We start from the raw sequence: 144,179 nt of genomic DNA on the forward strand, positions 1-144,179 counted from the left end.
GCTTCTAGGCAGGGACCCTTCACCCACTTGCTACGTTAGGGCCAAGCTTCCTTCTCCCTGGAGTGGTGCTACTGTTCAGCATAGCATGGTGTGCACTGTTCTAGAGTGCATGGTATTGTCAACTGCATCGGTTGTGAACGTCACTCTGTGTCCGTGCTAAGCGTTGTGCTTGTGTGCACGGACGTGACATAATAAGCAGCCAGACAAGATAAAGGATCTCATGGTATCTCTTGATAAGGCCATGTCCCTAGCCATACGGATTGGTGGGCGGTTGAGAGAGTGGGCAAGTGAGCTGCCCTTTGCTGCATCCACAGAACCCGTGGAGTGGTATGAACACATGCAATTAGGTTCTTTATCTGGTGGAGTGGTGAAAAGGGTGAAGCAGGTGGCAGGGGCCACTGTTTTTTCTGCGGCCGTAAAGGACACTTCTTACAAGTTTGTCCTTTCTGAGGGTCTCACTCAGAGAAACTTGCTGGCTGTAAAGCTAAGAGGAAGTTCCCGTTGGATCCGCAAGTCGCCTGGGTATTATCCTCCAGGTTGGTCCTTCCTGCAGAGATCCTTATTGGTGGGCATACTTGCCGGGGAACAATCTTTTTGGACAGTGGAGCGGGAGTCAATTTAATTCATTATGACGTAGCCAAATGGCTGAAACTTGATATTAGACCTTTGGATTGCCCGATACCTGTGCCATCCATTGATTCCGCCCCACTGTCCGAGAAGTGCTTAAAATTTTTTGTTTCAGACGTTTGTCTTAAGATTGCATTATTCCATACAGAGAAAATAATGTTGTTTTTCATGGAATCACTTCCTACACAGGTAGTGTTGGGTTTGCCATGGCTGAAGTTGTACAACCCAGTGGTAGACTGGGAAAAAGGAAACGTAGTTCAGTGGAATCCTTCTTATAGACAGAACTGCATGTCAATGTCTCTCCAGTACAAACCGAGGAATTACCTGAGTACATCAAGGATTTTGCAGACGTTTTTTCTAAGAAGAGAGCGGATAAGTTACCACCTCACGGGCAGGGGGATTACACTATTGACCTCATTCCAGGTTGCACGCTACCCAAGACTCGCATGTATATTGTGTCAGGTCCAGAGAGGCAGGCTCTCAAGGAGTATATCACGGACAGTTTGAGAAAAAGACACATATGGCTATTCAATTCGCCAGTAGCTGCCAGTTTCTTTTTTGTTAAAAAGAAAGATGGGGGTTTGTGACCATGTCTGGATTTTAGGGAGCTCAACAAGATCACTAAGCGCAATCCTTATCCGTTTCTGCTCCTTCCTGATTTGTTTAGCCAGTTAATGGATGCCTGCTGCTTTTCTAAGCTGGACTTGCAGGGGGCATATAACTTAATACGGGTCAGAGTGGGGGATAAGTGGAAGACAGCTTTCAATACTCCCGAAGGTCATTTTGAAAATCTTGTGATGCCTTTCAGTTTGACCAATGCCCGCACAATTTTTCAGGCTTTCATACATGAGGTTCTCCAGAAGTTCATTGGACATGACATTCTTATTTTTTCCCCTGATTATGATTGTCATATTTTGCACGTTTGACAGGTGTTACAGGCTCTCCGTGAAAACGATCTATTTGCCAAGAGAGAAAAATGTACTTTCGCTGTACAAAAGATATCTTTTCTAGGGCATATTATAACTCCAGAGGGATTTAAGATGGACCCGGGGAAGGTCCGAACAGTTTTGGACTGGGTTCAGCCTAAGAATTTGAAGGCTAGTCAAAGATTCTTGGGGTTCTTGAATTACTATCGTAAGTTTATACGCAGGTTTTCAGAGAGCGTCAAACCTTTGACCGATATGACAAAAAAGGGTATTTTACTTCTGATTGGTCTTCTAAAGCAATTCTCACTTTTGAGATGTTGAAGAAGTGTTTTGCATCTGCCCTCATTCTTGTACAGCCAGACTCGTTCAAACCTTTTGTTGTTGAGGTGGACGCTTCAGAGGTAGGGGTGGGGCTTTTGTGTCTCAAAGAGCTGGCGAATCAAAGGATCTTCGTCCGTGTGCATTTTTTTCATGGAAGCTCACCTCTACTAAACAGAACTATGATATTGGGGACAGAGAGTTGTTGGCCATTAAGTGGGCTTTTGAAGAATGGCGACATTTTCTGGAAGGAGCACAACATAAGGTGACAGTTATTACCGATCACAAGAATTTAATTTATTTTGAATCAGCGAAAAGACTTAACCCCAGACAGGCTCGATGGTCATTGTTTTTCGCTCGGTTTGATTTGGTGGGCACATACCAACCTGGCAGTCGTAATATCATGGGAGATGCTCTCTCTAGGAGTTTTGTTCCAGTGGTCTCTGATAAACCCCCTCCACCCATTCTGTCAGAGGGGGTGGTGGTGTCCATGGTGTCCCTGGATCTTAAGGAGCAGATCCATAAAAGACAATCTTTTTATTCCACTACATTTGAGGTTTTGGGTTCTTTGGGAAATGCACAGCTCTGTTCTGGCAGGTCATCCTGGCATCAATAATACTTGTAAGTTAATAAGTCAAGCTTTTTGGTGGCCGTCTTTAAGACGTGATGTTTTTTGTTTTGTGTCTGTATGCGAGGTCTGTGCTAGAGCCAAATCGCCTTGGCATCTCCCTGCCAGGAAGTTGTTGCCTCTACTAGTACTGGAGAGACCCTGGAATGATCTGTCCATGGGTTTTATCACGGATTTAACTTCCTCCGAGGGAAACACAGTTATCTGGGTTGTGGTGGATCAATTCAGCAAGATGTGTCATTTTGTGGCTCTGCCCGACCTGCCTAATGCTAAGGAATTGGCTAAGCTGTTCATAGCTCATGTTATTAGGTTATACAGGGTAGCATCTAACATTGTCTCTGATCAAGGGTTGCAGTTTGTATCTGGGTTCTGGCGTTTTGTGTGTTGCCAGTTAGGCATACAACTGTCTTTTTCGTCCGCTTACCATCCTGAGACAAATGGCCAGACGGAGAGGTGTAACCAGAGTCTCGAGCAGTAACTGCGATGTTTTGTTTTGGAAAATCAGGATCGCTGGTCTGGGTACTTACCTCTGGCAGAATTTGCTCCGAACAACAGATCTTTAGAGTCTACAGGCACATATCCCTTTTTTTGCAATTAGGGGTTTCATCCTTGTTTTGGTTCTTTTACTAAATTCACATCAGACGTACCACAAGAGAGTGAATTTTCGTCCAGCCTCGAAGTAGTTTGGGAGGAATTGCAGCAAAATATCAAGAGATCGGTCAGAAGCTATAAGAGGGTGGCGGATAACGATCAGAGGGTGATAGGTTTCAGGTGGCTGACTTGGTCTGGTTGTCCACAAGGAACATCAAGCTTAAACAATCATCGTTTAAGCTGGGTCCATAGTTTATTGGTCCTTTTAAGATCACTAAGAGAATTAACCCGGTGTCCCTCAGATTGGAGTTTCCCAGATCTCTAAAAATCATGATGTGTTCCACAAGTCGTTACTGAAGAAGGTGGTGAATCCTGGACTTGGGTTGTCACCTCCTCTGCCAGTGTTGGTTGACGGGAATCTGCAGTTTGAGGTCAGCCGCATCATTGACTCTTGAGTCAGGAACTCGCTGCAGTATCTTGTGTATTGGCGGGGGTATGGTCCTGAGGAGAGAACGTGGGTTCCAGGGGCTGGGGTCAATGCAGACCATTTAGTCAGGTATTTTCATAAGTGGAATACTGGTAAACCAGAACCTAAGGGTCCAGAGGCCCCACCTCAGAAGGCTTGTCGCGGCTTGTCGGCATGGTAGTCTTGACGCAGGCCAAGACTTGTCACCTTGTTATGCAGGACAAGGTTTAATGCACCATATGCAGAGACCACTGGGTGCTGTCTCTCTTTGTTGCATGGATGCATGTTGGATTAGTTATGCCTGGGAGAAGGTTGGAGGTGGGGCTCTCTAATTGCTCTGCCAGTCCTCAGGTGTAGAGTAGCTTTATATTCTCACCCCTCCCTTTGCTCAATGCTGCTTATTCAGCTACATAGAGGAGTAGTGGAGATTGGAGTTCCTCTGTGCTGGGTGTACTGCTACGTCCAGATAAGTTGCTGCAGTTTACTTTTCAGTCGTATTTCTGTTTTCATTTCTGTTTTGTTTTGCTGTTCGGGTCATCTCTCCAGGGGCCTCTATAGGGACAATCAGGGCCCAGGAAGAAGACCATAGGGCCGCCTCTATCGAGGCGATTATTCTGCTTCTAGGCAGGGACCCTTCACCCCCTTGCTAAGTTAGGGCCAGGCTTCCTTCTCCCTGGAGTGGTGCTACTGTTCAGCATAGCATGTTGCGCACTGTTCTACAGTGCATGGTATTGTCAACTGCACTGATTGTGAACGTCACCCTGCGTCCGTGCTGAGCGTGGTGCTTGTGTGCACGGATGTGACGATTTTTCAAGGATTTTCCCCATAATAAAAAACTATGATTATTGTTTGTACTGCCTGTAATACTATTTTGGTGCATCATAATCAGCACTTGCAATCCAGATATTTCCCTACAATTTACCAAACCATAATTCTGGTGACCACAAACAGCAGCTTGTAAGTAAATACTAATATTTTAGGGTGAGTCCATAAATAACAATACCATACACAAAGAAACCTTTGTTTGAAGATAGCACAATAAAACTTAACTTTTATTTCACAAGTAAAAAAAGATTTTTTTACCCCAAAATAGGAAACTACATTGCCCCCAGAAACCAAGCTGCCTATACAGAGCACCCATCCTGATAAGGACGCCCTCGGTCAATATAACTTTCCTTAGGAGACTCTACACCAGGGAAGGAAAAAAAATATCAAAAACGACGTAATGCGCACAGAGATCTGTAGCAATGTCTGACGCAGAGAGAAACAAGAAATACAAAATAAGAAGCTGCAAATATCCTTCGTGCTAAAGAACCGACACCGATACCAACTTCCGATGCATTTTCCCTGTAGATATTTACAGATTCATCAGGGAATATAATAACAAGCAACTAAGGAGGGATAACATTAAGCAGGTAGGGAGGATATATCAATCTATTATCCAAATTGGAATGAAATTTCATTCAGTAACATTCACCAATGATCACATGCCCATAGATGTAAACACCGGGAACAATATGCCATATAGATGCAAAATATCATAAGAAACCAATCAGATATAATTAGCAGCGAACCTAAGAGGTTCTTGTTTGATAAAGAATAGAAATACATATGAGTAGATGCTACAGTCCAGTACAAGACGGTAATTAACAGTATGTGTAGATAAAACATACACGTGTGGAAGATCAGATAAATGCGATCTGTAATCCAGATTACTTTAGAATCAAGGACTGAATCGGCGATGTCTACAGTCTTAAAATATACATAAATAATCTGGGATTAAAGAGTTCAAAGCTCACTTTGTTCCCACCACAATCGCTTAATTTCAGAGGATTTATTGATAGTGCAGACAGCACGTGTCTGTGAAGTAAAGCTCTACAGCTCTATGATAGGGCCATGACCTGTAGATTGGATTCTGCATGGCATGCTTTGCGTTGAATGACTATACAAATTGTAAATCAGATGCAACCTCTGGAGCATAACTGTAAATTATGGCTTTAGGATAGGCCTTCAGTAGTAGATTGATAGGGCTCTGTAACTGAGATCAGCTGTTTGCTGGGATGGAGCGCTTTTGCACTGAAGTGATTTCTGCAAGAAACAGACAGCTCCATTCCGACTGCAGTGGCAAGGTTTGATATTACAGGCAAAATTCCCATTCACTTTAATGGGAACTTTGCCTATAGTACTAAGCCTTCGCACTGCAGTGAAAACGGAACTGTCTATGTGCTGTAGAAATTGGCTCTGTAGACAGGCACACCAGCTCAGTGAACAGCTGATCAGCAGGGGTCCTGGACAGCAGACCCATACTGATCTACTATTGATCCTAAGGATAGGCCATTAATAGTTTACAACCCTTTTAAGGCCGCATGCAGACGGCAGGGTTGGATCCTCACAGTGGTGCCCCTGCAGTGACCCCCAGCTTACCTGTCCGTCGTCTTCTTTCTGCTCTGCGGACATGCTGGCTGGCCCACAGCCGCACATTCGCAGTGCAAAGCCGTCGATGACGTGGATAGTGCGAGCCTCTGTGAGGCTCACACTAAAATAGGACATGTTGCGATTTCCAACCCACGAGCGGAATATCGCAGTTGATTTCCGTTCATGGGCATGGAAATGCATTTTTCAATGTATGTCCTATGGGCTGTATTTCCTGCGGGATACGGAGCTCCGGATCCTGCAGTGCAAATACGCCCGTGTGCATTGGGCCTTAGCCAATAAACACACTTGCAGAAGACTAGTGGGGTGGCCCCGCCTGTCTTCTGCATCCAGCTATTCCCCGCTCACAGTGCCCGACTGTTATACAGCCGAGCGCTCCGGGCGGCGTATGGAGAACAGAGCTGGACCGCTCTGTTCTTCGTACCCAGCCTGTCATCAGGGAGCGGGATACAGCTGAAACAATAGTATCAGCTGTATCCCGCTGTGAATTCCTGATAACTGATCCCTGATCTTTCCGCATGCTGAAACGATGAGCGTCAGTGTAGTTAGACACAATGATTATCGCTCAAAAGACATTTTTGAGCAAAAAGTCATTGTGTCTAAAAGGACCTTTAAACCTCTGGCACACTAGCGTGCTTGGGTCTGTGTTAATTCGCAGACAGCACAAGGACCCATTATAGCCTATTGCACACTGTCATTTTTTGAAAACACCTCATCGCAGGTCCTATTGTTGTCCGTGTTATCATGGACGAGAATTAGGACATGCAAATGCATGTCAATGTGCAGGCTGTCTATATGTAGGACAGCACATGGTCAGGTATCCTATGCAAGTTGCAACCCCAGCCTCTTGGGTGTAACTCGGACACGTGGAAGTTGTGTTGGAGGGCTTAAAAAATGCCAGCTGGACAAGCAGGGCTCCTATTAGAACGTTCCTATAGTCCTTTTTATGTCTGATTTGCACACTGCAATTTTTGATATGTTCCTTTTAGAAAAGGCATGGGAAGGATAGAAAGAAGAGCAGCACAAGGTTCCCCCTGTATGTTTACTTCCATTTGCATCTATACCAGCTTTGGCTACAATAAAAAAGACTGCAAAAAACTGCAGAAAATTACGATTTCCAAACTTGATCTTAGGCCTTATTCACACGAACGTTTTATCGCAGCTATTTTGCCACGATAAAGCATCATCTGACAATCGCGATCATCTGAAGCATTGGATTCCAATGCATTCTTTCACATAGATGATTTTCCGGCCGGAAACAGTGGCACATAGTCTTGCCTTATCTTTTGGTGGCGATCAGCCGGTAGCTCCCATAGGCTTCTATGGGAGCTTCTATTGCCGCGACCAGCCAGCAATAGAAACTCTCTCCCTCTGGCCGACGGAATTCTGGGCTGCGGCATATATATATGCCACCTGGGCCATGTAAATGGGTGAGAAAACGCAAGATTTCATGCCATTTTTGGCCGCGATGCAGGTGGCCGAAGGTTGCAACTCCCGTGTGACAGAGGCCTTACACAGACGGCCAACGAGGAGGAAGGTGAGTGTAAAGATATTTGGTTAAAGGATGTAATCCCGCTAAAATTTATACTTGATTGTGAATTCCAATAATATAGTGTCCAATGATGAATTAAAGTCAAATAGGCGCTGGTGATAATAATGGTAGATGCTAATTTTCATTGCATGTAAGCAGCTGGTTTTCCCCTATCACGACTCCTGGCTGGCCCTGCTGCTCTCATGCAATGCTGTACTGGAGAAAAGCAGATGTGAATGAAATGATCTTCCATGTATTTTACGGACTGCGCTTAGAGTAAATATGACTTAATTTGTGCTTGTTATGCGGTGTATTGATTTGCTTTAGGAAATACTTTTTGGGATGCCACTAAAGTTTGTTCAGCCCAGCCTGGGTCCCATATTCTATCCCCTGTGCTGGGCTTGACATCAGCCGATTCCAGCCTTATCAGCTTGAAAGCAAGCCCAGTATTGAGCTGTACTTTAACTGCTGTGCATCAATGGCATCCCATGTGGGTCCACTGTACTCTGCAATCAAGTCACTATTGCAAGCTGCTGTTGTGGCGCCATCACTCACCTGCTCTGAGGTGTACAGTCCCCTCTCTTAAAGGGCCAGCGTACATTCCCTAATCCTTCCCCAGCCAATGACCTGCACTCTTCTGCTATATCAGGCATGCTCTCACCATGGAGGATGTCTAAACAATTGGTCTCATACTGCGTCAAAGCCCTTGCTTGCGTGTTCCTAGTTATAACCCATGTTACTCCTGAGGTTCCTGACTTCTGTATCCTCTGACCTCAGCTCTGTTTTTGGACTCTGCTTTGCTTGCTGCCTACCATGAGCTATAAGCCTCGTTTATGCATCTGTGCTGCCAGCCCGGACTCAAATCTGCCTCACCACTATGTGCCTATTCAGGCAGGTACCGCACCTCGGCTCAGTACAGCTTCAGCTGCCACTCAGCCGGGCCTATCTATGTGCGTAATGGCCTGGGGACCCCGCTGCAAAGCCGGTATCCCGCTTGGAGGGGTTAAGCGTGAAAATCGGGGTTTTCCAGATGCTGCCACCTCAGTTAGCCCACAACCAAATGTGTGGCAAAGCAGATCTACATCAACCAGTTTGACAGCTGCATCTAGATCAATAGCAGAGTAGCAGCAGAACAATGCGACATCTTTCTGAGCGCCACTACTGATTCATACCTGTACTTTCTGCCAGTGCTATATGTGCTGAGTAAGGAACGCTATATTGGCAGTAATTAAACTATACCTTCTTGCAATTTCTTTCCCTTCTGGATGCTGGACCTTCGTCATCATACTTATTCTGCTGAGTTGCAGTCAGCTTTTTGGAGGGCTAGAATGCTGAGTCCAGCAGGCAATTAGATGGCTGTGACATTATTCATATCTTTTACAAAATATCCAGATTGTTTTGCTCACAAATGATTATGTATTTACTTAGCTACAAAATTGATAAAGTTGAAAAACGTCACAGGCCTATCAAGTCTCACCTATAATCCTACTGTGTTGATCCAGAAGAAGGCAGAAGCCTCTATGAAGCAGATGCTAATTTCCCCATATTAATGGAAATAGGCATTCCTAACTCTAAACATGGCAATTAGAATAGATCTCTGGATCTTCAGTCTTCAGTGGTCTAGTGTCCATAACTTGTAATATTATATTTTTTAAGCATCACATCTTGTAGCACAGCGTTCCATAGTCTCTTTCCTCTTACTGTGAAGAATCCCCGTCTATGATGATCGTGATGATAAAACCTTCTTTCAACTAGACATGGAGAATGCCCTCTTGCTATACTTACAAGCCTAGGTGTAAGAAAAATATGTATAAAAAGATTGTTAGAAAGATCTCTGTACTGCACATTGATATATTTGTATATTGTCGTTAGATTTCCCCTTAGGGGGGCTCCCACGATGGAGAGGGCGGTAGCACTTGGTTAAAGGGGTTATCCCACGGCAGCAAGTGGGTCTATACACTTCTGTATGGCCATATTAATGCACTTTGTAATGTACATTGTGCATTAATTATGAGCCATACAGAAGTTATCAAAAGTTATTCACTTACCTGCTCCGTTGCTGGCGTCCTCGTCTCCATGGTTGCCGTCTAATTTTTGCCGTCTAATGGCCAAATTAGACGCGCTTGCGCAGTCCGGGTCTTCTGCTTTTCTCAATGGGGCTCCGTGTAGCTCCGTGTAGCTCCGCCCTGTCACGTGCCGATTCCAGCCAATCAGGAGACTGGAATCGGCAATGGACCGCACAGAAGCCCTGCGGTCCACCAAGGGAGAAGATGCCGGCGGCCATCTTCAGCAGGTAAGTAAGAAGTCACCGGAGCGCGGGGATTCAGGTAAGCGCTGTCCGGTGTTCTTTTTTAACCCCTGCATCGGGGTTGTCTCGCGCCAAACGGGGGGGGGGGGGGGGGTTGAAAAAAAACAAAAAACCGTTTCGGCGCGGGACAACCCCTTTAAGGGATGTGGGTCTTCCTTTGGGAGCTGCTCGAGGACACTGAGGCTCACTCATTTGCTGCACAGCCGGGGAGGTCCTCTGCTTTACACCAGACCCCGTACGCATGGGCCTGGGCATACTGGTGGTCACAGGCCTGAAGAAGAGGTGCCATGAGCTTCTGGCCATAGGGATTGGTTACATAGGCCATAGTCCTCTGGGCTGTTTTCGAAGTCCACTTTTATTTATCAGAAATCAATAACTCAGAAGCAGTTAAGCCCGTTCAGCGAGAATACGCCAGTTCTGAGGAATTGATCCTGTGAAACAGAAATGAATTTAGGTAGGTCTTCTGTCTTAATACGTATGTCAGCTTGTTGGTTAAATGAACAAGAGTCTCTAAATAACTTCTCTTACAAAGCGAGGGTCAACTTCCTTCAGTGTTTCAATAACAGGAAGCTCTTTTGCCTAACTTATCCGCACAGTGGAGGTGTGAATCAGTCCATTAAGTAGAATCCATTGTGTAACAGGTTTGCTTTGCCACACTCGTCAGGTCTCGAGTGCAACTGACCGTAGGCACTGGCTTCTCTTTCAGTTGCCATACTACCACATTTATCCCCATCCTTGCAGTCACAGAGCACTCTTTCTCCTCGAGCCAGGTACGTGAAAGATACTGAATTGGCTGGAGCCAGACTATAAGCCCGAGCTTCCAGGGCCTATCAGAGGCATTAAGACAGATTCTTCATAAAACAATGTGGCGCCAGGAACTTCCCTAATGGCGCACTCCAATAAAACACAATGCTACTAAACGGCAGCCCATCACCTCAAATAGCATAAACCAGCAAAAAGGATGCACAAAACTTTGCATTGCATAAATATGCACATATGCCATATCCCCTTCTTCGTAAGTACCTTTTTACCAAACTCAATAACCAAAAGTTTGATAAGCTACCTTGGTTTTGAAATTGAGTCTCCCAATACCAGCACCCCCGGCAGGCCTTTCCTATGCTCCCATTCCTCCTCTAACTGGAGCAACATTCGCCAGGTTCCTAGAGCAATTGTCTTGCTGCAGCAGTGCTAGCCCTGAGCTGACAATCCCCGCATTCACCAACCTGAAAAACTATCGGGTTGTTCCAGATCAGGACTAATATCCTTGTCACTCATCCCTCTACCCAACTCCGTAACAGCCCTTTTACATGGAATTACTATCGTTAAAAAGAATTGCTGGATTACTTGGATTTGAATGATCATTCCGTGTAAACATGGCCAACAATTGAATGCCGAACAATAATTCATTTGCTTATCGTTTATTTTATGCAAACATAAAAATCATTGCTGGTTCGTTGGCTAATCATTGGGCTCCCATTCACTGGTCCGGTGAAATGAACGATCATGGTAAAAATAAATCAATCTTTGTGTTTAAACTGGCTGCCCAAGCGAACAAGCAAACTGTGATGTTGTTTGCTAGATGTGATTGTTCTCAGTAAGAGAAACCAAGTAATCTTGTAGATTTGATATCTTTTAATAGCTAACAAAAATACATGATGTTCTAGCAAGCTTTTGAACCTACTTAGGTTTCTTCCTCATGCCTGAACCCTAAGTAGGTTCGAAAGCTCGCTGTAACATCAAGTATTTTTGTTAGCTATTAAAAGATATCATATCTACAAGATTACTTGGTTTCTCTTACTGAGAACAGCCACATGTTGCTCTACCGCCTAACACGGTACCAAACCTTATTTTTATTGTTTACTAGTTCGCTCGGGCAAACAATTTCCTTCTCCGTGTAAAAGTATTGTAATTTGTAGCTATTACCAATCTAGTTCCCTCATCACTCTGAAACCCCATGCCCGCAGTGTTGACAATTGCTTCTTTTAGATTCATGCTTACAGATGGGCAATAACCACACGCCTTCTTCAAATTACGCAATGGATTTTCTATGGGGCTCATGTCAGGCGACTGTGATGGCCACTGCAAAATCTTCCAGGCCTTCTTCTGAAACCAACCCTTGGAGGACTTTGAGGTATGATTGCGATCACTGGCCTACTGGCAGGTCCATCAACGCCCAAGCTTCAGCTTCCTTGCAGCAGACATGATGTTTTCTCTTAGGTTTTCCTTATTGTTGCCTCCACATGCTATAAGTTTCCAATGCCAGAGGAAACAAGATAACCCCATAGAATCATTGAGCCACCGCCATGCTTCACTGTAGGCAGGGTGTTCTTTTCAGCATATGCTTTATTCTTTCTCCTCCTGACATATCACTGATCCATGGGCCCGAAAAGTTCCAAGAATCCCAAAACTTTGGTGGCTTATTCAGTGTTGAGCCTGCACCTTTTTGTGCAAATGGAAACTACAGTTCCTGCTGCCACCAAATCTTGTAGTTAAATTCAATGGTAACAGTGCCTGGAGTACCAAACTGGGCCACTGCAATATGGACAGCGCTATCTACTTCCTGCACTGTCCACACTGACAGCCGTACTGGGAATTAGCCGATCAGTGGGGATCTCAAGTGGCAGACCTCAACTATTGATGGCCTATCCTGATGTCTACACTGTACTGCATTCATCGATAACACTCTTAACTTCCTACGCAAATGCCCACTGAGTCTTCTTTAGCTTTTTTTGTTGATTTTAACAATATAGAGAAAAGCCAAGGGAACCATAGATTAGAAAATAAATTGACGCTACTTGTTAAGAAACTTTTTATTGTATATACAAGATGTGTCCCCATTATCATGCTACAATATACTGCTACATGCAGACATTGCTCATTCGTTGCTATTACTTGTGCTGTAAACCCTATGCATTGCTAATGCCCGCCTGTGGTTTGGAACATCTCCATGGGACATGATGCAAAAGTGGTGCCATCAGCCGCAAGGCAGGAAATACTTTGTTGTGAAGCATGAAATAAAAGAACATAATGTACTTTCGTTGTGTCTCTATATATAGATCAGATATTGAAGACTCCAATCTAGAACTAGCGGAAAATATAAGTGTAGCATCATAACATAGAGACCCATGTTACAACAATACTAAATACATGGCAAAAAAGGCTTAATAGACAACCACAGAACAACCTGACCAAAAAGGGGAAAGCGCTGCTGCAAGTCCGTCATGCAACACGAACCATAACAAAATGTGCACATGCAATATACAGTAAATAGAGCCCTTGACTTCAATGGGTTCGTTCACGTGCGTGCATTTTTCTTGCACATTCCAGTTGCGCAAAAAAACACAAAACAGCGTGCTCTATTTTCCTGCACATTCGTGCATTAACCCTTTCCAATCCACTGTCTGACGTCTAAAGACACTCTATTTGAAGGCTGTACAGCTCCAATGTTGGAAGACGTCCGGCAGGGTATTCTTACTGTATATTACTGGCCGCTCTGTTGTCGGGGGGCCTCTCCAGCATGTCCCATACCGCAGTACTGGCTCTGGCCAGCAGATGGCGCCATTGTATAATGGCAGAAAGAGAAAGCCCCCTAGGAAACCCTGAATCCAAAATTGGATTGCAAAGGGGTTAAAAGTCTCCATAGAAGTCAATGAAGATGGAGAAATGCGCGTGCAATAAGTTAGGAGATGTGTAATTGCGCAGGAAAAAAGAACACATCTTGAACTCAATAGCGTGCATATTTGTGAGCGCACAAGTGCGCATGACTTGCGTGCGGGAAAAGTACAGTAAATGCGCGCAAAAAAAACGATGTTCGTCCTGCTTAGGATAAGCCAACTATTCTGACCAGTGAGGGTCCAAGTGCCGTCACATCCACCAATCAGCTGAATATATACAGTGAAGGACCACTTTATTAGAGACATCTACCCTTTTACTATTGCAGCTTCCTTGCATGGATATTAGGCACATGAACCCCCCACATGCAGCATAAAATCAAGTGAGCACGTTTTTCATGCTAAAGAATGAATAGTTGCACATTCAGATACTTTAGTTGGAGCAAGAGTGTGTATTTGGCTGAAATTTCCTTGACTGCACACTGCATGTTCGCCAGAATGATTCTTGACATCCCTCTCTGACCCCTATCGTCGATGAGTTATTTACTTGTACAGGATTCCCTTTCGCAGTCACACCATTCTTGGTATACTCTTCACACCTTTGCATGAGAAAACCCCACAAGGCTTGTTGTGAAATACTGGCCCCGGCTAGTCTAGCACCAATGACCCAGCCTCATTCAAGGTTGCTTAGATCACTCGCTTAATTTTACCATTCTAGTGTGGATTCATGCTAAAACTGATCCGCAAAAAATGTGCTTACTTAATTTTATGCTGCACTCCAGGGGTCACATGTCTAATTTTCATACAAGGAAGCTCTTATCGTGAAAGGGACATTTAGGGTATACTATATTTTCAAAGTTGATGAGTAAGGATTTGGTACACTTGAAAAAGGCCGTGCAGCCGAAACGCGTTGTGTATTATATATTATTTTATTAAAATCGTGGAACCTGTTCATCATTGTTGATCGGTGCCATTTCTGATACGCCTATTTGGATTAGGAGGCGCCTACCCTAAAGGCGCCTCCTGGAAGTAAGTGACATAACTTCAGTATTTTCAGTACATTCCATTTTCATTTATTCTACGGTGCGAGCGCTGAGGTTTTTTTCTCTTTCATTTCATTTATATTTTCAAAGTTGCTCTAGATTACATGTCACACACAAGGCCAAATATGGCTCAACACCTTATTTTATGTGACCCGTCGGCTGAGCTGCAACCTAACTGGTATTCCACTTACCTAATTTGCATCTCCGGTCCGGCAGTGCAGAGTCTGTAACAGCTGACCACTTATCTTTGGTGTTTGCGTGCGCCATCCTGTACGCAGCACAGTGGGGCAAGTATTACTACTGAGGCCACTATGAGGGTGACTATTACTACTGAGGCCACTATGAGGGTCACTATTGTTACTGGGGCCACTACTACCACTGGGGCCACTAATGCGGTCACTATTACTACTGGGGTCACTATGATGGTCAATATTGTTACTGGGGCCACTATAGGGGTCACTATTATTACTGCGGCCAATATAAGGGTCACTATTGTTACTGGGGCCACTATGAGAGTCACTACTACTACTGGGGCCACTATGGGGGTCACTACTACTACTGCAGCCACTATGAGGGGCACTATTGTTACTGGGGCCACTATAAGGGTCACTATTTTTACCGGGCCACCATGGGGGTCACTATACAAAATCATTTATGTTTTGGAAATCTAGTATTACAAAGTGGCGTGTCTACTAGTTGTCCACAAAGCAACCACATCCCACAAAGAGAAATGAAAGCATAAAGAATAGTACAGAACATCTGTAAGGTCTGCACCGAAAATAAGCCAGTTACATCGGAGTACATGTGTTAATGTTGTAAAATATTAACACTGAGAGGTAAAGCATGGGTGTCGGCTACTAAAGCATGCAAATGCATCAATCACCCATGAGATTAAAACCGGTTACATGCATAGTTGAACTACCTGGATTTCTGCATTGATTACTAACAGAATGTAGTGTAACTGCTATCTAAAAGTCAGGAGCCAAATCCACTCCATGCACATGCAGATGCTGGCTGACACCCGCCCACAACACCCACCATTGGAGATAATTCTAATTACAGCTATTAATCATTTAAATGCCATTGTCAGTCCATCTGCAACATTTAAATGTACTGAGTGCCAACCCCCTCCCCCTGCAATGAGATTTCGGGGAGCTGTCCGGGTGTCATAGCAATCTGAGACCTTCTGAAGGCCCCACAGCTGCCATGCATGTTTGCCTAGTAAGACGTGCTGCAGGCATATCTTAATAAGGTGCCTTTCAAAATACGGTATACTGCAATACTATTCTATTGCAGTGTACTGTATTAGTGATCAAATGATCACAAATTTAAGTCCCCCCCAAAAATTAAAATAGGTATAAAATAAAATATTTTATTTTTTTATTACAAAAAATAAAATATAAAAAGTAAAAAAAAAACACTTTCCTAGTCGTTACCTCAAAAAAAAAGTTGGTTTCATCGAAAAAGTTGGTTTCATCGTATGCATAAAAGTCGGGTTTATTAAAATATCATTTCTTCCCCTGTACCCTTTTGTTTGTAGTCATGCATGTTATTCTCTAGGTGTGAACAGCGATGTGCTCAGTGTGTCTGTGCAGGTGGCCGGACAGGAGGTGAACAGTCCTGTTCCATGTGTATTAGTGAGAACAGCGTCATGTTCTGTGTGTCTGTGCAAGTGGGTGGACTTGAGGTGAACAGTCCTGTTCCGTGTGGAATGCATTCACTTGTGTGTTGGTCTGAACCGTGTCCTGTTCTGCTTGGATCGTTTTCCATCTAGGACGAGCCAGTCCTTAGGTTCCAGAGTGGGGCCGTCCCTATTGGGACGATCGTACCACTTGCAGGCAGGCCTCATGGGTTAGTTGTCTTGTTAGAGTTGGAACCAACGAGACGAGGACCCTTGTCGCAGGCTTGTGGGATTAAGTATATTGGCCAAAATACAAACCAATACCTCGTACGTACTGTGGCAATTCCATCTGCAGATATGTTAGGTGGGTGTTTGTCAGTCTTTGTGTCAGGTCTGCTCGCGAATCCCGTTCGCAGTTCACTAGTTCACGTATGAAGGAGATGAGACACCCTTTCCCCAAAATGGTGCAATCGTGAGTTGTTGTTTTTTTTTCTATTTTACCCCACTTAGCAATTTTTAATTTTTACACTACGTTACATAATAGATTACATTGTACCACTGAAAAACGCAATTTTGTCATGCAAAAAAAAAGAAAGAACTCATGTGGCTATATCACCAGAAAAATAACAATGTTCTGGGTAGGAAAATGTGGAAATGAAAAAACAAAAAGGTCTGCAGTGGGAAGGGGTTAACATGTAGTTTATTATGTATACACTCCCAATGCTACACTGCCATCTAGTGGCTAAACTGCATTTTCAGCTGTTAGAACATCCCGTAGAGGCTTATTCACAATGAAGGTCCTTAGGCTGGGAGCTCAATGTGAGGATTTGGGTGTAGAGGGCAGCCTGGTGCCTCGTGGCCCCTGTGGTGAGAGAGGAGGTTCTAGGTACATAGTGTAGTTGGTGCTACTGGGAGATTGGGTGCATATGGGTAAAATGCCGGGCAGCTGAGCGGGTGCATGTTTACATGCATCACTTCCATAGTAAACAGACCAACAGGCTGTTACCTACAACTCCCGGCATGCATAGAGCTTGTTTACTGGCCAGCACTGTAGCTCGCCCCCAGCTCACTGGTCCTACAACTTACTAGCACCAACCTCCCTGCTGAAGCAGACAGACAGGAGCTTCCAGCACTCTGAGCTGCACATAAGCAATACAGCGCAGCGCTTCCTCCCCTGTCCTCCCATCATGCACTGCTCACTGGATGTTGGAGGAGGATGAAGTAGAAAATGGCGACAAGATGTCAGAGGAAGTGGAGATAATTTTCAGACGGACAGTCACATAACATAGATAGAACATGAAGTAAGTAGCTAGACCAGCTACAGTGAACCTATTACAAAATGACTTAAGGCTCTTTTACACGCAACGATTATCACTTAAAATTCGATCAAAAGGACAAAAATGAGCGATAATCGTCACATATGAACACAGGCAGCTGTGCACCATTCGTTCAATTGGCATTAATGAAGGTTTTTAGGCTGGCCTAAAATCCATCATTTGGCCACTGAAAATTCTTTCAGTTTGAATGCAGTTGCTTCAGTGTCTCTAGTTGCTAAGCAATGGCTTTGTTTTGCATACTAAGCCCGAGAAGAACAATGGAATGTGCCGGCCAGATGTTTGCTCAGCTGGGTGAAGTGTTTATGCCATAATAATCGCATAAACACATACCCAGCTGAGCAAACAACTAGTGGAGGAAAATGCAGGAGATTAAAGTCATTAACTGCAAGTGTTACTTAATGCAATAATATATCCGCAGTTCGTTCTGCTGTTTAAGCGATTATCTTTGCGTGTAAAAGGGTCTTTATTGTCACGATGTACATAAGATGTTAAAATATCAGTCTGTGCCTGGAATATACCTTTAATATCTTCCGGGCACCTTTATCAGGGTTATGGAAAATTCTAGCTGCATGGGACTCGTGGCTGTAGGCAATAGCTTTATTTTTTCTCCGCATTCAGAGAAAAGGAGATACAAAGGACATTGATGGTGCTGATCTGGTGATGGCGGCTATGTAGAGGGGTGTGGCCTGTTAAAGGGACATGTGGATTTCTGGTCTCCCTGAAGGCTATTTCCAAAATGTTAAAGTTTGGTATTTGTGCACTTCACTTTTGCAAAAAAGTTGGCATGTTTTATAAACGTACTTCTACAATCCTTGATACAAATACATAACTAGCTAAAGAGCAGTCGTGACGACAGTGCCCGTGTGCAGCGGTATGAAGAGCACTTAACGGCACGGGAGTGTATGAGTTATAGTATGAGGTCTGAATATAGGAACTCATCTTGTATATGTGACTGTACTGCCATCTAGTAATGGGAAGTGGAACTGGAGCACCAGTGCCAACGCGTCCCGATAGAGGACTCTAAACTACTCCTCAAGTCCCCATGGTTCACCCCAGAGTATTATTACCATGTTTCCCCGAAAATAAGACAGTGTCTTATATTAATTTTTGTTCAAAAAGGTTTAACTTTTTGCATGTATAGCTGCTTGGACACTATTTAAATTGACTTTTTTTAATTAACTGTTAGCAGGGCTTAATTTTGGAGTAGGGCTTATATTTCAAGCATCCTCAAAAAGCCTGAAAAATCATTTTGCATCCTCAAAAATTCTGGAAAATCATGCTATGTCTTATTTTCAGCGTATGTCTTATTTTCAGGGAAACAGGGTATTAGTCAATGCGCGGAGTATAGAACACATTCATTTCAATGGGTTCATTCCCATGCATGTTTTTTTCCTGCGCATTTCGGTCACGCAAAAAAAATTTTTTTTTTTAAATCGCAACATGTTCTATTTTCCTGCGCATTTATGCACCCAAAGTCCCTATAAAAGTCAATGGGGTGCACAAATATGCACAATAAGCGAGTAGATGCACTGCATAAGGGCTTCTTCAGACTGGTCCATGCGCACGGAGGGTATTGACGCATGAACCAGTGTTTTTTTTTTTTAACTATTCAAACTCCGCAATATTTAGCGTGGGGTTGAAGGAAAATAGCGAGAAATTATGTCTCGCCCTATCTTTTCTTGCACATAGTATTAATGGCCTGCAAAGCAGGACAAAATCACGGCCCTCTATATAAGCCCTAGTTGTGCAGGAGAAAGAACACATCTGGAACTCATTAGACTAATTAGCCATTTTTTTGCCACACGCAAATGAACCTGTTCTGTGGCCGCAAAAAGTACAGTAAAATACGCTGATGCGCACGAAAAAAAGGATCGTTCATTCTAGAAATACGCAGCACACAGGCACGCGCAAATACACAGAGCTTCTGTGAAAGTGGCCTTAAGGAGCGTTGGTGAGCGTGATATCGGGCTGATATCGCGCTCACCACTCGTCCATATGAAATTAGCCCTAGGCCGAATTCACACAGACATAGTCGCGCACGTACTTGTGCACCAGAAAATATGTGTGCAATACACAGGAAGTAGAACCCACTGATTTCAATGGGTTGGTTCACAGGCACGTATTTGGCGTGTGCAAGTCGATCGCGCGCAAAAGAGCATGCTCTATTTTACTGTGCATTAGCGTAGGGAAGAACACGTCTTGAACTCATTAATTTAATTGGCCATTCCAACGTCTAAGATCATCATTCCTTATTTTTTTGCGCACAAAAAGTGCAGTAAAATACGCTGATGTGCGTGCGAATGCACTTACACTCGTGTGAATCTGGCCTAAGGCTTTATTAACATGGGCGTTTTATCGCGCCAATTTTGCCGCAATAAAATGCCGGCTGAAAATCGCGACCATCTGATACATTGGATTCCAATTTATTTGTTCAGATGGGCGCTTTTTTTTTTAGGGGGAGGGCGTAAAATCGGCCGACTGGAAAAAAATAGTGCACGCGATGCAACGTACGGGCAAATGTATAAACGCATACAGTCATGTAAAAGAGGCCTTAGGCCAGCTTCACACAGGCGCTTGCGGATTTGCGCACACGCATGAGCGCTAGAATTTTGCGGAATGAACTGTAACTATTTACTGCGTGCATCAACGTATTTTACAGTACTTATCGCAGCCGCAAAGCACGTTCATTCGCGCGTGGCAAATAAAGACAGACTGATTCAAATGGCTAATGAGTTCCAGATGTGTTTTTTCCCTGGAGGAAATTTCAGCAAAAGTCGTAGATATGTTGTAAATATGAATGCCCATGATGGGCATACCTTGTAAAGGCACTCCTTTCCGTAAAGCCTTTAACCCCTTAGCAAATGCCCATACATCTTTTGATGGCCGCCATTAAGGAGCTTTATTCTGCAGCGCCGTCTTTAAACAGCGCTGCATTAGAAGCCTGATTCGTGGGTCTCCCGTGCTCGGAGGAGGGGGGGCCGGGCGACAGACGGGCACTTGCTCTAATAGCAGGAACAGAAGAGACCTTTAATTCCTGTTATTTTACCCATTACATGCCACAGTCAGTGTAACCACAACATGTGAAAGGCAGATAGAGGTAGGAGGCTCCCTCTGTCACCCATTGGATCTCCAAATGTGATTGCGGGGTCCAGATGGGTTGCTATGGCACCCGGAGGCTTGGTTATAGCCAGTCTGGCTGACCTGATAGCCTTTCAAATGCACTGCTATACTGAAGTATAGTAGCTAGAGATGAGCGAGCGTACTTGCTAAGGCAAACTACTCGAGCGAGTAGTGCCTTATGTGAGTACCTGCCCGCTCGTCTCTAAAGATTCAGGTGCTGGCGGGGGAGAGCGGGGAGGAACGGGGAAGAGGGGTGGGGAGATCTCTCTCTCACTCTCTCTCCCCGGCTCCCCCCTGCTCACTCCCGCAACTCACCGCTCCCCGCCGGAACCCGAATCTTTAGAGACGAGCGGGCAGGTACTCGCATAAGGCACTACTCACTTGAGTAGTTTGCCTTAGCGAGTACGCTCGCTCATCTCTAATCGTAGCGTATTAGGAGAGTGAATGAAATACAAGTTAAAAACAAATAAAAATAAATACTTCAAAAATCAATAATAAAAAATTTTAAAAAAAAAATTTAAAAATCACATTTGTGGTATTGCTGCGTTTCGTAATGACCCAGAGGAAAAAAAATTGTAGATTACTTAACCCACACACTGCATGCCATGAACATAAAATACAAAAAACCTGGTAAAAATCTCACCTTACACAAAATAGAATAGAAAATGAAAAAAACGTTGCATGGATCAACAAAAGTCCAACTCATCCCGCAAGAAAAACCCCTCACATAACACCACTGACAAAAAATAAAAATACCGGGGGTCTTAGAATGCAGCAATAAAGAAAAACTACATTTAAAATAATAAATATGAAAAAAATTGCAAAATAATAATAATAATAATAATAATAATAATCTTTATTTGTATGGCGCCAACTTATTCCGCAGCGCTTTCAGGCATGGATAAATGCAAAGCAATACAACAATTGCAACAATTACAATGTGAGGTACATTGGGTTAGACACAAATGGGTTGAGGGTGGTACAGGAGGTGCAGGGGGTGGGGAACACAGGCAATAGGAACTAAATTTAAACTCCTCTACCTCACTCACAAAGCTCTGCATGGCGCTGCACCACCATACATCGCCTCCCTATTGTCAGTACACCACCCAGCCCGCTCACTCCGATCGGCTAACACCCTCAGACTAAACACCCCTGTAATACGAACCTCTCATGCTCGCCTACAGGACTTCACCAGAGCAGCACCCATCCTCTGGAACGCTCTACCCCAAGGCATCCGGACAATTCCAGATGCACGAAATTTCAGACGTGCCTTAAAAACGCACCTCTTCAGGGAAGCATACCAAATCTCCTGACCTAGCCCCTCGCCCCTCCCTATGGTGCTCCACCCTGTATGCCTTCTAATAAATGATCTGTACATGAAATTTCCAAAAAAAACTATATAAGGCCAAATACCCACGGATGGATTAGTGCTGCGGAATTCACGGTCAGACACCCGCCACGAATTCCGCAGCAATGTCCGTCTATAGACGTGCAATGTTAAACAATTTTCCTCTACCCACGAGCAAAAATCAATTGCGATTTTTCCGCTCGCAGGGGAGAATCGCAGCATGTTCTCTTCTGTGTGGAAAATCGAACAGAAGGCTTCCATTGCAGTCAGTGTAAGCCGTCCGTCCTAGGATATTCCGTGCAGTGGGCACTGCGGAAGTACCACCAGAATCTGCGTCACAGCCTGGCGCCGGCGCCTCATTCTGCTGCGAGATTTCGCGGTCGGAATCATACCCGGCTGTGGGCATGAGGCCTAAAGTGGGACTTAACATAATCGTACCGGCCTGCGGAATTAATGAAACATATTATTTACACTGCACGGCGAACGCCGTCACAAAGAAAGACAAATAACGTTCCAGAATCGCAGATTTTGGTAATCTTGCCTCTAGAAAAAAATGGAATAAAAAGCGATCAAAATGTTATATGTTCCCAAAAATTGGATAAATGAAGACTAGAGTTCATCCGGCAAGAAACAAGCCCCCATAGAGCTCCGTCGATGGAAAAATAAAGATACCGTGACTCTTGGAATGGGGCGACACGAAAGCAAATCTTTTTTTAAAAATTGGGGTTTTTTTGTGTACAAAAAATAGCAAAACATAAAAAACGTCCCAAACTTGGTATCGCCAGCATCGTGCCGAACCGGAGAACAATGCTACCCTGTTTCCCTAAAAATAAGACCTACCCCAAAAATAAGCCTTAGCATGATTTTTTTTAAATAGTGTCCAGGCAGTTGTACATGAAAAAAATGAAATATTTGGGAGCAAAAATCTATATAAGACCCTGCCTTATTTTAGAGGAAACACGGTAGCACATTATTTATTTGCACACTGAACGCAGTAAAAAAAAAAAAATTCCCCCAATCCTCCCCGCAAGAAATGTAAGTTTTATATAACATTACCCAAAAATGATGCCATTAAAAAATCTGGAATGCGACGATGAAAAAAACACTGAAAAATGTATCGGTCGTTAAGGTGCAAACAGGCTTGGACACTAAGGGGTTAATTTGGTCACAAGACTTTATACAGCGTTTAACTTGAACTGGAAAAAATGAAAGCCGCAATGTGATTGGCTGGCGGTAACAGGTGACTACTGCGGGTCCGTCCTCTTCCGCGTCACGTGACTCCGTTGCCTAGGAGATTGGAAACAGTCCAGAACAGAATAACAATAGCAAGGCCGCTGAGTAACGTGCGGGGCGGGATGTGAGCGGAGGAGAGCGGGACCCCGGCCCAGGTATGACCGGCAGGAGGAGGACGGTGCGCACCGCTAGCACGCCGGCCATTATATAACAGCGCGGCCGTTATGCCCGTCACGTGACCACCCCAGCCACGTACACACTGACTCTTGGTACACGGGATGAACAACGCCCCCTACTGACAGTGCCGGCCGGCTGTTTCACCTGTAGTCCTAATTATGATGTTTTGTTGAAATGTGATGACATTAACCCCCTAGCAGCCGTCTTCATGGGTTCGATCCCTGCATCGGACTGTATATACATGTAGTAGAGAAGGCCTCGTATACACCTGTGGTCTCTGCAGCCAATCACTGGCCTCCGCAGTGTAAGGTGCGAGACTTATGAGGCTTGTGATTGGTTGTTGTGCTCACCTGTGTATACGGCTGGTCACCATGTAAACAGCCCGCAGTGGCCGATCAAACCCCAGCATAGCTTATAGATTTTTTTTTTTTTAAGTTTTGTAACATTGCAAGCAGTTTAACCCCTTAGTGACACAGGGATTATATGCCATAGCAGACCAGGCAATGGTGTGCGGTTGCCGTGGCAATCTATCGGCCCTCTGCGATGTAGTTGCAGAGGGTGCACCCTGCTTCTGTAAACCCTTTACATACCGTGATCAACATTGATCGTGGCATGTGAGAGGGTTAACAGTGGGGATCAGCATTCTCACCTATCCCCGCCAGTGCAGCAGGAGGCCGGCTGTCAGTCACAGCCGTCTGCAACGGGGGATGTTGCGGGCTCAGCTTCTGAGCTTGTGCCATACACAGGACGTAAGTTTCTGACCAAAAAAGTGCAATTCTGGTATTGTGCTTTTTTTTTTTTGTGGCAATGTTCACATTTCCAGATAAATAATTGCTTTTTCTGACATCACTCACGTTGATTGGGGCTGTTAACCCTTTACATACTGCTGTCAGTGACCTTTAAATCAGTGTTCCCGGACAGTCCTCTTGCAAAGAGATTGCAAGGTGCCATTCAGTTGCCATGGCAGCTCAGGGCCTTGTGAAGGCCCACGTATTGCTGTGAATGAATGCCAATCACAATGTTCCTGTGCCTCAGAATATAGTATAAGGTAATACATTCAGAAGGCCCTGGGCTGCCATGACAACCCAATGACACCTTGCTGCCATGACAACCCCATCTTTTGAGGTTCAAGCCTTGATTTCATCCAGGACACATCTGATACGTTTAAAATCCCAGTCCAGCGCCTCCTTGCTTTGACTCAAATGTCTCTTTTAAGTCTGTCTTTTTCTGTATGTAGGTGCGGACTCATCATGGAGAATTATGAGAAAATATTGAAAATCGGTAGAGGTGCCACAGCTGAGGTCTTCCTGATGAGGAGTACGGAGACCAAGAAGCTGCATGCCGTGAAGAAGATTAAGATTGACGCATCCAAACGAATGACCACCAAGGAGCACGTCCTCCAAGAAGCAACCATCCTCCGTCAACTTGTACACCCGAACATCGTCGTGTGCCACGAATACTTCTGTGACCCAGAGGAGGAACATGTGTATATTGTCCAGGACTATTGTGATGGAGGGACGTTGGATGATCACATCAAGCAGAGGGACGGAGTCTTCTACTCGGAAGACGTCATCATGGACTGGTTCATTCAGTTGACCATGGCTGTCCAGTACATCCATTCCATGAAAATCCTACACCGAGATATCAAGACCTCAAATGTCTTCCTGACCAAAAAGGGCATGATTCGACTTGGGGATTTTGGCATATCCAAGGTAATGAGCAGCACTTTGGATATGGCAAGCACATGCGTGGGAACGCCGTATTACCTCAGTCCAGAGTTGTGCCAGGACATTCCATACAGCTCGAAATCTGACGTTTGGTCCCTTGGGTGTTTGCTGTATGAAATGTGTGCCCTGAAGCCGGCATTTGATGCCACTAATATAATAAGCCTATTTTACAAGATTGTCAAAGGGGACTATCCTCCACTTTCGGACTGCTACTCAACTGATTTACACCTGTTGGTTAAGACTGTTCTAGATAAGTGTCCAGAATCAAGACCAAGTGCCAACGGCATCCTGAGCATAGGCTTCGTTCAGGAACATTTAAAACAGTTCATCCAAAAGCATGAATTTCACCTGTACAGGCAGAGCTTGGAGAAGAAGGATAAGCGGGAGGTCTGTCCAACGGACAAGCGGAGCAAATCATCACTGGCATGTCATGGGAAAAACAAAGCGGAAGGACGGTGTAAATCTGCTCCACCAACCTCCTATAAGCCAGATGTTGGCTCTTGTGAGTTATGGGATCGAGATGAATTGTCGAGTAATGAGGACAGATCTGATTACTCCGAGGACTTTGACAAAGACAGTATTTCGTCTGTAGAAGAGGATCTTGAGGGGGAATCTTGCCTTTTTCACCCGAATGATGACATTCCAGAGGAAATCGGTGAGCTCTCGAATGACGTAATTGTATGTTTTCTGGCCATTTGGCAATTCAAACCTTCAATATTTACTGTTTTATGTCTAAATGGAAGACTTTATTGGCAATGGATCAGAAAATGTATGTGATGGTCTTGTGAGCATTGATGATGCTTGTGATTTTTTTTTTTCTATAACTCTAGTGATTAAGCATATAAGGCGCTTGGTCCTGAGCTTTAGACTTGCACTATTGTAAATTTACACTGCAGGTTTAGGGCCGCGGGCTCATGACCAGTTTCTTTGGTCGAAATGTCGCCATTTTTTTTTTTTTTATTGCATGGAGGAATAAAAACTTGATATTTTTTTTATACATCTGATGCTGCCATGGAGAGTGCGTGCGTGCGCTATTGCTGGATGAGGTTTGGATGTAGGTCCTGATCCGACCGTGGCTGTTGCATTTTCTTTTCTCCTCGCCCTGAAGGGTTTTAACACTAAGAGGCTTTTTACTCTTTTTTTTGCTGCTGATCAAGCTGTGACCTTCTAATTCACAAGATCAGGTTGGACTCCGCATGCGGGATCCCGCAGTGGAGTTTGACCCGGTGACCCCCGTGTACCTGTCTGCCATCTTTTTTTTTCTGTGCTGCACAAGTGCTGGCCAGCGCACCAGTTCACATGCGCAGTACAGATATTGCCTCGTGGTCGCTATGATGATTGTGGAATGGCCGTGGGACGGACGGCTTCCATTGACTTCAATGGAAGCCGTCCATGTAAACGCCGCACAGAATCGCAGCCTGCTGCGATTTCTTTTCCATGAGTGGAAAATTGCAATCTATTTCCGCTCATGTAAATGAAATTGCGTTTTTACGTAGCATGCTATGGGTGGTATTTGCTGCAGAATTTGAGGGTGGACACCCGCTCCGGATTCTGCAATGCAAATCCGCCCGTCTGCAGGCAACCTAAAGCTCCTGCTATCCAGCAGGAGCAGGTTGGGTGTTCGGGTGTCTACTGTAACGACTGGGAGCAGCATATAAGGCCCCCTGTCCACGAGCGTTGCGGTATCCCGCGGCGGATCTCTGCTGCGGGAGCCGCCGCCCGGGAGCAGGAGCTGGCAGACAGATGTCCACTGTTAGCCTATCTGACAGATAGGCTGACCGGGGAGAATTGTGGCAGTTCGCAGCATGCTGCGAATTGCCGTCCGTGAGCGGAGAATCGCAATGATTCTCTGCTCGTGGACACGGGGCCGGCGCTTTCCATACTAACGCTATGGAAAGCTTCAGACGGCGTGATTAGCTGGTGAAATCGCGTCCGTGGACAGGGGACTTAAGTGGGTGGCAGTAGGCTTACCCACCGGCACCCTATTTATTCCTAATGACCCAAAAAGTACAATATTTAGTTTTTTTTATCTCATATGGTGAACAATGTAAAAAAATAATAAATACAAAAAAAAAGTCAGAATTGCTATTTTTAATCCTTTCGTTTTACAAAAAAAATTGCAATCAAAAAGTTGCACGTAATCAAAAAGAGTATAAATGAAATGTACAACTTCTCTCGCCAAAAAACAAGACCCGACACAACTTCGCAGGTGGAAAATTAAAAAAGTAATGGGTCTTGGAATGCGGTGATGCAAATTCAATTTTTATTTCTGTAAAGTGTTTTTATTGTATAAAAGTAGTTAAAAATGTGAATTACTATATAAATTTGGTATTGCTGTAATCCCATTGACCCGCAGAATGAAGGGGAAGGTGCTTCATGCTGCACAATGAACGCTATAAAAAGGGATTCAACTAGAATTGCTGTTTTTTTTGCTACTCCTGCCTCCCAAAAATGGGAATAAAAGATGATCAAAAAGTCATCGATAGCTGAAATTAAGTCCCTTTCGGTGAAAAAATAAAAATCTTCAGGGTCTTATAATGCAGTAAGAGACAAACAATTTTATTTTGTTTTTAGTGTGCAAAAGTAGTAACACTGTAACTATAAAAAACATATAAACTTGGTATTGCTATTGTCATGCTGAGCCACAGAATAACATCATGGTTCTTTTTTTTACCACACTTTGAACACCATTAGAACAAAACTGAAAAAAACAATTTCTCTTTTTTTTAAAATATCTCACTTATCCCCCCTTCCCTCCCCTAAAAAAGAAATAAAATCATAAAATACACGTTAAACATACACTAAAGTGGTGGTATTAAAACAATCTAACCTGGCAGGGTCAGCGGTTTCTGCACTCCTGACTGTTAGAGCAGGAGCCTGGCTGTCAGTAAATAGAAGAACCCTAGCTCTTCCCATGTCAGCCATAGACTAGGACACTGTGTTTTAACAGCAGCCTAGCCTACGGCTCCTTTGAGACAACCGTAAAAACACACATGGCTGGTCACTGAGGGGTTAATTGGTTAAGAAAAATATATTTTGGGGCTATTGACTTAAAAAAAAAATCTAGTATGCTTTTTGTTGTGATGGGGATTAATGTGTTGTACTTCCTAATTCGAGGTAATAAGGGACTAATGGATGCATGGCATTTCTCAGTGTAGGCTCGGCCTTTTGGAACGTCAGTAATATACATGTTCCTTGTACACTAAGGTTCCAACGATGAAGAGGTGCCAGATTACCCTGATGATTTCGAGGAGGTGGACGGAAACACTCTAGAGATGGTTGTCAGTCACGCCAGGTCAGCTGTGGATGTGTCTGCCGATAATGAAACCTTCCGAGATGTAGATACCCACTCACTGACTCAAACCCTCAAGACAGTCCGGCAGCAGTACATAGGTAAGACAGAATATTACCCCTGGTCATCGTAGTGAAGGAAACTGACTTTGGAAGATCATTTGATCTAAAACCTTATTCGGCTTTATAGTGAAATCTATAATATTCCCATTCATTGTGGCATTCACTAAGGTCTTTCCAATGGCAGATGAAAAGGAGCAAAGAATTATAGACTTCAATGGGCAACAAGTGGGCTACTATTACAGGACTGTTTAAACCTGACCTGTATAGTCCTGTGACCTGTAGTTCGTAGCTGTTGGCCGACTCCACTATAAACATGCATGCAGAAGGAGATAAGTGGCTACCAGACATTACAGGTACCACCTACTTCACGGGAAACCAAAGGAGCGGGCATGTAAAAATCCAATATGTCCAATTCTCTTTTTACACTCACTACAGATATCAATGGGAAGTCCTCCTGTCTGCATACACGTTAGATTGTCTATTATGTCTTCCCATAGGCAATGTCCTTCCAAGCCTTCTCTGTAGTTGTATATCCGTAGCATCCAAACTGTCAAACATGGTAGCTTCTCAGTAGCATTGGAGATGTTAGGGGAGGTCCACAGGTTGCAAAAAAAACTTTGCTACAAATTTCACAACAGATTTTGTTGAAAATCCGCATATTTACTGTGAATTTTGTAGCAGATTTCACCCTCCTACATTGAAAGGAGTGAAATCTGTGGTGAAAATCCACAGTAGTAATGAACATGCTGCGGGTTAAAAATGTGCAGTTTCTGTGCGGACAAATTCTGAATTATGTGGGTGAGATTTGTCCAGCTCTCAGCCACGGGCCCGCTACTGTAATGTGTTGGGAAATTAATTGCCCAAATCCACATGCAAAATATACAGCATTTCCACTACCCAATGAGTACATCCATAAGACACGGATTCGCTGTGTACAAGGGAGCGCTGGGGATTTACTATAATGAGGTCCGCCCACTTGTCACCCAGCTTTTGGACGGAAGAAAAAGTACTGCATGCAGCGCTTTTTTCTTCCGGTATTTTCAGCCGCATCCGTAATGGAAACTCCAACCTGAAGTTCCGACGCAGATGTGAAACCAAACTAATTTCTGCAGTAAATCCACAAGAAATCAGTAGGAAAGTCGCTCAGATGTTGGTTTAGAATTTACTAAGGATTTATAGACTCTTTGGATTTTCTGTCAAATTTCCTTCAAAGCTGAAAAAGAAATAATTAATTTAAAGAGTATCTGCACTTTTTTATGTACAAAATAGGTGATTCTAAGCCTTTTTGGTATTTTTTTTTAGCCTATTCTGTATTTTTTATTTTTTTTTTTAAATCCCCCTTCTGCTCTGCAACTTAGGTGTACATGGGGCTGAGAAATCTGTCTTCACGTAGCTGCGTAATAGTAGAGGGCGCTGCATCTAGATGTGTCCGGTTCTTTTCTCTATAGAGCAGCTGCAGACACAACTGTTCTGTTGTGTATAACAGTGTATGGAGGGCCTCTATTAGACATACTCTATTTTCAATAATGCTGTGTTCCACTTTACAACATGCTTTGCTCGCCGCCGGGCCGGTGCGCTGGCAGGGCCTTTCAGACCATCAGGTTGTGATATATAGTAGCATACGCCCGATGCACTGAGCCTTGTCTGTGCACCTCACCTCGCCTGGCAGCAAGCGGGGGCCCTCTGAAGAAAAGAAGCTGTTCAGAGCTTAGAACAGCGTCCCTTCACAACGCACTCGCTCGCCGCTGGGCCCGATGTGCTGGCAGGGCCTCTCCGTCCATCGGGTTGTGATATATAGTAGCATACACCCGATGCACTGAGCCTTTTCTTTGCATCTGGTTTGGCAGCGAGCGGGGGCCCTTTGAAGGTAAGAAGCCATTCGGAGCTTAGAACAGCTTCCCTTCACAGTGCCTGGGAGTGATGGTGGCATAGGAGCGGGAGAGGAAAAAACACAGCAGGGGGTAGTGGCAGCACCGTGTTATTACTAATAAAGTATACCTAATAGAGGCTGTTCTACACAATAACAGCTGTCTGCAGCTGTTCTATAGAGAACTGGTTCAGACACATCTGGATGCAGCGCCCTCTACTGTTAAGCAGCTAGGTGTAGAAGGATTTCTGAAGCAGAAGAGGTTGTGGGGTATTTTTTGTTTTTAGAAAAACCTACAGAATAGGCTGATAAAACCTATTGCAAAATTGCCTATAAATCACCTATTCTGTACATTAAAAAAAAAAAGTGCAGTTACTCTTTAAAATCTGCATTTACAGACTGTGCTGTGGGTAATGCTCAGCGAAATTTGCAACCATACATTGCTTGTGGACTTTATTGTGATTTTTAAATCCCCCATTAAATTCGAGGAGGAAAATCCATAAGTAATATGCAACCCAAGTGGACACGCTGCAGATTTCAACCCCCCCCCACAGGTCAGTTTCCTGCCGACTATTTCCACATCTTATGGATGAGATTTGTAAAATCCCATCCACTTACCCGCTACTGGATTACGCTGTATTCTGATGTCGCCCATGCACGTCCGCAGCAATTTCATCACATGTGGACCTATCCATAAGACAACCCGGCAGGAGACGAGCCGTATCAATCTCCAATGACTAAATCTACATTTACATGGAGGACCCTTCATATAAAAGAGCCTGTTGAATAATACTATCACCGTGGCAATAGAATCCTTTAAACAAGAGGACTAGTCACCGAAAGGACCATTAATTGTAAAATTTTACTTTTATTAATGCCTTTTTTTTTTTAAGGAATTAATAAAAGTTAAATTTTACAATTAATGGTCCTTTCGGCGACTAGCCTGTTGAATAATGATTCAGTAGTGTTAAAGGGAACCTGCGAGTAATATAAACTAAAGGTATGGAGCTCACAGGATAGGTTCCAAAGAGTCTGGGGATGTACTTTATACACTTACCTGACTCCCTGTTCTCCCGCTGTTACCCATGGAAGATGCCGCAGACTCATCTCTGCAAGCTGTGTGCGTACACTCCCATAGAGAACAATGTATGTGTGTGTGTGTGTGTGTGTGTGTGTGTGTGCACACAGCCTTCAGAGGTCAATCTGCTGTACTGTCCATGCGCCAACTTCATAGGTGACACCGCAGAGACAGGGGGTCAGGTGAGTGTATAAAGTACACCCCCAGACTCCTCGGGACCTGTCCTGTAATCAGCAGAACTCATGGTGCTCATAGGTGGAGACAGTTTTTCCCTTTAAAGGTCTCTTGTTTAATATCTTCTTATACTTAAACACAAGAAACCATTTTAATGTGACAAATATGACAATAATCAGGCATTTGGGTGGAGCTACACTTTTCTTTTACATTACTGCACAACTTGTGTTCTGTCTCTCCTAGGGAATGTTGGCCAGACTCTGTTCAATGAAATCTCCAGCCACTTTCTGAAGGGCCTAACCCCAGAAGATCTGCAGCCACAGTTTGAGCATAGAATTGGCCCAGAAAGACTTGAAACGTGTTACATCCTCTTCAACATGGATCCGGACTCTTCTAAGGAGGCTTCTGCATGATAACCAGGTGGACCGTTTCCACTGTGAAGATATCAGAAAGCTCCATTCTAAGGAGCGGTCACAACGGACCTTTTCTACTAAATACAAGACTTCTTCAAGAATGAGGTCATAAGGAACAATGTTAACCCTTTCCAATCCAATTTCCCTGCCACTCGCACACTCACTCCTCAGCTCTGATTTATTTTGGGGTGGGAAAGTGCTTTGTGGATTCTTTTGGAATTACTCAACAGAAACACATAAAAATAAACCATCATGGTAATTTTATTAGCAATTTTTTGAAAATTAAACATAAGTTAATATGTATATTACATGTATAGATATGTATATTATACTATGGAGGTCCGACATCGGCCCTCTCTCCTACATACTGTAATGTACATATGCAGAAGTGAACTCCGATGAAGGACCTCTCTTCTGCATAGTCTGTCGGACCTCGCCTGACGTAGGAGCTATGCAGGGAAAGCTCAATGTTGGACGAGGTCGACACTGGATTGGAAAGGGTTAACTAAATATACTGCTATTTCATCCGCTGATGTGTGCTGCACAACTGCCTTCACTTTCATAAAGTGTCATTTACAATCTGTATATACGGCCAATAGCAGAAGAGGCTTTTCTTTTTATATGGATTTTATTCTGTAGCATGGTGATTAGAGATGAGCGAGCACACTCAGTAAGGTCAGGTTACTCGAGCGAGCATCGCTCTTCTTGAGTAACTGCCTTCTCGTCCGAGCAGGCTCGGGAGGGGGGGCGGCAGGGAAGAGTGAGAGAGATCTCTCTCTCTCTCACCCCCGCCGCCCTCTTGAGCACGCACGGACGAGAAGGCAGTTACTCAAGAAGAGCGATGCTCGCTCGAGTAACCTGACCTTACTGAGTGTGCTCGCTCATCTCTAATAGTGATGTAGGATTATTGCAGTTTATATATCATGCATGTGATCTAAGTTAAATAGAAGGCTGAAGATATTTTATGTTTTTAAATTATACTAAAAATATTGAGGATTTGGGTTTTTCTTAAATGTAACAAATATAAAACAGCTGATTGTTACTCTCCAGTTTCGTATTTCTACTCTTTGCCATGTGCCAAGTTTTCATCTGTTCGGTTCCACTTGTACAATGGTAAGCATGAATCCTACTAAATAATGCTTACCATTGAGTTTAGTAGTGTCTGCTTTAGGTTCTGTTGACATTATACTATTGGAATAAGAGCATTCGCTAATGCACGCCACTGATGGATATACAACGGCATATATCAGCCATTCGCCACAATGTTACAAACGGTATAGGTTTCTTTGTGATGGCTCACCGCACAGGTAAACCTAGTCTGTTGCACTTTACTTTGCAGTGTCAAAAGTAATGCGTATGACCGCAACTGAAGCCTAAAGGACATTTTCGACTATGACTACATTCATGTATGTAGCAGGAGCTTTGCTGGCTCATACGCCTAACGTATTTGCATAGTGATGTTAAGCAGCCTTACTCCTCCCTCCAATGTAAAGTGAAGATCCACACTTGTGTTATGCAGCTTCGTTTTATGGTTTTTTGGCTGCGAGCAGAAACATATTATTAGACTTGCTAATTTTAGTTATTTAGGGCCCTTTTACACGGAATCATTATTGTTCAGATTATCGTTCAGTGTAAATGCTGGCAGTGACTGAACAACAGATGCTAATTGTTTTTTAGCTTTTCGTTTGTCCTTCAGTTTATATAGTCATAATAATCAAGTGCCGATCAACCTGTGTAAACAGGCAGTGGTTCGTCTTTGCTTCCGGCCACCCTCCTCCATTCACACCGAACAGGCAGTCATTCAATCTCCTGCCCACTCCACCTCCATTCACTGAAGAGTAATAATCGCTGGGACAACTGTTAAGCACTCAAGCACCTAAGAATTGGTCTTGCCCTATCTTTTGCCGAGATACGCAGGAAGCTCCCATAGACTTCCATGGAAGTAGAAAAAAAAAAAAGGGATGAGTAGGAAGTTACTTTGCGTCCAACGCTGGAAAAAGAAGACAGCTGGAAAAAGGCCTAAGATTAAGGCAGCTTCCACACAGGTGACAAAATCACAGGATTTTCCCGCGATGCGACTGTGCTACAAGTCACATGTATGTAGAGCCTATGCTTTCCTATGGGTTCTTTCACACAAGCGATGTTTTGCATCTTGCGACAATGAGAGAATACAAAATTGCGGCATGCTCTAAACAGCCGCGGTTTTATTTCTTTTTGTAGCCCATGTTTCCCTATGGAGCCTTCCTTCGTGTTGCATTGCATGAAATCTCGGTTTTCGTGCGGTGCGATGCAACTTTTACAGTAAGAAATCCTACTATAAAAGCCCTAAAATAAGCCCTATATGCATAAAAAAAAAATGCATCACCCAAGAGGCGCTGTCTGCTCTGCCGTACTTCTCCCGAAGTTCCCCGGCACTTGTTTGAAGTTCTCCGGCATAGTTTCCTGGTCAGGAGTTTGAAAATCCCCGCCTCCAGGATGCGCTGCCTCTGATTGGCTGAGCCGTGGCGCTCGAGAACCAATCATAGCCATTCATTGAGGACAGATGTTGGTTCACAGTCACGGTTCTGTGGGTGTTGTCATTCGTAAAGGTTTTGATAAGGCTTTTTTGATGCATTTTTTTTTTAAATCAAAAATCATGTGTGTATCCACAAAAGGAGTTAATGTATGCAGGACAGATAAGTTTTTATTTTTTGAATCCACTCCTCATTTAGGTTTCAAAAACTGTTTCAAAAAACCTGAACATGGGACAGCACCCCCAATGAGGAGTCTTTATCTGTGTGTGAGATTTACTGTATTTTTCGCTCTATATGACTCACTTTTCTTCCCCCCCCCCCCCCCTCAAAGTGGGGGGAAAAAGTTAGTGCTTCTTATAGAGCGAACATGCCGTTTGTTCACGCATTTAACGTGCAAACAATCAGGCAAAGAAACTCGCGATCAATTCAGAAAGCAGATCATCTCTCTCCTTTGCACTGCCACCCACATGTACTGCTGATTGGTGGTGAGCACCGGCGGGAACTGCTGCTGCTCCCCCTCCTCCACCAATCGGATTCTTCCCTTCCTCCTGCTGTACACAAGCACCGCTCTTCCACAGAGCTCTGGTGTTTCAGACCTCTGCTGCGCCTTCTGCTCCATCGTCCGGTACTATCTCCTGCACTGTCCCTGGGTGAGTTTAAAATATTTTTTCCCAATTTTCCTCCTCTAAAACGATGCGTCCTATAAAGCGAAAAATACGGTATATTATGGTTGATGAGAAGGACAATACCCTATTGATGTCACCCAGTTGTCAGTTTATTCATACATTTCCAGGTGGAAAAACAGAAGAATGGCATAATTTGCATGAATCCTGCCATCCAATAGGTGGCGCTGCAGAGGTATTGTTCCATCTTCCTTATTTCCATATATTTCCCCACGTGAATGGCCTTATAAGTCTCCTCACTCACCTTCTCTTAAGGAGAGATGTTACCCCTCCCGACTCCCATCATAGGCCTCTCACTAGCCAAGCCAGAAACCTACTGCACACTGATGAGCGGCAACCCCCACCCCCGTAACAGCTGTCTGTGTATGCATTCTGGCTTGGGTTTCAATTCCCAATCATTGTTACAAAGGCTTGTATAAAGGGTTGGACGCTGATTTGCAGGAATTCTGCCATCAAAGAGGTGGCACAGCAGAGGTATTGTTCCAGCTTCCTTATTTGCACTGAATTCTACGAAATGGTGCTCCAGAATTATCTACTTCAAAGGGAACCTGTCACCAACTATAAGCACCATGAACTAGGTTACGGTGCTTATAGTTTAGGTGACATGGAGCCTGGGGTGCCTCTTTTCATACTTATCCGGTCCCCTGTTCATCTGGTGTTCCCTAGCAAAGTCACTGTGCATACACTAGCTTGACTCTCTTCAGAGGGCTGCACGCCCGCACTTCCATTCATCTCTATGGGAGTGCACCTTCACAGCTTTCTAAAAGAAAAGTCAAGCTGGCATGCAATGACATTGCCACTGCAGGAACGAGGGACTGGGTGAGTTTGAAAAGAGTTGGGATGGGGGCGGAGCTAATTCTCATAACTTAGCCCCACCCCATCCGACATCCTCTCATTGCAAATAGTGCATAGGGGTGGAGAGGAGGTGGAGAGGGGGCGGGAGCTCAGTGCACTGCTCCCGACTCTTCCAGCCTCCTTCCCCTGCAGCGAGAGATACCGTATATCGGCCAGCTTAATAAGCCCTTATACTGATTGGTTTAGTAGTTTTGCAAATCTTACTTTTAAAACTTTGCAGGGTCGGACTAGAGAGGAGTCCAAGGAAGCTCATGTATATTCCTATATACACACTCCTCCCACCTCCAGATGCTGATTGGCAGGCTCCTCTGTATGCACAGCAGGTGTAGATTTGTGCTGTAATTTAAACAGACTTCTTGCACTAGGTATAGTAAATCTGTCAGGTACCACAAGTAGTGTAAGGCTTAAAAAATTGCAAACTTTAGCATGTGCAAAGTCTTTTTAAGTATGGTATAAAGCCTTTGAAAAATGTGCACATGACTGTGTGTCAAGAAGCAGGAGAACTAGGTTAGTGATTGGCTCCTTGCTACGCTGAACTTTATAACACTATGCAAATACTTGGATGAGAATGGAGTAATTAACCAGAGCTAACATGGGCTTGTAAGAAACAAGTCACACCAGACGAATCTATGACAGAATCACTGACTGGGTTGATCTGTAGATATAGTATATTTTGACTTTAGTAAAGCATTTGACAAAGTATCGCATACTATACTTATTGAAAAAATGACCAAATATGGAATCGACAAGGCAACTGTTAGGTGGATTCACAACTGGCTGAGTGATCGTACTCAAAAAGTGGTCATAAATGGCTGCACATCCAATTGGAATAATGTGTCAAGTAGAGTACCACAAGGCTGTGTCCTAGGCCTAGTTTGTTCAACATTTCTATAAATGATCAAGAGGAGGGGAAAACGGATCAAACTTGCTGACGACACAAAGCTGGAAGGGATAGCTTACACTAAAGAAGAGAGAGGAGTCGAAAAACGGCGACTAATAGAATGATATTTAACAAGGAGAAATGCAAAGTCCTACATCTGGGCAAAAAAAAAGGAAGAAAGCACATACAGAATGGGAGGAATTGAGCTAAGCAGCAGAACATGTGAAAAAGACTTGAGTATATATCACAGACTGAACATGAGTCAACAATGTGATGCAGTAGTAAAAAAGGGAAACACAATTCTGGGATATATTAAGAGAAGCATAGAGTCTAGATCACGTGAAGAAATTATCCCCCTCTACTAGCGACGTACTGTAACTTGAAGCTTCTGGGCCCCAATGCAAAACCTGTAACAGGGCTCCCAACTCTAATGCTTTAATTATATTACTGGGCTCCCTATATGGAGAAGAGAGGTGTTATGGGCCCCCTAAGGCTCCTGGGCCCGGGTGTAACTGCATCCTCTGCAACCCCTAAAGTTACATCCCTGCCCTCTACTTTTCCTTAGTCAGGCCTCATCTGGAATACTGTGTCGAGTTCGGGGCACCCCAATTTAAAAAAATGTCCTATGAGCAACGGTTAAAGGATCTGGGAATGTTTAGCTTGCAAGAAAGAAGGCTGAGAGGAGACAATAGCTGTCTACAAATATCTGAAGGGCTGTCACAGTGCAGAGGGATCAGCCCTATTCTCATTTGTACAAGGAAAGACTAGAAGCAATGGGATGAAACTGAAAGGGTGGAGACACAGATTAGATATTAGAAAAAACTTTGACAGGGAGGGTGATCAATGAGTGGAACAGGTTACCATGGGAGGTGGTTAGTTCCCCTTCAATGGAAGTGTTCAAACAAAGGCTGGACAGACATCTGTCTGGGATTATTTAGTGGATCCTACATTGAGCAGGGGGTTGGACTGATGACCCTGGAGGTCCCTTCCAACTATACCATTCTATAATTCAGTTGATTGGTCTGATTATATGGAAGGTGTGTTACTGGACAGAGCCACAAATCTCTTAAAGGGGTTATAACCTGATTGAATTGTGCTATTATTTTCAGATAGTTTGGAGTCCAACTGTTGGGAACCCTGAGAATGATCCTGAGAATGATCCTGACCACACATGAGCACCACTGATTCATTCATTTCATTGGGACTGCTGGATACAGAAAAGCTTGAACTTGGCTACCTCCGGAGGTCTCCTTGAAATGTCCAAACATTGCTGCGCTCATTTCAGGACATGCTGGAGCCCCCTTCTTAGCATCGGTAGGTCTCAGAGGTCAGACCTCTACCGATCTGAACGTTATCCCTTATTCTGTAGATAGAGAACAACTTTCAATCATGGCACAACCCCTTAGGTCCCAATAGTTTTCTAGATGTAGGTAAACTGTATCAGCGTGAAGTGCAGGATGCTTAGCTCAACAGGATTAGGGCTCCTTCACCTCTGCGGTTTTCCTTCTCTTTGTTCTGTTTTTGGAACAGGCAAAGGAATTGAAATGGAATTAAATGTTTGTGTTGTTTTCCCTACTGACTTCAATGGGTTTAAAAAAAAAAAGAGAATGGAAGCAAAATGAAAGCATTCTATTACATATCTGTAATTTAACAGAATAAATTGCATATATGACACAAGTAAAGAAAAAAAATGAACGCACACAACACGTATGGATGCACCATGGACATACACATGGATTAAAAGTCTGTTTTTCATGGAGCAAAATCAGACACACTCGTCTGAATAACTGTTGAGAAGAATCCTCATCCACACGTCCCATTATACCTGGGAGAACAAAAATAGTTAAAGGTTATAATAAAGTATAAGTCATTGAGGTACGCAAGGAAAACGTACTTGAAGTAGCCTCCTTCTGCTACGATAGGGAAGATTGTCCAAGAAGTCATCCACCGTTGCCTGCAGGAGATTCGGGTAACGATCCGGGTTACGGAATGAACACTGGTCCAACGACAGCTCCATGCATGTATTGTAGCAGAAGGAGGCCACATCAAGTATACTTACCTTACCTCAGTCATAGCAGTGGTCTCAGGGACTTAGAGAGACGCAGAGAGTGCATTTCTGCTTATCACATGCTGCTCTTCAACTTTGCTACTCTTCTATCTCTTACATGTGTCACAACACAACATTAAAATCCATGTCCCGGGGCTCTGAGGGACCCGTGTGCCTTACCATCGTGTAGTGCATCTTCCTATTCAAAGATGCAATTTTTCTTTCAATACTGGATACCAGTACTTAGATTTAGCGCTAGACCCGTCTTTTTGACTACACCATGTAGATAAAATAATGACAAATAGCATTTAGGTTCTGATTTGATGTTACCTCATGACATACAAATCCTAATATATAGTGGACCCAGACAGGGCTACACAGTGCACCCTTAGTGCTTGTCCTAATATATCGGGACCCAGACATGGCTACACAGTGCACCCTTAGTACTTGTCCTAATATATAGGAGACCCAGACATGACTACACAGTGCACCCTTAGTACTTGTCCTAATATATAGGGGATCCAGACATGGCTACACAGTGCACCCTTAGTACTTGTCCTAATATATAGGGCACCCAGACATGGCTACACAGTGCACCCTTAGTACTTGTCCTAATATATAGGGGACCCAGACATGGCTACACAGTGCACCCTTAGTACTTGTCCTAATATATAGGAGACCAGACATGGCTACACAGTGCACCCTTAGTACTTGTCCTAATATATAGGAGACCCAGACATGACTACACAGGGCACCCTTAGTACTTGTCCTAATATATAGGAGACCCAGACCTGGTTAAACAGTACACCCTTAGTACTTGTCCTAATATACAGGAACCCAGACATGACTACACAGTGCACCTTTAGTACTTGTCCTAATATACAGGAACCCACACATGACTACACAGGGCACCTTTAGTACTTGTCCTAATATATAGGGACCAGACATGGCTACACAGTGCACCCTTAGTACTTGTCCTAATATATAGGGGATCCAAATAAGGGAGATGGAATAAATCCTCCACAGTGCCACCTATTGAAAGGCAGCATTCCTTCGAGTCAAAGTGGGACTTTTTATACAAGTCTTCTTACAATGACTGGGAATCAAAAGCAAAGCCAGACTCCATGTACATACAGCTGTTTCCGGGTTATTGCCCATCATCAGTGTACAGTAGGAGTCTGGCTTTTGCTAGTGAGAGGCCTGGGACAGGGGTCAGAAACGCTGTTTTCTCCTTAGGGAGAGCAACTATATACTATAAACTAAGTGAGGAGACTCAAATGGCCACGCACGCTCCTCTGGGTAATATGCAAATAAGGGAGATGGAATAGGATCCAGACATGACTACACAGTGCATCCTTAGTACTTGTCCTAATATATAGGGGATCCAGACATGACTACACAGTGCACCCTTAGTACTTGTCCTAATATATAGGGACCCAGACATGGTAAAACAGTACACCCTTAGTACTTGTCCTAATATATGGGAGACCCAGACATGGGTACACAGTGCACTCTTAGTACTTGTCCTAATATATAGGAGACCCAGACATGGATACACAGTGCACCCTTAGTACTTGTCCTAATATATAGGGGACCCAGACATGGATACACAGTGCACCCTTAGTACTTGTCCTAATATATAGGAGACCCAGACATGGCTACACAATGCACCCTTAGTACTTGTCTTAATATATAGGAGACCCAGACATGGCTACACAGTGCACCCTTAGTACTTGACCTAGTATATAGGGACCTAGACATGACTACACAGTGCACCATTAGTACTTATCCTAATATATAAGGGACCCAGACATGGCTACACAGTGCACCCTTAGTACTTATCCTAATATATAAGGGACCCAGACAGGGCTACACAATGCACACTTAGTACTTGACCTAGTATATAGGGACCCAGACATGACTACACAGTGCACCATTAGTACTTATCCTAATATATAATGGACCCAGACATGGCTACACAGGGCACCCTTAGTACTTGCCCTAATATATAGGGGACCCAGACATGGCTACACAGTGCACCTTTAGTACTTGTCCTAATATGTAGGGGACCCAGACATGACTACACAGTGCACCATTAGTACTTGTCCTAATATATAGGAGTCCCAGACATGACTACACAGGGCACCCTTAGTACTTGTCCTAATATATAGGAGACCCAGACCTGGTTAAACAGTACACCTTTAGTACTTGTCCTAATATACAGGAACCCAGACATGACTACACAGGGCACCTTTAGTACTTGTCCTAATATATAGGGACTAGACATGGCTACACAGTGCACCCTTAGTACTTGTCCTAATATATAGGGGACCCAGACATGACTACACAGTGCACCCTTAGTACTTGTCCTAATATATAGGAGTCCCGGACATGACTACACAGTGCACCCTTAGTACTTGCCCTAATATATAGGGGACCCAGACATGGCTACACAGTGCACCTTTAGTACTTGTCCTAATATGTAGGGGACCCAGACATGACTACACAGTGCACCATTAGTACTTGTCCTAATATATAGGAGTCCCGGACATGACTACACAGTGCACCCTTAGTACTTGTCCTAATATATAGGAGTCCCGGACATGACTACACAGTGCACCCTTAGTACTTGTCCTAATATATAAGGGACCCAGACATGGCTACACAGTGCACCCTTAGTACTTGTCCTAATACACAGGGGACCCAGACATGACTACACAGTGCACTCTTAGTATTTGTCCTAATATATAGGAGACCCAGACAGGGCTACACAGTGCACCCTTAGTACTTGCCCTAATATATAGGAGACCCAGACAGGGCTACACAGTGCACCCTTAGTACTTGCCCTAATATATAGGGGACCCAGACATGGCTACACAGTGCACCTTTAGTACTTGTCCTAATATGTAGGGGACCCAGACATGACTACACAGTGCACCATTAGTACTTGTCCTAATATATAGGAGTCCCGGACATGACTACACAGTGCACCCTTAGTACTTGTCCTAATATATAGGAGTCCCGGACATGACTACACAGTGCACCCTTAGTACTTGTCCTAATATATAAGGGACCCAGACATGGCTACACAGTGCACCCTTAGTACTTGTCCTAATACACAGGGGACCCAGACATGGGTACACAGTGCACCCTTAGTACTTGTCCTAATATATAGGAGACCCAGACAGGGCTACACAGTGCACCCTTAGTACTTGCCCTAATATATAGGGGACCCAGACATGGCTACACAGTGCACCTTTAGTACTTGTCCTAATATGTAGGGGACCCAGACATGACTACACAGTGCACCATTAGTACTTGTCCTAATATATAGGAGTCCCGGACATGACTACACAGTGCACCCTTAGTACTTGTCCTAATATATAGGAGTCCCGGACATGACTACACAGTGCACCCTTAGTACTTGTCCTAATATATAAGGGACCCAGACATGGCTACACAGTGCACCCTTAGTACTTGTCCTAATACACAGGGGACCCAGACATGACTACACAGTGCACTCTTAGTATTTGTCCTAATATATAGGGACCCAGAGATGGCTACACAGTGCACCCTTAGGGCGCCCACCCACTGGCGTTTTTTTTCACTGCGAAATTCGCAGGTTTTTTTTTTCTGCAGGGGGTGTATGGGACTTGTTATGTAAAAATCGCGATTTAGGGCGCCCACCCACTGGCGATTTTTTTTCCCTGCGAAATTCGCAGCATTTTTTTCTCTGCAGGGGTCTATGGGACTTGTAATGTTAAAATCGCGATCGCGCAAAATCGCGATTTCGCGGTAAATTACGATTTTGCGCGATCGCGATTTTAACATTACAAGTCCCATAGACCCCTGCAGAGAAAAAAATGCTGCGAATTTCGCAGGGAAAAAAATCGCCAGTGGGTGGGCGCCCTTACCGCGATATCGCGATTTTGCGCTATCGCGATTTTAGCTTTGCATGTCCCATAGCCCAAAGACCCCTGCAGAAAAAAAAAACCGCTGCGAATTTCGCAGTAAAAAAACGCTAGTGGGTGGGCACCCTTAGGATTCATGTCCACAGGTGTTTTTTCATTGCGTATTACGTGTGCAATGCACGGGTGTGTGATACGTGGTGAATGGAGTCAATGAAAGCAAATGGACGTTCATTGATCCATGCACATGAGCATGTAGTTATGTGCGAGAAATAGATCGCATCATGTTTTTTTTCTCTGCGTACTTTGCAGCATGAGCCCTATACTTTCATATGGGCAGCATATGCAACGCTGTCCATACACAATTCATTGCCATGGGCGGCGATTCTTACGCAACTTGGCTCTGTTTCAGGGTCACACTGCGCACGACCACGTGAAATACGCGGACATGCGCAGTACACTCGCTGACCATACGTGGTCTTTCCCAGCTCTCTGTCGGCAGCACAAACATCCCTCCCTTGCTCTAACTTAGAAGACATTCAGGCGAAAGCTGATACAAATTGAGCAACATGTTGTATTTGTTTCATATAAATGTAACACAGAAGAATGTAGAATGAAAGCTCTTTGGCTGCTGTCACATCTGCACTCGGGGTTCCGTTTTCCTGCTCAGTTCAACGACCAAGAAGGGGGAATCCCATGACCGAATGGTTCCGTTTTATGACGAAGCCAAACTACGCCGAATTAACCTTATTAACTATAGTCAATAGGGTTTGTCCAGTTTGCGCTCAGCTGCACTGTATTCTCCCGGAAGAGAAAACGCTGTATGCAATGCTATCTCTTCCGGTATTTTGTGCGAGATCTGCGACGGAACCTTCGAACGAAGGCACCAGCGCCAATGTGAACCCGGCCCTATGTACCCTGTTTCCCAGGAAATAAGACATAGCATGATTTTTCAGAATTTTTGAGGATGCAAAATGATTTTCAGGCTTTTTGAGGACGTGTGAAATATAAGCCCTACTCCAAAATTAAGCCCTGCTAACAGTTAATTAAAAAAAGTCAATTTAAATAGTATCCGGGCAGCTATACATGTAAAAAAGTTAAAACTTTTTGAACAAAAATTAATATAAGACCGTGTCTTATTTTTGGGGAAACACGGTATACTTCATTGTTTTCAATCTATTCATGACAAGTAATCACAATTTGTTCTCAGGGTCACTCACAGGGGCGCATTTTTCACCCACTTAATGCGCGATCCTAAAAGCCTATTGCTTACGAATGGGCACTCACCCCTGCGCTCTTCCTAATGCATGTATTAAGCGCATAAAAAACCGCAGCATGTCTAATTTTAGTGCGTATTGTGCGTGTAATAGGCACCAATATAGGCTACGAAGATTTAACATATGCAGCAAATATGCATGTAAATGTGTTTGCAGTGTACTGAATATTTTACGCTCATTACACGTAGGACACATTCGCCCACGTGAGCTCTTAGTCACTTAGTGAACCGTGAAGAGTTAACCTGGACTAATCTGTCACCGCGGCTCCTCCTCGCCTGCAGCATGCTGGATGTTGTAGTTTAATTGCCGCTGAATGAAAAGCGGTGGATTGAATGGTAACTACAAGGACCTGCACACCCCGGGGCTCCATTCTGTCGCTCCCGTCAGAGGCTGCTATCACAAAGGGGGCCATCTGCCGCAGGTAGGAAAAGACTGATGTGATGCAGATACGACACATCTTATTCACAGCCGGAGTCAAGCGATGCTCAATAATATAGGTGTCATTCTGCGCGCGTTACGCCAGATCCGTTCTAGAACTATATGAAATCCTGCAGATACGACGCAGAAGTAGTCATTATTTATTTAGTGGATTTATGTTTTTCCTGCCGCACCAACACGTTCTGCCGCGCTGTACGCAGGTCGTTATCACACATCAATTTCTAACGGGGTCACAATCTGATACCTAAGACACATATGTGCGATCATTTTATAGGAAGCCAAGTAAGGCCATTTTCACATCTGCGTTGGTTCCGTCGCAGATCCGCAAATACCGGAAGAAATAGCGCTGCATGCAGAACTTTTTCTTCCATCCAAAACTGAGCAGAAACCGTACGGACCCCATTATAGACAAGGGGGTCCGTTCAGTGCTGTTCAGTTCCCTCTAGAGGTAGAACCGTTTGACCGTGGGGATTCCTCTTTCCTGCGCCCCGAACACAGCAGAAAAGCGTAACCCCGAGCGCAGATGTTAATTCATCGTAAACCCATCAATATGTTTTTGGAGTGCGGGTGGACAATGCGGCTGGTTTCGCACCCAGCAGCAGATTTATGGAACTGTCTAAGGCTACATTCCCACGAGTGTGAATATCGCGCGCAAAGAGACGTGCGCGAATATGAATTCCGTTCTTTTGCATGGAGTCATACACATGAGCGATGTTTTCCTGCACAGCGATGCTGCAAGGTAAAAACACCTTGCAACCGTGGATAAACGCACTTGATCACAGCGACATCGGGCTGTGATTCTTGGTTTGATATCACGCTCGCCTAAGGCTGGACTCACACGAGTGTAAGTGTATTTGCGCACATTTTCACGCAATGGGCCTTGTGTATTTGCACGTGCATCAGCGTGTTTTACTGCACTTTCTGCGTGCGCAATTACATGCGCAAAAAAACATGAACTGATGTCCTCAGCTATTAAAATGCCTAATAGTTTCAATAGGTTTCATGCTTCCATTGTGGTATGTAAATCAGTATCACACCGTCTGAAGGATGGTTCTACTTGCATCCGGGCTCTCTTACCCCTCTATACTTGTAGGCAGATCCCCTCAGGGCTTACTTGTAAGGGGCGTATTGTCACTGCTTATATTTCACGTGCATAATACATAGTACACAACAAAAACGCATGTAACGTATATTTGTTGTGTACGTTAAATACTGATTCATATACCATGTAGGAAGCGCAATAAGTGGGATATTTCAGAAATTGATGCACAGAGAATGAAAAAAAAAGGAGTGACTTGTATCTGTAGCTGGCACATCAGATATTGGTCTTAGCTTCATGTGCTAAATGTGGCTGACAGACTTCCTGTAAGAATCCCCCCAGATTCCCATACAGTATCTCGCACAGTTTGTATTTGCAGGTCCAGGAACTACAAAGTTGATGTATGTGCAGCCCACATATATATAGCGGTACATAGTTATCTTTATCTACTCTTTAGTTGGTATTAGGGTGCTTTCACATCTGTGTTCGAACCTCCGGTCGGAGGTTCCGCAGTAGATCCAGCTACAAATACCGAAAGGAAACAGTGCTGCATGCAGCGCTTATTCTTACGTTCCAAAATTGGGCAGCTGGGCGGACCCTATTATAGTCAATGGGGTCCAGACCTAAGTGTTTGTCCTCAGGAGTTTCTCTTTCCTGCTCCCCAAACGGAACAGGGAAGCGGAATCCCCAATGCAAGTGTGAAAGCACCCTTATTACTGGCATTCCCTGTTACCTTGGTTGGTGTTGATTCTAGGTTTGTGTCTCGTACATGTATTACATAACTGTGGTTAGCTTGGCAGGCAATGAAGTAGAAATTAGGCAAACATAAAAAGTCCCTAAAATAACAGTAATGAAAATATAAAAGAGGGAAAAAAAATCCCTACATTTCCTTCTGTATTTTGGCTCGCTGTGACGGAATGGCATTATCACACATTAGATGGGTGTTACATGCTTAAGAGCAATTAATAAAGCTTACCCAAGATAGAAGCTCCCAGTTCAGTCCGCCCGCGTCTTCTGGCGCTCCTTACTGCCAGAACCAGCTTTGCATCAATGTGCATTGCACTTGGCTACTCATAGCACCTATAGAGATAAATCTGGGCTCATGCCATGTACAGTACAGTATCACGGTGATACGTGGAGAGAGTCCACCTCCCCAGTAGTAAAGCATACGGCCGAGTCGGATCCGGCTGCGAGAATTCTCGCAGCGGGACCTAACCCGACCGCCTGCAGAGAGCAGCACGGCACTCACCTGCTCCCGTAGCTTTGGCTCTTTCATGTGCCGGCTGCTGGGCAGCCGGCGCATGCACAGACCGGAGCTAGCGGCCGGGGAGTGACATTTCTTTGCGGGGCTCGAAATAGAGCATGCCGCGGTTTGTTTCCTGCGTGTGATTACGCGCAGACAAACCGCGGCCATCTGCATAGGATTGCGTATTGTAATGCAATCCTATGCAGGCGTGTACGGACGGAAATTCTGCGGGGGAATCGGAATCCTACCGCGGAATTTCCGCTCGTGTACTGGAGGCCTAAGACTGTTACGTTTTTCTCAGATGTCACTATCCAGGTCAGGGCTATCAAATCAGTCATTGAATATTAACCCCTTAGGCCACTGTCGCACGGGCCATTTTTCTCTGCCCTAAACGCTGTAAAATGCCTCCATTGATTTAAATGCGGTTTCTCAGACGAGCGTTCGGTGCGGCTTTTTTTACGCCACAAATTTACAACGCTGTCTGCTCTATTTTACTGCGTTACCGTGATTTTTAACGCACCTCATCACTAATTGCAAACGCATTGAAAACGCTGGCAATAAAAGTTGCAGTTTTTATTGGTACTATTTTGGGGTACATATGGCTTTTGGATCGCTTTTTATCACATTTTTTTGGGAGGCGAACAAAAGAAAATGAGCGATTCTGCCATTACTTTTTAAAATAACTTTTATAGCACTTACCAATAATGCATGAGAGAAATATTAAAACCTTTTTTAGGTGGTAATGCCTATTATGTGCTGCTTTTCGTATTTTATCACTTCTAATAGAGTTTTTGTGGAGAAAAACGTGCATTTATTTAAAACTAGCTTACCCGTCGCGCATTGCTGCGATCTCCGAAGAAAGGAAATTCAAGGAAACTCGTTCTGATAACATTGAATTTACATTGTGTCATTTTTATTGAAACTTATTCATTTTCATATGGAAAACATTTCGAAGTGTCGTTCTAATTCTATTTAGTTATTCGAGTGCTTGTGGATCCACGATATTTTTTGTTTTTGCGTCTAGTGCATACACGAATAAATCCGAAAGTTTTCCGAGGCGTAAACTGGCCACATACAGTTGTCCAGGTGAGAAGCACGGATTCTCCAAATCAAGCCCACACACTTGCAGCGATTGTCCTTGTGCTCTGTTGATGGTTATTGCAAAAGCGAGTCGCCCCGGAAACTGTAAACGTTTGAATTCAAATGGCATATCTGTTGGGATCATTGGAATCCGTGACAACAGGGCATCTTCCCCCTAGAATTTCAGCTTCGATTACATTGTTCATCATCTTTTTCACCGAAAGTCTTGTACCGTTGCAGTCGTGGTGGATTGATGTTTCGGAGAAGAATGATAGGCACGCCCATGTTCAATGCTAAAATGTGGCATACCTGGAAAATCGAGTGAATTCAAGAATTCCGTTGTCGCTTCGCCTGATATTCCGTTTTGAATGCTGAAATTGATGGCATTGACATAGTTGTCGGTAGCTGGTAATATAGCATGTGCGCTGAGCCATTGATGATTGGTGTAATTCATGTATTATAGTAATGCACTGAGCCACCGATGATTGTGGTAATTCATGTAATATAGCAGTGCACTGAGCCACTGATGATTGTGGTAATTCATGTAATATAGCACATGCCCTGAGCCACTGATGATTGGTGTAATTCATTTAATATAACAGTGCACTGAGCCACTGATTGGTGTAATTCATGTAATATAGCATGTGCACTGAGCCACTGATGATTGTGGTAATTCATGTAATATAGCACATGCACTGAGCCACTGATGATTGTGGTAATTCATGTAATATAGCACATGCACTGAGCCACTGATGATTGGTGTAATTCATGTAATATAGCAGTGCACTGAGCCACCGATGATTGTGGTAATTCATGTAATATAGCACATGCCCTGAGCCACTGATGATTGGTGTAATTCATGTAATATAGCAGTGCACTGAGCCACTGATGATTGGTGTAATTCATGTAATATAGCACATGCACTGAGCCACTGATGATTGTGGTAATTCATGTAATATAGCAGTGCACTGAGCCACTGATGATTGTTGTAATTCATGTAATATAGCAGTGCACTGAGCCACTGATGATTGTTGTAATTCATGTAATATAGCAGTGCACTGAGCCACTGATGATTGGTGTAATTCATGTAATATAGCAGTGCACTGAGCCACTGATGATTGTGGTAATTCATGTAATATAGCAGTGCACTGAGCCACTGATGATTGTGGTAATTCATGTAATATAGCAGTGCACTGAGCCACTGATGATTGGTGTAATTCATGTAATATAGCAGTGCACTGAGCCACTGATGATTGGTGTAATTCATGTAATATAGCAGTGCGCTGAGCCACTGATGATTTGTGTAATTCATGTAATATAGCACATGCCCTGAGCCACTGATGATTGTGGTAATTCATGTAATATAGCAGTGCACTGAGCCACTGATGATTGGTGTAATTCATGTAATATAGCAGTACCCTGAGCCACTGATGATTTGTGTAATTCATGTAATATAGCACATGCCCTGAGCCACTGATGATTGGTGTAATTCATTTAATATAACAGTGCACTGAGCCACTGATTGTTGTAATTCATGTAATATAGCACATGCCCTGAGCCACTGATGATTGTGGTAATTCATGTAATATAGCACATGCACTGAGCCACTGATGATTGTGGTAATTCATGTAATATAGCACATGCACTGAGCCACTGATGATTGGTGTAATTCATGTAATATAGCAGTGCACTGAGCCACCGATGATTGTGGTAATTCATGTAATATAGCAGTGCACTGAGCCACTGATGATTGGTGTAATTCATGTAATATAGCAGTGCACTGAGCCACTGATGATTGTGGTAATTCATGTAATATAGCAGTGCACTGAGCCACTGATGATTGTGGTAATTCATGTAATATAGCACCTGCCCTGAGCCACTGATGATTGGTGAAATTCATGTAATATAGCAGTGCACTGAGCTCCTGATGATTGTGGTAATTCATGTAATATAGCAGTGCCCTGAGCCACTGATGATTTGTGTAATTCATGTAATATAGCAGTGCACTGAGCCACTGATGATTGGTGTAATTCATGTAATATAGCAGTGCCCTGAGCCACTGATGATTGTGGTAATTCATGTAATATAGCAGTGCACTGAGCCACTGATGATTGGTGTAATTCATGTAATATAGCAGTGCCCTGAGCCACTGATGATTTGTGTAATTCATGTAATATAGCAGTGCACTGAGCTCCTGATGATTGTGGTAATTCATGTAATATAGCACCTGCACTGAGCCACTGATGATTTGTGTAATTCATGTAATATAGCATGTGCGCTGAGCCACCGATGATTGTGGTAATTCATGTAATATAGCAGTGCCCTGAGCTTCTGATGATTGTGGTAATTCATGTAATATAGCAGTGCACTGAGCCACTGATGATTGTGGTAATTCATGTAATATAGCAGTGCCCTGAGCCACTGATGATTGGTGTAATTCATGTAATATAGCAGTGCGCTGAGCCACTGATGATTGGTGTAATTCATGTAATATAGCAGTGCCCTGAGCCACTGATGATTGGTGTAATTTCGTGTGATATTTGGGAAAACCTTTTGAATCAATTCGTCTTTGGTCGATGTCATCTTATCAAAGTTTGTTGGCAATGTGATACATTGTGCAGATCTGTCGATTGCCATCTTCCCATTCTCAGTATCCAGCAACTGTTTTGCGAAACGTTCGGCGGATGCATCATTTTGTAGTTGAACACGCATCCCATTGCTCGTCTGTTTCTGAAGCTCGTAATGCCTTTTTCTTTCGTGCTTGAGATGGAAATCGATTGGTCAATCTACGTCTGGGGGGCAGAACTGTCAACGATGCTCACACGCACGCCACCTATCGTAGGATAGACATACTATGCCAGTAATCTTCCCAGGAGTGTACTCAGCAACTTCCCAAAGTTTCATGGCGATCGGATGAATGGTGTAGTAGCGCATAAAGGACAGACAGAATGACATTCATTTATATATATATAGATAACAACCAATCACAGCGCAGCTTTCATGTTACCTCAGCGGTATAATATATAACAACCAATCACAGCGCAGCTTTCATGTTACCTCAGCAGTATAATATATAACAACCAATCACAGCGCAGCTTTCATGTTACCTCAGCAGTATAATATATAACAACCAATCACAGCACAGCAGCTTTCATGTTACCTCAGCTGTATAATATATAACAACCAATCACAGCACAGCAGCTTTCATGTTACCTCAGCTGTATACCTCAGCATGGCAATCGGATGAATGGTGCAGTAATGCATAAAGGACAAACAGACAAACACACATTCATTTTTATATATACAGATTAAACTCTATTCATCTATTTTGACACTAATAATAATAATCTTTATTTATATAGCGCCAACATATTCCGCAGCGCTTACAAGACGGGAACTAAAAAGAAGACCACGGTTACATAAAGTAATCAGTTGATGGAAACAGTAGGGGTGAGGGTCCTGCTCCAACGAGCTTACATACTATGGATAGTACAGAAGATATTCACGGTATGGCAAGTGTGGGATGCTATACACACAGACAATGGTCAGGCCGTATAGTGGCTAAATCAGTATAACTGCAGCTGCTGATTACGGCTAGCAGGGATTGCAATCAGTAGGACAGGGAGCATGTTATCAGGCGGAGTACAGAGGGGTTTGGTTTAGGGGATATGGTATGCCTCCCTGAAGAGGTGTGTTTTTAGAGCACGCCTGAAGTTTAGTGCGTCAGTGATTGCCTGGATATTTTTTGGTAGTGCGTTCCAGAGGACAGGTGCTGCTCTGGAGAAGTCTTGGAGGCGGGGGCACTTAGTCTGATTTTCTTAGCAGAATGGAGGGCGCAAGCTGGGTGGTGAATTGAGATAAAGGAAGCACACTATTTTTTAGTCCTTCCAGAGGACCTGAAGATGTGATCGTTCAATCTCTAGGATAGTACACTGTATTACTTATGTAGTGCATTCTACAATGCCTATGGCAACAGCCTATTAGACTCTATCGGAGGCAGGATCTAATAGGCTGCGTTACATGGCAGACCCAGGGGCCTTTTCAGGCTTTTGGCTGCCATGGGAACCGATTAGTAGATTTCAATTGCACTGTGAGGTCCTGTTGCGTGGTCCTGTTGCGTGACAGAGCCCTCTCTCACTGTCATCTGCTTACATTCTGCAGTTGCTATTGATTGTGGCATGTAAGGGGCTAAACTACCAGGATCTGAAGTTTCTACACTACTGGCTGTTAGAGCAGTAGCCTGGCTGTCAGTATTTGGCTAAGCCACCGCCCTAAAAAGACATATGTGCAGGTTTTAAGACCATTAGTGAGGTCAGCAAAAAAGCATTTTGGCTGTCACTAAGAGGTTGTATCAGCTTCATGTTTTTGGAAAAGGCACATATCTATTCATATATTGAATATGCGCATTAAAGGTGTTTTCACCCATCTCCTAGCATGCTCATGGTTGGGAACCCTTTCACTCTTTGAATGGCAGAAGAAGCAGCCCAGCACTTCAGACCACGACTACCTGCTCCCTTACTGAAAACTACATTTCCCAGGTGCACCCCTCTACACTGTGCATCCTCTGCACTTTTGTGCATCACCCAGCACAAGCACAACAGGGACGCTCTTACAATCAGACCTAACATGCACAACCCCTTTAAGACGTTGGAGGCAGGGGCAAGCGTTTCCAGGATTCTGGGATGTAATTCTGTAATGAGGTTGGGCTCCCCTTTGCTGTGTATTTAATTTTAGTCAATAAAAGCGGCGTAAACCACAAACATGGTTTGCCGTGAAATGTATACATGTTGTTTTTATTCAGGTGGTGTGGCAGGTTGGAGTCACTCGCCTCTTGGATCGCCAACCTCTCCAGTGGGAATGGGCACCACACATGTAGAAACACTCCAGAAACTTGGATTTCTTTAAATATGGTGCCTGCCAGCATTTATTTCACAGCACAGCAAACTTGTACGACACACAAGGGCGCCCAGGGTTCACAACCCACAGGGTCTCCGTCACTTACCCCACCTGGGGCGTCTAGAGGGCGTCCTACTCTGTCAGACTGGCCCTCACAGACCTCAAGCTCCCAGTCCTGATGGCTGCTCCTACAGCCTCTAACTCTGGCTAGCAGCCAACTTCCCCCTGAGTGTGGTAGAAACTGAACCTTTTATCCCACCTCCTGCCACACCCACAAGTGTTGTCTCTCTTTGTAGGTATCAGAATGCCTGTCTATCGCCCTCTGCAGGCTATTCTGTACACTGCACTACTACAGTGGTTAGAAGTAATGAAGTCCCTTAGGCCAGGCTAACATGAGCGTATTGTCGCAGCGTATTACCTGTGTAGGTTTCGCGTACGCAATACACTATACCAATTTCCCATGCGCTCCAGTGCTGCCACTCACACGAATTATGCAAAACACGTGAAAAACAAATAGTAGCATGTTTTATCTTAGCGTCTTATGCACGCATACACACCAGGATAGTGCATGGTGATTGGCGGCACGCTACAAGTACGCATATCATTGCACACTGTGAATTACGCCCCTTTACAGCCAAGCCTTGGATTTAGCAAATGCAGTTCTTAAAGATACAGGAGGGACAATAAGGTGTGATGCACACTATAAATGGAGGCATACAGCAGCCTACTTACCGCAGTATTGTTTGAGGTGCATAGCCTTGTGCAATGCCGTATTCTTTCTTAGAAGGAACGTTTCTTTAAGAAAAAGTTTTGCAAGAAATCTGGATTTAATACCATTTTTTATATGTGATCATAATAGGGCTTCATACCTCACCAGTACATACCCGTATCCTCCCAGTAATCATTACTTACTTAAGCTATTAAAACTTTTCATACAGGTATACATAAGATAAGAGCTGGCCAAACCTGCTGATGACAATCTTATATGTACTTACACAGGTTACTTCTGACTCTCCCTTGATAACATATGTTGGATTTCTCCACCCAATTATTTATTCCCATGGGAGAAGACTCATGTTTGGCTGCATTACTGGGGGTGGACAAAAATATGGAAACACTGTACAAAATGAATGCCTTAAGTTACATGGGATTATAAATCATATTTCAATAAGACACTGGTTTTAAGTGGAGGTAATATGACACAGATGCTGCCAAGCAGATGTTCACAACTGTCCGAGCAACAAAGTTCCGTTGGTCATGGGTTTGAGCCATTCAGCTGCTGTTACTAGCTGGCTTCCAAAGCCACCCAGAGTAGGGCAAGAGGTGAAGTAAACACAAATTTGGTGGGAAAGCTCTCAGCCAAGCAGGGGTCAAAAGGGCAGCTCAGTGCTAATGATTAAAATCCCATGCATTTCATACAGTGTTTCCATATTTTTGTCCACCCCCTGTATATTCATCTTTAGCAATGGCCGAGCAGGCATGTTTATAGCTCTCTCTACGTATGGCTATGCAGAACATATGTTGTAATAGTCTGAAAGCTGATATGGAAGATTATGTACTTCATTCTGTGAAAGTGGTTAAAACTAATATATTTTGTTAAATATTGGTTAACCTCATTTTTCAACCATCCATGTCTTTGTTAGGTCAAACAACTTTGATACAGACCTGATATTCCATGGACATTTCAAGTCATCCTGCGCTATGGAGGAGCACACTTCACAGTCTGATTGTGGAAAGAAGAATTTGCTTGATACAACTTTTCAAAGTCATGAATGGGGAAACTCTGTTTTAGATGAATTAGAAAGACACAGCCAGGATGGGATGGATACTACTAAGATGTCCTCACCAGGAGAAAGCTATGGGACGTCTCTACGAAGCAGCACAAATATAGACATTGATAAATACTTAGTTGATGATGTTCTTTCCGCAAAGTATAAATGCAATGCTAATAACCCAGGCCGTAGAATGAAGTGCATAACTTGGTCAGGACATAGACAATATGTGTGCCTGGACTGTGGGAAATGTTTCACTCATAGTTCAACTCTTGCAACACACCAGAGAACTCACACAGGAGAGAAACCATACGCATGTACAGACTGTGGGAAAAGCTTCACTCGAAGTTCTACTTTAGCTACTCACCAAAGGATCCATACTGGGGAGAGGCCATACGCATGCATAGAGTGTGGGAAGAACTTTATCCAGAGCTCACATCTTGTATTACACAAAAGGATCCATACCGGACACAAGCCCTACTCCTGCCCAGAATGTGGGAAATGTTTCAGTGACAGGTCACACTTTGTCATCCATCAGAGAATTCACACTGGAGAAAAGCCGTACACATGTACGAAGTGTGGAAAGAGCTTCAGTAGTAACTCAAACCTTGTAGCTCACCATAAACTTCATACCGAAAACACAATCTATATCTGTAACCAATGTGGAAAAAGCCTCAGTAACCGTCTGACATTTGCCAGTCATCAAAAAACTCACCTAGTAGATAAGCCTTTTGTGTGTATTGAATGTGGGAAAGGATTCACCCGCAAGCTGCAGCTTGTGCTACACAAACGAATCCACACAGGAGAGAGACCGTTTGCATGTAATGAGTGCGGTAAGAAGTACACGCGCAAATCCTACCTTATCATACATCAAAAAATTCACACAAGGGAAATCCTATTTGTTTGCAGTGACTGTGGAGAGACCTTCTCTGATCATGGTCATCTCAAGAACCACCAGAACTTGCATGCGGAGGACAAGCTTAAGTCCGAGCTTACTGCCGACTCATTGGAAACACATCAATGTTAAATGCAGCATACAATGAACTCAAAAACGTTTATACTTGAAATCTTTAACTTAATTTATCGGAAAGTTTTATGACGTCTAATAATTTGGGGAAAATTATAGAGTTTTATTCTCGATGGAGATTATCATTATTTATAGCGAGAACAAAGTCTAGTATACCGTGTTTCCTCAAAAATAAGACAGTGTCTTATATTAATTTTTGTTCAAAAAGGTTTAACTTTTTTTACATGTATAGCTGCCTGGACACTATTTAAATTGACTTTTTAAAATTAACTGTTAGCAGGGCTTAATTTTGGAGTAGGGCTTATATTTCAAGCATCCTCAAAAAGCCTGAAAAAGCATTTTTCATCCTCAAAAATTCAGGAAAATCATGCTATGTCTTATTTTCAGAGAAACAGGGTACTAACTTCAGTGCTTTTCACGTGCAGTGAGAGTTTATTGAACTTGGATATTTTGGAATATATTCTAGGTCCCATCTACACAATTTAGCCATCGGCAGGAGGCTGTGCGGAGGCACATATAGTGCCTGCAACTCCATACTACACTCTGGGTGATCGGCAACTACAAAAACCCCATCAGTGTCACCATATGAAACTGGTGGCATACCGAGGTACGGTAAGACTCCGATGAAATCTGTGTAGGCAGCGTGTGTGGTGCGGTTGTCTTCTTTCTCTGCAACTCTCACACACTGCGTCGCCACAACGCCGCAATTTTGATCTGTGTTTTCTAACGCAGTTAGACAATGCTTTTTAATGCACCCCATCATTCTGATGGGTGATGAGGTGTGTTAAAAACGTGAAAACGCACCAAATTGGAGCAGACGGAGCTAGAAAATTGCAGCATTTGAGCGGAGGTCTGGGGGGTTCCATTGAAATTAATGGGAGCGTTGTACCTCGATTGCCATGGTGTTCAAAACGCTTCGGTAATTGAGGTTAAAAGTGCCTGTATGAGAGTTACATATCAGCAGCAACCAGATTGTCTGACCACTTACAGTAGTTAGTCAGAGCAACGCAAAACAGGGTAAGTCATGCTACTACAAAATGGACGGCCATTTTGAATTCAAAGGGGTTATGTATTATGCAAGCAGCGGCCACTGCTTTGACCCCTGTGTAGCAGCCAGCACCTGGAATTGCAAGCACAACTCTCATTAAAATCAATGGGAGCTGTGTCTACAATTACAACTGTCAGCCACTATACAGGGGTCGGAGCAGTGCTTCCGCTCCGAACCTGGTGTATCCCAGCAGGCGCTGACTGGATAACCCCCTTAATATTAGCCAGCAGACCTGACAGAGTTACAGGGGTGCAGGTTGGGAAATAGTGATCATAATATAATAAGTTTCCACTTGTCTTTCAATAGGCAGCTACAAAAATACTAAAATTTAGGAAGGCAAAGTTCAAAAGGCCCAGAGATGCCCTTAACGTTATCGTCTAGGACTAAACCAATGTGGCCCAATAAAGATGCATAATGGACAATAAACAACCAAAAGTAAGCATTTAAACTACTAAAACAAAAAGGGAGTGAAGAAGCACTAAAAAACAGCAAAGATGGTAACTAGAGATGAGCGAGCACGCTCGGTAAGGTCAGTTACTCGAGCGAGTATCGCTCTTCTTGAGTAACTGCCTTCTCGCCCGACCGTGCTCGGGAGGGGGGGGGGGGAGCGGGGGGCGGTGGGAGAGAGCGTAGGGGAGAGCGAGAGAGATCTCTCTCTCCGCCCCGCTGCCCCCCGAGCACGCTCGGACAGGAAGGCAGTTACTCGAGAAGAGCGATGCTCGCTCAATTAACTGACCTTACCGAGTGTGCTCGCTCATCTCTAATGGTAACAAAGAGCCTTTTGCCAAGCAGAGTAAAACTAACTCTAAACTGTTCTTCAACTATATAAATAGCAAAAAGATTAAAATGGAAAACATTGGCCCTTTTAACAGTAATGAAGGAAAAGTTGTAGAGGGTGATGAGGTGAAAGCACATCTGTTAAATAATTTTTTTCGTCATTGTATTCACTCAGGAAAATGAAATGTCAAGTGAAATGCAGAGTGATAAAGTAAACTCTCCATTAAATGTCACCAGTCTAACCCAGGAAGAAGTGCAGAGCCGCCTTAAAGAGATCAAATTGCCGGGTCCTGATGGCATACACCCCTGGGTTCTAAGGGAATTAAGTCATGTTACAGATAGAGATGAGCGAGTATACTCGCTAAGGCACATTACTCGAGCGAGTAGTGCCTTAGCCGAGTATCCTCCCGCTCGTCTCTAAAGATTTGGGGGCCGGCGGGGGGCGGGGAGGAACGGAGGGGAGATCTCTCTCACCCTCTCTCCCCCCTGCTCACCGCCGCAACTCACCTGTCACCCGCGCCGACAGCCGAATCTTTACAGATGAGCGGAAGGATACTCGGCTAAGGCACTACTCACTCGAGTAGTTAGCCTTAGCGAGTATACTCGCTCATCTCTAGTTACAGACCCTTGTTTGTTATATTTAAGGGTCTATAGTGACAGGGTCTGTTCCACTCGATTGGTGCATAGCAAATGTGGTGCCGATATTCAAAAAAAGGTTTAAAAAGCAAACATGGAAACTACAGGCCGGTAAGTCTAATTTTTCTAGTGGGTAAAATGTTTGAAGGGTTTCTAAGAGATGCTCTCCTGGAGGACCTCGAGGAAAATAGCTGTATAACTCTGTGTCGGCATGGATTTGTGAGAGATCGCTCCTGTCAAACCAACCTGATCAGCTTCTACAAGGAGGTAAGTTCTAGACTGGACCGGGGTGAGTCATGTGATCTTGTGTATCTGGACTTTTCCAAAGCGTTTGATACTGTGCCGAATAAAAGGTTGGTATATAAAATGAGAATGCTTGGTCTTTGACTTGAATGGGCACGTTATGTCCATAAATCGCATCACAATACTTGCATGCAACGAGTTTTTTCATGCAGTCCATGTCTGTGTAAAAAAGCTCAGTAGTGTGTTACAGCATAGATTAATACGGTCCGTGTGCTGTCTGTATCTGTAATGGAATACACATGGACAAAAAAAGGCCCTCAGGCCTCCTTCACACGGGTGTATTTGCACATGCAATACACAATAAATAGAACACATTGATTCCAATGGGTTCGTTCACATGTACGTCTTTCATCAACATTTCAGTTGCGCAAAAAAACACGAAGCATGTTCTATTTTCCTGTGCATTTGCGCACCATATGCCCCCGTAGAAGTCAATGGGGATATGCTGACGCATGCATAATACGGTAGGAGATGCATGATACGCTGTGTAATTCCGCTTGAAAACGATCACATCTGGAACTCATTAGACCAATTAGCCATTTTAATCTGTGCACCTTTGTTCGCCATATGAAAATGTTGTATGTGCACAAAAGTATAGCAAAATACGCCAATGTACGCGCAAAAACGCATTATTTTTTTTCTACCAATAAGCTGCGCTCAGACGCACACAAATACATATCTGCTCGTGTGAACGCGGCCTAGGGGTATAATCATATATGGCAGATTTTGTTGCAGAGCTATCTACAACTAGACTGGCGCTGTTTTGACAGTGAGGCTGCTTTCATACGGGCAGCAAAATCGCGTAATTTTCTCGTGATGCGACAGTGCTGCAAAACGCATGTATGTGAAGCCCATGCTTTCCTATTGGTTCCTTCACATTAGCGATGTTTTGTCTGATGCGATGTTGCGAAAAAAAAAATCGTGGCATGGTATATACAGACGCGATTTGCAATGTTTTGTGGTCCGTGTTTCCCTACGGAGCCTCCTTGTTTATCGTATCGCATCGCACGAACTAGCGATCTTCATGAGATGTGATGCAATTCCCTTCCCAGAAAGAAAAAGGAATACTTACCTAGCAGGCTCGGTCCGGGTCCTCCGCTGCTCTCCGGAGCTTCGCCAGAAATCCTGCAGTCCTCGTTCGCCCACAGAAGATCACTTCCTGGTTGGAGGATTCATAAATCCCGCCTGCAGGAAGCGATGGCTCTGATTGGCTGAGTAGCGCTGGATGAACCAATCAATGCAGAACGCGATGAACCAATGTGAGGGCTATGATTGGTTCATCCAGCTCTGCATTGATTGGCTGAGCAGAGTTTGAAGAACCAATCATGCTGAGGAGGCAGGATTTATGATTTGGCCAATCAATGCTGCGGCTCAGCCAATTCATAAATCCCGCCTCCACGTGATTTATTCTTCAAACTCTGCTCCTTCACATAATTTGCTCTTCGCCAGAAAAACGAATCACTGACGCTACAAAATCGCAGGAACACAACTGTGATTTTGTCGCAATTTTGTAGCATTGATATTGCTGTCACCCGTGTGAAAGAGGCCTACGGCTAACTTCACCCGCGCAGGCCCCCATATCGCGCTGCCCAGCATGTGAGTTCCCTGCGGATGAGGGGTGTTTTTAAGATGTAACAGCCTCGCGTTACTTCGGGGAAAAAGCAATTTGCCGCCGCGGCTGACAGGATCGCTGAGTTCTGCCATTGTTTTTAATGGTAGACCTCACATCGCACCGTGTGCGCCTAGTACATAGCGTGATGCTGCCGCCAGCCCGCTGAGAGCAACGGGTGCTGCGATGCGAGAGCACATACATGCCGTGATGTTTCCCACATGGCGGTGCCATACAGGAAACCATCGCTCATGTGTACAAATGGGGTTCATATCTGTGCGTCTCGCATATATCTCGCTGTGTGAAGGCAGCCTAAGGCCCCCTTCACCTTTGAATTGTTTTTTCGCGTGCACAACGGCGTATTTTACTGCAGGTTTTGCGCCCGCGAGGCATTTTAATTTGCACACGGCAAAGATGCACCAATTGAATTAGCCGACTAGTCTTAATGAGTTCCAGACGTGTTCTTTTCCAGGAGACTGATGCAGCATATCACGCATCTCTTTGCATATTGCGCACGTATTTGCACATCCCCATTGACGTCTATGGGGACCTTTGTCGCACAACTAGGCAGAAAAATAGAGCATGCTTCATTTTTTGCGTGACCAAAAATACGGAAATGCGAAAAAGGCCATTGGAATCAATGGGTTCTATTCTCTGCGTATCGCATGCATAAATTTTGCGCACGCAAATACGCCTGCGTGACGCCAGCCTAAGCATAGATGAACGGGACAACCACAGAAATTCCTGCCGCACGTGAATTATATCCTAAAACTTTACGCAAAACGCAATAAAATAGAACTGGAACTTGGACGTCACACCTCAGACTGCGACGGACGCTTCGTGTTACAACGAATGGAGCTCACGGACAAGTTCTAGCCTTCCACATCTCTGAGCAGGTAAGTACTTTGTACTGTAAGTTGTGAGGATACATTCATATACTACAGAAATCACTACAGTTATGGCAGGTTGGAAAGTAAGAAGCTTCCAGCAGCAGCAGGACCCGCCCATAAGTTGTCATCTCATATCCCTTCCTGGAACTCAGCGGCCCCTTTAAGGCTCACACCTAACCAGCTGACACTGCTGCTCATACTGAGTCACCCTTTCCCAGAAAGTCACAAGCTGGAAGCCATTTTGGCGGAGCCCAAGACCATAGGACAAGCAGCAGCTGTGAGGACACATATACACAGCGTACAGTTCGGCCTCTTGTGATAGTAATGCCGTCCGTCATGTGTCGCGGGGTGGGGTGACGTCACGTGGGCGGAGCCGTGCTGCAATGTGTTTGGTGCGGGCAGGTCACGTGTTGTAGTTTCCGAGTGCGGTAAACCCAGGATGTATGTCCTCTATAGTGTATGGCTGTGCTGTGGCGATAGGTAGCCGGGGCAGGCAGCGCTTGTGTACTGCACTCCACCATAATGCCGGTGTATTGGTGACGACTCCGGACTGTGTGTAATCCTTGTCTTTACCTTCTGTAGGTGCTGCTGGTCCCCAGCTGTGCTCCATTAGTGACCACCTGCGCACAGGACCGTAACCTGCATGTCTCCAGGTAAGAGCTGAGGATTGGAAAGGGTTAAAGGGGTTTTCTAGGCAAAAGCTATGGATGACCTATCTATCGTTGTCGATTAGTCGGGGCTGACTCGCGGACACTTTGTGGATCGCCACGCCGTTCTGTTTTGTAATTTCGCCCTCCAATGAAAACTTTGGTTTGACGCGGTCTAGGACTTTTTTTTTCGTGATCTTGGCGGTCCAAGGAATTCGGAAGACTTTCCTCCAGCACTAAAGTTCAACGGCATCAGTCTTCCTCCGGTCCGTTTTTTTCCTTCAGTGCCCACCATGCGCAGCCATGATTGGGACGGTGATTGCGTTTACTTTCCACAATGTTTGTCTTTTGTTTTTCCAGATCTGATCCATATTTTACGAAATGCTGCCATCTAGCGCGATTCGCAGTTTTATTTTGGGTCCTGATTCTCCATTGCGGTTGATTTTGCGATCCGAGGAAGATGAGGTCTTGAACTGCTTGGATTTCTTCGTTGACTTTTTTTTCCCATACTGTCATGATCTTCATTTTTTTTTTCACCTATAGGTCATTAATAGTTAATCGTCAGGAGCTTCCGCAGAGGAAGCGGCGTACGTTGTTTACGTAACTCTAATAGAAGTGAATGGGAGTTGTGGAAAAGGCGTAGCACAGCACGCTACTCTTCTTCCGTAAGACCCGTTCACGTCAATGGGCGTTAGGCCGACTTCACATGGGTATATTTGCATCCGCAACACGGAGAGAATAGAACACATTGATTTCAACAGGTTTGTTCACATTTCCGTGTTTTGCGTGTGAATTTCAGTTCAATTTTTTTTTCACGCAAGTCCTATGTTTCTGCCCATTTGCACACCAAAAGATGCCCATAGAAGTCAATGGAGGCGGGAGTAAGGAGATGCGTGAAGTGCTGTGTAATCGCACAGGATAAAGAACACATCTGTAACCCATTAAGACTAATTAGCCAATCAGGAAGGTGCATCCCTGCTTGCCGTGTTCAAAAAGTACAGCGCAATACGCCAATGTGCCAAAAAAACCAAAAATTGTTTATTCCGCAAAAACTCAGCGCTCATGCCCGCCCAAATAAGCCTATGCCTGTGTGAAGCCGGCTGTAAGGAAATGGCGTTAGCTACTGCCACCTTGGCTGCTTGCAGAGAGGCGGGCAGGAAATAGTCGCCGGTTTCTCATCTCCGCTGAGATAGGAGTAGCCCTGTAATAAGACGTTTGTATCTGAAGATGAAGGACTTGTACATCTGCCAGTCTTTGTTATGGCTGACCCTCTGTGGAGCGCGATGGATGATATGAGATGTGGGGGCATGATAATGGGTCATCTAATCTGGGAGAGGGTCCCTGCTCACCACCTTCAACTTTGCGGCACTTTTTACAGAATGCTCACCACCTGTAGGAAGTTCTGCAAAGTTGCAGTTTGGTTGAGGCACTAGAGCCATTCGCACTTGCCTTCAGGCATCTCTTCTGGTCAGGGATTGGAAACTCCCCGCCTCCAGGAAGCGCCGCCTCTGATTGGCTGAGCGCCTTTACGCAGTCAGTCAGAACCAGGGCTCGATGAACCAATCACAGCCGTTCATGCCTGACTACAACTGCTGGGCAGAAGACGCGGTGGAGCTGACAGCTCTTCTTAGGTGATGTGTGTGTGTTTTTTAATTTTTTTTTTTTTTTTAACACAGCTAGGGCTTATTTTTGCACGGCTTTGTAGCGACACAAAATTGTGATATCACCACAGTAAAAGGCAGCGAAGACGTACGGACCACCGATGTGATATCTCTGCGATTTTTCTCGCAGCAGTATCGCGTTGCCCGTTTGGAAGCGACCTAAAAGTCCTTCTTTCCTCGCAGAGGTCGGTTCCAAAAATATCCACGTTTGTGTTGCCACTTTTCTTGATCTAAGCAAGCAAACTCACCGAAACTTGGTCAATTCGGAAATGTTCCAGGCAGCGCTCCCTAAGCTTTGGTTTGGTGGCTAGTAAGGCCCAAAGTGGCTGGTAAGTGTTGTTGCAACAAAATTGGCCACAAGTTTAGGAACCTGTTACTTAGGCTGCCTGTCCACAGGTGTTTCTGAATTGCGTTCCCTGTGCCAATAATCTGGCCGCGGGGAACGCAATGCTATGGAGAGCTACGGCCCCCTGTCCATGAGCGGAGAATCACTGTGATTCTCCGCTCGCAGCCAGAGAGATCACTACATTCTGTGTTGCGAAGCCCAATGCATAAAAATAACCCCCTAGGCGCCCTCTACTGGCGGTTACAGGTAGCCATCACATAGAGTACATTATAATTTCAGGTACAAGGTCCACCTGCGTTCTTATTTACCACCCAGGGTTATGTGGTTGTGATCTAGGGGTAATCCATGTACATATATACAATTTTTTAAAATCGATTTATTTTTACACAAAAAAGGGGTTCCCACCTCGGATTCCGGCTCTGACTGCAGCCGGTGACCCTGCATGTCTGTGGTTTTTTCGTTTTCATCTGTAGTGCTGATGGTCCATACAACATGCTCAGTACAGGTTTTCTTTTCAAATGTTTATATGTTGCGTTCCGTCGCTAGGCGATGATGCAGGTACCCGTGAGCTTTCCACAATGTAATTGCAGAAGGGCCGTGGGTTGGAATGCTTCCATTGAATTCTGCGCAAAAATGAAGCATGCTGCAATTTTTCATTTTTTTTCCCCCGTCCTCTGTGAGCTGAAATCACAATGGATCCTCTAGCTTGCAATGTACAGATATACATCCTTTTAATCTCATAAGGACATAAGGCCCAGGAATGGGTTCTTCATTTTGTTTCGAACCTTTTGATATGTAATTTGCATAGTCTCGGATTACAAGGTGCATATGTAGACAGTTTGGGTTGGCATCGGTCGTGGGTCTTTTTTTTTTTTGCTTATTTTTATAACTTTTAAAAAAATATCTATGTTCTCCATGATGTCATAAAAGACCTCCTGGGGGTCATTCACATTTTTATTTCTTTAAATTTTACACGTTTTCCTGAGCCATCCATAGGAGTCCCTAGTTACAGAGAAAACCCTCTCCTGTAGTAACAGTAGGCACGGAAAGAGCTGATCAGGGTCTGCAAGGACCCTGCAGCTCAGCCATAGCAGGGGGCACTTAGTGATTACCTGGTGAAATAGTGGAAGTAACACTTCTGCCTTCTTTCCTTACCTACCTGTTCCTACTACATTGCAGGAGCTTTATTCCTGTGCCATATTTTCCCTATTGCCTGGGATTAAAGCCCAGGACCAAGCGCTGTAAATTTACTGTGCTCGGTCCTAAAGAGGTTAAAAAAGAAAAAAGGTGAAAGAATAATTTGTGTATATATAACTCACTAGACACCTTAGTCGTCCAAACCCATCATTAACGGCAGGTTCTGTCAACTAAGGACTCCTGTCCACGGGCAATGATTCGCCGGTGGTAAATTACGGGTTAATCACGCTGTCTGAAGCTTTCCATAGCGTTGCTATGGAAAGTGCAGGGCCGGCGTCTGCGAGCGTAGAATCACATTGATTCTCCGCTTGCGGAATCTAAATCTCGGCTTGCCGTGATTCTCCACGGTGAGCATGTCAGCTCTCACCTGCTCCTGGGCAGCGGCTCCCGCGGTGGAGATCTGCCACGAGATATCGCTACGTCCGTGGACAGGCAGCCTAGGCTGCCTGTCCACGAGCGATTGTTCATTGCATTACCCGCGGCAATAATCCGGACACAGGTAACGCAGTGAACGCTTTTCATAGCCTTGCTATGGAAAGCGCAGCCTCTGCGTCCACGAGTGGGGAATCACAGCGATTCATGGGATCTAAATCGCAGCATGCTGTAGTTCTCCACGGTAAGCCTATTTGTCAGATAGGCTCACCGCAGAGAACTGAGAGCGCGCCCCCCCCCCCCCCCCGCTTCCCCGCGGCGGAATATCGCTGGCGTTACTCCGCAACGGCCATGGACAGGGGACCTAAGATGTATGGAAGTAGCTCAACCTTCTCTCGACAGATGAAAGAAGGATCTGGGATGTTGAATTTCAATAACTTTTATTCTTTGGGAGATAAGCCTGCACCAGAGCTGTTTGGCTGTAGCTTACCTGCTAAATGCACGAACATTTTGGCCGAGCTGACCGTCCATATGTATGGGGCAGTTGGGGTGAACGGCTGGTGGATGAATGATTGTTCTTCTGAACGTTGTTGAATGTTTATGGGTGGATAGATCTGACCTCCTAGACAAAAAGGTCATTGTGACCGTTGCCACCCACCATAGCAGGCATGCATGCAGTGGTCCCTGGTAGTGGTCTTTCTGATGCATTTCAAAAAGATGTTGGCCAGATTCCAAGCGTTGCATAGAATAAATATCCTTTTTGAGTGCCTGCAAATGTCTGGCAAGTTCTTTCAGAAAAGATTGAGGCTGTTCATGTTTCTTGACCCAACATTCCAGTTTGTCCCAACAGGATTCAGGTTGGGGGACTGTTCAGGTCAGTCCAGTCATGGACCATTCATATCCTCACACCAATGTAAAGCAGCATCAGATTTGTGACAAGGCGCGTCTAGTTGGAAGTATGGCTGACCGTTCCCAGACTATTGCCACATTGTTGGCAGCACATTATTATCTAGACTGTCCGGCTACACCTCTGTGTTCATGGTTCTTGTCACTATAACCAATGGACTGAGACCATGCCATGTAAAGTATCTCAAGACCATAACTGTACCACTTAACGGTTGGCCCAACATACTATGGCAGAAGGTGTTCCCCATCATCCTCCACACCCAGGTACGACCATCTGATGTGAAGATGGAGTAGTGTGATTTGTCACTTCATAGAACGTTCTTCCATTGCTCAACTGTCCATGATGATCTTTGCACCATTGTAGACGGACTGATGCATTGCGTTTTATGATGGACGGTTTGTGTGCAGCAGCATAACCCGTATATCCAATAGCATGCTGTTCTCTTCACTACCTATAGCTGACGCCTCCAAGGGTCTGCATCTGTCAAAGCTGTGATTTAAGCCCTAACTGCAGGGAAAAAAATACACGTACATCACCTTAGACGAGCTGTCAGCCTGGCCAGTGCTTCTCCCCAGGTCCCGGCACTGATCATCTTCTCTTCTGGCGGGGATTCAAAAATCCCCGCCTCCTGGAATCGCTGGTTGTGATTGGCTGACACTTAGCCAATCACAGCAAGTGCTCGATAAATGGCAGTGATTGAACCAATCATAGCCATTTTTCGAGCACTGGCTGTGATTGGCTAAGTGGCAGCCAATCACAGCCAGCGATTCCAGGAGGCTGGGATTTTTGAATCACCAGCCAGAAGAGAAGACGATCAGTGCCGGGACCCAGGGAAAAGCTATGGTGGCGCCCCAGACAGCACGAGAGAGGTGATACTTTTTTTTTTTTTTTTTTTCCTTTAGCTACAGCTTATTTTCAGGGTAGGGCTTATATTTCAAGCCCGTTCCTTTCCCCCCCCCCCCCCCCCCCGAAAATCCTCGCATGTGATGCTACAAAGTTACGCGACTTTGTAGCATCACATACGGCTTTGAAGCGCTACAAAATCGCGGTATTGCCGCTAGAAGACGCAGTGATATCGCATGGTGCAGCTATGCGATATCACTGCGATTTTTCTCGATGTGATGCCGTGTCGCCCGTGTGAAGGAGGCCTTATGTAGGACTGTTTAGGACATGTGGTATGCCAAAAAGACACGACCCAATCTACTGATAGGGCCTCCAAATACTTTCTCTTCCCCCTCCACGCAGGGTCTTTGTAGATTGAGCCTGGACGTGATATGTTGAGTTGTCTTCTTTCTTTCTGCTGAAGCTTCTTGCATCAGAGTTTTAGGACTCGGCAGGAAGCTGCTTTTCCTTCCTTATGAACTTTGTCTTGCTGTGACAGCGCTGCGGTTTTTCTCCCCAAAACTATGGTTCTCATGTATTCTTCCTTGGAAACGGGCTGTTTTGTAATATAGCTGAATGAGTGAAGTTGTGTTCCAAAGCCAGAGGCCGCTTGGCACTGGGTGCGACTACATGTGAATGCCCGGAGTTTGCTCTTCAGACCGCTATGCCTACACTTTGGGATAAGTTGCAGGTATTTTCCTCTCTTTTATGTGTAGGTTTTGCTGTTTTTCTGCTTCTGATTGGTGTAAATTACATTTTCTAGGTTGCGTTTGAGATGGAGAATAAGGGATTTCGCCGTTCGAGCCTCAACAGTTTTCACAGCAGTACGAGCGATGAAGATATGGTTGAGATTACAGACGCCACCTTGGATTTTACTATGGCTGACGACGTCCCACCTATTGACCGAGAGATGGCTGAAGGTAATGTAAAAATTGTCTGGTAGAGTACTGCGGTGATATAAAGCTGTAGGAAGGTGCCCAGTTGTACTCGGTACACTCAAACTTTTGCATGTGCCAACTTTAGAAGCGATCGCTATGTGGCCTTTATCTTCCTGTCATATGGTAGCTATCTCACAACTCAATGCATGTCATTATGGTCGGTGACTATTATGCCACAAATAGTCCATATGTAGCCTCCCACTGTAGATTATTGTATATTTACACATAGTTACCACTTTTGCTGATTCAGCTGTAACTTGTTATAGACTTTTGCTCCTCGGTCTCCACATAACCTGGAGGCCCTTCTACACGGCTGATCGACAATGTAACACATCAATCTGCACTTGTTTATAAGACGTTTACCCAGCCTGGTGGGAGATGACTGATCGTTAATGCAAGAAGTCTGTCCCCTATACGTCAGTCAGCAGCACATCTCCCTGTTTACACGAGGCATTGTGCTGCTGCCAAGGATGATGGTTGTAGCAGCACAGAAGATACGATCAGCTAACAAACAAACTCTTTCTCATTGTTGGCTGATCGCTGCCTGGTTTAGAGTGGGCCATTATTGGGAACAAGAGTTCATATGAATGCTTTAACTTGCTATTTGTTTGCCCGTGTGAAAAGCCCGTAAAAGGGTTGTTCAGTTGATGTCGTAATCACAGGATAGGTCATCAGTAGTAAGTTGATGGGGGTCTGCCGCCGGGGATCCGTCAATCAGCTGTTTGTCAGACCAGTGTCTCCACTGCAGTGGCCTGGCTCGGTATTACTGGCATTCAATTAAATGGAAACTTTGCCTGTAATACCCTGCCTGACCACTGCAGCTGGAACGGAGCTGTCTGCTTCCTGCAGAAATCAACTTGGCGCATGAGCTCAAAGGCCGGTGAACAGCTGATCAGCAGGGGTTCCAGGTGGCAGTCCCACGACGATATACTATTATCTATCCTGAGGATAGGCCATAAACATTTCAGAACTGGAAAACCCCTTTTAAGGTTGGAATGGATTGATTGTGTAGTTCCAGTTTAAATGTCTGTGTTCATGTACGGAGTATTGTTACATGTTGAACATAACATTGTAATAAACAATTACCTTACACACAATGGATCACCGCACCAACACCATACTATAGACATATCTCCTGCCTTGAGTCTATGGCATGGTTGTGAAGATTCAGTCCGCTTAAAAACCACCGCTGGATTGCAGGCTTGTCGTTTTGCGTAAATGCCAGCGATGCAGCGGTGATGTCGGTCAGCGTAAACACTCTGCATGAGCGCTAACGACCTTAGCAGTGATGTCAGCGCTCGTATAGTCGTTTAGCCGACTGTCGGCCTGTGTAAAAGGGCCATTAGTCCGGCACAATTAAGACTGCTTACTCTCTACATGCCACAGTCAGTCTAGTGTAGTAGGCCAGCAACTGAACAATCTCATCTTCAAGTCTCTTGGACTGAAAAATTGTGTGCTTCATTTTAAAAAGTCCAGATGAAAAAGTTTTTATACCTACAAACCCCCTTGTTAATGGGTGGAAAAACTATTTGTAATGGGAAGGGCTGCATTCATAATGACGAACTATAGAACTACTATGGTGATCCTGCACGGGGAACAAAGAAAGAAAGGAAAACAAACACAGAATGGCTGGTTTGTGGTCAGCCGCCTAACGACTTTCCAGACTTCATTTATTTTTTTTAAATGACTAAAATCACAGAAAGGCCCCCTGTCCATGGGTGTGATTTCGCCGGCGGTAAACTGCTGGTGAATCATGCCGGCCAAAGCTTTCCGTAGCATTGCTATGGAAAGCGCCGGCCCCGTGTCTACGAGCGGAGAATCATTGCGATAAAATAAAGACCTCTCACAGCTCCGTTGGTGGAAAAACAAAGGTGTTGATCAGAAATGAAATCCTTGAGAACTTCTATGACTGACCGTACAAGCGGAGCTCAGATGTGGCTGGCCAAAGTTGGCTATGACTTCATCTTTCTTTCCAATTGATCAGTCTGGAGAATGTATGCCAAAGATAAAACGTAGGATGGCATTGGGGCAAAGTGTGATGCTAAACATGGACAAAACCTGGAAAAGTAGAGATATCGGTATAGCAATAAACAGGATAGTGCAAACCACCGCTTTCCCCATAGCCATGTATGGATGTGAAAGCTGTACTGTGAAAAAAGCTGATAGAAGGAGGATTGATGCGTTTGAGCTGTGGTGCTGGCGAAAGCTGCTGCGTATGACTGGGGCGGCAAGAGTAACAAACAGAGAAGTCCTGAATTGTATAAGGCCCGATATATCACTGGAGGGGAAGATGGCCCGGCTCAGACTCACGTATTTTGGCCATGTAGACCTGGCTGCCAAAGGACACAATGGCTGATACTGTCAGAGCTGATACTGGCATGGATATCACACAGGAACTGAAGGAAGCAGTGCAAAACTGAAAAACATGGAGGGAGGCAGCCTTTAGGGTCACCGAGGGTTGTAAGTGACGAAATGGCTAACAACAACAACAACATTGGCTAAACGCTGTGGGGATTGGATATCTGCCTTCAGGAATCAGTTGGGCTGTCCCCATACTCCATCAGGAGTAGATGATCCCACCCAGATGGACCGACTGGTTCTGCCAGTAGCTTACTACTATGTATAGCCACATGTTTTAATTGCATGAACTGTCGGACAACACCTTGGAGTCCTCTATTATTACCCAGAGACACGGCCCTGCAGGGTCATTCTAGGAGAAATCGCCTGACCAGCTTCCATTTTTATGAAACTTTGCACATTTGTTCATTACTAGAATGTATATAGAAATCTCAATTTTCAGACCCATTGGGCCAAGAAATACAAGGGGGGCAATTTTCCAAAGGTCACAAAGAATCATCATTTGATAATTGATACCCTGGAAACTATTGAGTGTAGGAAGGTGTGCAAGGTGTCATTCTCTGTGTAATATGTGGATTAATTACATATTTTTCATTGTACATGGTCATTCCAATACAAGTTAAAGTAGGGACTCATGCCCACGAGCGTTGTGTGATACGCCACCGGAGTACCACAATTAAAAACAAAAAAGGGCCTGCTGGTGATCGCAGATTTCCGTGGTCTCCATTAATGCTATAATAATGGGGACCTCTCGGTGTAAATCCGTCGCAAATAGAACATGCCGCGGTTTATTTCCCGGTACGGAAATCCGCGGTAGAATTCTGAAAGTGAGCATCGGCAGGCAGAAAGCTATTCGGTTCGATAGATTTACACAGCGAGAAACACAGTAGAAATCTGTCCGTGGGCATTCACCCTTAGACTGGAATAAAAATCTCCAATTTTTAAAATTTTTTTTTTGAACTGAGACAAAACGCCGCCTTCATTGAAGTTTTCTTAACGCAACATTTCAGGAAGACGATATTTGTAGATATTTGAGAAAATATATTCTTGATGTCGACCAACTCTACACTGACAACTATTTAGCACTATCAGATATGAGCAGCTGAATATGCTTCCGATCATGAATTGGGTGAGAAGTCTGCTTTTGGACATACAATTTGTTCAGCTAAAAAATCATTAATTAATGTCACTTTTTAAGAAGTTACTGTCACTTCTCGCCCAATTCATTATAGGAAGCATATTCAGGTGTATTTGGTCATATTTGATAGCACTAAAACGGTTGCCAGCATAGAGTCAGTCACCAACAAGACACTGTCATTTCTGAGAATCAAAAAAAAAAAAAAAAAACATTCTGAAATGTTGTGGTGAGAAACCTCGTGACTCGATGGTTCTGACATTTTGAGATTTTTATATACATTCTAGTAAGGAACAAGTATTCAAAGTTGTGTAACAATTGGGACAATGAGCTGCTGAATACCCGGCCAATATACGGTCATCTGAAACAGCCCTAAGGTTGTAGTCGCACAAATGACTTTCAGACGCGTTCTGTCCAATTGCAGTAGACTGAATCCGCACGTGAAAAGGACCCGTTATTGTGTAATTGGATTAATTCACACAAGTGATTTTTTTTTTTTTTTCTCTTGGACTAAGATTCCACAGTAGAAAAATTGCAACTTGTCCTATTTTTGGACAATATCGCCGATTTATTTTCTATGGTAGCAAGAAAAAGTGCATTGCACTCGCATGTAGATTTATTTTTTTTTCTTTTCTGCATGAGTGTGATGGGAATATTGAAAAAAAAAAATCGCCAGTTTAGGAGTGTGACATCTGTCCGAGTTTCTAGGGCCGATATCACACTCCCTCGTGAGTACAGCCTAAAGAGTCAGGTTTTCAGGACTAGTATTGCACAGGTGATTTTTCAGCATAAAAATGTAATTTTTGGTAAATTAATTGATTTGCACATTGGCTATTGTATTAACACAAGTTGTCCCAGTCCTATGGCTGTTTGAAGATTGCAGTACCTGATTCAATGACTGGAGATGCCAATAATGTTGCTCTATCGCCTTTTCCCAATAATAAGCCCTATCCTGATTTTTGGGGGAGGCTTGAAATATAAACCCTCCCTCAAAAATAAGCCCTAGCTACACTACTTGAGCCCCCCCCCCCCTCCCTTGCCTTTTTTTTTGTTTAATTAAATTTTTTCCTCTCCTCTTCCCATCCCTGTCTAGACCTTATCTTATGTCTCATGTTCTTTTCCGGTCTGTCCCCTTATCCTGCCCTCTTTTGATTTTTACTCTTCCGAGGGAGTCTCTAGCATCTTCTCTTAGATACCAGGTTGTATATTGAAAGCGAGTGACTATCTTTCTGACTTCTTGGTCGGTGTAGTGTGATTGGAGAAAAATCTGTCATTTTTTTTCTCTATGTCTCTGTCTCCACTCGTTCCGTGTTCAATAGGTGTTTGAGTTGGGCTACCAGCTCTGTTATTCCTGGGATTGTTTGCAGAAGCCAATGTTTGAGTCTTTTGCTACTAAGAGAATCATGTGGATGAATTTAGCGAATTTTAGAGGAGTAGATCCATCTGCTATTTCATCATTGTGGAATATTATAGTTTGTATCTCCCTCGGTATTACTATTCTCTATTGATCCTGTATATACTTTATGCGTTCCTTCCAGAAATCCTGCACCTGAGCACAACTCCATATGCCATGAAGTAGGTCTGTGGCTGGTGTTCCACATTTTGGGCACTGTGTGATGCGCTCTGGGAATGAGGGAGTGCTGGAATATCAAAGCCATATATGGCATGATGAGTGATTTTGAAGGTTTCCCTCACTGATCAGGCAGGCTCTGATTTTTGACCAACCCTTCAGGATCTTTTCTCCCATATCCGTGTCATGTATTATTTTTTTCCCATCTGGAAAATATTTTGTGCGCTTCGATTTTTAGGACTTTGTTTTTTATCGCCCTTTGTAGCACAGATAATGAGAATCTTCCTATTGGTTATGCGATTATGGGATCAAAGTCCATTTTGCCCGCCTCTCTACTGAGATCTCTAAGCCTAGTCTTTGAATTTCCCTGCCTCCGGCAAGTAAGCGCTGTGATTGGATCAAGCAGCAGCCAATCACAGCCAGCACTCGATCCAATGACAGCCCTTACTTGCTGGAGGCGGGGGAATTCAAAGCCCTGTTTACCAGAGGGAGATGACAGCGGGGAGGATTACAGAGCAGCCTGCTGCACCGTCGGGGAGACCATTGCTGGGGACACAAACGCCTGCTGCGAGGTGAGTATTGCATTCTTAGTTTGTTTTTTGTTTTTTTTACCTAGTGTAGCTAGGGCTTATTTTCATGGGAGGGCTTATATTTCAACCGCCCCTGAAAATCTGGGTAGGGCTTATTTTCAGGAAACCACTGTTACTTTTTTCAAATGTGCCTTAGGATCTGCCATAAATATGAGAGTGTCATCCGCAAAGAGAGTGGTTTTGATTTCTTGTGCTCCAATTTTTAATCTCTGAAATATGGGGGAGTCCTCCAGATGACGTATTAGGGGTTCCAATGCTAGATCAAACAATAGGGGAGACAGCTGAAATGGGTCCGATAAGGATCCTGGTGTATGGCTTCTTGCTGTTGGGTTGCTATAGAAGCTATTGATCTAAGTACGGAAAGAACCCTGTAGTGCCATTTTATCCAGGACCAAACCCAGCCTGCTCCATTGTACTTGTCAAATACCTTTTCGGCGACAATGTGATTTGGGGGGAGGCGTCCCTTGGCCAATCTGGCTACTAGTCGCCTTCCACTTTGTTCTCACGTCTAAAGTGCTCTGCCTGGAAGTATGTTTTGTATGATCCTTCTTTTCTATCTACCCAGAGATCAAAGTCTGATTTTGCTGTCTTCCAGGCTTCCCCATTGTGTGTGGTTGGGGATGTCAGGAATGTGGTATAAGCTTCTTTGCACGCTCACCCTATTAAATTGTGTGTTTATTGTCTCTTCAGGTTGACCTGTAGCTTAGGAGTTTCCCCTGTATTACTGCTTTTGCGGTTTCCCAATAGAGCGCTGTGTTTAAAGAGTGCATCCCGATATAATAATCGTTTTATGTCCACCATGCTTCCAGGGTCTCCAAAAAGTTTTCATCTCGAACCAGGAAGGCAGGGAAACGCCACATAAAGTCAGTCCCCTTTTGGTAGGTGCCATGTATTCTCATGGATATTGACATATGATCAGAGATCACTATGTCCATGATTTCTGTTTCTATCACTTTCTGGGAGAGATTATTGGATACCATTGAATGCATGACCAAGCTTGGTGCACAGGAGAGAAATATGTGTATTCTCTGCCATCTGGATGCAGATAACTCCACGAATCACAGAAATCCGTGTTCTATGCTAGTGGTCGCAGTACTGTCTCTCTATCGTGGGCCCCTCCCGATCCCCTGCGGTCTTCATCTGGGGACATGACTGTGTTTAAATCCCCTCCTACTGTCTTTTGTGCGATCGAGTCACTGTGTAGTGATTGTTCCAGCTGTGTGAAGAATTGCTTGTTTTCTTGGTTTGGAGCATATATATTATATATGCTGTATCTTCTACTCTCGTATTCAACCACTATGTGTGACCGCCTACCCTCCTGGTCATAATTATCTGAAATCACTTTACCCGTAAATGATTTGTTTAGCAATTTCGATACTCTTTAGCTCTTTAATCCCAGCCAATGGCAAAAATAGGGTGTGGAATTAAAGCTCCTGCAATCAAGCAAGAGCAGGTCAGGTCCTCTCCTGTCAGAAACAGCCGAAGACCCAGAGGAGATGGGAGAAGTGGTTTTTAACCTCTTCTGCCTCTCTGCGCTATGTACTAAAAGATTCAACCCGGCGATCACTCTGCAAGTGACTACTGTCACTACAGGGGGATGTTTTTGCCTGTAACGGCGGCTCCTATGGATGCCCCAGGTACGGTGGAAAAGTGTGAGATTGAAAAAAAACATAAGAACATGTGAATGGTCTTATATTACATCATGAGGGACAGATGTTAAAAAGAAATGGTAATGAAAATAAGCAGAAAAAAATATCTATATGTACAAAAAATGACTCCTCGCCAATCTAAACAGTCGCCTTATGCGCCCTGTAAACCAAAACTATACCAATTATATATCAAAACGTCCAAAACAAAATGAAGAACCCATTCCCAGTACTTAAAATTAGTATATTTACGCTGTGGCAAGGCGTTACACAGAATCGTCTGCAGGGTGCTGTAAATGGGCATTATGTGTTCTGGAAAGTGTGCTAATCAGCAGGTCCAGAGGTACAGTGTGTCAGGAGGAGCTAACATCTCCAGATACCTTTTAGCCTCTGGCTGAAAGCCAGAGCTACTCCCTGAGAGGGCGGCTAAGAGGAGGCTGAAAGCCAGAGCTACTCCCTGAGAGGGCGGCTAAGAGGAGGCTGAAAGCCAGAGCTACTCCCTGAGAGGGCGGCTAAGAGGAGGCTGAAAGCCAGAGCTACTCCCTGAGAGGGCGGCTAAGAGGAGGCTGAAAGCCAGAGCTACTCCCTGAGAGGGCGGCTAAGAGGAGGCTGAAAGCCAGAGCTACTCCCTGAGAGGGCGGCTAAGAGGAGGCTGAAAGCCAGAGCTACTCCCTGAGAGGGCGGCTAAGAGGAGGCTGAAAGCCAGAGCTACTCCCTGAGAGGGCGGCTAAGAGGAGGCTGAAAGCCAGAGCTACTCCCTGAGAGGGCGGCTAAGAGGAGGCTGAAAGCCAGAGCTACTCCCTGAGAGGGCGGCTAAGAGGAGGCTGAAAGCCAGAGCTACTCCCTGAGAGGGCGGCTAAGAGGAGGCTGAAAGCCAGAGCTACTCCCTGAGAGGGCGGCTAAGAGGAGGCTGAAAGCCAGAGCTACTCCCTGAGAGGGCGGCTAAGAGGAGGCTGAAAGCCAGAGCTACTCCCTGAGAGGGCGGCTAAGAGGAGGCTGAAAGCCAGAGCTACTCCCTGAGAGGGCGGCTAAGAGGAGGCTGAAAGCCAGAGCTACTCCCTGAGAGGGCGGCTAAGAGGAGGCTGAAAGCCAGAGCTACTCCCTGAGAGGGCGGCTAAGAGGAGGCTGAAAGCCAGAGCTACTCCCTGAGAGGGCGGCTAAGAGGAGGCTGAAAGCCAGAGCTACTCCCTGAGAGGGCGGCTAAGAGGAGGCTGAAAGCCAGAGCTACTCTTTGAGAGGGCGGCTAACAGGAGGCTGAAAGCCGGACGTCTCTTGGAAACCAGGCTGTGGTACGGCCACGAGTCTGACTGGGAAGGACGCCCCCAGACTGACACCTGGTTGGGTGTGTGTAGTTGCGCTAGGCCACTGTGTTAGTAGTGAGTGAGGAAACTACTGTTTTAGTTAGTGCCTTGATGGTAAAGTGTTTGTTTTTAGCATGATGTGTATGTGCTGCCAATGGCTGCTGCATTACCACTGGATTTCTGTGCTATTGCTGAATATTCAAGAAAATTAAAATTATTAAAACTTTTACATGTCGCCGTCCCGACCGCCCATTCAGACATTCCCACAACACTAAAATAAATAACTATAAACTTAAAAATTGTTTTTTTGTTTTTTTTTAGCTTTTTACTCCCAATTAAACTAAAAAAAAAAGGTCAGTGAAAAAAGATATAAAAAATAGCCCTGTATAAAAAAACGAAACGCAGCAATAACTATTTTGGTAGTGGAAGAAAAAAAAAATAGGGCAGTAAAACTCCCACATGGGTAAAATCCCTAAAAAGTGTCTGGTCCTTCTAGGTACAAAACAACCTGGTTCATAAGGGGTTTAAAAGGACCTCTCCACTCTTCATTAAATAGAAGTCCGGCTCTAACCCATGCCAGTGATCGCGTCTCTTGGCTTTATTAACTTCTGCGTCCCGGAGATGGCAGCCCCCGGCAGTCTCCGCCGCCGTTCCTGGACCTGGCACAGTCAGCGTGTCAGATGCTGCAGGGAACATCGCAGACAATTATGTGAAAAGAAGAGTTTGTAACTTTCTTAAATCGGAGTCAATTGTGCTGAAGGTCAGCGCGGTCGGCCAAGGGGGTAGATTATTGCCTAAATCCACTCTTACTGCCATAGGGAGGAGGATAGGAAAGCTGCAGTTGTGAAACTTTATAGAGACCTGCAGAAAATGAATAATTAGTCAAGTCGAAGGAGGAGGAGAGAGAATTAACCTTTAGTCAAGCAGGAAACGCCAGCCGTCCAGAACATGGATACAGCGAGCCCAGGTGAGCAGAGACTTGGATCGTGTCTGTAGATCGCTACAAAGTGGCACAGAATTAAGTGATGCCTGGAGGTGAAGCACTTAGAGCCGCAGCGGCTCAGCCAGGTATTCTGGGCTTATTTGCATCTCAATGAGATGTGGTTAGATGTAGGTTAGTTCTACATTCTGTGCTTCAGGGTGAGACTTCTGGTCACAGCTTCTTGATTTCCAGCCTTTGCTATGCCAACTGCTGCTTTCTATTCTACAGATCCCTCCTCTTGCAATAGATGTACGTGTAGTTCACATTTTTATTATATAGCCTATTCAAATGAAGCTCGTGGGCGCTACAAACTGGGCTGTATCCTAATCTGCTTTCTTAGGCTGGGTTCCCATGGGACAGAAATGTTGCGGCTTGGCCGCACCGAAAATCCGCTAGATTTCAGCGGGAGAGCCGCAGCTTCAAGACCCGCGCCATTTCACAGCGGGTTTTGGAGCGGTTCAGCCGCCGGCATTCCGTTGCAGCTTTCTCTCCCCATAGAGAGGAGTGAGGCCGCAACAGGGAAAAAAAAAGAATTGACATGCTGCAGCTGTCAATTACGCGCTGCATCGCCAGTTCCGCCTGGCTTTGCCGCGCCGGATTGGCCACCCTGTGTGCACGAGATTTTTGCAAAATCTCGCCCGCATGGCTGGCTAATCCCGGGATTAGGACCCGCGGGCGGATTTGCTGCATGGAATTTCCGCAGCCAATCCGTCCCATGTGAACCCAGCCTTGAGTTTCTGCTTCTTGAAGTATCTGCAGTGCATTATACAGCAGATGGACCCTCCAGTAACCACTGGTGAAACTGTAACGTTACGGCCCAATGTCGACTTGCACACACGGATTCCATCTGCTGAATCCCGCAGCAGAATCCAGCTGTGCCCGCGGACACGGACAGAAAAATACATTTTCTTACCTGTCCAGATCCAGCGAGGGCCTCCTCTGTGCCAGACGGATCTTCTTCTTTCTGTTTGTGGGACAAGTTGTGTTTTGTCAATGCTACTATGAAAGGCATAACTTTTTAAACATATTTTTTTTAAGTGGGCTGAAATAGAATAAAATGCAATTGCACATTTTTTTTTCTCGCTTACTTCCTCTAAAATGTAAAAGGGAAAAAAGCTTTTATATCTCTTTTTGTTGCCGTAATCTGAAACCTACAACTCTTCTACAGATGCGGCTGTGTAAGTGCTCCACCCCCAGAACAGGAGACTTGAACTAACAACGGTCAGATCACTTTTGCGATATACCGCTATACTTTTTATTGCAGTGTATTGCACTTTTACTGGCAGTCTGTAAAAGGGGGTTTAAGAGTAACAGAGAAAAAAACCCGCAATGTCCTTTCCTTATAACAATGCTCTCAAGATATACGGTTTCGTATAAGGAAACTGAAAAATTAAACGGTGAGAGATATAGATACATTATATAAAATGATGAAACTATATTGCAGTTATTTACAACCATCAGGGAAATTCTGGTATAATCCATGTAACTATAAGAATAAACTAGTGGTCTTTAGCAGTCCCCACCACAGTATTGTCTTTGCACATTGTCTCCAGGGTGTCTTCAAGAACTCTAACTGGGTATTATTACATTATACACCCTCTTTCTATCAAAGTAAAGACTTTCTCTGGAGTTGTGGAACTTTTTATTAAGTTGGTTTCCTCCCTCTGTAATAACTCTGCTGTACACTCTGTAATAGTTTTGTTAGTTTTATAGCATTAGCAACACCATTTACAATATCCTAATCCACAACTCGTGAGGTTATGCAAAGCAAATATTGTAATCCACCAGTGAAGTGCGGAGTATCAGGTGTTATGTAAATGGCAGTAGGCTCCTGTTCCTCGGCGGTGCCCAGTTTACTGCCAATGCTCTATAGCAGAAAAGAAAACGTCAGAAAGAATTGAGTTTCTCTTGTTCTAGTGTTTTAGACTTACATTTAATGACCCCTCCTTATGGTGATTCTCCTTACAGTTAGAAGCACAGGGCACCAGCTTTATCTGACGAAGAACTGGCATCTTTATATCTGATAGTACTACTGGCGGAGGCCGTTTCCTTTTTTGAGTCCTTTTAATGTGACCTAGTGCTAAGTGCGCTCTTGTGACCTTATCAACAAAATGCTCTCTAGAGTAGGTGGCAGGATAACGAAGGCATAAGAGCAAACGTAGATGTTCACTAAGATGAGAGGAGGGGAGAGACTTATCTGGTTGGTTGATAAGTGGGAGATGGGGTGGAACTGTCAGGGACTCCTCTCTTCCAATTGGTCATTGAATACGGTTAGGAGTGGAACTGTCAAAGGTTCCTAATAGGTGGCTCTACTGTCAGGGCTTCTGGGGGCTGTCCATTATTTACTATTGCCTCACTCTGGCACTAGTTGCCATATGATCCACCTCCTCTGGCCTCCACTCTTTTCCTCAGGGTAGACTGCTGTCCTCTCTATTCCAGCTTCCACTGGGGTTTTTTTTTTTGTCGTCTTCTGCTGTTGCCAATTACTGTGCCTAATTCACCGCTGCTTCTCATTTTCTGACTTCTCTCCTCTCTGCTGTTGGACAGACTGCTCCTGCCCCCTATATTGGCCTTATAGGGTATGGTGCTATAAAGTAATTACATTATGAAATGGTGTGACCAAATTGATCAGCTTTTAATCCCCCCTGATTTGCATATTGATGCCACATGCATTTGTTTACTAGTTTGCCCTGTGGCTACTGTGAACACCCTGGGCACAATGGGTTAAAATAAAATGTGCTAATATTATACCAGAGGCAACCATTTATACCATATACAGACCTAGTACTAAAATTGTATGTAGGAAGGCGGTAGGGACAATAGCAGATATTACAAGTCTGTTAAGCCCTGTCATAGGCAGGGCGTAGTAGGCTGAAATAGATGGCAGACTTGGGAGCAGAGATTTGTTACATATGGTTTATTTCACCATGACACTATGTAATCTATATGTTGTATATGTCATTTGACATTATGCTTGATCAAGACCGGGGTCGGATGTGGAAGTGTTATAGGAGGCAGCGCTTCCATTGATTTCATTGGGAGGGGAGCCTTCTGACACTTCCGCCTGCAACTTTAATAGTGACATCTGGTTCCTTTGCACTGACAGCGGGTCGAATGATCAGCTGATCACCAGGGATCCTGATCATCGGGTCCTCGGGATTTATTCATAACCTGTCCTAAAGATGGGTCATCAACAGGATTTGACTGGAAAATCCCTTTTAATATAGACTAATTTATATGGGAGAATTCTGATAAGTAGCGCATAAAATAGAATTGCGGCGGCGGCGCTGCAGAGGTATTGTTCCGTTTCCCTTATCTGAATAAATTGTGACGCCATTTATTCCACTTCTAGGTTTTACTTCATATAATGGGAACGGCATACACGGCTCGAGCAATGTGATGGACTTCCTAGAGGTCCCTGGAGTGGGAACTTATGAAGACTTCAACACTATTGACTGGGTGCGGGAGAAGTCCAGAGACCGGGACCGGCACAGAGAGGTAAACGTTTGGAACCGCTAACACACATTTACATGCTGATTGCTCCCCTACTCATCCATTTCATACTCTTCTCCACGAGAAACCTGCCATGGTACAGTTCTGGTGTAGATCAGAGGAATCCTTTGGGGTGTCCCTGCTCTATTCTAGTTGTGCTCCAGCCAAAAATAAACTAAAAGATATTCCAATTGGAGTGTACTAGCAGATTGCTGGCGGTGTAATTCTTCATATACAAGCACATGTTCAGTTACCTGATACATAGGTAATGTCTATAGATAGGCGGATGTTTGTAACACTTTATTTTAAAGGGGTCCTACTGCTGGAGCCCTGGGTTTAGCGAAGGAGGGCGCTCCTTCCTTTACCCCATCGGCACTTCTATGATCAAATCACGGGTACCAATTTTTGCCATGTGAAATCACATCCTCCTGGTCTGCCATGTACGGTGGCCTGAAGGTCAGTATCACCATGGACAGTAACAGGCTATACTGTCAGTGATGAACGTGACAGAAATATTATAAAACAAACCCACAACAGAAATGATCATTTTAACATTGAGGCCTCCAGCGCATGGGCAGATTTGCATTGCGAAATCCGGATCAGGATTCCGCCTCCGGGTTCTGCAGCAAATCCAGCCCATAGCATGCAATGATAATCCGCAATTTCCTGCCCATGAGCGTAAATCAATTGTGATTTTTCTGCTCGCAGGTGAGAAATTGCAGTATGCTGCGATTTCATGCAGGCTACACACAGCTGGCTTCCATTGAAGTCAATGGAAGCTATCTGTCCCGCGGCACTATCGTAGCAACTTCAGAGCGTACTAATGGTATATAAAGGGGATGGGAAAAGGCAGATATGGGTGGATGTGTTTGCATATTTTAGGAAGTGTATTGGGGATATTACGGGAGGTACTGCTGAGTGCCATGTTCTCACGCTAATAAATTTAAGAATTCTGGGGTTTCCTAAAAGGCGGTTGATGCTAACCATGAGTTCCCATTTGTGTGTAGGCTGGGAGTACTCTGGGCCACAATCTCCTCCATGTGCATTATATGGTTCAGCTCTTGTATAAACTCCAGCGTAGTTCGGAACGTGAGGGGTCTTCCAGGGGGATTGTGGCGCGTGCTGCTGTGAGGAAGTGTTGCAGTAGGCCCTTTTTTATCTTGGTGAAAAGACCTGGGATGATGGAGAGTAGTGCTACTAGGGGGGGAAGCCTCTACCGATTTATGTGTGGTTTGCTCCTATAACTGGAAAATGGAATTCCAGAAGATTCGAATATTCGGGCATTCCCACAATATGTGAAGCTTGGTCCCCGGCCCAGATAGGCAGCGCCAGCAGGAGTCTGATACAGACGAATGAATGCAATGGATGAGGTCTGGATATCTATACCGCCTAGTGAGCAGTTTGCAGTTCTTTTCCTGCGCTGCACAAGCTATTGGTAATTTATGGGAGAATACACATGCTTTGTCCCGTGGGGTGGTAATGCTAGATTATGGAAGAGGGTAGCCATTGCCCCTACCCAAATCGGGATGTCTTCCTTGGAGGTTAGCTTGTCTCGTATCTCCATGCATGTGGAAGTGAGTTTCATATAAGGAACAGGCTAGGTCTGTCTTTGCAGGACTCCACGGCAGGGAGCATTGCAGAATAAAACCTGCATGGGCTCAATGGACATAGCTTTCCCAGGTTCAGGCTGTCCGTGGTTTGGACAGCATGATCCTGGTGATATGTTCCCTTTTAATGGGGAATGCAAATATATCCGAAAACCTGGTTTGACAGGTTGAGTGTGGAGGAACATCAAACCTCTTTAAGATGAACTGGAATACAGTTCGCAAGCCAGACCTTCTCTTCCAATGGTTTTGCATGCAGTACTTCTGCTGATCCTTCTGGCATGCAGACTTGCAGTGACACTATAGCTTGCTAACCCAGTAATAATCTGTCTTCCAGATCCTGAGCCGGAGTAAAGAGTCGGCGTGGGCGCTCCTGCACAGTGTCAGCGATGCGTTTTCTGGCTGGCTGTTAATGCTGTTTATTGGTCTTTTAGCAGGTAACTCTGGTTATAGATGTAGAAGAGCTAAGTGTATCATTTGGCACAAGTATGCAAAATGTTGTGTGGTTTTTACATAGGAGGGCAGGTATAGGCATAAGGCCTCGTTCTCACGGGTGACACAGCATCGCCGCAAGGAAATCGCAGCGATATCGTATCGCTGGTCCGTGCGATATCACTGCAATTTCTCGCTGCAATACCCCGACTTTGTAGCACCACACGCAAGGATTTTCAGATGGGGGCTTGAAATATAACCCTTCCACAAAAATAAACCATAGCTGAAATTTAAAAAAAAAAAAAAGTATACATCACCTAGAAGCACTGTCCGTGGCTACACTGCAGCTTCTCTCCGGGTCCCCGTCACTGGTCATTGTCTTCTCTTCTGGCTGGGGATTGAAAAATCCCCACCTACTGGAAGCGCTGGTTGTGATTGGCTGACGCTTAGCCAATTGCAGCCAGCACTCGATGAATGGCTGTAATTGGTTCATTGAGCGCTGTCTGTGATTGGCTAAGCCTCAGCCAATCACAGCAAACGCTTCCAGGAGGCTGGGATTTTTCAATCCACGGCTAGAAGATGATGAAGAGAAACAGTGCCAGGATCCGGGGAGGAGATGCGATAGGGCTGACAGTGCTTCTAAGGTTATCTATACTGTTTTTTTATTTTTTCCCTGCAGCCAAGGCTTAGATTATGGCTTTGATAGTAGGATTTTCTACTGTCAAAGTTGCATCGCACCGCAGGAAAATTGTGTTTTCGTGTTTCACGCAACATAGAGGAAGGCTCTATAGGGAAACATGGGCTACAAAACCTCACGAGTCGCGGGCATATAGCGGGACACGTGAGGTTTTTGTGTCTGATTGTTGCATGCTACAAAACATCGCATGTGTGAAGTAACCCCTAGGAAAGCATGGGCTTCACATACATGCGATTTGTAGAATTGTAGCAACGCGACAAAATCACGTGACTTTGTTGCCCGTGTGAATGATTCCTTATACACATAATATGCAGCCTTAGAGGAAAATACAATCACTTTTGTTTAACTCTATTTGTGTGTATATACTTGAGTTCAACGTAACGTGTTCTGCTTGTTCCGTGTGTCGGGAAACCTTTCTGCAATGAAGTATTCCAGATTGCGTTACATTGTATCCACTATGCTGGTGTTGATCATCGGCAGACATCCCCAGCCCTTAAAGAGACTTGATCGCCTACTTTTAGCCCTATGAGATAAGCTTATGGTCTGGAAGTAGGTGACCCGCTGAGTCTGGGGATGTGTTATACTTGCCTCTCCCTTCGTTCTCCTGGTGTCAGCACTGAAATCTGTCATCGCTGTGCGTTAAGCTGCACTCCTAAGTAGTCCTCCCCTTATACATTTAGGACGGGCGGATTACTTGGCGCGCCACCCAATGCATTGAGTGACTGCTTTCAGTGCTCACACCAGGGAGAGAGAACAGGGGAGGTGAGTATTACACATCCACAGACTCAGCGGGTCGCCTGCCTTAAACCCGTAAGCTTACAGGACTAAAAGTAGCTGAAAATATCCTTAACCCCTTAAGGACACTGTCTATTTTTGCACAAAGGACACATCAATTTTTGGGGGGGGATTTTCATCTCCACTTTTCAAAAGCCTTTTTTTTTTTTTAAACTTTACCATTATGGCCAGACGAGGGCTTGCTTCTTACATGGTGAACTATAGTTGTTATTGGTACCATTTTTGGGGGGATTTTTTTCTACATTGTTGCATTCAAATTTTATTCTTCCATCGATGGAGCTCTGTGAGGGATTGGATTTTTTGTGTGACGAGCTGTAGTTTTTAGTGGTACCTAGAGATGAGCGAACGTACTCGGTAAGGCCGATTTCGCAATCGAGCACCGCGATTTTCGAGTACTTCACTATTCGGGTGAAAAGTACTCGGGGGCGCTGTGGGTGAGCGGGGGGTTGCAGAGGGGAGTGGGGGGGAGAGGGGGAGAGAGAGGGCTCCCACCTATTCCGCGCTGCTACCCCCCGCACCGCCACGCCACGCCCCCCGGCGACCCCCGAATCTTTTCACCCGAGTAGTGAAGTACTCGAAAATCGCGGTGCTCGATTGCGAAATCGCCCTTACCGAGTACGTTCGCTCATCTCTAGTGGTACCCTTTTGGCTTTTTTGATTACACTTATTGCATTATTTTTAAGAGATAAAAGAAAAAAAAGCAAAATGTTTTTTTCCTCCTTTTTTAAATTTTTTTTTAAATGTACAGTTTTTGCCATTAAAGGATCAATAGGTTGTCCTCGATAGAATAATACCAAATATGTGGGATTTAAAAAAAAGAAATTTTAATTTTTATACATATGAGGAAAGTGCGCAAAAAAAGTTTTTTGTTTTTTTTTTTGTTTTTTTTTTATGTCCTCGTAGGGGGGTTGAACCATAACCACTCTTATTACTATAATGCATAAACTTGCATCCTGCTGCCTTAAGTGCCCCACAGCCAGGACGTAAACTTGCGTTGTATATCGTTAAGGGGTTAAAGATCCTTGTGTTTACTTGCCCAAACTACTGGTTATAAATACGGTAGTTTGAGTCAATGAGTTCCATGTGAGTATATAAGTATAATTCATATGATGCCCCTCCTACATGTACCCTCATGACTATGCCGCTCAACAGTTACACTTTGATGTGCCGGTTGCTTGCAGCCCCCTTTGGCCACTTTACCATGAAGGTATTATAGGTGTATTTTTGTGGATGTGGTCCTCTGACCCTATAAGATCTACAGTGCTGCAGTTTTGGGGCCTTGTGGTCGGACTGCTACACCCGCCCTTGATGCGCTCATGTGAAAGTGGTCTTATGCAGAAACTTGATTAGTGCATTGTGCGATGCTGCATGCTCCATGGTTGCTGAGAGGTGAACCCCTAATATATATATATATCCTGTTACACTAAAGGCTCCTCACAATCCAGTTTATAATTGTATCCACAGAAATGTTGACATAGACTCGTGTTCTTTAGGCTCCCTAGCTGGTCTGATTGACATCTCCTCTCACTGGATGACGGACCTAAAGGATGGCATTTGTGTGGAGTGGTTCTGGTTTAACCATGAGCAGTGCTGCTGGAAGTCTGATAATGTCACTTTTGAGGACCGAAATAACTGTCCAGAGTGGAGAAACTGGTCTCAGCTGATAATTGGCCAATCGGAGGTAAGGCATTAAGCTGAATGCTGAGCAGTGTATGCTCTAAGGCTAACTGCACATGGGCGAGCAAGGTAGCGGGCCCAGAAACTCTGCCTGATATCATGCTCGGTAACCTGCGTTGTACCCACGGATGCAAGGCGTGTTTTTTTTTTTCCAGGCAAAAATTCCTCGCTTCTGTGAAATTCCGATCCTCTCGCATGAGTTACACACGTGATAGAGGATCAGAAGTGTTGCCCATTGATTTCAATGGTAAACCTTGCATCGCACTCGCACATCACACTGCATGCGAGAGCCGTGTGATGTATTTAAGGCTCTATTAAAATTAATGGGCGATGAGTTCTGAGGAAGGCGAAAAAATAAAAACCTGCCACAATCGTTTTCTTCAATGTGAGGAGAGACCTCTCATATGTATAACCCCATTCAAAAGAATGGAGTTCATATTCACTCGAGATTCTTGCCCCATGTGAAACCAGCCTAAGAAAGTGTATGCCACAGAGGTCAAACCCCCACCACCCCCCTCTCCTTTTTTGGTTCTAGTACAATACTGCATCGGACTCTTCTCTTCATTCAGTGTGCGCACATATTGGCCTAATGTGCGCATTGCTCTGGACACAGATAGGAGTTCCTTGCATACATTGACTTCCCAGATGGACAATGGGGGAACGGGAGGCAGGTGAGTATAAAAAGCACACCCCTAGACTAAGCAGCCCCTGTTCCATAAGCATAGAAACGTATATCGTATCCACTATGTGGAAGTTGATCGGCATAAATCCTGAGCCGTTAAAGTGTCCATCCGGGCCTGGACAAACAAAGATGGCCACAACAGCTTCCCTGACTGCCTGATGCACACAGCACATTATTTTGTATATATTTAGCCTAAGTGCCCAATAATCGTTCAATTTAAACGCTGCCGGTGAATGAACGACAAACTGTTATTTGTTTGCCATTCAATTTGTGCAGGCATACAAATCAAATGAGCTTCAGCCTGGGTGAACAGGCAGTCATTCATCTATGAGCGACTGCCTGTTTACTGTGAATGTAGCCGGGTGGGCGGAAGCAATCTCCAGCCGCTCCACCTCCATTCACTGAGCGATCATTGCTCCATTGTGAAAGTACAGTTGTGATGATTGCTGGGACGACTGTCGGGCACTTAGGTGCTCTATGAGCGTGCCATGGAACAGGACCCGCAGTTTTTGGTTCTCATAGGACAGGTTCATTTTTAACTTTTTGAGGGTTAAAGAAAACACTTGTAAACTTGTTGTGAGGTTGACTAAATTCGTTCAGTCCCGTCATTCAAGGCGGCTTTAAAGATAAACATGGATCCTCCAAAGCAGAATCTTTCCAGTATTCATGTATAACTTTCTCCTGGAACATATCGTATATACTCCAGTATAAGCCGAGTTTTTCATCACACCCCGCCCCGGCTTATACTCGAGTGAGGTAAAAAAAACCCCGCAATACTCGCCTCCCAGCTGGCGTCTGTGTACCCAGCGCAATGCTGTCCCCGGTGGTGTGGCAGCTGCTTCAGACTTCTCCCCGCTGTCAACTCCCTGGCTCGGTTTTGAATACCCCCACCGTCAGTGCTGTGTCAGGAAGCGCTGTGATTGGATTGAGCGCCAGCCAATCACAGCCGGCGCTAGATCATTCAGTAAATGATATCACTGAATGGCTGTGATTGGTTTATCGAGAGCTGGCTGTGATTGGCTGCTGCTCGTTCCAATCACAGCTCTTCCTCACACAGCGCTGACAGCAGGGGAATACTCGAGTCAATAAGTGTTACCAGTTTTTTTGTGATTAAAACCTATTGACTTGGCTTATAGTCGGGTCGGCTAATAGTGGAGTATATACAGTAACTGTAATAAGTATCTGTGTGTTTAGTGATGGGGTCTAGAATCCTAATCTGTCTCCTAACATTCTCTATTTGCAGGGAGCTTTCCCCTACATATTGGACTACGTCATGTATATTCTATGGGCTCTTCTTTTCTCTCTCCTTGCGGTCTTGTTGGTCCGTAACTTTGCCCCATATGCCTGTGGCTCCGGTATCCCTGAGGTAAGAAGTTGGCTTGCCCTTGTATGAGATAACGGTCATACAGTGATTACTTGGTTTTATTGCTGTCTTTATCCTGTATTAGATTATGATATGAACTAGCGCTGACACTGGAACTCCAGTTTTTTTCCCTCTTGTATCAACTATTCCTTTTATTAGGCCTTTAAAGGGGTTGTCCCGAGGCAGCAAGTGGGTCTATACACTTCTGTATGGCCATATTAATGCACTTTGTAATGTACATTGTGCATTAATTATGAGCCATACAGAAGTTATAAAAAGTTATTCACTTACCTGTTCCGTTGCTGGCGTCCTCGTCTCCATGGTTGCCGTCTAATTTTCGCCGTCTAATGGCCAAATTAGACGCGCTTGCGCAGTCCGGGTCTTCTTATCTTCTCAATGGGTCTCCGTGTAGCTCCGCCCCATCACGTGCCGATTCCAGCCAATCAGGAGGCTGGAATTGGCAATGGACCGCACAGAAGTCCACGGAGGGAGAAGATGCCGGCGGCCATCTTCACCGGGTAAGTAAGAAGTCACCGGAGCGCGGGGATTCAGGTAAGCGCTGTCCGGTGATCTTTTTTAACCCCTGCATCGGGGTTGTCTCGCGCTGAACGGGGGGGGGGGGGGGCGCGGGCGCGGGACAACCCCTTTAATCTTAAACTGATACAACTAACTTCTTTGATTACTGCGTTCAGTTTATAGATTGACATACAAATTGAGTAATTCTGTACATCATTGCACTACTTGTACTGATGCGGTCTGTCTTAGGCCTTGTTCACACATTGCAGATGTCACTTGGAAGTCACCACCAGGACTGGATCTTAAACACAGGTGAAATATAATGACAAGATTTCTTCTTCTTCTTTTTTTTTTTTTTTTTTTTTGCATCCACTTCTGATTTTGACTTTAAAATACTGACCACTCCTGCAATGTGTGGATAAAGCCTTAGCGTTCCAGAGCTGCATTCACAATTCTGCTTGTTGATGGTAACCATCAACAGTACAGCAGAAAGAAGACACGGACAGGTACACAAGGTCGCCGGCCACGGGCACAGGTGGATTCCATACCGGATTCGCCATGCAGAATCTGCGCGTGCCGTCGACATGAGGCCTTAACCCTTTCCAATCCAATTTGTATCCTGGTTTTCCTAGGGGGCTTACTCTTTTTCTGCTGTTATACAACGGTGCTATCTGTTGGCTAAAGCCAGTACTGCATGAGGGGACACGTTGGATGGGCCTCAAGAGCAGAGAGCCTGGCAATATACAGTAAGAGAACCCCGATGAGCGTCTTCCAACATCAGAGCTGTACAGCCTTAAATCATGATGTCTTCAGACGTCAGTCGATTGAAAAGGGTTAATAGGATTACCCCACCAAAAATATTACCACTCCGTAGGATAGTTGACAAATGTTTCATTGCTGGGGTCCAACCACAGGCACCTCTCGGAATCATGAGAATAGCAGACACTGATCCCTTATAGCAAATGAAGCGATGGTGCTCATATGTAACCACCACACCATTCATTTCGATGGAACGCAGGGAAATAGCCGAGTGCACTGCTTGGCTATCTTTATAGACCATGAATGGAGTAGTGGTCCGAAATGCACACTCAGGGGACTTGGTGGGGTTATTTGCCATTCTCGTTATCTCTGTGGTCTCAGCCGTTTGACACCTCCCAGTGATCATTTATCACCTATATTTAGTCCTGTATCTGGGCCAGTAGAGTTATATTACACAAAGGCCTCGATTGTTGGATCTTGTACAGTAGTCTTGATTTAATGGGGTTGTCTAGGATTTTTAAAAAGCGTGGTTGCTTGCTTCCAAACACAGCGCCACCCTTGTCTGTGGGTTGTGTGTGGTATTGCAGCTTGGCTCCCATTCACTTTAATGGAGCTGAGCTGCAATACCACACACAACCTATGGACAAGGGTGGCACTGTGTTTAGAAGAAAGATGCTGTGCTTTTCTAATCCTGGTCAAAGAAGAATCTCATACTAAAAAATCACAGTGTAAGGACAAAGTCCAGGACAGGGGATTATAGTCACAATAAACCTGTAATAACCGACCTTGGGAATAGCATCCAGTAATTGCCCCTTGTAAAACTAGATAGATTACATACCACTCCATGCCAAGTAAACGCTTCCAAGTGATGTGTAATAGTAAATGTCCAAGTTTGTGCCCCAGACCCAATATGCACATTTTATATGGTTTTCTCAGGGGGTACATACAATTGTTACTGCCCAGTAAAAAAAAGAATCGCCCCATGTGATTACTTACTGTTCACTATCTTGGATAAGTTAAAGGCATCTAGTTGTCGATCTATCCTCAAGACAGGCCCCCAATAGTAGATCGGTGGTGCTCCACCACCCGGGACTCACACTGATTGGCTGTTTGCCAGGCTGGTGTGCTTTGTGCACTGAGCTGATTTCTGCAGGAAGCAGACAGCTCTGTTCTCGCTGCAGTGGCCAGGCTTGGTATTACATTCAAGTTATTGGGAACTTTCCCTGCAATACCAAGCCTGGCCACTGCAGTGAGAACAGAGATCTCAGTGGAGATTCTAGGCGGCAGACCCATGCCGATTTACTAGAAGCTAGTCTGTCTGTTTAATGCAGCTACATAGTGGGGGGCAGACTGTGTCATGGAACGTGATTCTTCTCCCGCTGTGACCTGACTGATGTTCTTCCTCTACAGATTAAAACCATACTGAGCGGATTTATTATTCGTGGATACTTGGGAAAGTGGACGTTGATCATCAAGACTGTGACGCTGGTGCTGGCCGTGTCCTCTGGTCTCAGCCTAGGAAAGGAAGGCCCCTTGATCCACGTGGCGTGCTGTTGTGGCAATATCTTATGCCATCTCTTCACCAAGTATCGGAAAAATGAAGCCAAGAGAAGAGAGGTAAGTGAATATGATAATAGGATTAGTTTGGTGCCCTTCTTTTTCTTAGGAGGTTTTCACTAGTCGGCATGTTATGTAGACATTCTCATCCTGTGCAATCCATAGTCTCCATCCCTATGTGAGGCACAAACCAAAGCGCTATGTCTCACAGATTCACCCCTGTGGTTCCATCCCGGTTGCAATTTTCCGCATAAGGACTTCTTCACACGGGTGTTTTTGCACACACAAAGTTTGCTTGCGTGGAGAATAGAACCCATTGATTTCTATAGGTTCTCTCACATTATGTGGTGTTGAGCATAAATGCTTGAAAATATACGTGACTTGGTCTATTTTTGTGCACATTTGCACACCAAAGCCCCCATAGGAGTCTATAGTGGTGTACAAATGTGCATCCGATCCGCACGCAATCGCTAACACTGGGGACTAATTAGGCTGCACAGACTGTTCAATCTCAGGGTGGGTTTGTCCTGCGCCGATGTGAACGGGCCCGGCAGCGCAGAAGAGTAACGTAAAAGTGCTGGTAAGCTCGCGATAGTGCTTCTTTTACAGCACATATACGTCACGCCATCGTGAACATATCTACGCCTATGCTTGTCTGCAGGAGCCTTAAAAGGTGGAAACCAAATCGGAGTCTGCATTGGATTCACAAAACCTAATGTGAAAGAAGCCTTAGGGCTCATGTCCACGGGCAAAATATGATTTAGGATCCGCAGCGGATTACCTGCACGCGGATCCGCACCCCATAGGGATGCATTGACCACCCGTGGGTAGATAAATACCCTCGGATGGTCAATAAAAGGGATTTTAAAAAAAATGGAGCATGAAAAAATCTGGACCATGCTCCATTTTCGTGCGGGTCTCCCGCGGGGACGGCTCCCGCGGGCTTCTATTGAAGCCTATGGAAGCCGTCCGGATCCGCGGGAGACCTAAAATAGGAATTTAAAAGTATTTACCCATCCGGAGCGGACCGGGAAGGTCTTCTCTTCCTCACGGCCGCATCTTGCTTGCTTCGGCTCGGCGGATGTGCCCGGCGCATGCGCGCGGCACGTCGACGACGTGCCGGCGACGTGCCGCCGGCGTGACGAATTCATCCGCCGGCCAAAAAAAGAAGATCCGGCCGTGAGGAACAGCAGACCTTTCCCGCCCGCTACGGATAGGTAAATTCTTTTAAATTCCTATTTTCAGCCCTCATGTCCGCGGGGCAGGAGGGACCCGCTGCAGATTCTACATGTAGAATCCGCAGCGGGCCTGATTTTCCCCGTGGACATGAGGCCTTAGACTGTGGTTACACTGGGGTGGTTAGGGTGCGGTTTAGTAAAAAAAAAACAACAAAAAAAAAAATGCATTTTTTTACTGTTTTTTTTTCCAATTTTTTTTTTATTTTTTTTTTTTATTTTTTTTATTTATTTATTTTTTTAAAACCCCAGCAGTTTTTGACTGATGGGGTTTTCAGTGCAGTTTTACTGCATACTAACCGCCCGGTGTGAATACAGCCTTAGGCCACTCTCACACATGTGGATCCAAACTGGATGGAGGTGCTATTCTACTCTGTATCCACCTCAGTAAATTGTGCTGGGGTCGTCACACATGCAGTGGGTACAGAATATAATAGCGCCCCCTTACTGTTTCTAACATTACAAAAAAAAAACATTATTTCTGTCCCCAGATAATTCAGGACTAATAAGTATAAATACAAAAAAATGTCATTCTAGGCTGGATGTAACATTTTTGGTGGGACAATCCCTTTTAAAAAGCAAGTGTAAAGAGATACCCTACATGTTGGGGAGTGTTCGCACAGGTATGCTGTGGGATTACGTTGGGGTTCCAGGAAACGGCACAGTAAAATTCACCTACATTGTGAAATGGACATCACTTCGGTGTCCATATTACAAGTTCTTTGTTTGTTACAGTTTGGATCATAGAATGACGTAGTTGACTACACTAATAAACACCCCCCTCCCCAATTCCATTTGGTCTTGGCACTGAATTTTGGCCCAAAATGGGAGGGTCACTTTAAATACCACCACCACCATAAGTGGCTTCAGCTATCACAACTTTTTTTTCCTGTGCATTATTGCCCTCTATCGTTGAGTGTAAATGTCCCCATCTTTCACTTGTCTGTCGAACGATGATTTTATGTTCAGCAGAAGAGCTGATAGCAGGGACATCATGCTGTGTTCTCCGCGGAGAGCGCTGATATCATTGTCTCAGCTGGCAGCCCCACAGCAGAACAAAGGGAATGTATTCACAGAACAGACCACCCGCTATTCTCTGAATATAGCTCCCGGCAGCTCACATGCATTAATAAGCTACTAATAGGCATTAGAACCAATTAGTAGTTTATGCAAAATGATCACTCAAAAGCCATCTTTTGAGCAATCATCTTTGTGTGTATGTGAGCCCTAAGCCAGCATAGACTCCCAGTGAAATGTCTAAAGGCCCATTTACATGCAATGATGATTGCTCAAAATTCGTTCAAATGTCTGAAAATGAGTAATAATCATTACATGTAATTGCGGGCATGGTGCACTTTTCGGTTGAACGATTATTTTATGGTGAACTTAAAATCCATTGTTCTGCTACTGAGATAAACCAAACACCTTTATCTCTCAATAGACATCAGGCTGTTCTCCTCATGGCATGTTTACACTAGCCAGGAGAGAACAATGCAGCTGTTTAAACACATGCTGCGCTCTGCAAACAACTCCTAGAGGTCCTTTTACATGCAAATGAAGATGATAAAGTGTTAATGGCCATTAACGCTTTATGCAAATGGATCGCTAAATCTTTCAGTAGTTTAAAAGATTGAGGGTGTCTTAAGGTTTGCTGCAGAACTTGGTGCAGATCTGCAGTAGAGTTCATCCTTTCCTTTAAATACAAAGTGAAGATGTGAAATCTGCACCAAAACTTGCATGTATAAGGGTGGGAAACATATGGTGCTGCTAGCCACATTTAGCCAAACTACGCCTACCTTCAGCAACCAGAAGCTGCCTGAATTATCAGCAAAATTATGCAGTCACTGGCCATTTTTGGATTACTTGATAAGAAAGACCCTATAAAATGTAGGTGAAACCTTTTCATAGATATCCACCACCCCTTTTACTCAGAGCCCCTGCAGGGATCATACCTCTTCTGCACACCCCAGGGACCCTTGAGTTGGTGTAGTCACTCCTTTTTGTCACACATCACACCCTGAAAATGTTTCCTGTAGTGATGATCGGGTGGTTTACCGGATCGGTCTACAAGCGGTAGAGGTTGTCCCTGATCTTGTCTTAAGAAGTTCTTGAAGTAAAGCCTTCCATTTTGGAACCTACAAAAGGTTCCCGAATAACCAAATCGCACCACGCCAAGCAGATTTTCCCAGCTGAGAACAGCGGTGGGGAACGGCCTGTAAGGTTTGGTTCACACATATTGGAATTGTTGCAGAATTTCGGCTTTGGAGTGTATGCCAAAATTCCACAACAATGTAAGTAAATGGGGTTGTAAGTAGCCTTATCCACTTATGTGGGAAGTAGACCTGCTCTATCTGATGCAGAAATGTAGTGGATTCAAAGATTACGTACTTTTTTTTTTCTGTACTACTAAAAAATGTTAATTTTGGTATTAGTGTGATAGTTCTGACCCATAGAATAATGTGATCATGTCATTTTTGCTGCTAGGTGTTTAACGTAGAAACAAGACCCCTCCCCCACCTCAAGATTGTGGAATTGTGCTTTTTTTCTTTTCCATTTAACTCCACTTATAATTTTTAAAAAGTTTTCCAGTACATTATATGGTACAATACATAGTCCCATTAAAAAATACAACTAGTCCCGCAAAAAACAAGCCCTCAGACATCTATGTTGATAAATAGGAGTTATCATTTTTTGAAAGTGATCTCTCCCATCATCTATTTGACTGTAACAAGGGGGCGCCATCTAGAGGAAAGAAGGTTTTTACACCAACATGGATGGGGGGGGGGGGTTCAGTCATCAAACCATTTCCTTTTTCTCGCCGTACTGCAGATGTTTCCTCCGTGTGCCCGGTAGGACATGAGCAGTACAGCTGCTTGTGTGTTATTAGTTAGATTAGGTTTGACTATAATTGAGCCTTCAATAACGGGCCACATTTTATTAGTAACCAGTGCAGAAAACCAGGTAATTCCAAAGGGTTCATTTTTATTTTTTTTTCTGGCAGCTGTTTAATTTCTTTCACTTTGGTGAAATTTTGGCAGAAGTATTGTTTTAAAGTGGCTGCAATATTTCCGCTGTGAAGCCAAAGGCTGGAACCCTCAGGCAATATTTACTGCCCCCAAACCAGCCAAGTAAAGGTGTGCAGCACAATGCGAACCGGTTAATGAGCGGCGGTGTGTAGGTGGAAGCAGATGGGGGACCGGGATCACAGGGGACGTGATGGTAGTTTGGTCGCTCTATATTTCGCCTTTATTGGATTAACCTCCTCTGTTCTCCTGTGGGAAATAACTGTAGTGAGTCAGAACAATTCCCCTCATGTACACAGCGGTGACTTTTGTATTCTCGACAATTAGGTCCTGTCTGCAGCGGCCGCCGCCGGAGTGTCTGTGGCCTTTGGTGCCCCTGTCGGAGGAGTCCTTTTTAGCCTGGAGGAGGTAACTGCTTTTCATACTATTTATTAAATTGTCTCTCCTCTTGCTTCTTTTGTCACCTTTTTAAAGATTTGCAGGCCCAGTAAATGTCAAAGTTTCACTTGGCTGTAATGTCTAAAACAGTTCGGTCAGTAGTTATGCTTATACAAAACTGCTGACAGATCTTTTTGGAGCAGGGAGGCATCATAACTTTATGAACCCCTTAAGAACCAAACACTGTAAATTTACTGCGCTTGGTCCTGGGCTTTAATTACACCAGATCGCAGAAATATGGCGCAGGATTAAAACCTACACTCCTGCAATCAAGCAGGAGCAGGTTGGGTTCTCAGCTGTTAGTCACAGGAGGAAAAGAAAGAATCCTTTTTTTTTTTTTTTTTAACCGCTGCTGCCGCCTTCTTTCCCAGTTACATAGGGCTCAGTGAGCGCTATGTACTAAAAAGTGGAAGTGTGTCTTCCACTTTGTGAGTCGGCGGTCACATGACCGCTGTGATTCCCTGGCACAGCAGAGCTGCACAGTCCTAGCAAACCCTGATCAGCTCTGTTAGTGACTATTGTCATGACAGGGGGCTGTTTTCCCTGTATCTGTGGCTCCTATCAATACCCCAGCTACAGTGGAAAAGTGTGTAATAAAAAAAAACTCATGTGACTATCCCCCAGAGGTCAAATATGACATCATGGAGGACAAAGATGGTAAAAAAAATAGTTTCAAAAATAAGAGGAAAAAATTACAGAATAAAATATAAAAAATACATAAACAAAATGACCCAATGCCGATGCCAAGCAAAACCATCGCCATATGCGCCCTGTAATCCAATACCATACATATTATATATCAAAATGTCTAAAAAAAAAATGCGGAACCCCTTCCCATACTTTATATTAGTGTAAACATACTAATTAAAAAAAACAAACATTCTTTTTTTTAACCCTGATAAAAGAAAAAAATGCAAAAAAAAAGTTAAGGTTCAAAACAATCTGGTCTTTAAGGGGTTAAAGTTGGTATTGGTGAAAAATGTAACTTTAATCCCTGGCACAGGCTCACTACAAGCGCTGTGCGGGCCGGACGTCTTCCTACGGTGCTCTCCCTCTGTCCCGATAGGAAACGGCTGCAGCTATCAATCATTGTTGGATAGTATCTGATTGGATAGAGAGAGAACGCCCGGGAAAAAGATGTCTGCCCACAGAGCACTTGTGGCCCACAGAGGTTGGGGATTGCTAGTTGACCTTTGCACTGATGCGGCTATTACCAGCTCTAATAATGATTTGATGCCTTCCTACTTGCGGGCCCCTACGTAGACGGGACAGCGATTTTGCATGAAACGCTCATAGAATCACTTTTCAGCGGAGCAGTAAGGCCCCCTGTCCACGCTGTCTGAAGCTTTCTATAGCGTTGCTATGGAAAGCGCCGTCCCCTGTCCACGAGCGGAGAACCATTGCGATTCTCTGCTCGCAGCAGGCAGTTCGCAGCATGCTGCGAATTGCTCCGATTCTACGCGGTCTATCAGATTAGGCTGACCGGCGGAGATTCGTCTGCGGCTCCTGCTCCTGGGCAGCGGCTCCCGCAACGCCCGTGGACAGGGGGCCTTAGTCTTAAATCTCTCTGCCTACTGCACATGCATTGCCCCGTTTTGGCTGTTTTTCTGACCCAACCTACATTGTGACCTGTAAGGGAACATTCATATGTAATAGAATTGCTGCTGCAAGGAAATATGCAGAAAAGCCAGCAGCGCCAATTTTGTGTGGATTTTGTTGTAAATTTTCCGCTACAGATTTTTCTGTGGATTATGCAAAAAAAAGGTTCAAATCTCACCCACATGGCTGGTGAAGTTATCCATTGCAGAGTTTACATGTGCAAATCCACACCGGAAAATCCATGATGCTTCCTCCATATGTGAATGGGGCCTACCGCTGGAGTGTGAGGGGCTCGCTGATGACCTCCTTGTTTCTTGCAGGTCAGTTATTACTTCCCACTGAAGACTCTCTGGAGGTCGTTCTTCGCTGCATTAGTAGCCGCTTTTACATTGCGCTCTATTAACCCTTTTGGAAATAGTCGCTTAGTCCTGTTTTATGTGGAATTTCACGCTCCGTGGCATCTTCTAGAGCTCATCCCGTTCATCCTCCTGGGAATATTTGGAGGCTTATGGGGCGCTCTCTTCATTCGGGGGAATATAGCGTGGTGCCGTAGAAGAAAGACCACTAAGCTGGGTCGCTATCCTGTTGCAGAGGTGCTAATCGTCACGGCCATCACTGCCGTTATAGCGTTTCCTAATGACTACACTCGGACGAGCTCTAGTGAACTGATATCGGAGCTTTTCAATGACTGCGGATTGCTAGATTCATCCAAACTTTGTGACTACAATAACGATTTCAACAGCACAAACGTGGGCAATCTGCCTGATCGCTCCGCCCGCAGTGGCGTCTACACTGCGTTGTGGCAGCTGTCCTTAGCTTTGATCTTTAAAGCGGTTATCACCATCTTCACATTTGGCATGAAGGTAAGCTAGTGGAATGTGCTTATTGCCTTCATCGTGTATGGATGATATGAAGCTAAACAAACATACATAATATGATTAGACCTCCATAAGCCAAACACCTAAAACTCACATGGCCAATAACCATCCGTGTTTTATTTCTGCCTGTAAAACCATTTTGTTTGGAAGCAAATTCTCTTCTGCACGGAACTGAGGAATTGCAAACAACACCATAGAATAATATTGGTCCACAAATTCTGCACTTTCCCCATATATACGAGAGAAAATGGGCAAGAGTTCTAGGCAGGTGCAGAAAAAATGCTGCAAAGTAAGAATGCTTTCAAAAATCAGTGTTGTTAATTTTGTTTTTTAGTTAACATCAAAGTGAATGAACAAAGAAATCTAAATCCAATCCATATTTGGTGTGACCACACTTTGCCTTCAAAACAGCATCAGTTCTTCTAGGAACACTTGCACAAAGTCAGGTATATGATTAACCGATTATACCAAACAGATGATAATGATCATCATTTTCATATGTAGGTTGAAACACAGTCATTAAGTGAAAAAGAAACTGCTGTTTCTCATCAAGTTTTAAGCCTCCTAAACAGCAAAGGTGAGGTTGTGGAAGACAGTTTCGTGTTACAGATCGTAAACTATGTTTAGGGCCGGTTTCAGACAAAATGTGGCCCTGAGCAAAATTCTGAAATATTGTACCAGTTCAGTCAACTCGGCTAATTAACAGTGAGCAGTGTCCTCTTCAGACCTGATATGACGTCCACATTATGTGCTTCCTGAACAGATTAAAAGGATTGTCCCAAAATTGACTTTTATTGCCTATCCTATGGATAGGTGTTTAAAGTCTGGTGGGTTGTGGTCTCTCCTACGACGGCTCCATCAATTCCCGAGTCTCCCTCTTCTCGTCACTTTAGGATTGCTCTACACTGACGCGCAGTGACTTGAAGAATAAGTGGGCAGTGGTGGCACATGTGCAGTGCCACTCCATTCGTTTCAGTAGGGCTGACAGAAATAGCACAAGCACTTTTTCTCCGGCAGAGCTAGCAAAGGTAATTGGAGCAGAGGAGAGGGGGACACGGGAGAGAGGTCTGGTCAGAAGTGGTCTTCATGTAAGAATTGTGGCCAAAATCAACTTAGAAAAAGGGCCAAGCAACTCAACAATGCACAAAAACATAGGAACTGGCAGCAGGAGCTCTGGAGTAATTAGTCAAAATTTGTAATATTTGGCTGTAACAGAAGGCACCTTGTTCACTGAAGGGCTGGAGAACGGTACAATAATGAGTGTCTGCAGGCAGCAGTGAAGCATGGGGGAGGGCGGTACAATGACTGTCTGCAGGCAGCAGTGAAGCATGGTGGAGAGCGGTACAATAATGACTGTCGGCAGGCAGCAGGGAAGCATGGTGGAGAGCGGTACAATAATGACTGTCGGCAGGCAGCAGGGAAGCATGGTGGAGAGCGGTACAATGAGTGTCTGCAGGCAGCAGTGAAGCATGGTGGAGAGCGGTACAATAATGAGGGTCTGCAGACAGCAGTGAAACATGGTGGAGAGCGGTGCAATAATGAGGGTCTGCAGACAGCAGTGAAACATGGTGGAGGCTCCTTACAAGTTTGGGGCTGCATTTCAGCAAATTGAGTTGGGGATTTGGTCAGGATTAATTGAGTCCTCAATGCTAAGAAATACAGGCAGATACTTTATCCATCATGTAATACCATCAGGGAGGCATCTGATTGGCTCCAAATTTATTCTGCTGCCGGACAACAACCCAAAACATACTGCCAATGTCATTAAGAACTATCTTCAGCATAAGGAAGAATAAGGAGTCCTGGAAGTGATGATACGGCCCCACAGAGCCCTGATCTCGCATCATCCAGTCTGTCTGAGATTATATGAGGAGACAGAAGGATTTGAACAAACTACATCCACAGACGGTCTGTCGTTAGTTCTCCAAGATGTCTGGAACAACCTCCCTGCCGAGTTCCTTCAAAAACAGTGTACAAGTGTACCTAGAAGAATTGATGCTTTTGAAGGCAAAGGCTGGTCAGACCCAATATTTCTGTGATTTTGTTTTCTTCTGTTCATTCACTTAGTTTTTTTCCCCTCAATTAACAAAATACAAACACTTCATCTATTTTAAAAGCATGTTTTCCACACCTGCCTAGAACGATTACACGATGGGGAGATTAGTTACTGTTATATTTCTGATGTAAGAGGGTGAGCGCTCTTTACGGCTCTGTAGCCAACCTGCTGCCATATATTATGACGTGTACTTCGTGACCATCCAGGAATTGCTCATTAATGTGAGGCTTATGATCTGATATTTACATATAGGTACCTTCTGGATTGTTCATACCCAGCATGGCGGTTGGTGCAATAATGGGAAGACTGATGGGAGTGTGTATGGAACAGCTGGCATTCTATCACCATGACTGGCCTATCTTCAAGGGATGGTGTAGCCAGGGGGCAGACTGCATTACCCCGGGTCTTTATGCTATGGTAGGAGCGGCTGCGTGTCTAGGTAAGTACAGTAATTGAGCACTATACGTGGTCAGTGGTCTCCAATTTATGGCTCCCAGGCTGTTGCAAAACTGCTGCTCCTATATACTCAGTTACAGGTTACCAACTCCATGTACCAAATGCTAGGCCCAAAATACACTGCGTGTATACTGTGCAGTAATCCATCACACATATCCATAATAATCCAGATAACAAAGGGTGTTTTTAAGGCAAACCGCTGGGAATATGTTCATAATTTAGTATAGTGGAGCTACTAGGGTTATTTAGCATACCAAATCCATTAATTACTTCTCATTGGTTCCTTAAATGTAAGTTCGCAAGATACTCTGTACAAAATGGGTTCTTGACATGACGAATAATGATGTCTACTGTTGCATGGTACCACGTTACTTGGCTGTACAGGAGCATTTGCCAAAACCATACCCCCTTCCTCCAATCACGATCAGCATACACACCACCTTTTCTCCATGAACTTTGCTATAGATAATGTGTATTATGAGCAGGAGGCAGGCAGAACAGGAAGTCTGTGAAGTTCAATTTCAGCCAATAGCTGCAAGCAGGAAGTGATGTCAGGGGGGAGGTGGAGTGACATTTTGGCAACCTCACTAGAACAGTTGGGTAACACGTAGTATCAGGAGTTATTTTCTGTGGCAAGGGCCTGAAGTGTATGGAGCACCTTGGGAAATTACTTTTGGGGGAACCAAGTGGAAGTCCTATTTGACCCAAACTGCTCCATTCTTGTTCTGTTTTTGATATTACAAATCGTCTTCCTTCATTTTATTGGGGACAAAGCTGCACTACCTCCTGCAACCTATGCACAGGAGTGGCACTATTTCTGGAAATGTACATGCCCTTTTTCTAAGCTTAGATAATCTGCTTTAAATGTTTTTTGGGGGCTATTTTTATTGATGACCTATTCTCGGGATAGGTCATCAATAGTTGATCGGCTGGGATCCTTCACTTGGGACATCAGCCAATGAACTGTTCCCACACGCACTGTCATCAGAAAAATACACAGGGTCCGGAGTAGAAGCTGACGCTCTGACCCCTGTGTAGTGGCTGGTGTAGGTAATTGCGGATGTGGCTCTAGTTAAAATCAGGGAGAGCTGCACCTGCAGTTACCAGTATCGGCCACTACAGGAGTTGGAGCAATCTACTTCCATGCCATACTGTGTGTATTTTGCCGGTGACAGCAGGCACTGGAACAGTTGACCATTCGGTGAACCCCAGCCGATCAGCTATTGTTGACCTATCCTAAGGATAGGTCATCAATTAAAACTGCCTGGAAAACGCCTTTTTGTAGGTCCGTTTTACAAGTGACCATTTTGCCTGACATTTCACCCTGTAGTGTAGGGAGTTTCATCTGCATTTGGATGGCTGAAGTCTCCATATATAGTCAGGCGAAATGTTTTATTTTAGTTTGTGTTTTTTACTAATCTAGAATAGGCAGTACTGTTATGTTCATGTTTCTGCTTCTTACACTCTTTTGCAATGATAAAAAAAAAAGTTCTAAAACTTTTCAATTACTTTTACATTTCTAGGTGGAGCCACTCGCATGACTGTCTCGCTTGTAGTCATAATGTTTGAATTGACCGGTGGATTGGAGTACATCGTCCCACTAATGGCTGCGGCCATGACCAGCAAGTGGGTGGCAGATGCTTTGGGAAGGGAAAGTATCTATGATGCCCATATCCGCTTGAATGGTTACCCTTTCCTGGAGGCCAAAGAGGAGTTCAGCCATAAAACTCTTGCAATGGATGTAATGCGACCACGACGTAATGACCCAACCTTGACCGTCATCACTCAAGATAGTATGAACGTGGCTGACATTGAGGCAGCAATTACAGAGACAACATACAGTGGCTTCCCGGTGGTGGTTTCTCGAGAATCTCAGAGGCTTGTAGGTTTCGTGTTGAGGCGAGACTTAATAATCTCAATTGGTAAGAAGAGAACTGTGCAAATGATTTTCTGAAATAAAGTAAACCATACTCCATGTTCAATTTCAAAAATCTGCCTGTACATTAGAGTGGCTGTCCAGTCAAGAACGAGGCCGACTCTAAAATATACTTGCCCGTAGAGTTCTGCTCTGGTCCATCGGTCTAGTGTTTGGAATCCATTACAGCAATGGGGTGTCCATAGTGACATCATGCTGTGTGGCAGCAACTTCTTCCAAAGAAGAATGGTGGGAACTTGTCACCAGGTTCATGCCATCCTAACTATGTGCAGCGTGAACTTTGGGGCAGGTACGGTCATGGCAGCCATGTATGTTTCATATATTGAAAGTCCGCTTGAAGTGGTGCTTGGTCTTCACAAGGGTGGCAACTCAATAGTCTCAGCCCACCCAGGCAGCCAAGACTGGAGAAACAGTCAGGGTCAAACCCTACTCCAAGTGGAGCTTCGAAGTATGTTTCTCATGCCTGAACTGTACATACTTCTCCAGAGTTCATACTATCAGTGGTTCGGGCAGCATGAACCTGGTGACGGGTTCTTTTTAGAAATGTTGGCCACTTTAAGAAGAATATTAAGAAATTATTTAGAAACCTTAAACAGCTTAATAATATGTCTCTACTAGAAGTTATACACCATTTTCACTAAAAGTGAAGCCACGCCCCTTGTTTGAGAAGTCTTCTCTTCTGATCGTACGCCGCTCTTCTCCTCAATATGGACGCAAATGCGGAGGAGGGTGGGGACAAGACATGTCTCTCTGCATCCTTCATTGTAACATACTGCACCTGCAACTTCTAAGAAACCATTACTAAGGCCGGTCTCACACGACCAGATTTGAATTGTGGATTCCACGAGCGTATGATCCACAGTAATGCACAGATCAATCAGATGCATTGATTTACGCAGTTCCAATCACATTAGTGTGTCGGAATTGCGTAATCCATGAGCGGGAAAATAAAACGCAGCATGTTCTGGTTTACCGTGGATATCCGCGAAATAGAGACCATTGCTCTCTGTGGTCATGGATATATACTGCGTACGGGTATCCGCGTCATTGTTGAGCGACATCCATCATGCTTCTCCGTCATTAAGTTCAGAAAATGCTTTAGACTTCCTGAATAATCTACAAGTCATGATAGGGACATGTGAACGTGACGATATATTAGCGGTCAGAAGCAATAAATTAACTTTCATTGTGCAGAAGCACATTATGTGCAGAGCAGAAAAGTTTTTCTGGTTTTGTCAATTTATTGTCTAATATTGACTTTTTTTCTCTTTCTCTCATTCTCCTCTGGGCTTCCTACTACAGAGAGTGCCAGGAAGAAACAAGATGGCATTGTGAGCTCATCCAGGATCTACTTCACAGAACATACCCCACCGCAGCCGCCTACAGCACCGCCCAGTCTAAAGCTCCGCAGTATTATGGACCTCAGTCCTTTCACAATCACAGACCAGACACCAATGGAGATTGTGGTTGACATCTTTCGAAAGCTTGGGCTACGCCAGTGCCTAGTAACGCACAATGGGTGAGAGATTTTGTGTAATATCCAGGGACATCCAGTCATTGGCATTGATACTAAAGCTGCTATCTGGAATGGATAGGGTTAAGGCTCATTTAGACACGATTTTCGCTCAAAAGCCGTGTTTTGAGTGATAACCGTTGCATCTAAACGTGCAGCCATTGTGCCCTGTTCCTTCATTGCTCACTTCTAGTTTTCTAGAAATGAGCGATGACTCTAATCAACGGCGCAGGCTGATATTTCAGCCGGCAGCGCTGATAAGATTCTGTTAGCTGGTATCCCGCTGGCAGTTGTCAGCGAGACACCAGCTGAAAGCATGGAAAAGAAAGGAGCTGTATACAGAAGACCGCGCTCAGAGTGCTCAGCTATATATGAGCTAAGCGCCCCTGGAACACAGCAGCTGTATACACAAGACAGCTCTCCTGCTGTCTTCTGTATACAGCGGGAGGCTTCATTTACACACTAATAAGCTCTTAAGTAGCTAATTAGCTACTTAAGAGTTTATGCAAAGTGAACGCTCAAAACTGTCACTCAGACTGTCGTTTGAGCGAATTTTGAGTGATCATCTTGCCGTGTAAATGCACATAACGATTATCGCTCAAAAGATTGTGTAAATGAGCCTTTAAAAACGCACAATTTCCGTTGGGTGGGAAAGCGTATTGTAGATTTCTTGGAAATACTCAACAGAAACACGGCGCTCTGATGTCGGAGGCTGTTCTGTATGTGCATGTTACAGTATTGCTTCATCCCCCTTATTTGCATGTTACACCGAGGAGCGTAAATGGCCTTTTGAGTCTCCTCACTCACCGTCTAGGTGCTTTCCCTAAAGAGAAAAGATAGCATTTCTGACCCCCATCCCAGGCCTCTCTTTAGTAAAGTCAGAATCCTTCTGTACACTGATGAAGGGCAAAAACCCTGAAACGGCTGTATGTGCATGGGCTCTGACTTTGCTTTTTAATGCCTGATCATTGTTACAAGACCTGTATAAAGAGTCTAACATTGACTTTAGGTATTGCTGCCTTCCAATAGGTGGCACTTTGGAGGTATTGTTCCAACTCTATTATTTGCATATTACCCAGAGGAGCGTAAATGGCCTTTTAAGTCTCCTCACTCACCATCTAGGTGCTCGCCCTAAGGAGAAAAGCTAGCGTCTCTGTTACAGTATACAGGACAGCGCTCTGATGGCGGAGCCACTTCTGATGTGACTTCTTTTATTTCCTTCTAGGAGATTGTTGGGCATTATAACGAAGAAGGACGTTCTCAAGCACATAGCACAGATGGCCAATCAAGATCCAGACTCTATACTGTTTAACTGAACATGTATTTATGTAACCCGGAACCTGGGAAGCCATACTCTTGTACTTTTACGGTGTATTTTACACCTTCGGACTGTGAAGAGAAGTGTCTTTGCTTCAAGCCTTGGAGCTACCGGCAGTTTATTTTGGATGTTCTGCTAAAATGACAGCAAATTGCCTTCTGTGCAGGTCTCTGTGGACGCTGTCGCCTGCCCTTGTCTGCATTGAGTCGGCCCCATGGGGCTTGGCTGCAGCTCTTTTATGTAATGTCTATTTAGTGGATGCTGCTGGCCAAAAAAACGAAAGAAAGGAATAAAGGAGAGAAACCAATGGTTAAAGGAGACCTTCAGCAGGGAACGCACCTTCAGTTAGATTCTATATTTATTCTTCTTTATCTGTAAAGGTCAATTAATATCACTGTATGCAACAATGAAGGAGGACTTCATACTAGTATTCTGTGCCAAGAAATCCGTGACGCCATTACCACTTTACCCAGCCTTATTCTGCTGTCATATCTGCGGGTACAGCTGACTGTATATTAATCTCCATGTATAACATGATATGATTTCTACATGCACTATGTTAAACGTCTGCCTCAGAGAATCTCACGGCATTATCTTATGGAATCGCATCGCTTTACATTGCAGCTTCATTACGTGACGCTGTGGATTTTCTACATTCAAAACTAACTGGTATTTTCTAATGAAATTTAGGTCCCGGATTATCGAACACGCAGAGATTATTAACAGCTCAGGAGAAGAAGAGAAGTGAACTTTTTTTTGTTGTTGCTTCTCCTGTTAATTAATCACCTGGCAACTTTCCATCAGCCGGTCCTGTTAATAAATAAATCTTTTGTAAAACACTGACGTTTACTTCATCTCCTATTACTGATTGAATGCTTCTTTTAAGAAGGCTAGCCTCAAATTTTTGCTGACATAGCTGAAAGGGCAACGCCAAAAAAAAACTAACTATAAAAAGTTATACCAACTCTTCATCATTCACATGATGCATTTATGTTTGCCAAGTTCACTCGTAGCACTTTTTCCACTTCATTTTGTTGAAACACATCACAGCATGTTCTATCATCTTGCAATATTGCCCATTATTGTCAATGGGAGAACACCGCAATGCTCTGTAAGCAGCGGCAGAGGATTCCTTCATCCCTGCGGGGGGAATCTTCACACTTGAAGGGATTCCCCATTGGGATGAAGGAATCCCCTACTGCTGCTGTCACAGAGGATCGTGGTGTTCTCCCATTGCTTTCAATGGGATGAAGGGATTCCCTCTGTGATGCAAGGCTTCACGTAAAAAAGGCCTTGCATCCACAGGGCTTTCACATGGGTGGCACAGCCCGATATCTCCTTCACCCATGTGAAACTAGACTAAGACTTTTGGTAACATGCTCCCCCCCCCCCCCCTTTTAAATATTCAGTATGCCCCACATGTTGCAGTTTTACAAAAGTCATTTTTTTCCCTCCGTGGAGAGCAATAGAAAAAAATATGAAGTACTGAAAAAATGCAGGTTTTGCCTCTAGAACGTTCTCTTTAAGGGTAAGATCACACATTGCTGACTTGCTGTGGATTTCACGCTGAAATTTCATAACCATGTATGGTACAATGTAAGGGAATGGGGATTTAACAAACCTCATTCACTTACAATGGAAAAAAAAACGGAGCAGAAGAACGTAATGTTGATTTGTTGGGGAAGTGACTCTGATTTCCCCTGCAGACTTCATTCATTATAATGCAGTGAGTGAATTCTGCAGTGAAAGCTGGACCAAAATCTGCATGTGGATATTGCTATAGATTTTCTCCACAATGTGTTAACATACCTTTTTATAGGTTAACGTCACACGGGCGAGTGCGATATCAGGCTTGCCAACATGCAATTTTTCCTGTGGATGCAAGGCGTGTTTGTATCAAAAACATCTCATCACTTCAGGGGAGAGGAGCGATCCTCCGGCTCGGCAGAGGACCATGGAGTGTTTTCCCATTGTTTTCAATAGCGAACCTCGCGTGGTGCGACGCTTTGCTCACCTCATTGAAAACAATGCGATGCGAGGGCACACCCAAAGATGGGACATGCCCCGATTCTTTTTCCACATTGCATCGCCATGCAGGAAAAGAATTGCACCATTCAAAAGAATGGAATTCATATTTGTGTGTCTCAGATCGTACAAATTTTGCGTGAGATTCTCGGCCGTGTGAAACCGGCCTTAGTGTTTTGCCATAATTTTTAAACTGAGGTTTTTGGATAGGGTGAAACTGTGTATTTTTTACTCAGGTGTAGATTGAATAGTAAGTGTTCTAATTAACATGAAAAATAAGAACTGGCATGAATTTATGAACCTACTTGGCTACCTTCCATAAATACAGATACAGCTTAAAGCCCCACTTAGACACAATGATTATCGCTCAAAAGCGGTCTTTCCAACGATAATCTTTGTGTCTAAATGTGCCCATCTTTAAGGTTTCTGCCAAACGACTGTTTTCAGTTCTGCTTGAAAACCCTTGTTCAACAGAACAGCTGATGAGCTTGACCGCACGCTGTGCTCTGCCAGCAGAGATCTGATAACATTGTTACAGCTGGTCTCAGTTCTCACCCTTGCAAGCAGAACAGCTGATTAGCAGGACCAGGAGGATGTCTGCTGTCCATGGTGCTGAATCCTCTAAGGGGAGCCTGTGGCTGAACAATACAGCTAATTACTGAGCTCAGACCTCCTACTGCAATGCAAATGAAGCTCATAAGTACTAATGGAAATTAAGGCCCATTTACACCAAGGGATGATCACTCAAAAGCGATCGTTTGAGCGATAATCGTTGCATCTAAACGCGTGGCCATCATACACTTCTCGTGCATTGCTAATTGATCGTTAAATTGAAGCCAGCCTAAAAATCATTGCATGGCCTTATCAGGACCGCACGCTGAGTTCTCCACGGTAGTGCTGATAGCATTGTTTCAGCTATTTAACCCATCAGAGAACAAAGGAGATGAATGCAGATAAGAGACCTCCAGCTATTAATGGCGTTCAGCTAAAAGCTTCATTTGCACGCTAATAAACTAATAAGTAGCTGAGTAGCCACTTAATAGTTTATGCAAAATGATCGCTCAAACTGTACATCTCCTCTTCATATGGGTACATGTACTGCCAATCGGTAAGCATTTTTATGCTCGCATACACTAGCTGATCAGCTGATGATTGCTCGTTCGTCGGCTGATTGTTGGTGCCTATTGTACTTTAGGCCTGTGAAAAAGGACCATTAGAAATGGTCTCACTATGAGATAAAAGGGTTTCTGTTCCAGTGCCAGACCCGGAGCAGGATTAGGATTTTATTCCCCTCTTCCCCTTTTAGCCATAAAATTTATTGGCACTTTTCAGGGTTACCATAAATCTAAGGAATCTAAACAAATTTATGAAATACAAAAAATTCAACACAGAGATAATTAGGAGGACAGTAGATCTTTTCTAGAACCTATGTTTAATGGCTGAGATGGTTCTAACAGACGCATATTAGGGTGTTCTGATTCATGGAGATGACAAAGGGTTCCTGAAGATAACCGTATTGAGAATCAACTTGCTCACGTTCAGTTTCTGGCACTTCTGTTTTGGATTTCCGAGGCACAGTGTATTTTCACAAAACTTGTATCAAAAGTGGCAGATCAGATAAGGGGGGACATTTTCTTTATCCCTTACCTGAATGACTGCCTGATTGTGGCCCCCTCAACAGGAGTGTCAGTTCCAGGTAAATAAGGTGTCAACAATCCTTGCATACCTGGGGTGGAAATTGGAAATTAAAAAAAAATGAAGATTAATATCCCAGTCTCAGCAAATTATTTTTTCTTAGGGATGTTTTTGAATTTCCCACCTCCCAAAGAGGTTTTTTTCACTAGAAGAGATCCTGAATCTCTTCTCAATCATGAAGGCCCTGGAATAGTGCCCTTGGGTATTTGCAAGCAAAGCAAGCGCCGTATTGGGGACCCTTATGTCATATATACTGGCAATTCAGTGGCCTGAGGCCCATACCTGTCAGCTTCAAGGAGAAATCTTAAGGAAATGGACAGCAGTCTATGGTCTGTTAGACCAGATCATTTTCATATACCAAGCTATATGTGTTTTCTTAGTGGTAGCTCTAGATCAGAATGTGTCCCAGGGAGTTCCCTAGAAGATATTGGATTCATTGGTCATTACAACAGATGCCAACCCAACTGTTTGAGGGGCTCATGTGGAGGACCGATGGTTGCAGGGAACTTGGAACTCTTCCCTCTTGAATGCTTCTTCCAATCTCTAAAAAAGCCTTCAACAGTCCAAAAAGCGATTTGTGTATTCCCAGATTTACAGAATCAACATATCCAAATTTTGTCAGACAACATGACAATAGTATCATATGTGAACCATCAAGGCAGAACCATTTCCAGTGCGTTGGGGGAAAAAAGGCTCATCAGAATTAAGTCATCACAGGTTAACAGAATGGTCTTGAAATGAAGAGAAAAAAAAAATCCTTCTCAAGATTGTCTAGCTGGGTTTGTTCTCTGATAGACTTGTTTACTACTAGACTGGAATATAAGAAACTTAAGGCCCATATACACGCACAGATAATCTTTCAAACGACCAAAAGATTAAAGGCCCATTTAGACACCGATTATCACCCAAAATTCGCTCAAAAGCCATCTTTTGAGTGATAATCGCTGTGTCTAAACGCGCGGCCATCGTACACTATTCGTTCATCGATGACTTTTAGCAAGCTAAAAGTCAGAGATGAGCCTTATCAGCGCCGCATGCTGAGTTCCCAGCGGGATACCGCTGATGGTATTCCTTCAGGTGGTATTCCACTTGGCACTCTTAGCAGGATACTAACTGATAGCTCTGAGAACAAAGCAGCTGTTCTTGGAGCTATCAGTGGTATCTCGCTCTGTCTTCATTTACATGGTAATAACCTCTTAATTAGCTACTTAAGAGGTGCAAAATGATTGCTCAAAACTGTCACTTAAACTACAGTTTGAGCGAATTTTGAGCGATTATCGTGTAAATAGGCCTTTAGCAATCTATTTGCATAAAGTGTCAATAGCCATTGACACGTTATCATCTTTATTTGCTTGTAAAAAGGCCTCCAGGAGCTGTTTGCAGAGCCCAGTGTGTAATTAATCACACGTCCAGCTGTGCACACAGCTGCATTTTTCTACTTAAGGTTGATGGCAGATTATAACGTTATCTCTAACTCCCGCGGAGATAACAGCATGTGGTCTATTGAGAGACACTTAAAATCCATTGTTCAGACACTGAGAGATAAAGTTCACCTTAAATTCATCCTTCAAACTGAAAAGTGCACGATGCCCGTGTTTACATGTAACGGTTATCGCTTATTTTCAGTCATTTGAATGAATTTTGAGCAATAATTGTTACGTGTAAATGGGCCTTTACTCCGTTAACCCCAAAGACTTTCCTCTGTGGGTGGATATCTTGTACAATTGGATTCTGAAGGTCCTGAAAAAGACTCCTCAGGGCAGGGCCAGGTCATTCTTGCTACTTCTGGCCAAGAATCGCTTGGTTTTAATGGTTAAGCGTCAGGTCAGTAACGGATCCTTGGGTGTTATTGCGTACCCTGAATCAGTTGCCCCATAGCTCATTTCACGTACCCAGGCCAGATGTCTACACTTGACTACATGGATCTTGAGTTTCATTTCGGGGAAGGGACTTTTGGAAAAAGTAGTAGCCACTCTTGTAAAAATTGGGTGGAGATTTACAACTAATATCTATGCTGGAGTTTGGAAGGCCTTCTTTTCGTCATTCAGGGTTAGACACCTTTTTCTTATTTAGTGTAGAAGGAAATGTCAAGCCAGCGCGCTCTTTCTCGAGTGCTGCCCTGACCTTTTCTGCTGTAGGAGTTTGAGGACAATGGATCAAATCTGAATCGGCCTTGCGTTATTTAACGATGCTCCAGTGCTACTTTGTCTTCTATCAAATTGTTTTCTTCTCTAGTATTCAAATAACTTCTGGAACTTTTACATTAAGGATATAATAAATTGCCTTCATCTCGGCATCCTTAATGTTCAGATTTCAGCCTTAGGGGGCTATCTTTGATTCCAAAATTGAAGACCACACTTGCATAGTGATGGTTTTTTTTTGCTTCCCTCCATGGCAGTTACAAAAGCATATCAAAAATTAAGTCTGACAGCCCCTTTAATGCTGTATAATGTAACTCTATATGCCCGGAATGCTATTTCTGGCCCCTATATGCAAAGTGTATTTGCGCATACGCTCGTATGAAGCCGCCCTTAGCAGTTAGTACTGCTCTACATGTCCACCTACAATGGTAGGGTGGTGGCTCTCTCACTATGCTAGAAACCAGGTAAGGGAATTCCCTTGGTCTAAGCATAGAGAGGGAGGAGTAAAAGTTATATAGTCTGCTTCCCAGCATGTGAGGCCCAGAGCAGAGTAAGCTTGCAATACAAAGTAGTCAGACCTGGTTTGAGACAGACTAGGTATAGAAGATGTGTCCTAGTCTTGATCCCAACAGAACAACCTCAAGTAGATCAACCTCTGCTTGTTCAGCAGGAACAGTCAGACCAGCTATATACCATTGGAACCATGGGTGCTCAACCTGAGCATCATAGTAGGAGTGATGCAACAAGAACGTAAAGTGGAAAGACCCAGCAGGGACCAGCCGACCAGAGGTCCTTGCTGTGGGAATGAGTAGCCCACTAGAGATTTGGCTTACCACGGAGGCCAGTCCGAGCCTAAATGACGAACATACAAAGTCCATGCAGATAAGGCTCTTGGTTGTATTTAAATCTAGGCCCGAGTGCGGCAAGATAACAATGCTAACTACTTTAATTACCCTCCATTATTGGCAGCGGGTTAGCGGCTAACCAGCTAATCATGAGTATGGGTTATATAACGAGTGTCCACAATCATTCATTGCCAGCAGTAATCAATGGCTAAAAGCTACTGATGAGGCATTGATTGCAGCTTGCGATGTACGCACCGGACAAGAGAGCCTCCTAATTGTAATCACAGCTTTTAGTGAAGGCAATTGTAGAATGCAAGCCGCTTAGATTAATACAATGATCATACTGGAGTGGTGATATAATAAGTGGAATGTTCTCTATGACCCACGTTGGGGGACAGCGGATACACAAGTTAACATCTGCATATGTGGTGCATGCAGATCACTCCGTTGGGAATCTCTGGATTCTGTATGAGTTTCATGCATTATTTCTTGTGACAATAGTTTGTGCTGGGAGGGATTCTTTCGTTCTATGAGGAGCGATACGCTCAAGGAGGGGAGTTTATAGATGTAATTACACCAATTTTCTGGAGTATTCATCAAAAATAATTGGTGTGCGCACAAAGTCTATGTAAAGAATGACGCCCTTACTGACTCGTTAGGCTTTTATTTCACTATCAGGTCTCAGTACTCTACATTTGGGTACGGTACAAACTTGCTGCAGTTTCCAAGGGCCTTAGGCCCAATGTCCACGGGCGGATTTGAACTGCGGAATCCGCGCAGATGATCCGCAGTTCAAGCCGCCCACAGCGAAACATGGGCGTCCGCAGCTGAATTAAAGCATGCGGATTTGATTTGCGGATCATCTGCTCCATTTCAGTACGTTTCCTACATGGGCAGCTTCCATTGAAGTCCGTGGAAGCCGTCTGATCCGTGGCCCTTCTGCAATTGACATTGCAAAAGGGACGCAGATTCCGCAGGAAAGTAGGAGTTTGAAAAACAATGTGCGCACAAAAAATAGCACCTGCTCTATCTTTCTGCGTATTGCGCAGCAAAGGCCCTCATAGAAGTCTATTGAGGAGCACACATACTCAAGGGGATACATGAAAAATTATGAAAAACCGCGGTGAAAAGAACACTTCTGGACCTTGTTAGGCTAAATAGCCTTTTAAACCACGGAAGAGATGAATGTGGGTGTGAACTGGCCCTGCGTGCGCAAAAAGTACAGTTCTGCGTGCAAATATACCTCCTCAACCTCGTTCACTGTGCAAATACATGGTGCTGAGGCAAGTGTATTTGCGCATACGCTCGTGTGAAACCGCCCTTAGTAGGCATTGTCGGGGCTTGTTCACAAGAATGTATTTACAGTGCATGGCCACCTGCACACGAGCGGAAATTCCGCTGCTGGAAGCCTGCATAGGATTGCGTTAACAAACGCAATTCTATGCAGATGGTCGCGATTTGGCCACGCGAAATATTGCGCGGCAAACAAATCGCTGCCTGCTCTAGCGAGCCCCGCACAGAAATGTCACTCACCCGCTGCCGGCTCCGGTCTGCGCATGCGCCGGCTGCGCGGCAAGCCAGCACATCAAACAGCCGGAGTCGGCGGGCGCGGGTGAGTACGCACTGGTCCCTGCAGGCGAGAATCCTTGCCGCCGGATCCGACCCGCCCGTCTGCAGGCGGCCTATTACACATGCAAACACACAGGGAATAGAATTCTATTTTTTTTTTTCAATCAAGGTGATTTTGTGCGTATTTTTTGTTAGAAAGCACATGGTGCATTTGCGTACACAAATCCACATGGGAGCGGGCAAAATAAATGGGCAAAAGCGTGACCGAAATGTACTTGCGCCCGTGTGAGCCTGGCCGTGGTCTAAGACACTACAGCTTTGATTGACCACTGCTGCCCATGTGAGCAGCATGCAGTGTCTTAGACTACTGATGAATATTAGTGCACCATGCACATCAGGTCGGCGGAGATGCGATGCGGCCATCTTTGTATGCCCAGGACTGGAGGGTTGCTTTAATAACAACTGAATTGCAGACCCTGCCTTGGGATACTTGGCTATTTCCAAAATGACTACTGGCTCTTGTCAGAATTTCTCCTCTCTGGGTAAAGGAATATTTTGCATAAGGACGTAGCAGTGTGTGATCATTGAGAAGGTAAGGGTGCTTTTAGATGGGACGACTGTGGCTCCTGTGCTGGGGGCCCAGCCGTAGATTCACCTGTTCCCTTGTGGGCTATTCTAAGTCTGCCTATAAGTGTATTATGTTGTAACAGATTACTGACCCATAAAACAGATTATTGACCTCTAACTCTGGTATACTCTAAAGCAGGGGTCCCCAATTCCAGTCCTCAGGGACCCCGAGCAGGTTATGTTTTCAGGATATCCTATGGTAAGAACACCTGTGGCAATGTCTGAGGCACCGACAATAATTACATCATATGTGTAATACTGAGGAAATCCAGAAAACATGACCTGTTGCCGGTTCCCGAGGACTGGAGTTGGGGAACCCTGCTCTACAGAACACAAATAATCCAAGAGACAACAATAGATGGCTTGGTATCCGCTTTACCAACAGCAGCTAAATATCCCCTTCAGCCATGTATTGGCAAATGGCGTACAGAATAATCCACAGAGAGGAGTGAAACCAAAGACCATTGACTCCTGAAATGCCATATGCCGCATGCAGATCTACTAGACTGTATGTTGTCGTGTCCGTGTAGAAATAAGGACTAGGAACAAGTAAAAACCATTGTCACTACCCATTTATTACATATAAACATCAGACTAAGGGTGCGGGCAGACGAGCGCATAAACGGCGCGTTTTTGCGACCAAACGTATATACGTGACCATCTGAGGCAATGGTTTCGAATGTATTCGTTCACATGGGCGATTTTACGGCGCGTAAAAACGGCAATTCGAAAAAAAACGGAACATATGCGACCGAAATACGCGCCAACGCATATTCGATCGCCGAAAAGACCGTTTGCAAAGTAGGAACAAACGAAAATACGCTTTCTAGCTCTGGTCGTGATCGGTGAAAAACGATCGCTCGGGCGATTATACGTTGCGCTCGTGCGAACGTAAATACGCCTACGCTCGTCTGCCCGCACCCTAAAACACAAGAAGAAATTGCTGTAGATGTCAACCGTTGCCCTAAAAAATGACAGCATTTAGAATCGTATTCAGGGTTCTGTCCATGGTGCGGTCTGGATGGCCAAAAAAACGTCCAGAGAGAACTCAAGATGACTCCATAGTCCGTTATCAGTAATATGGAGACCAAAGCTTCAAGCAGTCAATTACTTTATAGGAATCAATTGAAAAACCTACTAAAAGGATGGTCAAAGCTTGCAACTTTGTTCTCCTCTGTAGGCCCCGTTCACACGAGTGTGGTTTTAGCGCTTAAATAGCCGTGTTAAAAAAGTTGCATCTCACTCATGCAAAAATTGCTGAAACGGGCGATTTCCAGCTATTAAGTCTCAAGCTTGATTAGCAGTGAAATTGCCCGTTCACACGATCGGGAGCTGCGTGGTGCGTGTTATCCAGCTCCCATAGGAGTCCATGGAAACTCCTGCGCAGCTCACACCAAAGAGAGGACAGGTCCTATCTCTTCTCGCAGCATGGACCTTAGATGCGAGATTTGCAGTTGCATTTTCTATCTTTATATGAAAGGAGTGACAGCATGTCGGGCGTGCAAATTCAAATAACAGTTCATTCCTCCATATATGCTACGTTTCAACCCATTCAGGGTCTTTGTCAAGCAAAATTTGCTTGATAAAGACCCCGAGCGGGTCGAAACGTAGCATATATGGAGGAATAAACTTATCTGAATTTGCACGCCCGACATGCTGTCACTCCTTTTGTATACAGTGGACTTTATATAGGAGTCGGCTCAGACTCCCACCTGTGATGTGCACTGAAGGACCTGTGAGGTCAGGCGTTAGTCGACAAACCTTAAAGAGTGCTGCGGATTAATTGCGATATACCCTTGCGTTTTTCATCTTTGATAGGTGTGAGTATTTAGCGCGTCTAAAATTCCTTCATCTGAACATTTCTGTAGGAAACCATTGGTTCTATTAGATGCGATCTTTTCATGCGCCTATAATGTGCTAAAACCACGCTGGTGTGAATGAGGCCTTACTAATAGCAGGCTATGGAGCCATTGAGGGTTCTGTCTAAATGCTATTTTCAGCCATCCAAATGGGGCCCTGGGACAGAAAGACCGAATGGTGATCTAAGCGCCATGTGAATGAAGCCTTAGACCACTGGATCACAATCTCCCCACCAACCACTCAACTTTTTCTTAAAGGGGTTGTCCCGCGCCGAAACGGGGGTTTTTTTTTCAACCCCCCCCCCCCCTCCGTTCGGCGCGAGACAACCCCGATGCAGGGACGTACAGAAAGCTTACCGGAGCGCTTACCTTAATCCCCGCGCTCCGGTGACTTCTATACTTACCTGTGAAGATGGCCGCCGGAATCCTCTTCTTCTGCCTTATCTTCCTGGAACGTAGTTAAAACTACACGCGGGGACGATCGGGCAGCCGCTATCTTCCCGCCTCTTTTTTCAAACTCCTGCGCTCTGCCGTGGAGTGTGAACTGCCGGTGAAGAGCAAGGGATTCCCTCTTGTTCAGGCGCTCCATTGTGATGTAGGTACGTCTATGGCAGTGGGAATAAGCCCTAAACCTGTACAGTGTATAAAGCCAGAGAGTCATGACGTAAGGAAGAAGTTACATTGGAATAGAAAACTTATTTCTATTTTGCAGATGAGTAGCTTCACAAACTTAGCAAAATAAAAAAATCTTCTCATCCGCTAAAGAAAAGTGCTCGCCTCTCAGACTCCACTTTAGGCTGATTACACATCTGCGTTGGATTCTCCAGGTTGGATGTTCCATCGAAGCAGCACTTTTTCTTCCATCTAAAAGCCGTCCAGCTGGGCAGAAACCAAGCGGACCCCATTATAGGATCCTCTTTTGATGCTCTCGGAATAGAGCAGGTAAATGGGACCCCCGAGCGCAGGTATGAAACCCCCCTTAGACATTTTTGTTACCATTTTAACTATAGGAACTCACATGCGTAAAAAATGAATGCACATCAATACAATTCATGCGTTTTTAGTGCCAAAACTCATCATATCTGCATGAAAGTCATAGAAAAATACGCAAGAAAACAAATGCGATGCAGGTCACATTTTCACTTTCCTACCTCACGCTCATTTTTCTGAAAAATGCAATGGTTTTTATGGCAGTTTTTTATGTGTTTTTTTTTTTTAAAAGAAAACCAGAAGTGGATTATAAAAGCATGGAAAATACAGTATAACAGAACAACTTACAATTGTAAGAAAAGGTAAGTGAACCCCTTTGAACTACCCGGATTGCTGCAGAGGTTACTAGTAAAACGAGATTGACCCGATGTTCGCTACGTAAACATAGAATGCTGTTGTGAACTTATAAATCTGCTTTGTTAGGTGATTATTGGAAGTGTCACTTTGTATTTAGAGCAGATCTCTCTCTCTAGCGCTTCTCTCTCTCGCCACAACTCTCTCTCTGTCGCCGCTTCTCTCTGCCTCCTCCCCCTCTCCTTCTCCATCTCCTTCTCCCCCTCCCTCTACCCCTCTCTCTTTTCCACCTCCCCCTCTCCCCATACCCCCCTTTCTCTCTCTCTCTCCCCCTTCACTGCTTCATTCTCTCCTCCTCACGTCTCGTGCTGCTTAGTAACGCTTCACTCTCTCCTTGCGTCTCGCGCTACTTATCAACACTTCACTCTCTCCTCCTTGTGTCTCGCACTCGCTTAGCAAATCTTCACTCTCCCTAGTGGCACGCGCCTATAGACTTAACATTGTAGCTTTGAGCTGCCCTCACAGGTCACTCAATGTATCAAACACAAATTTTAGGATTTTACGGCGGTGGTGAGGATGCCACTAATCTAATGACACCAAAATCCATCACCTAGGCTAAGGCAAAGGGGTCAAAGTGTGGTGCAAGAAAAAGTTTGTAGGCTTTTTTATATTAGATGTGTTCTGATTGTTAACTAAGTCACAATTCTAGACAAACACAATCTAAGTAAAATAATAGCATACGAGGAGTTGTACTGTTCATATATGTTAGTGAGCACATTCAGCAAACATCCACAATGTAGAGAGAAAAAGTAAACGAGCCCTTGAATTTAGTAACCTGTGGATTCCTTTTTAGGGACCTTTCACAGGAGACGGAATTACGTAGCAGGACGCAGCCAATCCGCAGTTCAAACTGTTGTCATGCGGATCCTGGGGACTTGTATGCATACGTTTTTACGTGGTGGCATGCTCACCACCACCCAATAGCACCCTTGGCCCCGTAACCACCAGCACCACCACCACCAACACTACCACCACATTACAGTACTGGTAACCATCAACACCAGTAAGGCCAAGGCTACCCACACCACTATTATAGTCCATCAGTGCGTCAGCAGCCATATACTCCGCAAAGGCAACAACATTGCCCACAGGAAACTGTTGCATTAACGCCTCCGTCCAGTGAACAGGACCCCTGATACACGGACTTATACAAATACTGTGTGCATTTTATATTTGTGGACAGACATTCACTTTGTTAAATGTATTTTATTACAAAAACAGTTAAATATTTGCAACTCTAAAGTTCTTATCTTTATAAAAAAAATGAATTACATTAAAAAAAAGTTTTTCTTCAACAGTATTGTGTTATATTGTTTTACGAAAAAGACATTACGCAGAGGTTTTTAATAAAAGTCTTTAATATTTGGTGTGTCCTGATTAAGGGTAATGAGTAGAGATGAGCGAGCATACTCGCTAAGGGCAATTGCTCGATCGAGCATTGCCCTTAGCGAGTACTCGTCCGCTCGGGAGCAAAGATTCGGCTGCTGGCGGCGGGCAGGGAGCGGCGGGCGGGGAAGAACGGAGAGGAGATCTCTCTCTCCCTCCCCCCCCCCGCTCTCTCCTGCTGACTGACGCAACTCACCTGTCAGCCGCGCCTCCCGAGCAGGAAGATACTTGCTAAGGACAATGCTTGATCGAGTAATTGTCCTTAGCGAGGATGCTCACTCATCTCTAGTAATGAGGTATTAGTTTATAATGTGGCCAAATTATGCAAAAAAAACTAAAATTTCAATGGCATCGTAGAAGGTGTAACATTTTTGTAAACCTTTGGATAATAAGGCCACATTACATAAGCTCACAACCCGCGTCAAGGGTCCTCATTCTCTTGCAGTCCCTACCTAAAAAATGAAAACCTACCTAAAAAAAAATTATAATTAAGCCTGTTAAAAAAAGATAACCTGCTTTGGAGGGCTTGCAGCATTAGGCTTCTCGGATAGTAAACTGTTTTTTTGCTAAAGAAAATGCAAAAAGATATCCTGCCCTATGCTCTATTTATTGGGGGAGTTTATCTAGCTTCTTATGTCAATTTTCTATAAAAAAAAAAAGACTTGTACATTTGGCGCATGACACATTTTTCCAAAAATGTATGACTTTTTTCCTATTTGTACCACTTGTGTAAAAAAAAAAAAAAGGCATGGTCTGAAAGATTTCCTCTAGGCCTCTTGCACATGGGCTACTAAATCTCGTTACAATATGCAAGTATGTGAAGCCCATGGTTTCCAATGGGTTCTTTCAGGCTACAAAACATCTCTCATGTGAAAGAACCCATTGAAAACCATCGGCTTTACATACATGCGTTTTCTAGTGCTGATTTTGTAGCCCGTGTGAAAGAGGCCTTAATTTACACCAGAAACTGGAGTAAATTACAACACAGATCTATTCTAGTTAATTTAATATATTAATAAATTTGGCACAATTCCCTACAGCACACTTTGGATTTCGGCCAGCCTATAGAATGCTAGTGAAATGTAATTTCCTCAATATTATTTTATTGGTGTTCCTTTACATCGACTTTAATAAGAAAAGTACAAAAAGCTTGGAGAAACAGAATCATAAGATATATATATAGATGCACTTCTAGGAGTGTTATCTTGAATTGCTGCTCAGAAAAAATAACATAACGCCTAAATAAGTCCTCATAAGACAATTCTGAGAGCTCTTCTATAACCTTCCAGCAGGTGGAGCTAGTGTATCTTAGATGCATTGATGAAAACCCAATTATCCAGAGATATCCACAAAGTCACAAGGTCAGGTAATGTACGGTATCTCTATTCAACACATATCGAAATTCAAAGAGGAAACCTGTTTTAATCACAGGCCCAACCAAGTCTATTAGGGAACCATTACACGAGCATCAGCGGCTGCGACTCACACTCTCAATGTGTCACTAATTGCTGGGCTGCACCTGGTTTTACCATTTTTCCTAGTTGCAAGTCCAGGTGCAGCCCAACAGTTAGTGAGAAATCACGAGCATTAGGGCTCATTCACAGTTTTTGACTTAGACTACGTCTGTAGTTTTAGGGCCGGTGAGGGTTACAAAAACACAAAAGTCTTAAGATCAAAATAATTCCTAGATTACAAGTACGACGACAGTGGTAAATATAAGAGGCAGGGCCGATGTACCTAGCTAAAGGAGGCTGACCTCGGTATGACGTTATCGGGTGATATAATAGCGCTGCCATCTCGAGGTACTAAAGTCACTGTGCCGTTAAAAATGAGTGTAGCTTTGGACTCCAGTGTGCTAATAAAGAGCAAGTAGTAAACATTTGTGTAAATTGTGGGGCGAACAATTCATTTCGCAAAATGATATATGGCTAATAAATGGCTTCAAATTATCGAAAACGCATAAGAGAGGATAGAGCGGCTCATGAGAATTACCAAGAATCTAAAATTACTAATGCCGAACGTCAAAAGGCTTATCGGAAGCGTCTCAAATTCAAGGCGGACGAGGCATTTGTAAACGCTGCTGTTCGGGGGAATAACGTCTTCCTCTGAGACTACAAAGAAGATCAGTGACAACATGGTAGTGGAACATGCTTTAAACTTCATGAAAACGCATTTTAATGTAGATAATTTGCCCACCAAATCTTCCATGACTCTAGGGATGGCATTCTCTCTCCCAAGGAGAGCACCCAGAAGGGGTGTGAGAAGACACCTGAAAGGTGTGGGCGGAGACTGATAAGACTCAGAGGAGCATGCACGGCCTTAGAAGGCTCCTTACTCGTATTTCAGGTGTCTTCTCACACTCCTTTCTGGGTGCTCTCCTTGGGGAGAGACAATGCCATTCCCCAACCCATTTGCCCCCTCGATGTCTCCACACACTTTTTGGGTGCTCTCCTTAAAGGGGTTGTCGCGCGCCGAAACGGGTTTTTTTTTTATTCAATAGGCCCCCCGTTCGGCGCGAGACAAACCCAATGCATGTGTTAAAAAAAAAAAATGTTTAGTACTTACCCGAATCCCCGCGCTGCGGTGACTTCTTCCTTACCTTAGCAAGATGGCCGCCGGGATCTTCACCCACGATGCACCGCGGGTCTTCTCCCATGGTGCACCGTGGGCTCTGTGCGGTCCATTGCCAATTCCAGCCTCCTGATTGGCTGGAATCGGCACACGTGACGGGGCGGAGCAACGCGATGATGCGTAGAAGGGGGCGGAGCCAGAACTCCGCTCGTGCCGAGACCCAAGAGAAGGGAGAAGACCCTTCTGCGCAAGCGCGTCTAATCGGGAGATTAGACGCTGAAATTAGACGGAGCCATGGAGACGGGGACGCCAGCAACGGAGCAGGTAAGTGAATAACTTCTGTATGGCTCAAATTTAATGCACGATGTACATTACAAAGTGCATTAATATGGCCATACAGAAGTGCTGAACCCCACTTGCTTTCTCGGGACAACCCCTTTAAGGAAAGATGACACCCCTCTTGACCCACATCAAGAGGTCTCTCACCAGCCAAGCCAGAAACCTACTGCACACTGATAAGGGGTAAATACACCGAAACAGCTGTCTGTGTATGGTTTTCTGGCTTTGTTTCCTATTCGCAATCATTGTTTTACAGACATGTTAAAGAGTCGTACATTGATTTGAAGGAATGCTGCCATCCAATAGGTGGCGCAGCAGAGGTATTGTTCCTTCTTCCTTATTTGCATAAATTACCGAGAGGAGCGTGCATGGCCTTATAAGTCTCCTCATTCACCTTTCAGGTGTCTTTTCACCCCCCTTCTGGTTGCTCTCCTTGGGCAAAACAATTGTGCTTGTGCCTGTCCTGGAGTTCCCAACACATACATGAGAGTTTTATCACGGCATTGAGTGAGGGGAATTCTTTGGGTTCTTTCACACAAGATGGAATATGCCCTCCTGCTAAATATTCAGCACCAAAATTTTTGATGCGGAATTAAAAATGGCAAAAGTCTGCACGAACTTCTGCATCAAAATCCACAGTTAGTCATGCAGATTTTGGTTGCGGATTTCTAGGACAACATATTCCACAACACTGTTGCGGAAAACGCTCTCCCATTTGAAAGCCCACAGGAGACAGTCTAGCCAACCCACTGGACCCCTCTGGCCGGGCATTTACATGCAGTGCAGGAATGTTAAAACGTTCTTTTCCAAGGTATCATTTTACCACAATGACTACCACAGTAATGTTGTAAATCTGCATTATTGTATTGCTGTACTGGTGTAGGTAGCTTCATATCCACAAAACTAGTGACACGTTCCCTGTAAACAGTGTTGGCCAATGGGAGGTCCTTATGGTCACCATTGTCTGTGGCTAGTATAGGGAGCATTGATGACTTGACTATGACTGACATAGGGGGCATTGGAAGTATTGTGGCTGGCATTGGGACACTGTGGCTAAGCACAATGATATTTGTGTCACACTATTGTAGTGTACCACACTTGTACACTCCATAAAAGCAATGCGGTTACTGGCTTAGGGTGGCTTCATATGAGCGTGTTTTTGTGCGTACATAGGTGCGCACATAAGTGTGCACCCATGTACGTGCAAAAACACTCGTGAATGCCGGTCCGTGCATTGCCTTCAATGGAGCTGCGGCTGCTGCCGGCGGCTCCATTGAAGGCAATGGTTTGCCGGCACCCCTGAATTGTTTTTCAGGGAAGAGCTTTACATATAAGCTCTTCCCTAAAAAACAAAAATTTTAGTGTAAAAAAAAAATTTTTAAAAATGCAGGCATTCTCTTCAATGAAGCCGCTGCTGCTGCTGGCGGTTCCATTGAAAACAATGGTCTGCCATCACCCCTGAATTGTTTTTCAGGGAAGAGCTTTGCATATAAGCTCTTCCCTGAAAAACAAAAATTTTAGTGTAAAAAATAAAATAAAAAAAATACTGACCTGTCCACCGCTGCCGTGTCCCCGCCGGGATAAAGAACACATCTGCCACATGCGAAAGATCTTTCCTTCATCCCCGCAAGGAAAAAGAATTTCTTGCTGCACCTGCCACATCTGTGACAGATGCAGCAAAGGAATTCTTCATCCCTGGGGGGAATAAAGAATTCCCTACCACAGCTGTCACAGATGACAGCTGCAGAAGGGGATCCAGCTGCCGGCATCCTGCAATTGTTTTTCAGGGCAGGGCTTTAAATATAAGCCCTTCCCTGAAAAACATGAAAAAAGGTGATTAAAAAAACCAAAACATACTCACCTTTCTTCAACTGCCGGGGCTTAGACGCGTCCAGCCAGCTCTCCTCCTGCACTGCTCTGAGAAGTATTCAGCAGGCGGGGATTTAAAATCCCCACCTGCTGAATGGGCTGCCTCTGATTGGCTGAGCACTGTGATCAATCAGAGGCAGCTCTTAGCTATTGAATGACAGCTGAGAGCTGCCTCTGATTGGTCCCTGTGCTCAGCCAATCAGAGGCAGCACTCACTGATTCATTCATGAATTCATGAATGGGTGAGTGCTGCCCCTATTTGGCTGAGTGCAGGGACCAATCAGAAGCAGCTCTCAGCTATTGAATGACAGCTGAGAGCTGCCTCTGATTGGTCACAGAACTTAGCCAATCAGATGCAGCACTCACTCACCCATTCATGAATTCATGAATGGGTGAGTGCTGCCTCTGATTGGCTGAGCGCAGGGACCAATCAGAGGCGGCTCTCAGCTATTGAATGACAGCTGAGAGCTGCCTCTGATTGGTCACAGCACTCAGCCAATCAGAGGCAGCACTCACTCACCCATTCATAGATTCATGAATGGGTGAGTGCTGCCTCTGATTGGCTGAGTGTAGGGACCAATCAGAGGCGGTCCATTCAGCAGGCGGGGATTTTAAATCCCTGTCTGCTGAATACTTCTAAGATCAGTGCAGGAGAAGAGCCAACTGGATGCGGCTGAGCAGGGATGAAGAATTCCTTTGTTGCATCTGTCACAGATGTCGCAGGTGCAGCAGTGAATTCTTTTTCTTTGCGGGGATGAAGGAAACATCTGCCGCATGAGGCAGACGTGTTCTTCATCCCCGCAGGGACACGGCAGCGCGGACAGGTAAGTATTTTTTTTCTTTTTTTTTTACACTAACATTTTTGTTTTTCAGGGAAGAGCTTATTCATAAAGCTCTTCCCTGAAAAACAATTCAGGGGTGTCGGCAGACCATTGTCTTCAATGGAGCCGCCAGCAGCAGCAGCGGCCCTATTAAAGACAATCCATGCATTCCCTATTGTGCACGCATGTCCTATCTTTGCAGGCACGCACCTGTAAAGCACGGACATGTGAACATACCATAGGGAATGCATTGTTTCTAATATACACGCACGCACAAAAACACGCTTGTGTGAAGCCACTCTTAATGTAAGTATGACTTTAAGAGGTTAATGTTTGGTTGTTTGTCACTCATTTTATGCTTCAAACACTATCCTAGCCCTATTGTTCATTTAAATAGACATAAGATAGCTGCCCTGGGATTGGGGGAGGGGTCCCACATAGAGTTGAGCGAACATACTCTGCCGAGCTTGATGCTCGTTCGAGTATTAGCATGCTCCTTACTCGAACAAGCATCAAGCCGTGTTCGACCCCGCCCCAGTTTTTGGCTCCTCCCTGCTGTGACATGCCTGTTTTGGCCCCTCCTCGCTGCGACGCAGCACGCGTCATTGGCAAATGTTTTGTCTGGCAGGCAGACAACATGAGAGAAGAATCAGTTTAACTAAATACAGAAGAAGAAAGGGACAACTTGAGAAACAGAAAGTAAAGGGGAAAAGAAGATTTATGCCTGAAGCAGGATGACAAAGCATAGAGGATAGAAAAGGATTCCTGTGGTTTTTACTTATTATAGTACCCTAGAATGCAGACGAGTTCTCTGTACTTGATGCCTGCATGTGAATATATCTATATATCTACCTCAAGCAACGAAGCAATGTTAAACGTATGAAGAATCTTCTCTTGAATAAATAGTTCCACTAATTTAAAGTTTAAATCCTGCCTCCTGGAGTCCCTTCTCACCACCGTATCATCTGCTCTGATGTAGCATACTGCTCTCCTGGGAAAAGAGCAATTCACATTTTATTTTTCCCATTTTTATTATTATTTGGTCCGGCACAGGTCTTGGCCAGTATATGGACGGGCGTCACGAACTTGACAAAATTAACCATCATACCCTATCTGACTTCACAGGTAGTTCAAAGAGCCAAAAAGTAAATTATTATTTTTGACAACTGTATACAGCTGTCCATACATGAGGAAAGCAGCCTGGCCACCATGATAACCACCATAGCTGCTATCTACTCCTCCGCAGTTTAGCACATTGCACATAACAAAGAGTAATTGCTCTCAGTAAGAGGAAACAATAACCTTGTGTTACGTTTAATTCATACGTGAACTAGAGAACTACAAACAGGACTCGTGAGCAGACATAACCCAATGACTGACAAACGCCCAAAGCATTTACCTAACATACTTGCATGCATAAATAGATGGAATTGCTATGTTAGGAGGTATTGGTTCGTATTTTAACCAAAATACTTAAGCCCACGGGCCTACAACAAGGGTCTTCATTGCCTCGTGGGTCCCTATTCTGACAAGACTATTTATCCTATGAATTCTGCCTGCAAGCAAGACAGTCATCCAAATAGGGATAGCCCCACACAGGAACATAAGGACCTGTCTAACCCTAGATGGATCCAAGCAGAACAGGACACCGTTCACACCAATACACAATGAAATGCATACCATATGAAACAGGACTGTTCATCTGAAGTCCAGCCACCTGCGCAGACACATAGAACAAGTCGCTGTTCTCACCAATGCACACTGAACTAGACTGTTTACACCACATGTCCGGCCACCTGCATAGAACACGTTGCTGTTCACACCTACCCAAACCTGCAGGGGTATTGTGAGTGAACTGAGGAAACTAGCTTCCTCTAGCCAGAGGGGCTGGTATTTATGTGCAGCAGACCGGTGGTGATTGGCTGGCTGGAGAACTCTACACCCAGCCAGCTCGAACATTCTACACCTGTGGCAGTGTGCTCCCATAGAACGACAAGTTCCAGAAGCACAACCTAACATCTTGTAGATATGATATCTTTTAATGGCTAGCAAAAAGCAATGATATTACAACAAGCTTTTGTGGCTACTTAGCTCTCTATCAGGCATGATTTACCAAAATATCTGAAGAAACACACAAAAGAGCAGAGACATGGCATGATTAACATTCCAAAAAAAACAGACTAAGGGGCTGTTCACATCTTATTTCAGCTATCCGTTCAGCATATACATTTTAATAGAAAAAGTATTAAAATGTATTATTTGACACATCCATAGGCTATAATTGGTAAAACATAGTATACTTTTGACTACGTTTGATCTTCCTTACTAGAGATGAGCGAGCACCAAAATGCTCGGGTGCTCGTTACTCGGGACAAAATTTTCGCAATGCTCGAGGGTTCGTTTCGAGTAACGAACCCCATTGAAGTCAATGGGCGACCCGAGCATTTTTGTATATCGCCGAGGCTCGCTAAGGTTTTCGTTTGTGAAAATCTGGGCAATTCAACAAAGTGATGGGAACGACACAGCAACAGATAGGGCAGGCGAGGGGCTACATGGTGGGCTGCATCTCAAGTTCCCAGGTCCCACTATTAAGCCACAATAGCGGCAAGAGTGGGCCCCCCCCCCCCCCCCACTGTCAGTGTAAAGATCGTTCTCCTCTGCCATAGCTGTAACAGCAGAGTATTGCTTTCTGGACGCAGGGCTTGAAATCCCCGCCTCCAGAAACACAGCCAATCACAGCCATTCAATGACATCATTGTCATTGGCTATGATTGGCTGAAGGCACGTGTGTTTCTGGAGGCGGGGATTTAAAGCCCTTTGTAGAGAAATCAATGCTCTGCCGGGAACCAGGAGGGAGCGACAGCCTGCAGCAGCGCCGCAGAACGTCAGAAGAAGTAAGTAATGATTTTTATTCTTTGCTCCACTGTATTGCCGGCGTATAAGGTGACAGTTGGGGGGTCGTCTTATACGCCCCGTCGCCTTATACGCCGGTATATATTTTTATTGTAACACATTTCTGGATGAATTGCAGGGAACGGCTTATATATTTAACCCCTTCCCGACAATTCATCCCCGCGCACGCCGGCAGACCATTGCTTTCAGTGGAACCTGCTGTATTGCTGGTTCCATTGAATTCAATGGGCAAACATCGTTCTTCTCTGCCACAGCTGTTACAGCTGTGGCAGAGAAGAAGGATTTGTCTTCTATATGTTCTCAATGGGGTCGGCGCTGCTGCCGCCGGCCCCATTGAGCGCATATAGAGAAGATTTATGGCCTTAAGAAGGACCGTTGGGGTTCTTGAAACCTAAAATACTCCTAACACTCTCCCTATAGCAGCTCCAACACGATAGCACTTTCCCTGAACTAATGTCAGAATGCATCTGTGGCGAGCCGCGGGCGGGCAGATTTCAATACTCGGGTGACACCTAATCTCGCCAGCCACTCACTGCACGGGGGTGGTATAGGGCTTGAACGTCGCAGGGGGAAGTTGTAATGCCTTCCCTGTCTTTCTATTGGTCAGAAAAGCGTGCAAATTTCTCAGGGAAGAAAGTAAAAGTAACTCAAACATCACGTGGTACTCGTTACGAGTAACGAGCATCTCAAACACCCTAATACTCGAACGAGTATCACGCTCGGACGAGTATGCTCGCTCATCTCTAAATGTAAAGGTTTACACCAAAATAAAATAATCTTTAAACTTCTGTTCCTTAGAGTTATGGCTGCATGTTGGCTTCTTCACATGTTTCAGTGGAAGTGTCAAAACGCATTACTACCGTAGTACAAACACTGTAGTCCACCATATAGATCTCTACACTGCAGCGACGTTGAAAGCCTTACTGTGTACCAAATATACACTCGTGAATGCTTTACTCTCTTATCAATATACTACATGTCATCTCATCACATTGCACATTGAATGGTTTTACAGAAATGATGAGTTATAAGAACTGACAGTTACCTTTATCTGTCTGAAGGGCCTTTTACTTGGTCCGATTATTCGGCATGAGCATTCACCAGACTGTTCGCTTGCCTGATCATTGGGCTATGTAAAAGTGCCAATGATGAAAAAATGCTCATTCATTGACTAATTGTGTCTTTTTGGCAAGCATAAAAATGCTCATTTCTTAACTTTACAACTCATCATACTAACAGGGAGATGTGCAGCCAATCATTAGTAGCTTTATGATGTTGAATAGAGATGAGCGAGTATACTCGCTAAGGCTAACTACTCGAGCGAGTAGTGCCTTAGTCGAGTATCTGCCCGCTCGTGTCTAAAGATTCAGGTGTCGGCGGCGGGGGAGAGCGGGGAGGAACGGAGGGGAGATCCCTCTCTCCCCCCCGCTCCCACCTGCTCACCGCCGCAACTCACCTGTAACCCGTGCCGGCAGCCGAATCTTTACACACGAGCGGGCAGATACTCGACTAAGGCACTATTCGCTCAAGTGGTTAGCCCTAGCGAGTATACTCGCTTATCTCTAGTGTTGAACGATCTTATTAAGGATCATTTGTCCCCATACAGACAATCTTGTCTATGTCTTTAAAAAAGACATAGACAAACTGGAGAAAGTTCAGAGAAGAGTTACCAAGAAGGTGAGCGGTTGGCAAATCATGTCCTATGAGGAACGGTTAAAGGATCTGGGAATGTTTAGCTTGCAAAAAAGAAGGCTGAGAGGAGACTTAATAGCCGTCTACAAATATCTGAAGGGCTGTCACAGTGCAGAGGGGTCAGCCCTATTCTCATTTGTACAAGGAAAGACTAGAAGCAATGGGATGAAACTAAAAAGGGAGAAAACACAAAGTTTTTTCTAATATCTAATCTGACAGTGAGGGTGATCAATGAGAAGAACTGCAATTTTTCTCTTATCTCTACTCTCCCGTTTCCCAATTCCAAGTCTTGTTAGATTTGGCCCCTCATGCTTTGAATCCTGTAGAGTATCAATGGATGATGTTAAATTTGATTGATAGTGCATGGTGGAGGCTACCTACCTGCCAGATTGAAAGCTCCAAGAGCTAATTAAACTCAATGTGATGGAAAGTTGGAACAAAACATAAGCTGTGATAGTGTCAGCGAGGCTTCAGTCAAAGTACATAAATGTTCAACCACGGTGTCCAAAAGCAAAGAATTTCAGTGTAGACATCTTGGTGAACTGAAGCTTGATGACACAGGAAACCACGATCCAACAGCCATGATAATCTACCGAAAATTATGTACTTGCAATGTTGTCAAAATCAACCCGAGAGTCAGCAGTCTTCTGGGTCAGCATCCATTGTTGTGAGGTCACCATGTGAGTCTTTGTTAGAAGATGAGGATTTCCTCATCTTCATGAAGAACACATCAGGCTCTATTAAAATGTCTGACAATGTCTATGTCTTATTAGAAAAGAATTGTACGTACTCTCTCCGTTGTCTGCATGACACAAGAAACACCAGTAGTTGATCAAAGTATTTGTATTTTTTCTTTCCCGGGAACGTGATAATGCATTTCACTGACTTTTGCTAAATTCCGGAAACTATCTCTAACTGAACGTGATCTTTTTTAAGATTATTAAATAATGCACATTGTCTGATCTTGAATGTTATCTACATTTTATATGTGCATGCTACTATTGTGGAAAAAAATGGCATAATGGACTTTGTGTTGAGTAAGTGAGATGCAGCAATACCTCTGCAGCGCCACCTATTGGAAGGCAGCTCTCTGCAAGTGAATGTTAGACCCTTTATACAAGCCTTGTAGCAATGACTAGGAATTGAAAGCCAAGCCAGAAGGGTGTTTGCCCCCCATCAGTGTGCAGTAGGTTTCTGGCTTGGCTAGTGAGAGGCGTGTGATGTGGTCAGGAACAGTATTCCTCATAAGATCCTGACATCCTAGACAGTGCTGGCAGTGTCGAGACATGGAGAAGGAATGCTATCTTTTCTTCTTGGCGAGAGCACCTAGAAGGTGAGTGAGGAGACTTATAAGGCGATTCATGCTCCTCTGGGTAATATGCAAATAAGGCAAATGAAACAATATATCTACAGCGCCATCTATTGAAAGGCAGCTGCCTGAAAGTCAATGTTAGACTCTTTATACAAGCCTTGTAACAATGACTGGGTATTGAAAGCCAAGCCAGAATCCATACACAGACAGCTGTTTCAGGTGTTTGCTCCTCATCAGAGTGCAGTAGGTTTTGGACTTTGTTTCAAAACATAAAAAGAGATGTGTCCACCACCTCCTCTGATTGAATTCAACCTCTTTCCCTTTTCTTCTCTATTTTGGCTCAGACAAACTATGAAGACTTCTATCAGACACAACTCAACTCTGCATACTCTCCGCACTCTTCCGCTACCCCCAATGAGCCATTCAGTGCATCATGCAGTAATGGTGCACCCTCTGTGCATCACAAAGTAAAAGTGCCATCTCAAAGTAATAATTTCCTTATTACCTGTCAACCCCAAGAGTAATAGTGCCCTTTTCTGTGCCCCTAAGGTAAGAATAATACCCTTTCTTTCCCCTAACATAGTAGTAATACCCATCTTTGTTCACACAAGGTGTTAATGCCCTCTTTATGCCTTTTAAAAATATCACCCCCTCTGTGCATGCTGCCATAAAGTAATAGTGACCTCTGTGACCCCATGAAATTAAAGTGTCTTTCTGTGCCCCCACAATTTTAATAGTGCCTAAAAAAACACCACACTTTTTGTGTTTTTTCAGTTTTTTTGTTCATGGTATAGTGTTTTATTTAATATGTAGTATATTTTAGTTGTAACATTTTTTCGGACATTTTTCCATGGACCACTGTATCAGAAAAAAAGCCTGAAGAAAGTAAAAAATCTGTGTCCAAAAAAAGCTTCACAGAAAATACTTGCAAAGAACATATGAATTTAATTGCATTCTTTACAAGCTGAAATAGGTATGTGCGAAGGTGCCTATTTACCATCCCATATACTTGAGCTTGTTACCCTTGAGCTTAGCTTTGTTGACTGTCCTCTTGGTTTGTGATTTGGCACAGTTTCTTCAAAACATCACCAGTCTATTAGCAACTAGCCACAAGAAGCCTGCAACCAGGAGATCCCTAGTGGCTATGACTGAAAGAACATGGTAGAATTCATGTCTCTAAGGGCTCTTGCACACTTGCGTTTTTTTGCATGTTTTCTTCACGCGATATCGCTGCATTTTTTAACATGAATGCCAAACGGACTTTCTAATGTTAAAAATGCATCGCACGAAAACCGCAAAGCACAAATTAGTGATTTTCGTGCGATGCGTTTTTAACATTAAAAAGTCCTATTGACATTCACGTTAAAATACCGCAGTGACATCGCGTTAAGAAAACGCGCAAGAAAAACGCAAGTGGGGAAGAGCCCTAAGGGAGATAGAACAATACCTCTGCAGCGCCACCTATTGTAAGGCAGCATTCCTGCAAGTCAATGTTAGACTCTTCATACAAGCCTTGTAACTAAGACTGCAAATTGAAAGCCAAGCCAGAATCCATACCCCGAAACAGCTGTCTGTGTATGGATTCTGGTTTGGCTTTCAATTCCCAATCATTGTTACAAGGCTTGTATAAAGAGTCTAACATTACCTTGCAGGAATGCTGCCTTCCAATAGGTGGCTCTGCAGAGGTATTGTTCAGTCTCCTTTATTTGCATATTACCCAGAGGAGCGTGAATGGCCTTATAAGTCTCCTGACTCACTCATCTTCTAGGTACTCTCCCTAAGGAGAAAATATAGCATTCCTTCTCCATGTCTCGACACTGCCAGCACTATCTAGGTTGTCAGGATCTTATGAGGTATACATCCAATGGAAGGCTAGGATGTGTTTCACTGTATAGCACATATGGACAAGTCTACAGCAAGCTCACTTTTATCATACCACTTGCAAGTTTTAAAAGCAAATGCAGCACCACAAACTCCATGAATCCCTCGTGGACAAATTTGTTTAACAGAATATACAGAAAGTGACAGACTCTTTTGGCCTCCGTCGAGTGAATAGACCATGAAACATTTGGCATGGTGACATTTTTTATATGTACAAGTAGCCGGCTTTGCCCAAATTAATTTAATACAGGTGTTCACATATTTGGAGAATTTAGTTATGAAGTTGTGGTTACTTTAGAGGAATGGAGGAATAAAATATGTATACACATAGAGGAGCGTTAGATTCTCCTCAGACTGCATGTACAGATGTCCCTCTGGTGAATGTGCCACCCTACTCTCAGGACCTAAAGAATGCTCGCACCAAATTTCACTCTTGTACGACACTGGTAAGTTACATTACTTACATTACTTACTTTTGCAATTAGCATTGAATAATCGAGTTGTGAGCAATTTACTTTTCTCATTTAGGACCTAAAGAATGTTCTTGCCAAATTTCATGTTTGCATGACACCGGGAAGTTAGAGAATTAGTGGCGAGTCAGTCATTGAGTCAGTCAGTGAGGGCTTTCACCTTTATGCTATATATGGCACTGTATATTTGCTGCTGTTATTTGCACCTTTTGGAACTTTTACAGTTGTAGAAAAGTTTAACTATTGGTAAACTGTGGCACAGAACTTTTCCTTGGCTTTTCAATAGTTTTTGTTAAGTTGAGATAAGTTAAATAGTTGCAGCAAGCTGTCTATTTACATTTTGCTACATCTATATATACACACACCGCATGGCACTTTAATTTTCACAGTGCATGGCACTATTAAGCTCGGCTCACATCTGTGATTGAGATGTTGCACACGGCTTTATCTTTTCTTCTGTCGGGATACAAAACATACATTTTGCAGGGATACTTGACTTTCGTTTCCTTCTGGAGTGCTGTAGATTGTGTGTGACTAAGTCAGCGGGCACTTGCTGGTTCCATCAGCACCAACAGATAATTTCTTTGGGATTTTACTGATTTAAGAAATATTTGAGCAGTTTAGTAAGAAAGTGACACTTCAGAGAGCATCACTAACAGATATTAACGAGTTCAGACATTGATCATTCAAAACTGTACATGCATTGTATTTGCTTAGATGCAGGGTGGGCTCTATGTACCCCAGTTCAACACTGCGCACCACATTACCAGAACATTTTACAAGCAGTCCTCACATTTACTGCCTTTTAGAAGCTACTAAATAGAGATGAGCGAGCATACTCGCTAAGGGCAATTGCTCGATCCAGCATCGCCCTTAACGAGTACCTGCCCGCTTGGGAGCAAAGATTCGGCTGCCGGCGGCAGGCAGGGAGCGGCGGGGGAGAGCGGAGAGGAGCCCCCCCCCGCTCCCCCCTGTTCACTGCTGCGACTCACCTGTCACCCGCGCCGGCACCCGAACCTTTGCTTCTGAGCGGGGAGATACTCGCTAAGGACAATGCTCGATTGAGCAACTGTCCTTAGCGAGTATGCTCGCTCATCTCTACTACTAAATATCTGGGAAAACACATGACTAGAGATGAGCGAGCATACTCGTCCGAGCTTGATACTCGTTCGAGTATTAGGGTGTTCGAGATGCTCGTTACTCGTAACGAGTACCACGTGATGTTCGAGTTACTTTCACTTTCTTCCCTGAGAAATTTGCGCGCTTTTCTGGCCAATAGAAAGACAGGGAAGGCATTACAACTTCCCCCTGCAACGTTCAGTTGCAACGTTCAATGATGTCATTGAATGGCTGTGATTGGCTGTGTTTCTGGAGGCGGGGATTTCAAGCCCTGCGTCCAGAAAGCAATACTCTGCCGTGGACCAGGAGGGAGCGACAGCCTGCAGGAGCGGCGCAGAACGTCAGAAGAAGTAAGTAATGACTTTTATTCTTTGCTCCACTGTATTGCCGGCGTATAAGGTGACAGTTGGGGGGTCGTCTTATACGCGCCGTCGCCTTATACGCCGGTATATATTTTTATTGTAACACATTTCTGGATGAATTGCAGGGAACGGCTTATATATTTAACCCCTTCCCGACAATTCATCCCGCGATCGCCGGCAGCCCATTGCTTTCAGTGGAACCTGCTGTATTGCTGGCTCCATTGAATTCAATGGGCAAACATCGTTCTTCTCTGCCACAGCTGTTACAGCTATGGCAGAGGAGAACGATCTTTACGCTGACAGTGGGGGGGGGGGGGGGGGAGCCCACTCTTGCCGCTATTGTGGCTTAATAGTGGGACCTGGGAACTTGAGATGCAGCCCAACATGTAGTCCCTTGCCTGCCCTATCCGTTTCTGTGTCGTTCCCATCACTTTGTTGAATTGCCCAGATGTTCACAAACGAAAACCTTAGCAAGCATCAGCGATATACAAAAATGCTCGGGTCGCCCATTGACCTCAATGGGGTTCGTTACTCGAAACGAACCCTCGAGCATTGCGAAAATTTCGTCCCGAGTAACGAGCACCCAAGCATTTTGGTGCGCGCTCATCTCTACACATGACCTATGATATTATCAATAAATTTTTGACACTGCCGAACTTGGTTGGTGGGTCTGGCGCATGCATATGCCGGTGTGGGTGACCTTTACTTCGGCCTTCGTCCACCGTTAATCCGATTGGTACAGGTGGGTTGGATCTTGTTCAGAGGTGTGATTATAAGCTATATAACTCGGCGTGGCCTTCGTTATTACTATCTGACACCCAGTCTACCATCAAGGCTGGATGTGATTGTGATTTTATCTACTCTCTTATCCTCCAGTAATAGATCATTAATGCCCCTGAGGAGGTAGCTAGGGACAGGGCTGCTGAAACGCGTAGGAAGAGTTTCCTAGGAGGATCTTGCAAGCAAGGCTAGCTCAATACAATGGCTGGAGTAGTGTTTGTTTTGCATGGGCCATGAGCGTTATAGTCTTATATCTGCCTAGTGGAATATGAGATGAGAAAGGGGTCTTTTCCCTTAGCAGAAAGGAAACTAGATATGGGCTACTAGTATATCTGAAGGAGAGGTTTTGCTACCTTTGCACTCCTCTATCTCATGAGTATACCTTCTTGTGGTGACTCCATGCGGTGAAATCTTGACTGGTGTCAATGTGGATTTTTATATATTTTGCTATTTGTGGCAGTATAGTCATCAGCTCCCTTTTTTTAAGTTTTATCATTATAAAAGTTACGTTTTAGTATACCATTTCTCTCAGTGAATAGGGAGGGGTATCATCTTCCCTTAAGGAGAACACCTAGAAGGTGTGTGAGGAGAAACCTAGGAAATGAGTGAGGAGACTTATAAGGCCATGCATGCTCCTCTGTGAAATATATGCAAATAAGAAAGATGGAACAATACCTCTGCAGCGCCACCTATTGGATGGTAGCATTCCTGCAAATCATTGTCTGACCCTTTTTACAGGTCTTTAGAATGATTGGTAGTTGAATAGTTATGCTATTATAGGAGACGCATAGGGATCTTTTTTCTTAGTGCTCCTATCAATAACCTTAGGTCCGCAGCTTGGCTACAAGGGAACGCTTTTCACCAGTGTTTACATCAACATACTCATGTTACTGTTTTATAGGCATTTCATTGTGGAATATTGATCCTCCAAATCAAAGCTGCATTACGTCTTCATAGGAGCCTCACATGGTGATGGTGCGTGAGCCGTTTTTTTTTTCGCTTTGAAAGGCACATATTTTTCCCCAACATAAAAGATGAAAAGAAGATAAAAAGAAAAAAAAGGATTTCAGATCTGCCCATGTTTTATTTATCAAGCTTTATCTGTGAGGCCAGGAAACTTTTTAGATATCCAAACGTCAAGACATATCCCAAATATTCACCAATGCACTCGTCAGACACATTGGCGGATGTGGAGGAGCTTAGTTGTCTTTGATACCGTCATGGTTCTTGTCTTCTTTTTACTCAATTTCTTTTATTTTATTCATATAAAAAATAACAAGATTTCTATTACCTGACGCTTGTAAATTGTATTCGGCCCTTCCAGGGATTCTAATAGGAAATATCTTGGCCTCTGAGCTGCTGGAAGGTCCGCTGCCACAGAATAAAGCACTTTGAATATAATAGCTTTTCTTACATGCCATGCTCGTTTAAAAGGAGTTATCGCTAGAAAGGTTTTGTGTCGCTTATAGCAATTGGACAAATGTTGCAGCATTTAATAGTGTTCTAGACTTTATTGATTCCAAATTCTACTATATATCAAGTTGTTTTCATTTCCATTGCCTAATTTTTGTATTATCCACGTGAAAGCACTTCTGATGTTGTAGGCTAAGGATTCCAAGAATTAACTTTTGTCTTTTTTCTTGCCAAGGGTCAATAGAATAAAGAACAGATTATATCTGCAGATGTAAATATCTTCTGCTCTAGGAAGAGAACAGATGTCAGATGTTAAAATACTTGAACTGGTATTTTTGTGAGTACTGTGCTGTATACGTGAAAGGGGACCCCCAGCTGAGGACCGGACATAGACTAACCGCAAGGAGGACCACATGGATGAGCAGTGGTACCTTACATTGTATCACCTCTAGGGGAAAGTACTGGCATTGGCACGGTCACAAGCTCTTCTAGGCATTCAGCAATGGGTCAATGCTGCATGACTGCATCCAACTCATACCGTGTTTCCCCGAAAGTAAGACAGTGTCTTACTTTCTTTTTATCCCCAAAAGCCCCACTATGTCTTACTTTCGGGGTATGTCTTATATTGGAAAATGGAGCATGAAACAATCTGGACCATGCTCCATTTTCATGCGGGTCTCCCGCGGGGACGGCTCCCGCGGGCTTCTATTGAAGCCTATGGAAGCCGTCCGGATCCGCGGGACACAAAAATCAGATTGTACTCACACGCTCCGGTTCTTCTCTTAGCCGCGGCGCCATCTTCTCTCAGTCGCGGCCGGATCATTTTGCTTCGGCCCGGCGCATGCGCGGGGCACGTCACCGACGTCATCATGCACATCCGCCGAGCCGAAGAAAGAAGATCCAGCCGCGACGAGAGAAGATGACGCCGCAGCGAAGGAAGTATCCGGAGCGTGTGAGAGGTAAGTTAATTCTGATTTATTCCTATTTTCAGCGCTCATGTCCGCGGGGCAGGGGGGACCCGCTGCAGATTCTCCATGGAGAATCTGCAGCGGATCTGATTTTCCCCGTGGACATGAGGCCAAAGGCGGCAGACGCGGTGACGTATGGAGGGGGGGCGGCGCGGAAGTGGGCAGTAGGCGGCGCGCAGCTAGATGAGAGGGAGGCGGCAATACCCCCGTGTTTCCCCGAAAGTAAGACATATGTCTTACTTTCGGGGTACGGCTTACATTGGCCGACCCCCCTGAAACCCCCGATATGTCTTACAATCGGGGGTGTCTTACTATCGGGGAAACACGGTAGTTACTTTGTTCAGCAAGCAATCAGGATCTCCCAGTACTGGTCTCTCAGCACTTGAAGCTTGCCCCACTCAATAGCGTCTTGCTTCTGGCCACACCAATAAGGTCGGTGACACTGGTCTCGAAGACTTTCCCAGCACCCACGGGAGATTAGCATGCTCCCTTATACTCAGAGCATGAACAGTTGCATCATTGCACCTCATTTCCGCAACTTAAGAATATTTTTTATTATATTGGCGGTTACTGGGCAATCAGCTGATTCTCGCACAACGTTACTGCTCTGCACCATCCTGTCCAGCACCTTAGGGCACAACATTTAAAGAAACAGTTTCATAAAACAAGTGAACTACTTAATATATCAGAATCCTAATCTCCCATTACATACATGTGGTGCTGCATGGATGGGGGACAAGTTTATCTGGGGATTTTGTGGGAGGCTTACATTAGATTGGCTGGAGGGGTGTCAGGTGACCTGCTACAGATATAAAGATAAAAAGCATGCCCAGAAGAGCTAGTGTGCATGTTACTGTCCAAAAAATATTATGCTGGAGGAGCTGCCCCATGAAAATATTGATCATAGTTAAATCTACACCATAATTATGAGCATTTTTGCATTTACTCTCTAAACGTGGAAAGTGTTGGCTACTCTTTAACAGCCAACGCCTGGTTGCAGAACCAGGATCGGAGATAACTCTGATTCTGGCTGTTAGCCATTTAGATGCTGTCGCCAGTATTGATAGCAGCATCTAAATGGCTTGACAGAGGAAAGGGGGCTTCCTCTGTCTCCCAAAATCTCCCATCCCCCGCAACTCATAGGAAATCATTTGTATCATCAATTAATATTTGTATCAAGTTTTATTAATTACACAAAAAGATCCTGACATTTTCCAGTTTTCCATCAGTACACACAATAGACTGACATTCCCTGTATTCTACAGCACACTTTTCAGCTTTGCTGTGTAGACTTGAAACATGGTTAGCAGAGGAGTCATCTTTTTTTCGTTGGAGGCCAGGAGATGTATTTACAAATTACAGCCTCATAGTAGTGTTGGAGATCTAGATAATGCAGGATAGCTGCGCTATACACACAGATCAGGCTCTATATGCAGTTCCCATGCCATTTCCTGGTGAAGTAGGTTGAATGTCATCTCTTCCTGAAGACTGTATTAGACTATTGAAATTACTCTGCCTATTAACTCCCTTTCATTGTAGCTGCTATAAACCTACACATACACCTTGCTGCATTGCCTGCATGGACCAGTAGTCCCCAACTGGTGGCTCAGGAACTGCATGTGGTTTGCAGTCCCCAGCTTTGTGGCTTGCCGTAGGATCCCTCAGTTATATCTATCACTTTTAGGGCTCATGCACACAGTGCTGTATGGATCTGTAAGTGGGGAAGAATTTGCAAGGAAGATAGAAATATGGATTGCATTTCTTTTTATTAGAGTATTCTGCAAATAAGCTGTATAACCCAAGGCAGAGAACCCCAATCACAAGAGTCCCTGTAGAACCAGTATAATCACGCACGGTTGGACCTGCTTGTGGGGCATCGATGTGCCTAGCTGCTGCACAGACCTCCATAAAGTACCAGTAAAGAGCATAACCTCTGCTTCTAGGTCCTTGCTATTTATGTTGCACTTCCATAGGTCTTGCGGTAGCCAGACATCACCTTTAAGGGTAATCAGTCACAGATTAACTATAGAGGACACCAGTTGGAAGTAGGATACAATGGTTTCTGGGCTGCCGCACATCTACCAAGCCCTTTTGTAGTTAGACATCACACACAGCATTGAACTTCTTACATCAAACAGGTGCAAATACTTTTCCTCAATATTTCAGCATCTGTGTCACACTCTCTACCAGAGAATAAAACGTGAACTGTATCTGATGCTGAGAACGTTCCCTTCCCAGACATGGGACACGGGCTATCCTGGGGCAGCTCGCACCCCAAGACTGCTTCTCTCCTGCTGTAGACCTCTGCCTCAAGATCTGCACTTCCCTGCTTCGACCATGATCACTTTCACCATTCCTTCTCTATCCAGCCATTTCCTTTCCTAATAATGGCATGTTTCATGCCATGCAGGATTATCATATTATGGAGGTATTCCCCCAGAAGCAATGCCTGGTGGCACATGGAGTGCGTGCAACTAAGTAATCTAGAACCACAAGAACCACATGTGCCAATGTAATGGGGTACATGAGGTAAACCTATAATGGGGAGCACACAGGGAAGTTGTCCATCTGTTTTTTCAGTGTCACGGTAAATGTTATTTTCTAATAGAGTCTTTGTACGACTTCTGCCGGTAACGTTTGGTTATAACAACTGGCATAAGATATGACTTGTATTGTGGGAGATGCTGATTGGCTGTGGGGATGCACATGGGATGTGGAGACGTCTAGGGTCATGCATGCATTATAAAAGGACGTGCCTGTGTAATTAATAGGTCTTCCGATATTACTGTATATGAGAAAAGTGTTACAATGGTGCAGATACGGCTAGGAAGAACAGGCTTACGAGCTTTAGTCTTTGCCTTACGAGCTTTAGCCTTTGTCTTACAAGACCTCAGTGTGATCTTGGGGTACCTCCACGACTGGAAAGCACCAGTCTCTTTCTGTGTGCCACCTTACTGCCACGAGTATCAACCAGGTGATTCTGTTGTGGAAAGTACTCTGATTAGACAGTCTCGTACCCGTACTGAGTTTTCTGTGAGTGAACCATTATACTCTTATAAGTGCTAAAAAGAGTTTTCTACCAATCCCACCTTCTAGCACAGGATTTTGTTTCTTCGTCGGCAGTGTTTTTTTTAAGTCTGAAGTACCTCTGTGGCCGCGGATGCAGGTTGTGCCCAAATGCATCATTTTGAGAAGCCCACTCTGGACCATAAGCATAAGCCATTGTGCCTATCCATGAAGAGCTATACTTGGGTCGGGAGGGGTATCATGTCTCCTTAAGGAGAGCACCTTGAGGGTGTGTGAGAAAAAAGAAGGGTGCATGCCAGCAGCACAACGTGGATTGCTGTTCCCAGCGAGACAGATTAAAAAAATTCATAGTCACAGGCAGGAGCCCAAATCAAGGATCCACTAATGCAAAAAAGTAAAAAAGATACTTTATTCCTCCATACGAATAAGCGACGTTTCAACTCAGTAGCATGCTTGATAAAGACTACTAAGTCGAAACATCACTTCTTCGTATGGAGGAATAAAGTATCTTTTTTACTTTTTTGCACCATTTATGCTGTCACATTACTTCTTTTATTTCCTAGAAGGTGTGTGAGGAGACACCTATGAGGTGAGTGGGGAGGCTTATAAGGTCATGCAAGCTCCTCTGGGAAATATATGCAAATAAGGGAGATGAAACAATACCTCTGCAGCACCACCTATTGGATGGCAGCATTCTTGCAAATCAATGTTGGACCTTTTATGCAGGTACTTATAACAATGATTGGGGATTGACCGCAAGCCAGAATCAATACACAGACAGCTGTTTGGGGGTTTTGCCCCTCATCAGTGTGCAGTAGGTTTATAGCTTGGCTAGTGAGAGGCCTAAGACTGGAACACACTACCGGGCATATGGCTTCGAAGCTGAACTCTGGGTCCAAGTACCGGAATTATCCCTTGCTGTTCCTGTTGGGGTCACCACAGAGAGAAAGCAGGCCAAGATTAAACCCCTATTCTGTGAACCTAAGAGGCCCCGGACACCATCTAGGTGTCCCCCTTAGAACATCATACGAACTTCATATACACAGCATTACCATGCACATCAGCCTCAGGGTTGCCAACCTGAACTTTTTGTTTTCCTGGACAACTAGCCAGAAATGACAGCTATACAGCATTTTTTATGGACACATCAGGGAACCACACGGAATGATAAGGATTAGAAGTGATAGATGTCTATAAGTCACGAGCTGATATGACCTCATTACCAGCATTTACTGTGAACTGTAAAATGATGATAATTAGTCAGAATAACCTGCTCAAGTACCACTCACCTCAAAAAAATTCACAGATGCGCCAAATATATTTCATGGGCACTGCAAAAAAGTCCCCTATTTTTACGGACTGCGCAGGAATTTCTGAACAGTTGGCAACCCTGATGAGCCCTAAGCCAGTGCAGCAACTAAAGAGTCACAAGAATCTATGTCTGCAATTACTGACAAAACCACATTTTAATGAACACCATTATAACGTCGTTAACGCATGATTTGAATATGATGAATGGCGTAGCAAAAAAAATATAAAAATAACCGTAGCGAGTTTTATAAGTATTAGACAATTCCAATTATGAAGACAGCTGGCCTATTATATCACTGAAAAGGATGTCATGGTAGGACAACAACATTAACTTATAAGGGTTTTGACAACTTTTTATTGGCTTTCTTTATATAGATCAATGCAGTTTTCATTGATATGTCATAAAGCAGTAATGTTGAAAAAAGTTTTTTTAAATAAAGTTTGTCACGTAAGTTTTTAAAGTGGTTTTCTTGGACTCATCATCTCTGTTTTTTTATCCAAGTGCATCATACATATGAGTGTGGCTGCGTCTGGTACTGCAGCCTTACTCATCCTATGGACCCTCCACCGATTCGATTGTAACGTAACCATTGATCTCATAGAATGATGCACATGTGGAATAGTTTTAGTGCTAGGGCTTTACACATTAGTACTTTTCTATATTTTCTAAATCCCCTGTATTGCAAGCGCGAGGTAGAGAAATCAAAACTTTTCTCATTAAAATTGCTGGGTCTGCATTCTGAGATTTTTTCTCCTATTGGAAAAAACACAGAAAATCTATCAATGCCTTAAATGATTAATTCAGTATTAAACTTTGCGAATGTTCAAAACTCTGAATTTATGCAGTAGTGAAATACAATATTATCAGGGACAGGGCTAAAATTAGTGAGTCAGAGCAGATATATTCATCAACAGCACCCAGGACGTCTGCTGGGGATTATCAAATTGATGCTGAAGTATATGAATAACAAACAGCAACCAGGTCAGCTCGTATTATTAATTCTGGCTGTGCATTTCTAAGAGCAGTAACGGCTGCAATTTTTTTGCAAATTCACTATCGCCAAGCAGTTTAAAGTGCTAAAGCTGAAGAAATAAATGGAAATATGAAGAGGTATCCTTGTAATAAACGTATGAGATTATGTATTAAAAATAATAATAAATGAACACAGTGAGTCCTTGAGAAGTCAATAAATATGCTAAGTCTACATTGAAACAATGAACAAGACGACCTTAAGTTCGTAATTTTACAAATATAATTTTGTAGCTTACGTTTTACTCACTTTTATATAGAAAATATTTTAATCATATTCCCCAAGCTCACAACTTTAATGAGATTGGGCCCATAACTCAGAAGTCCTCTGCCTTACCTCGATGTATCCTGAAGGGTCCCATGAGGCAAAGACCTATCAGACTCAAGAGACTCAGGATGTTTTTGTCTTCTAGAGATGAGCAAGCACGCTCGGATAAAGCACTTACTTGAGCGAGCATCGCTCTTCTCGAGTAACTGCTTACTGGTCCGAGCGTGCTCTGGGGGGGTAGCGGGGGGTGGGGGTGAGCGGCGGGTGGTGGTGGTGGGGGGAGGGGTAGCGGGGGCGAGAGTGAGAGAGATCTCTCTCTCTCCCCCCTGCTATCCCCCGCCGCCCCCCTCGCTCATCTCTAGCATCTTCTATTTCAGAGGAGACATAATCAGAGTTGCCAGCTAGTAGTAGTATTTTGCAGTATTGCGCCATACTGCCTACAAAAAGACATGTGGTAGACTTGAGCTCAAAGGGGTAAGTACTCTACAGGGGGAGGGGGGTCATGTTTTGCCCTTTTGAAGGATCCTGTGGCTGGCAGGACCAAGCATTTACCTTCTCTTGTCTCTCTTTTGTCTGTCTCAGACTTGTATGGTACGTATTAATCTACAGTAGGTTCTGTTGTGATCAACCATGAATAAATTCCACCCATAGAGTAATACGGATACACTTGGAAAGAATCTAAGAGCAGATACAATTAGCTTGTCCTATGACAAAATATTGTACTGCCATTATAGTGTATTTGTTCCAAAACTATGTTCACATTGCATTCCTTTTGGCATCTTCTGGGCAGGTATGAAGGCCTATGGATGTTGGTGTAAAGGGGTAGGCGCTCTACACAGTTGACGTTAATAGGGGAATCCAGTAACTCGTCTTATTGAGGAGATTCTGTATCTAGTGGCTTTATGTTAAAACAAGTTTTGCTTTTTTATGTGAAGATGTAACATTTTTGTTTAAGTACTAAAGCCAGCTGACTGGATAAGGGGAGTCAAGTGATTGGGCGATGCATTGACGACTAGAGGAGGAGCATGTGTCTCCTCATAGGAGTAGTGCATGATGTAGGAAGTGCTAGGGAAGAAAAAGCGTCAGATATGTCTCAGAAGAAGCTAGGAGACCTCAACTCCTTACCGGC

General features: G+C 44.3%; 3 protein-coding genes across 5 annotated transcripts; all 3 read left to right on the forward strand.

Moving 5' to 3' along the window:
* The first annotated feature begins 23,166 nt into the window (after positions 1-23,166).
* On the forward strand, positions 23,167-32,597 carry LOC136580403 (uncharacterized). Its single transcript, XM_066580955.1, has 4 exons — positions 23,167-23,296; positions 24,556-25,700; positions 28,253-28,438; positions 31,762-32,597. Exons 2-4 carry the CDS (start codon positions 24,569-24,571, stop codon positions 31,929-31,931), a joined length of 1,488 nt encoding a protein of 495 aa, XP_066437052.1. The 5' UTR covers positions 23,167-23,296; positions 24,556-24,568; the 3' UTR covers positions 31,932-32,597.
* An 11,814-nt stretch (positions 32,598-44,411) lies between these two features.
* Positions 44,412-55,744, forward strand: LOC136579731 (zinc finger protein 585A-like). Its single transcript, XM_066579794.1, has 2 exons — positions 44,412-44,515; positions 54,437-55,744. The coding sequence occupies exons 1-2, from the start codon at positions 44,427-44,429 to the stop codon at positions 55,590-55,592; spliced, it is 1,245 nt and encodes a 414-aa protein (XP_066435891.1). The 5' UTR covers positions 44,412-44,426; the 3' UTR covers positions 55,593-55,744.
* A 5,520-nt stretch (positions 55,745-61,264) lies between these two features.
* On the forward strand, positions 61,265-106,252 carry CLCN5 (chloride voltage-gated channel 5). Of its 3 annotated transcripts, none has more exons than XM_066580957.1 (14): positions 61,265-61,296; positions 61,438-61,508; positions 67,631-67,787; positions 80,740-80,885; positions 82,821-82,920; positions 85,901-86,088; positions 88,010-88,132; positions 90,815-91,021; positions 95,547-95,627; positions 97,577-98,119; positions 100,443-100,629; positions 102,170-102,568; positions 103,885-104,101; positions 105,321-106,252. In XM_066580957.1, the coding sequence occupies exons 3-14, from the start codon at positions 67,643-67,645 to the stop codon at positions 105,409-105,411; spliced, it is 2,427 nt and encodes an 808-aa protein (XP_066437054.1). In that variant the 5' UTR covers positions 61,265-61,296; positions 61,438-61,508; positions 67,631-67,642; the 3' UTR covers positions 105,412-106,252. The 3 variants fall into 3 exon arrangements, with proteins under 3 accessions (XP_066437054.1, XP_066437053.1, XP_066437055.1); XM_066580958.1 differs by lacking the exon at positions 61,265-61,296 and adding an exon at positions 61,317-61,335; XM_066580956.1 differs by lacking the exon at positions 61,265-61,296 and having other exon boundaries at positions 61,304-61,508.
* The last annotated feature ends 37,927 nt before the right edge of the window (positions 106,253-144,179 follow it).

Source organism: Eleutherodactylus coqui, chromosome 10 (assembly GCF_035609145.1).
Source record: "Eleutherodactylus coqui strain aEleCoq1 chromosome 10, aEleCoq1.hap1, whole genome shotgun sequence".
Taxonomy (NCBI): domain Eukaryota; kingdom Metazoa; phylum Chordata; class Amphibia; order Anura; family Eleutherodactylidae; genus Eleutherodactylus; species Eleutherodactylus coqui.

Coding starts and splice junctions, on each gene's coding strand:
- LOC136579731 (XM_066579794.1), top strand. CDS start 44,427: ATGGTAACTACAAGGACCTGCACACCCCGGGGCTCCATTCTGTCGCTC. Junction 44,516..54,436: donor AAGGGGGCCATCTGCCGCAG/GTAGGAAAAGAC, acceptor TGTCTTTGTTAG/GTCAAACAACTTTGATACAG.
- LOC136580403 (XM_066580955.1), top strand. CDS start 24,569: ATGGAGAATTATGAGAAAATATTGAAAATCGGTAGAGGTGCCACAGCT. Junction 25,701..28,252: donor TGACATTCCAGAGGAAATCG/GTGAGCTCTCGA, acceptor TTGTACACTAAG/GTTCCAACGATGAAGAGGTG. Junction 28,439..31,761: donor AGTCCGGCAGCAGTACATAG/GTAAGACAGAAT, acceptor TGTCTCTCCTAG/GGAATGTTGGCCAGACTCTG.
- CLCN5 (XM_066580957.1), top strand. CDS start 67,643: ATGGAGAATAAGGGATTTCGCCGTTCGAGCCTCAACAGTTTTCACAGC. Junction 86,089..88,009: donor TGATAATTGGCCAATCGGAG/GTAAGGCATTAA, acceptor CTCTATTTGCAG/GGAGCTTTCCCCTACATATT. Junction 100,630..102,169: donor AGGAGCGGCTGCGTGTCTAG/GTAAGTACAGTA, acceptor TTACATTTCTAG/GTGGAGCCACTCGCATGACT.